This window comes from Pelodiscus sinensis, chromosome 12, assembly GCF_049634645.1.
Source record: "Pelodiscus sinensis isolate JC-2024 chromosome 12, ASM4963464v1, whole genome shotgun sequence".
In the NCBI taxonomy this organism is placed as follows: domain Eukaryota; kingdom Metazoa; phylum Chordata; order Testudines; family Trionychidae; genus Pelodiscus; species Pelodiscus sinensis.
The window spans coordinates 25,733,037-25,877,215 of NC_134722.1; the positions used below are offsets into that span (position 1 = coordinate 25,733,037).

The 144,179-nt window shown below is 44.4% G+C and overlaps 2 protein-coding genes across 6 annotated transcripts; one reads left to right on the forward strand and one right to left on the reverse strand.

The window, feature by feature from the left end:
• The first annotated feature begins 2,730 nt into the window (after positions 1–2,730).
• Positions 2,731–82,174, forward strand: C12H19orf12 (chromosome 12 C19orf12 homolog). Of its 3 annotated transcripts, none has more exons than XM_025183694.2 (3): positions 2,731–2,858; positions 72,418–72,594; positions 80,460–82,174. In XM_025183694.2, the coding sequence occupies exons 2-3, from the start codon at positions 72,435–72,437 to the stop codon at positions 80,723–80,725; spliced, it is 426 nt and encodes a 141-aa protein (XP_025039479.1). In that variant the 5' UTR covers positions 2,731–2,858; positions 72,418–72,434; the 3' UTR covers positions 80,726–82,174. The 3 variants fall into 3 exon arrangements, with proteins under 3 accessions (XP_025039479.1, XP_006121265.1, XP_075796293.1); XM_006121203.4 differs by lacking the exon at positions 2,731–2,858 and adding an exon at positions 48,019–48,041; XM_075940178.1 differs by lacking the exon at positions 2,731–2,858 and adding an exon at positions 63,558–63,760.
• Positions 82,175–105,988: 23,814 nt separating this feature from the next.
• PLEKHF1 (pleckstrin homology and FYVE domain containing 1) lies at positions 105,989–120,724 on the reverse strand. Of its 3 annotated transcripts, XM_075940182.1 has the most exons (3): positions 120,527–120,724; positions 114,742–114,868; positions 105,989–108,512 (listed from the first exon to the last, which is right to left on the reverse strand). In XM_075940182.1, exon 3 carries the CDS (start codon positions 108,496–108,498, stop codon positions 107,677–107,679), a length of 822 nt encoding a protein of 273 aa, XP_075796297.1. In that variant the 5' UTR covers positions 108,499–108,512; positions 114,742–114,868; positions 120,527–120,724; the 3' UTR covers positions 105,989–107,676. The 3 variants fall into 3 exon arrangements, with proteins under 3 accessions (XP_075796297.1, XP_075796296.1, XP_075796295.1); XM_075940181.1 differs by lacking the exon at positions 114,742–114,868 and having other exon boundaries at positions 120,527–120,721; XM_075940180.1 differs by lacking the exon at positions 114,742–114,868 and having other exon boundaries at positions 120,312–120,721.
• Positions 120,725–144,179: the final 23,455 nt, after the last annotated feature.

A 144,179-nucleotide genomic window follows, 5' to 3' on the forward strand; every position in this document is an offset into this window, starting at 1 on the left:
CCTACCTATTGCAGGCAGGGGATTACTCCAGCAACTCAGGAGACCTGCCACAGACAGGGTCTGCTCCCACAGAGCAGCCTCTGTCCACGGAGAGCCTGGGCACCCCACAGGCAGAAGCTGCTCCGGCAGGGGCTAGCAGCCGGAATCTGGTGGTAGCCCTAGCTCCTATCTAGGAGCTGGGACCAGCAGAGCCAACCCCAGCGTGGGGGGTTGGGGGCAGCTAGGCTACAGTAGTCCTCAACCTGGGATCCCACTTTAGTCAGTTAACTGGTTAAACAGTAGGCAGACCTAACATTCAACTGGTTAACTGATTCTCCGGGATTTTACATCCCTACTGGCTACCGAATGAGACCCATCCAAACAATGAGATTTTACCACATTAAAAAGCTCTTATCTCTTCCCTCCCTCTAATATTGGTTTCTTCAATTTTAAATCAATGCTGTATGAGGATATGGAGTATGTTTTATAATTATCAGACAGCAGCATTTTATGACAGCTCTGAATTCCAACTGACATTTGATTACAATTGTAACAGTTATTTCAGTTCTTTAGATGTTTCTTTGAACTTTAGTTCAGAAAAAGAGAACCAAAAAATCTTGTATTTGCACATAAGTAGCTTGAATTCAAGAAAGATTTGTTTGTAGGATGCAGGAAAAGTCACAGAAATAGCTAGGTTTTAAACCTAACAAATGTCTGATTTTTTTTTTTAAGAATTTTCTTTTAATAAATGAAACAATGCAACATTGTCAACATAAGTTTGAAGCACTTTCTTCAGAGCATTTTCCTTCTAACTTCACTTCTGCATATTCTGAACATCCATTCAATAATATTTCTTCTTCTCCTGAAAAGTCCCAGAATTTGGTTCTTCAAGCACGTATTTTCATCTTTGTCATACGAAACACTGGTATTTAGAGTGTACACGGAATTGTTCATAGGCTGATGCAATGTGGTGTTTGTTGTTTGTTTAGTTAATATTGGAAAGGAGAATGTCATGTAACCAGTTTATGGGAAACAGATATTCGCAGGATTATTGAAGTAAAGGGCAAGGGTTACAGGGCTGTGGTGTTTTCCCTAACAACAACAAAATGCCTAGCACTAAGAATTAGAAGTATCCAATTCTCTAACTTGACAAACTGTTTCCCAGGTTATCTTTTGTTATTAGCTTTAGGGATTTTTATTTCCGTGCATTCTGTTTTTTCCCTCCATATTTTTACACATGCACAACCTCATCAAGGCACTGACATCACTATGACCTTCCATCTAGTAGTGAAAAGTAGTTTGGTATTATTTTTTTAGATCAGTTATACTGCTGACCGAGTTCATGGCAGAGTGAGTATGCCAAAAGAGGCACTGCCTCTCAATATGTATGAAGCAAGTTCCTTCTATTCTATTCCCAGACCTGGTTGGCCTAAAAAGAAACAAAATAGTCCCAGGACTACTGGTATTTTGTGGTTAATGCAGTGCACTACCATAGTAGCATATTAGATTACTGTGTAATGTTATCTTTCTTAACTATTATATCTCCTGATTCTATAGTAGAAAAGATAAGGGGAAAATATACATGTAAACGTTGATGTTTCAAAGGTTAAAACTTTCTCAGATTTGTGAAGCTGTATAAAGCTGAAGTTTCTATAGACATAAATCTCAGAAAAAGAGGCTAACATATACCGTCTTTCTGGTAAAAAACAACAAATGGTCTGATAGCACTTTATAGACTAAGTGCTACCAGACCATTTGTTGTTTTTTAAGTTTATCCTGTACAGACTAACTCGGCTACCCCCTGAAGCTATCTTACTGGTAGTTACTGCTTAAAATTTGAATGGCCGATCTTTGGATGCATAAAGCAACTACCATTTGAAGATGATAGCTGTGCTCATTTTTTTTTCCAAAGACAAATATCAAGGATATAGTTCTTGCTAATGCTTGAAAGTTAGTACTTTTTGTTGGCCTTTATGAAATGAAGTGATACTTAGTCCAATTTCTGGAAGAATAAGACCTGATTTACAGATGAGCCGAGCACCTACAACTCCACTTGAACTCAGGAGAGTTCATCATCTATGAAAACAGGGCACTCAGTACAAAAGCTGCCACCTCAGTCAGTACTGCAAGGTGACAGTCTTGCACATTTAGCAATCACTGAATAGACTAGGGGTCAAATACCAGTCTACAAGCTGGATTGGTCTGCCAGGGTTAACTCCTGGCAGGCCCCGCCACTATATTTACCTGCACTGCTGCAGGTGCTAACAGTCACAGCTCCTGTTGGCTGCGGATCGCCATTCCCTACCAAGGGGAGTTGCAGGAAGTGGAGTTCCAGTCCTCACCACTTCCTGATGCTCCTATTGGCTGGGAACGGTGATCCGCAACCAACAGGAGCTGTGCTTGCTGGTACCTGCAGCCTTGTAGGTAAATACAGTGGCGGCCACCCTCCAGGAGATAACCTTGGCGAACTGCTGCCATGTTATTGCTCACCCTGGTGTAGACAGAGACCCAGAAAAGGAGACCAGTGGGTAGTGCCAAACTCACATTGTGTTTTTAATATCTGCTGTAAAAAAAGGGCAGTTACCCTCAATACTGATAACACTCAAAAAGCCAATCTTCAGTTGTTCTGACAACATGGAAGGAACTGAAGTACAATCATGAGTTGTAAGAAAAGTTTTTTAAATGGTGAACAGGGTAGATAGCAAGTATGTATGCTGAAAGTAACACTGGTTCTGTTTCTGCTGTTTACAGCGCTCATGCTCTGACAGCAGATGTCAGTGTATCAGAGACTGCTAAGGCTGCTGAGCTCTTCCTCGCTGATGGTGTTGTATTGACTGGCACAGCTACTGGAATGCAGGCTGATCCTAAAGAATTGAAAGGTGAGAGCTGTCACATGAAGGTCGAGCAACAACCAGTGAATCATCTTCTGGATTAATATAGAGAGAAATCCATACATTCTCTGTTGTAAAAACAGAAACTTTCTTTAACTATAGAGTTTGATTTGGTCTAGCACAAACCATAGTGATTTGGGTTTGGGTTTGGATATACAATACAGGTTGGATTTCCCTGGTCTGTCACCTTCAGGACCTGACTGGTCCCAAACGAGGGGACCAGATTTATTCTCTTTCTGGGTCCAAAGAACAGAGACATCAGATTGATGATACAAAGTACATTCATTTGTGTTGCTTTCACTTTTGTGTCATGAATATAACAAACCCAGTATCCTGGATTTGCTTTGAGTGATGCAGCCTACATGCTGAGATTTTGTGATAGTATGGCAATTCTTCATTTAAGAGTATTGATAGTTTTGAATTGTTAATTGGAGAGGGACCTCTTGAAAAATCAGTACTCTTGAGTAGGAAATGACAGTTTGATCACAGTAATATTGGTAATCTCCCTAAATGAATCAGACCTATAATACACAAAGATGAATGTTGGTGTGAGTAGGTTTTGAATTTCAGAAGTCTTGTGTTAAAAGTACAGTGTTACAAAGACGACTTCAAGTGGAGACAAAATTGGATACCTTTCATCATGTTATAAAATGTATAATTTAAAATAGTTTATGCCAACTTAAGCTTTGATCTGATCGGCTGCCTTTTGAAAGCAAAACTGAAAAAGGAGTTGAGATTTTGCCCTCTCCTTTTCCAGCTTTGTTATGCAACAATACAGAAATGCTAGTGCCTTAGTTGTGGATGTTTTGAATTGAATATGAGAGAGGAAAGAAATGTTTCTGTCAAGCAAGGTAACTCTGTATAGGGGCTGGAATTTTGTTTGGTTTTAGTTTGTATAGATAGCTTAATTCAAGCCTCTGAACTCTAATATTTTGCCGTGATCAGCTGTGACCAAAGGCCCTTTCACATGATATCCTGGGGAATCTCTCACATATTAATCTTTGTAAATCTTTTATAGATGACTACAAATATGCTGCTTTTCCTCTGTTTATGAGTGAAAGCAAGCAGAAGCCTCTTGAGGCAGCTACCAGTCCATCTACTCAGCAGCTAGCAGGCACAACTTACGGAGTTAGTGAATATTGGCCTCTATGTATACCCACCTACTTTGGTTCTACAGAGTACCTAAGCAGCATTGCTCTAGGAAGTAAGGGACTGAGAGTCCTATTGCACTCTGACACTGCCAGGCCATTGAGAAGCAGGCATTAGAATACTGAGCAATTTATGTTGCACTTAATTTCTTAGCAGCATATACTGCCATTTGAGAATGTGTTTATCTTTGGTCTACAATATAGATTAGAATTAGATTATACTAATTGTAGTATAAAAACTTCTATGGTGGGTAATTTTTTTACACTGGTCCTACTCTAAATAGCTCAAGGTTTGCTTTTGGAGGATAAGTGCTTTCATCTTTAGATTGTGAGTCTATATCCAGCCCAGGTTGGAAGTTACTAAAAAGTTTTTACTATCTAAAGACTAACAATTGCATTTGATGGACAGTGGGAAAATGAGTTATTGGTTTCAGTCCAGTAACCACTAGACAAGTGCCTTTCTCACAAAAACTAGCAGGATAGTTAGCAATAATTTTCACCTTTGTTGCCATTGTTCACAGAAGGGTCATGGAGACCCATTCATCCTTCTACACATAAGTGGTTCACTTCGGTTGTGGTAGAGACACATTGCTGATACCCATGTTGTACCTATTCCATAGATTAAAAAGAGGACTTTTGAAAGCACTAAGCATAATGATGGCAAAAAGCCTTTTGAATTGACTAAAATGTGTTATAGTGCAGCATTTACCATAAACACAGCAATATGTATGGTACAATTCTTATTGCATATGAAAAACTGTTAAAGAAAAGTATTTGAGCAAGCTCTTGATGCATTGTTTAATTTTGCACTGTTGCCTTATTTTAAAGCTCTGAGTTTTTGGCCTTTATTTCATGCAACTTGTGCATATCGTAATTCGCAAGCTTTCATTATGCTTTACTGCTAAACACTATTTCATCTGTCATGAATGCAGATATATTTTCAAAAGAAAGAGCATAATGCCCCCTAGTTAGTTACTGAAGCAGAGTATAATAGTGTAAACTTTGAGATCTCATCACATAGAATACCTAATCACAAAATTAACCTCTCTTCTCCCTATCTGAAAAAGTACATTAGCTTGAGAAGAGTTGGCTTAAGAGTTATAAACAAGGTTTTGAGTTTAGAGTCAATTAACAGATATAATGAATAATGTTTAATTCTATGCAACGATCATCATACTCCACTGATTCCCGTAATGCTGTTGCCTATTTTTTTAAGTTAGAATTTGGGCAAAGTGAGAGTCGTCTTAAGCAACACCAAAAAGTAAACCATTTGATATGCATCAACATTACATCTTACTGTGTGAAAGTATCTGTTTAAAATAATGTTAGTGACTCTTTGTAATGTAGTGCCAAATTAGGACAGTAGGGTTGATGAATGTTCCCTATCCTGGTACATTGTGCCTGGCTCCACTGTCCATACAGAAAGGGACAGATCTATGTGTGGAAGGTCCACTTCACACACAGATAACAAAGGATCCAAGCACCCTGATGTAATTTAAGGAAGCCTTTGGTGTAGCATGTTTCCGTTTTCATTGTCTTTGGTTTTGCTTCTTAGACTTCTCTCAGGCCCATACATCAGCTTGGATCAGTAGTGGGCAACCTGCAGCCCATGGGTCACATGCAGTTTGTCAAGATAAGATGCGGACAGGCTGCCAGACAGGCTGTTTACTTGGTGCTCACAGGTCTGGCCACCTCCAGCTCCCATTGGTGGAAATAGTACATTGCGGCCAATGGAAGCTCAGCAACCATATCTGTAGGTAAAAGGTAAACAACTTCTCTGGCAGCCTGCTAGTAGCTTACCATGATGAACCGCGTGCAATCCTCATGTTGCCCACCACTGAGTTAGATATTCTACTCTTTCTGCATGATCAGTTTACTTACTGACATAATATAATTACAGGCAGTCCCCGGGTTACGTACAAGATAGGGACTGTAGGTTTGTTCTTAAGTTAAATTTGTATGTAAGTCGGAACTGGAGTCCAGATTCAGCCGCTGTTTAAACTGACCAGCGGCTGACTACAGGAAGCCTGAGGCAGAGCTGCTCTGCCCCGGGCTTCCTGTAGTCAGCCGCTGGTCAGTTTCTGCAGCGGCTGACTTGGGGACGCCTGGGGCAGAGCAGCTGGGGCGCTGCCGGGTTGGTCCCGCAGCGCCGCTCCTCGGCGCTGTGGGACCAACCCGGCAGCACCCCAGCTGCTCTGCCCCAGGCGTCCTGATACAGCCGCTGCTGAAACTGACCAGCAGCGGCTGAATCAGGACGCCTGGGGCAGAGCAGCTAGGGTGCTGCCGGGTTGGTCCAGTAGCACCGAGGAGCAGCGCTGCGGGACCAACCCAGCAGCGCCCCAGCTGCTCTACCCCAGGCATCGGTGCGAAAAGCCTGGTCTGCTGGGGGGGAGAGGCGCACTAGCTGCGCCCCCCCCTCCCCCCAGCAGACCAGGGAGACACAGGCGGCAGGACCGCCGAGATGCGCCGTGGTCCCGCCGCCCGCGGCTTTGCTCCACGTCTCCCTGGTCTGCTGGAGCGGAGACGCGGAGGACTCGGGCAGCAGGACCTCCTGCGTCCTCCGCGGCGAGAAAAGCCTGGTCTGCTGGGGGGGGGGAGGGCGACTAGCTGTGCCCCCCTCCCCCCCAGCAAACCAGGGAGACGCGGGCGGCAGGACCGCCAAGACACGCCACAGTCCTGTTGCCCGCGTCCTCCGCGGCTTTGCTCCACGTCTCCCTGGTCTCCTGGGCCCCCCAGCAGACCAGGGAGACGCGGAGCAGCTTTTCTCGCTGTGGAGGACGCGGGCGGCGGGACCACGGCGTGTCTGGGCGGTCCACTGCCCGTGTCCTCCACGGCGAGAAAAGCCCCGTTTGTATGTAGGGATCCGATGTAAGTCGGATCCACGTAACCCGGGGATTGCCTGTATATAGTGCCTGCAATAGTCTAATGCACTTTTCATAAAAACAAATGCAGACTTGTGGCCGAATCTTCTTGGGAGAGCAGTTGAGTATTGCAATACATATCTGTGAAAAGAATGTAATCTTAAATCTGTAAAGCTGATATGATTCTCTTAATAGGTAGACCATTGTATAAATAAAATTCTGATTTTTTATTTTGTTCAGTAATAAAATGGGAAGCTAATGATAAACAAGACTCCTGTCAGAATATAAAATAGGCATGCAAAGGATTATAGCCTGATTTACCTGATGTGTCTAATTTAGGGCAGGGCTTTGCTTAAAATTGTCTTACACTATAGGATGGGCTTGTTCTATGTTTACATTATGTGAAAAGAGATGCTTTTTTTAGACCAGGAGTGGGCAATAATTTTTGACCGGGGGCCACTTCAGAAATTTTTGAAGTGGTCCCAGTCCACCCCAGAAGGAGCAGGGCCTCAGGCAGAAGGGGTAAGGCCAGGACACTTCTGTGCTTCTCCACCCACAGACCCTGATTGGTCTGGGGGTGGGGGAGTGTGCAAAGTCTTTGTCCCTCTCCACCTCCCCTGAGAGAACCACCAGCTGTTTTGAACAGCTTGCAGTTTCCTCTAGGTACCCATGCCCCTGACGGTGGGAGGAGACTTAGCGTGCTCCCCCCTGCTGCACCTAGCTCAATCAGGGCCTGGGGAGCGGGAGCATGTGAAGTCTCTTGCTCCCTGCCCCCTGCCCTGCAAGGAAGTGCTTAGAGTCAACTGCCGGCTGAGCAGCAGCTGGGAGTTGACTTTAAGTGCTGAGCCCCTTGTAGGGCAGGAAGAGACTTCACGCACTCCCCCTGCCTACAAGCCCTGATTGGCCTGGGGATGGGCAGAGCACACGAAGTCTCCTCCCACTCTGCCCCCGTCCTGCAAGGAGCATGCGGTGCTTAGAAGCAGACTGGCACTAAATAATTAGCCTTTCTTATAACATTATTAAGACGTTACGCTTCATATGAAACTTTTAAATAAACATTGTTTTCTTGAATAACAAGAAGTCCTGTGGCACCTTATAAACTAACAGATTTATTGGAGTATAAGTATGCATCTGACTAAGAGGGTCTTTGCCCACGAAAGCTTATGCTCCAATAAATCTGTTAGTCCAGTGGTCCCCAACCTTTTGGGGCTACTGGGCGCCTGGGGGTGGGGCCACACATGCGCCACGCGCTCGGGGCGGGGACCGTGCATGCACTGCACGCCGAGGGGCAGCACCACGCATGTGCCATGTGCCCGGGGTGGGGGGCAGCGCATGCGCCGGGTGCCTGGGCCCCGGGGCACAAGAATGGCTCGGGACAGCCCTGGTCACTAGGCAGGCGCACATAAATGCCCCAGCGGGCACCGCGTTGAGGACCACTGAGTTAGTCTATAAGGGTCTGTCTACACTAGCTCGTTAGTTTGAGCTAGGTAGGGTAATGAGGGCAAGCGGAGTTGCAAATGAAGCCCGGGATTTAAATGTCCCGGGCTTCATTTTCATGTTCCTGGGTGCCGCCATTTTTAAATCTTCCTTAGTCCGAACTCCGTGCCCGCGGCTACACGCGGCACAGGGTAGGTAGTTCGAATTAAAGATCCTAATTCAAACTACTGTTACTCCTCGTGGAGTAACTATTTCCTACACCATTTCCTTTGATGAAGCAAATAGAGCATCCAATCCTGCAAGGTACTTAGTCACTTTTTTGAGAACCAGTTTTGAAGTTAATACTGATAGACAAGTTCAGCACCTGTTAGAATAGGGTCTTCGTTATTGTTTTCTGAGATGGATTTTTTTTCTGAGATTTTTTTTCCAGAAAGGCTCTTGTGCAAGAGGGGGTTTTTGCACAAGAAAGAGCAGTGTAGACTGCGCCTTCTTGTGTAAAAGCCCCTGTGCAAAAATGGTGGCTCATTAAGTATGCAAATGAGGCATGACGATATTCATTGCCACGCCTCATTTGCATGTGTTCTTGCATGAGAGAGTGCAATATTATAGGCGTAGCCCCAGTGAACAAAGTCAACTGAATAAATCTGAGGGAAATTCATCCTTGAGTACAAGGACTGCACATGGGCTGAATAGGATTTTCAGGGTTCCATAAGCCTTGTCTTCTGCCCAAGAGTAAATGTCATCATTTGCAGCCTTGTGAAGACATAACTTTTTAAGTGACATGTTACTTCTAGATAAAATAATATGCTGCTTTATGTCCCACTGCACTTTTAAAAGAAAAACGTCTTTACTAGCATTGCCTTTGACCTGCAAATAAAGTAGATGGGGTTGGCCAAATAGTCCTCGTGACTATTGTTGGTTTCTCTATTTCCCTTCCCCTAAATTACAAGAAATAGAGAATCTTTTCCTTTTTTCCTTTCATGGGGAATAAGATTGTTTTGCTTTCTCTTCCCTGAATCTCTTTTTAGTCCTCAGCATAGCATAAATTCAGCAAAGAGACCCGGTAGAAATACACACTGCTCCAGTACTATTATTGTGATTTAAACTGATAACTAAAGAATTGTAATGAGCACAGCACTATTGAATAGTTCTGCCATTTTAAAAATCATGCCCCTCCCCCCAAAATCCCATAATAAATGGAAATAAGATCTTATTCTTTTTGATGTTACACTTTATTTACCTTTTGAAAAGACTTGTTTTCTTTTACATTTGGGATGAGAGAGAAATTAATAACACAGTTAAGAATCCTTATGTTGATGTTTAAGTAATTTCCATAGAAATAGATTCTATCCCCCAAGAAACTGGGTTGGAACGTGACCCGGGTTCCATTCTAAGTGCCACTGTAATATAAGTAATGATTGCCTCTTCCTATGTGTTTGTACAGCATCTAGCAAAACGAGGCTGACCGCATTTGGATAGGAGGTGCTGCTGTGATATTAGTAACAAGGGAATACAAGATCCTGAAGAATCCTTATACTTCTGTTTTGCAAGGGGAGCTCCTCAAAGCTCAATTCAGCAGAGAGGCTTCTTGAGCATCTTTGGTCAGCTTGGTTTGTGTGGGCAGGAGAAGAAAGGGCTAGTAAAAGAGTACAAGTGAGGCCAGTGGGTTCACTGCCAAATAGTCATCGCCCCATGTGGAGTAGAGGTCACACGAGTGCCTGTTAGTTGTTTCACTTCCAGGCTTTGCCTCTTCCTCAGCACTGAAATTGCCTTGGGATGCATGGCCAATGGTGGTCTCCTGCGATCCCAGCTCTCTTTCTTTTGCTTGAATAACACTATACAAAACAAATGCAATTTTGTTAGTATGCAGTGTTGTTGTAACCAGGTTGGTCTCAAGATATTAGAGAGACAAGATGAGAGAGGTAACACCTCTTATTTATTGTCTGTTGGTGAGAAAGACAAACTGAAAAGCTTACATGCAACTGCTTTTCTTTTGTTAAGTCATTCCAAGATTACTACAGACAAGCCATGTAATTCTTCTACAGACAAGCCATGTAATTCTTTACCAGGGAAACCAAGACCATGTGTTTCAGATGGTCAATGTCATTGTTAGCAAAGTATTGGTTAGAAATTGGTTAAGTCATGGCTGGTTAATTTTGTGTGTCTATAATTTTAAGGATGGAAGAAAGGAGAAAGATTCTAGAACAGGCTTAGCCCTAAAGTTGGATTTACAAACATGGCTTTCTTCATTCTAGAAGTTGAACATGCTGTGAAGATTCCAGTGCTGATTGGATCTGGAGTGACACTGGAGAATGCAAGGAACTTCTTGGGTGCAAATGCTTTAATAATTGGTTCATATTTCAAGAAAGATGGTTACTGGGCAAATAGTGTTGATCCTGACCGAGTAAAGACATTTATGGATCATATGGGTAAATTGAGAAAATGAATTTATTAACATATAGTATTGTGTTTGTGTAGAATAAAATCTGGCCACAACACAACTTCTGTAGAGTTATCATACACATTAGGGATGTTAGCTATCGAGTAATTGAATAGTCTGTGTAACCTCATGAATTCTTATCAGTTATACCACTATTTGATAGTGGGGATGCAACCAGCAGCTAGTGTGCTCTGACCCCACTCCTGGGGAGCCCCTTGTCACTCTGTGCTGCTGCCAGGCAGGAGCCTGTCTGTGCAGGGAGCCAGTTTAAAAACCAGCTCCCTGAGTAGACCAGGTGCCTGCTACCCTGGAGCTGGTGCTGGGCAAACCAGCTTTAAAGTCCTATAGTCGATGACATGTTGACATCCCTAATACACATCTACTGTGATATACCATGCACAAGTAACCTCCATAAGTATTCATGGCCGTTGCATTGGGATTGGTGTATACAATATTACATTTTTAAAAAATAATCTCCGTGGCTAGCCAATAAATCTGGTGTAATTTTAAACAAAACCATTGTTCTCAGTTTTATTTGTAGAAGGCACATTTTTTCAGCTTTCTATTCCGGGTACTAATACAAAATTGTGTGTCAGAAGTTTTCACGGTTTTTTACAATAAAGAATTTGTGCAGCTTAAGAGGCTGTAGTACACGAATGTTGATCACAATATTAGCTGAGTTTTGTTTTACATGTGGAATATAATAGCTCCACCCTTGGAGCCACCGTACTGCCAACCCAGCGTATAAGGGACTTCCTGAAGATAGGGTAGATGTGTGGGTTCCTGCATGGTGCTGGGGATAGGACATTTGCCTGGCGAGCCAAGGGTGGTGGGCTCTAGCCCCAAGATTACAGCCACTGATATTGTAAATTGGGCAGGTCAGTTACCTGCTATGTGCCTCAGTTTCTCCATCTTTAAAATGGGGATAGTAATACCTACTTTACAGAGGTGTTGTAAGGTATAATGAATGAGGGTTTATAAAGCAGTTTCATCTAATAAAAAGTACAATAAAAGTTCTGATAAATATACTTTAAAGTTAATTTATTCATTTCTGAATACTAGTTACATCCATCACTAATTTAGGACACTCAGCAACTGCACCTCCCAGTTATGTGTACCACCCTATCTACAACTTTCTCGAGGTTATTTCCATCTCCATGGCTGATGTGACCAAACAACATAATTTCTGAGAGCAGAACTCTTTTCTCAAACATAAGCATTTGTTTTGTTCTCGATCCAGGAGATACATGAATCTATGCCAGGACTGAGTTTTAAAGGCTTCGGTTTTCTTCTTGTAATACACATTAGTTCTCTGAGATTCACCATAAGTTGCTGTGGGAAAAAAAAATGAACTTTTCACCAGATGACCCTGTGCATGTTTCAAGAGAGCACAGTTTTCCCACACGTTTATAAGGGAGACCATGGCTGAATAAGCAATCTCTTGTCTTCTTCTGATTTCTTTAGAATAGCCTACTTGGTTGGATATGTAGGATCCCAGATAATTAAATTAATTTACTTGACCATTAATCTTGATGTCCACTGACATCCTAATGTTATTGTCAACATATATTGTCAACATATAGTGTCAGCATATTTGCATTTTCAACCCTTTCAGGAATAGTCCATATTTCTCATTGAGGGTATGTCTACACTACATGGCTCGTGGGATGAGGTTTACTGGGGTGGTGAACAAAGGCTTTTGATGTTGACTGCGGAGCGTCCAGACTACCGCGCTGTGCCACCAAACAGCTGATCGGCACACCGCGGCAGCCATTTTGATGTAAATGAAGCGGCAATTATTTAAATCACTGCTTCATTTTGCTATGTCTACAAAGCTGATCTACATGGCTTCGTCGATGGAGCCATGTAGTGTAGACATACCCTAACTGTCTTGAACCGATTCTAGCATTTGTAGAATTCCATTGATGGTTTCAACAGAAAGTATATCTGAGGTCAGGAAATGGTGTCCACAAGTATAAATCCTAGTTCTTTCCACTTTATCAAAACCTTTAGGTCCAATTTCAGAATAATTCTGCGAACCTGTTAAAAAAAAAACTGGGGGATAGACTGCTCTGTTTTCTCCTATGTGGCAATGGAAAACCACTGCTTTTCACACCATAGTCTGTTGATGGTGGAGAATTGTGATGAATTAGATGCTTTGGGATTCCCATGTCTGCCAGTATTCTCCAGAGATGCTCATGAGGGATGATATCAAATGCTTTGGAGTAGCCAGAGAAATGCCTAATTCCTGGATTTCTGGATATTCCTCATCTCTCTCTTAAATCAACTGGTGGTGGTGGTAGTTTTGCTTATCATTTGCTTTGTGCAGTCCTGAATTATAAAGAAGAACACTTTACTTGCATGCTATATCAGGGAGATGGTACGATAGTTACTGCTCTCTGATATATTTCTTTTCTTTGGTAAGAGCAGAAAAATTCCCTTTGTCAAATCATCCAGTCAATTTCTAGTCATTCATGCACTGTTACAGATTTTCCATATGAGATCAATATCGCCAATCGCTTTTAGCAATTCTGCTGGCACATTATCTACACCTGGTGCTTTTCCAGGCTTCATTTTCATAAAAGCATGCACCACTTCCTTTAACATCACCACTTCCTTGATGGCTCTGGCTCTGTACTCTTTTTTTTCATCCTGTATTGAAAGTGGCCCTGATGAAGCATAGAGGTTGGCACAGAAATCTCTCTCTGTTTGAAATCACCACCTTCAGTAAGAACTCTGTTGTCATGAAGATCCTTTGTTGTGTGGAAAACTTCTTACTAAAATGTTTGACCTCCATGAATATGCCATGCCTTTTGTTTTGATACTCTTTTAATTCTCGGGTTCTTTAATTCTCGGGTTCCTCACATTTTGCTCTAGTGTATTTTCTCTTGTTTCCTAGGGTCTGTCTTTCACTCTGTCTGCTTAGTTCCTTATATTCTTTCCTGCATTCTACAGTCTCTAAGCCAGTTGCAGGCCATGTCTCCACTTACTGGAGGATCAACACTCCGGCAATCGATCTTCCAGGGTTCAATTTAGTGGGTCTAGTAAAGACCCACTAAATCAAACACTGAAGGCACCCTTGTTGGTACCAGTACTCCTCACTGTCGTTTTTGAGAAAGGGAAGTTGACAGGAGCGTTTCTCCCACCTGCCTCCCATTGTAGAGACAGCTCCACACTCACTTAAGAAAATTCGACTCCTGCTACGTTATTCACCCTGACAGTTAGGAAGTTTTTCCTAATGTCCAACCTAACCGTCCCTTACTGCAATTTAAGCCCATTGCTTCTTGTCCTATCATAAGAGGCCAAGGAGAACAATTTTTCTCCCTCCTCCTTGTAATACCCTTTTCGATACTTGAAAACTGCTATGATGTCCCCTCTCAGTCTTCTCTTTTCTAAACTAAACAAGCCCAATTCTTTTAGCCTTCCAGCATAACTCATGTTTTCTGGACCTTTAATCATTTTTGTTACTCTTCTCTGGATCTTCTCCATTTTCTGCACATCTTTCTTGAAATGTGGTGCTCAGAACACCTGTTAATGCATCCCAGAATCATGTTTGCTTTTTTTTCAACAGTTTCTCACTAGCCCATGTTCAACTTGTCATCCACTATGACCCCTACATCCTTTTCTGCAGTACTCCTTCTTAGATAGTCACTTCCCATTCTGTATGTGTGAAACTGGTTGTTCCTTGCTAAGTGGAGTACTTTGCATCTTTTCTTATTAAACTTCATCCTATTTACCTCAGACCATTTCTCCAGTTTGTCCAGATCATTTTGAATTATGACCCTATCCTCCGAAGCACTTGCAACCCCTCCCAGCTTGGTATCATCTGAAAACTTAATAAACGTACTCTCTATGACATAATCTAAATAGTTGATGAAGATATTGAACAGAACCAGTCCCAAAGCAGACCCCTATGGAACCCTGCTTGTTGTTCTCTTCCAGCATGACTCTGAACCATTAATAACAATTCTCTGAGACTCGTTATCCAGCCTGTTATGCACCACCTTACAGTACCCCTATCTAGGTTATATTTTCCTACTTCATTGATAAGAATGTCGTGCAAGACCATATCAAATGCTTTACTAAAGTCAAGGTATACCACGTCCACTGCTTCTCCCTTATCCATAAAACTTGTTTTCTTATCAAAGAAAGCTATTGGATTGGTTTGATATGATTTGTTCTTTACAAATCTATGCTGGCTGTTACTTATCACCTTATCTTCCATATGTTTGCAGATTAATTCCTTAATTATTGCTCCATTATCTTTCCTGGCACAGAAGTTAAACTGGCTGATTTGTAGTTTTCTGGGTTGTTGTTATTTCCCTATTTATAAATGGGCACTATATTTGCCCTTTTCCAGTCTTGGAATCTCTCCTGATTTTCATGACTTATCAAACATGATAGCTAAAGGCTCAGATGCCTCCTCTATCAGCTCCTTGAGTGGTCCTGGATGCATTTCACCAGGCCCTGGTGACTTGAAGGCATCTAACTTTTCTAAATAACTTTTAACTTGTTCTTTTTTATTTTAACTTCTAAACCTATCCCATTTTCATGGCCATTCATTATAATAGGCATCCTGTCACCATCCATCTTCTTGATGAAAACCAAAAACGAAGTCATTAAGCTTTTTCGCCATTTCCAGATTACCTGTTACTTTTTTCTCCCTCTTTACTGAACAATAGGCCTACCCTGTCCTTTGTCTACCTCTTGCTTCTAATATATGTGTAGAATGTTTCCTTGTTACCCTTTTTGTCTCTAGCTAGATTGAGCTTGTTTTGTGTCTTTGCCTTTCTAATCTTGCCCCTGCATACCTATGTTGTTTGCCTATATTCATCCTTTGTAATTTGACCAAATTTCCATTTTTATAAGATTTCTTTTTTATTTTTAGATCATGTAAGATCTGGTTAAGTCAAGGCGGTCTCTTGCCATACTTTCTATCTTTCCTATGCAGTGGAATAGTTTGCTTTTGGGCCCTTAATGATGTCCCTCTGAAAAACTGCCAACTCTCTTCAGTTGTTTTTCTTCTTAGTCTTCCTTGCCATGGGACCTTACCTACCAGATCTGAGTTTACTAAAATCTGCCTTACTGATATCCATTGTTTCTGTTTTGCTATTCTCCTTTCTACCGTTCCTTAGAATCATAAACTCTGTTATTTCATGATCACTTTCACCCAAGTTGCTTTCCACTTTCAAATTTTCAACCAGATCCTCACTATTTGTTAAAATCACATTTAGAACAGCTTTCCCCCAAGTAGCTTTCTCAGCCTTGTGAAATAAAATAATATCTTCAAGGCAGTCCAAGAATTTATTGGATAATCTCTGCCCCATTGTGTTAGTTTCCCAATATATGTCTAGATAGTTGAAGTCCCCAACACCACCAAATCCTGTGCTTTGGATGATTTTGATTTTTAGAAAGTCTCATCCACCTCTTCTGTCTGGTTAGGTGGTCTGTAGTAGATCCTTGACTTGACATCACCCTTGTTTTTACCCCTTTTAACCTAATGCAGGTTTTCTCAACAAGTCTCTCTCCTATGTCCATCTCAACCTCAGTCTAAGTGTATACATTTTTAATTTCCTCTCTTTTTTTTCCCCCTGCCTGTCCTTCTTGAGCAAGGTGTACCCTTCTATACCAACATTCCAGTTGTGTGTATTATCCAACCAGATCTCTGTGATACCAACTATGTCATAGTTGTGTTTGTTTATTAGCACTCCAACTTCTTCCTGCTTATTTTCCATACTTCTTGCATTTGTACACAGGTATGTAAGATAGGGTACGTCTAGACTACAGGCTTTTGTCGACAGAGGCTTTGTCGACAGATACTGTCGACAAAGTTTCTGTCGACAAAGAGCGTCTAGACTACATCCAGTTCTGTCGACAAAGCAAGCCGCTTTGTAGACATGAGTGTAGACGCAATGGACAGTGTAGATGCAATAATGCCTTCTGTTGACGGGACTCTGTCGACAAAAGGCATTATTCTTCATAGAATGAGGTTTACCGCCGTCGACAGAACTTGACGGTAGTGTAGGTGCAGGTATAGTTTTGTCAACAAAAGTCCACTTTTGTCGACAAAACCCTGTAGTCTAGACACAGCCCTACTGACTTAATTTTGCCTCCCAGTTGTGCCTTCTCCCTCCTTTATCTCTATTATAGCTCATGCTCCCTCCCATTTCCAACCCATTTCCCAGGTCCCCATGTTGTTCACTTACCAGTGGGCTTTGGTCACCTTCCCTTGGTTTACATATAAGTTATATGTAAACTTATAGGATATTGGGTGGAAACAGATGATTACTGTAGCAGACTTCAACTAAACATATTCCTCTCATTTTGTAAACCCAGACAATTGTTTCCTTGTATTTTTGTACGGTAGCCCCTAGCTCCAACTTCCATGTTCAAGTCTTCACATATTAGGGTGATGTCTTCACTTTGTTTTAATGAGTTGCTCTTCAAATCATTCATATAGAATGCCATAAATTGTGCCATCATCATCTGCTGTCATAGAGGCATAAACCTGTATGATCAACATTTTAACTGCCTTTGCTTGAAGGCAGATTGTAATGATTCTATCGCTGATTGGATTATAGCCAAGTACACACTTTGATGTCTCCTTGGATAAAATAAAGTTCTAACCCTTTTTCTCTCACTTTCTTGGAACCTGAGTGTGCGCCACATACGCATCCACTGTTATGAAATGACTTCTGCCATTCTATCACAGCTCAGATTCCACATATCTCTCTTACATCTTTGATCATAGTGGCAAGGTTCCCTTCATACATACCCCTCACAATCCTACTCTGAGAATTCTTTTATAAACATTCAGGTCATTCTTTTCCTTGATGCAGGCATTAAGCACGTCCCAAATGATTTGGTCCACAACATCCCAACTGCAACTGGTACTCTTAATGACTGGAACCTCCTTCCCTGAATAATTTTATAAGCCTTTTGACGTGGGAATTGTCTCACCGTCCAGTGTCACACATGGATCATCTTGCCTTTGTTCTGTCATGATTGGTCTCATGGGAGAAAATGCAGGGGGGTGGTTTTCTATTGCGTTCCCTCTGTTTTGTGGCAACCATTGCATAAATCATGATTTTAGTAAATCATCCCTTTTTGATGGCATTTCCTCCATTGGAAGTCCCACTACCTTCTCCAGGAGCTCATCTGTCTGAAGCCATTAGTACTTCCTGAGGCTTCAGCCAGTTGTAAGTGGTACTATCTACTTCCATTAGAGCAGTGTTTCCCAAATGGTGTTCTGCGGAACCCTGGGGTTCCGCGAAGTGAAAATAAGGGTTCCTCAAGAAAATTCCATTACAACAACATTTTATGATTTAAAAAATAATTAAGATTGTGATTTTTGTTTTTAAATATGTGCAATTAAACTAAATGTTGATCTCATGAGCTTGTTTAGCATTTGTTTATTATTACCTTGACCTATTTGTGGTCTGCTTTTTCAGCTCTATGTTATTAGGGATTCCACAAAATTATTTTGAGTTTAAAAGGGTTCTGTAGCCGAATACATTTGGGAAACACTGCATTATAGCATTAAGCTCGCTTAAAAATGCTATACCACAGCCATTTTTTTAAATTGAGAAATGGATTCACTTACCGTACTTAAATGAAAAGTAAGTATAAATAGTAAAATATATTTAAATAGAGTTCATTGAATTTTTTGAAAATTTGATAAAATATTTTACTAAAAAATATTTGAAATGGAGATGTAATGCTGTTTTCAGACTAGTTAATACAGCTCTTCACCTCTCAAGATTAGTATTCGTGATGTTGCAGACTTCCAAGATCCTTCCTAATACACACAAAGGTAATTATGATGGAACCCTTTCTTGTAGTGCTAAAGGATAAACATAGATTTTCATTTTTCATGAAGAATTCTTCATCTTAGAAATCAATATGAGATACATTTGGACATCTCTTAAAGCTAATAAATTATTACACATCAAGTTTATTTTCCTTAGTCAAAAAAAGGTCTAGATGTCATTGTGCACTTATGTAAAATCAGATAATGATAGAAGTAGTAAAATGTTTGAAAACTCTTTTTAGTTCTTTGAGTTCATAATGTGAAAAAAAAATGTGATGTTTTGGTAAGAATGATGTGGACCCAGACATAGTCTGCATGGGTACATTTCAGATAGGTATTTTTATATGAACACCATAAATGAAAGAAAAGAAACCACATGATACGATGTTTATAATGATCTACATGTATTTTGCAGATTCATTAGGGATGAGTTGAAAATGTACTAAGTTCATGAAGAGGTCAAATTACCATTTTTATTTACAGTTCTGACTATATTTTGATTATTCTTTAATTTTTGATAATTTGGCTCTAAAGTGGATAAAACCCAGCATCTGAAATGTCATGAATGTATAAGATGTGTGTATTTTCATTCTTTGGTACTGTGAGTGAAGACTGTGCATTGGGGGTCTTTCCCTCTTTCCACTGACATCTGTGTGTAGCTTCCATTGATGCTAATGTAAATTATTTTGGATATAACAAAAGATAAATGTAAACCCATTGTAAGTTGGTAGAGTCCCCACCTAGCTCCATACAAAAGTGGCACACTCATTGTAGAGCCAAAACATCACTTTGTTTTGTAAAAATAAAGGTAATTCCAAAAAATATAGTATACAACTCTACCTAAACCTTCACCCATGATCCTTCCTCCTGGACTTACTGGTCTGTCCCATGTTTCCACCAAAGGCTATTGAATCCTGTGACTTGCTGTGACCTGTAGAAAGTGCCATTTGTCTATGGCATTGCTTACAGCTGGATGTATCCAAACACATGCTAAGGGCATATCTACCCTAGGAAATTATTTCAAAATAACCAAATTTGACATTTCTCTAGATTTAACAAAATCAAAATAACCGGTTCCCTCTATGGGTGAGCATCTACATTAGTCAGAATTATTTTGAAATAGTTCGTCCACACTAAATGGAGCCTGCCTCGGACTTACAGCCCCTGGAAGCACTATGGGGGCAGGGCACCAGGAGGGCAGAGACTTTCTGTGGCTGCTTGTTCAGGCAAGCTGTGATGAATGCTTTCAGGGGCTCCTCTCTATGGCGATGTCTCACACACCGCTTCTCCACTGCCTCTCCCATCATGGGACACAAAAGGGATGCATTGTGCTCTAGTTGACCTTGCGGATGCCACAACACTCATAATATGGAGCCAGAGCTGCTGCAAAGCAGTGCTAGGCTCCTGGGCCTCCTGATGCTCCTGCTGCTGCACATGTCAATACCCGGACTCCATGCAACGCTGAGACCAGTTCGGACTGGAGGGACCACATCGTCCTGCAGCAATGGGATGACTAGCAGTGGCTGCAGAATTCCGCATGCGGAAGGCCACCTTCCTCGAGCTCTTTGAGTGGCTTACCCTTGCTCTCAGGTGTCAGGACGTCCAGATGAGACCTGCCATCCTCATGCAGAAGCGCATCACCATTACCCTGTGGAAGCTCACCATGCCAGACAGCTACCACTCCATTGGGAACCAGTTCAGCATGGGGAAATGCACAGTCAGCCATGCTCCTGCAGGTAGCCAAGGCCATCAACCAGGTGCTTCTATAGACAGTTGTCACTCTGAGCAACATGGACAGCATCATTGATAGCTTTGCCGCCATGGGCTTCCCCAACTGTGTGTGGGGGGGGGGGGGGGGGGATACATAGATGGCATGCACATCCCTATCCTGGCCCCCAACCACCATGTCTTAGACTTCATAAACAGGAACGGGTACTTCTCCATGCTGTTGCAGGCCTTCATGTATCACAGGGGACACTTCACCTGCATCAGTGTTCGCTGGTCGAGGAAGGCACATAATGTCCAGATCTTTTGAAACACCTGTCTGTTCTGAAAGATGCACACCAGCACTTTTTTCCAGCTGCGCCATCATAGTTGGGGAAGTGGGTGATGCAGCCTATACTGGGCGACAGTCTACCCCTTGCTTCCCCTGGCTCATGAAGCCCAACACGGGCAGCCTGGACCCTACCAAGGAGAACTTCAATGCCAAGCTAAGCAGGTGCCACATGGTGGTAGACTGTGCATTCTGCCATTTACAAGGGAGGTTCAGGAGTCTCCTCGTACTTGCTGAGGTCTAGACAGAACATTCGACATATAGAATGGGAAGCAACTGTCTAGGAGGGAGTACGGCAGAAAAGGATCTAGGGGTTATAGTGGACCACAAGCTAAATATGAGGCAACAGTGTGATGCTGTTGCAAAAAAAGCAAACATGATCCTAAGATGCTTTAACAGGTGTGTTGTGAGCAAGACATAAGAAGTCATTCTTCCGCTGTACTCTGCACTGATTAGGCCTCAGTTGGAGTATTGTGTCCAGTTCTGGATGCCACATTTCAAGAAAGATGTGGAGAAATTGGAGAGGGTCCAGAGAAGAGCACCAAGAATGATTAAAGGTCTAGAGAACGTGAGCTATGAAGGAAGGCTGAAAGAATTGGGCTTGTTTAGTTTGGAAAAGAGAAGATTGACAGGGGACATGATAGCGGTTTTCAGGTGTCTAAAAGAGTATCACAAGGAGGAGGGAGAAAACTTGTTCTTCTTGGCCTCTGAGGATAGAACAAGAAGCAATGGGCTTAAACTGCAGCAAGGGAGGTTCAGGTTGGACATTAGGAAAAAGTTCTTAACTTTCAGGGTGGTTAAACACTGGAATAAATTGCCCAGGGAGTTTGTAGAATCTCCATCTCTAGAGATATTTAAGAGTAGGTTAGATAAATGTCTATCGGGGATGGTCTAGACAGTACTGGGTCCTGCCGTGAGGGCAGGGGACTGGACTCGATGACCTCTCGAGGTCCCTTCCAGTCCTAGTATTCTATGATACCCCTTTGTGGTGGCAGCTTGCTGTGTGCTTCCCAACCTGTGTAAGAGCAAGAGGGAGATTTTCTGCCAGGGTGGGAAGCTGAGGCTGAACAGTGGGCCAGGGCGTTTGAGCAGCTGGACACCAGTGCCATCCGGAGAGCACATCAAGGGACAGTGTTCATCAGGGAGGCCTTGAGGGAGAGTTTCATCCAAGGCCAGCTATGAGACTCTCCCCTGTGCCTCTCCACAAGGGGCCCCTGCATTCTTGCTGTGTGCTTTTCTCCCTTATCCCCCCCTTCTCATCTCCCTCTCTCCCCTGCAGAACAAATACTAAAGCCGCCTTTGTTGTAAAAACAGGCGTGTTTATTGGGGGAGATATACAACAGAAGGACTGAGGAAAGAAACTGGAATGGAGGAAGCGGGATGGGGCTGGGAGTGGTGCTTGCCTCTGGGTGATCAGGAGGCTTCGGCTGCCTGAGAGGTCCTACCGCCACGTGTTCTGGGGAAGCAATGTGGGAGAAGGAAGGTTCTGGTGGCCTGCTCCATGCACAAGTCCATGTGCTCCATCACTGAGGTGAGGGCGGAGCATGTGGCCTCGTGCTGGCATGCCAGCTGGTCCCGCATGTCCTTCCTCTGCCCCCAGTCAGCAACCCACTCCGGGAGCTCCTCCTCAAACCCCCAGACCAGGGACTGCAGGCAGGCCATTTACTCCCTCATGAGGTCCTTGCAGGTTCTTTTCCACCAGCAGATCCCATGGAGTCAGGTAAATGACATGGGAGGTGGGGGAGCATCCCTCTCGCAGCTGGCCCAGCTGTGAAGAAAAGTGACAAGGGCAGTCATCCCAGGAGACACTGTGTATGAAGCTTAGCCCTAATCTCTGAGCCAACACCGAAGGTCTCAGTTCAGATGATGGCGATGTGCTTGGAGCAAGGCCATGTGTGGCCTAGACAGTGGGCATGTTCCTGCAGGGGTACAGACGTCCCAGGGCAGCATCACAACAAGCACGCATGGGAAGGTGCTGGCCAGGAACCCCAGGCACTCGTGGCATCCCGCCCACTGGCGGGGGGGTATGTTGTGGGGGAAGGTTGTTTGAGTGGCAGATGCCACGTGAGAGAGTGCTACTGAGTTCCCCTCCTCTTCCTCGCCCCAGCAGGTTCCCATGCAGGGGATCAGTCTCCTGCACATCATCGCACTTGATCGGAAGCAGATGCTGCCTGTGTGAAGGCATGAGCGGTTTTGCGCTGTGTTTTCATGACCCCAGACTCCTTAGTGGTGGCTTGTCATGGGAAGGTGTCCCACCACAGAGGCTGGAATAAGGCAGGCCTCTCCAGGAACCCTGTGAGAAGGACCGAGGGGATCCTGTGTGAGCATGTCATGGGGCTGAGTGCTCTGGACTGGCACTCCATGGGCACCCACATGCACAGGCTGTTATGCGACCCCCAGGCTGAGTAGACCCTCGCAGCCTGATGCCTGCCCCCACGTCTGTATAGAAGTCATCTGAAGTGCCTTCCCCAGGTTTGTCCAATGCCTGGGAAATATCCTGGGGACGGACGGACTGGATCCAGGGTGAGGAGCAGCTACTGGCTGGCAGGCATGATCACCAGGGTGGCCTCCTTCTCCTCCTCCTTGTCATTGTGTGCAACCCCGCCCTCGTGGAGGTTGACACAGAGCATGTCCTGGTCAGACTCCAAGACAATAGGGGAGGCGGGTGACCAGCTCCCCTCCCAGGATGGCATCCAGCTGCTTGAAGTAACAGCAGGTGTGCAGAGCCGCCCTGGAGTGTCCACTCTGCTTCCTGGCCTTTTCATAGGCCTGCCAGAACTCCTTGGCATTCATCCAGATTTAGTCCAGGGTCCGGTAGCCTCTGTCAGCCAGGCTGACAGTGAGCCAAGCATAGACATTCGCATTTCGATTTCTGGTGCAGAGATCCTGGAGGTTGGTCTTCTCCCCCCAGACTTCGATGAGATCTAGGATCTCCACACCAGTCCAGGCTGGAGCTCTCCTGCATCCCTGACTGGGAGCAGCAGGAGTGCTAAAAGCTGTGGGCAGCTCAGAGGAGTTTTGGGGTCTGTCATGACTTCATAAGATGCTGCTATCTTGCAAAGCTGGCCAGGTAGCACAAGCCCGTCTGCTGCCTGGAGTTTTAAGCTCCACAGAAGTGGAGATGCAGGGGTGTGTCCAGAGCGATCAGAAGTGCAGCTGAGAGAGGCCTCCGGAGGCCAATTATTTCGAATTAGCATCACCAAATTATCCACACGAGCGCTATTTTAAAATAACAATTTCAAAATTAGCGTTATTCCACAAGGAAAGCAGAGTACAGATTTTGAAATAACCAGCCCCTTATTTCGAAATAACGGGCTTGTTAGTATGAATGCATTGCTTATTAATTTCTTATAAGGGGGGTTGTTTTGAAATAACTCCCTAGTGTAGACCAAGGCTAACACACTGGGGGAGTTTCAAATCTTTCTAAGTGATGCATTGCAAAATTTCTGTGTCTGCAGTAATTTGCACTCCTTCCCTTGCAATTTGTTGGGTTGTGATAATCTTTTCCCTCTAGAACTACAGAGCATCTGTAAGTACTGCTAGATAAAGATGATACTCTTGCCTTTCATACATCCCCAATCCACAAGCAGACTGTGCAAGCAAAGGCTGTGTGCAGAAGTATTGTGAAGCATGCAGTCCTCCCTATATTAAATTATTTTTTCATCCATTTATGTTCTGCATATTATAACATATTGATATGTTTGTTTGGCAGGATTAAATCTTTAATCCTAAATTATGAAATGCATATTATGTAGTACTTGTCCTTTTACAGAGGCACATGCTATATAAAATTAAGAAGCAGTGTGTTTAAAATGCTGATTTCCATGTTTTAAAATCAGTGATGATTTTTCCCACCTGGGTGTTTCAGGGAAGGTTTCTACCAATGCACAACTTGCATATATTTCCATACCTGATTGCATCATAGAGGAAGTTGTTCTTATAGTGTCACACATTTTGTAATAGAATTATCAACCAACAACTTTGAAATTTATTGTTAAAAATGATGCAACTAGAATGACTAGCAGGTCAACAAAGAGCATCAGCTATAATCAATCTAGCGTTGGAAACATTTTAAAGCAGTCAATCAGAAAGTGCAACAAAGACTTTGATAATGACTGTTCAGTAATGATAGTTTTTAAAGACACTGATTACAGTTGCTAAAAGTCACATTAATTACTGTGCCGGTGAAAATCTAATGTGTTACTGTAGTGTTACTAGAAACAAAAGAAAATAAAATTACTTTGCCTGATTTTCTATTCACTTATACCAGTGTCAGTCAGGAGTAACTCTAGTGACATCAGTGGAGTTACAAGATAAAACTGGTGTTAAGTGAGAAGAGAATCAGGCTCAATGTGTTTAATACCATTGCTGTGAACTAAGTGAGAAGTACAACATGTCCTGTTTCTGCAATAGCTATTCATAGGAAGCAAGGAAGTTGCATGTGTCAGCAATATAAGGTCTAAAATATAATAAAATCAAGTACACTGTAGCCTTATAAGAGAGAAACCTTAGAGTGACTTTGCGTAGTACTCAGAATATGCACTGAATGCCTCACACTGAGCATCTCCATGTATGATTCTTTTAAAAAGGACTAACTAAGGCCATAATTTGGCCCTAAGTTATTATATAAAAACCATAACTGCAGGATTTAGGGACTCATGACAAAGATCTGATTTTAAAGCCCGAAAGGGTGATTGATGGTCAGCTCTTTATCATTTTTGCTGCTGAAATTATTGGTCTCGCTAGCAGCATTGTGCATCTGCTTTTCTGTTGCACAAAGATGCTGAAAATATAATTTGACCTTTTTGTTTAGAAAATGCTTGAATATTTAATGTAAAAATATTAAGTTATCAGGAAGGCTGTCTCTTTTGGGAAGAATGCTCAGTTTTATACAAGTTCTCAAAGTACACTACTTCAGAGAATGAATAACTTTATAGCAAAACAAAGCAGCCAGTGTTGTGTAGAAACTCAAGAAGTGAATAACAGCTGTTCAAGAAGACTTGTGTTAAATATGTATTAATTAATATGAAGTGCATCACTTAAATATGTGAAGAGATTATCTTGTGTTAATTTTCATTAAAACATTACAGTACTTGTTAGCTTCATTATAGTACCTGAAAGTACTACCTCAGCCAACACTGGAGCATCGTGTTGAGTGTTGATTGTTTTCGATTTGCCCTTTTAAAATGTCAGTGGCCTCTTACTTGTTGGATTTGTTCTTGCATAGTTACTACACTTTCTTTTGACCATGGAATGGACACAAATAATGAGCCAAAATGTATGAAGAAACTTCAGACAAGCAGAGCATGCGAAAATATAGCTTCTACTATACACAGCCTTGTGGTCACCTGGATTTTACACACACACACACACACACACACACACACACCCTTCACATTTGCTTGTGAGCATATGATAGATGCACACCTATTTGTGCAGCTAAGGGCCCATGCACAATAGTTCAATGTCACCTCTAATTTAGGTGGCTATCAGGGAAAATTGGGCCCACCTAATGTAAATAGGGTTCAGGGAGTTGATGTGATATTGTAAGTATTATAAGGGTTTTTGTTAGGCTTTTCAAGGGCCCTGGAGTAACATTCTGGCCCTCAGTTCCTTCATTGTTCTCTAGGCTGCCTAGCTCACCAACCCAAACTTCTGTTTTTCTCACTAAAAAGTGGAGACCAACTCTGGTTTCCCAACCTTGCTCTGCCAAGCTCCATGAAACTCCATGAGCATGCACAGTAATCCAGTCAACTTCCCTTTGTGAGAAAGCTGGAGAGTGAGAGGCATAGGGAGGGTAACCAAAAATAAAATACTGAGCACCTGGCTGCAACAAAATGCTAAATTCCCTGAATTTTCAGACTTAGATAAGGGGGGATGTTCACACCTCTCAGTGCTATTGTTTCAGGATATTTGCAGATGTAGGGAAGTGAGACAGCATCCATTTGCATGTGGCTCACACTTTAAAAATTATTTTTAATGAAATCTGAGATGTGACATTCTGTGGCAAAAAGGGAGTAATTCTGTGGCAAATTTCCTGATTATAGGATCCATGGAAATCTATTTTAGGAACAAAAAACAGGAACTATGTAGCACTTTAAAGACTGACAAGATGGTTTATTAGATGATGAGCTTTTGTGGGCCAGACCCACTTCCTCAGATCTAATAGTGGAAGAAAATTGTCACAACCATATATACCAAATAATACAATTAAAAAAAAGTGAACACATATGAAAAGGACAAATCAAATTTCAGAACCGAAGGGGGGTGGGGAGGAAGGTAAATGTCTGTGAGCTAATGATATTAGAGGTGATAATTGGGGAAGCTATCTTTGTAATGGGTAAGGTAATTAGATTCTTTATTCAGACTCAGGCGTAAAGTGTCGAATTTAAGTATGAATAACAGTTCAGAGGATTCTCTTTCAAGTGCAGTCTTAAAAGGCCTATGAAGCAGAATGCAGGTAATCAAGTCGTTGAGACAATGTCCTTTCTGGTTGAAATGGCAAGAAACTGCTTTTTCTTTGTGATCCTGTCTAATATCTGTTTTGTGGGCATTGATCCTTTGGCAAAGTGTCTGAGACGTTTGTCCAATGTACAGAGCAGATGGACACTTTCGGCACATGATAGCATAACTTATATTTCTGGATGCGCAGGAATATGTGTTCTTGATCTTATAACTCACTTGGTTAGGTCCAATAATGGTATCAGCAGAGTGAATATGTGGACAAAGCTTGCAACAAACCCCGTTCCATAGACTCTCTCTAGATAGAAATCCCATGCTTACATAAAAAGAGTGAAGCAGTAGAAATGTATTATTATTTACCACCTGACCAAGGATGATAACAATGATTGTGAAATTAGAGAGGCTACAAAGCCACAAAACACAACAATCATGGATGATTTCAACCATATCCTATTGACTAGGTAAATATCACTTAAGTCACAATGCTGAGATAAAATTTCTAGACACCAGAATACACTGCTTCTTGGCACAGCTTCTTCTAGGACCCACAAAGGGAGAGGCAATCCTATAGTTAGTTATAAGTGGAGTACAGGATATAGTTTAAGAGTTAGCTATAGCTTAACTGCTTGGTAATAGTGACCATAATGTAATTAAATTTAACATCTTTGTAGGGAAAACCAACTATAGAAACATTTAATTTTTAAAAAGGGAACCACACAAGAATGAGGGCAGTAGTTAGAGAGAAATTTAAAAGATCAGCCATATAGCTAAAATTCCTGCAAGCTGCCTGGAGATTTCTTTTAACACCATAATTGAGATTCACACTAAATGTATATTCCAAATAGTAAAAAGAAAAGACAGAATACCAAAAGAATGTTACTAATGATGAGTAATGGAGGCCATAAAGGCATCCTTTAAATTTGGAAATGTATACCTAATGGGGAAAATAGAGTAGAATGTAAATATATAATAAGGAATCCAAGAAAGAATTTGAGAAGCAACTTGCTAAAGACACAAACACTAGCATTCTTTTAAAGTACATCAGGAGCAGTAAGCCTGACAAACAGGGTCCACTAGATAACAAAGATGACGTGTTAAGAGCAGAGGTTTTAGAACAAACAGATAAACAAAACAGTACTAAATCACCAGGACCAGATGGTATTTACCCAGGATACCCAGGAGTTATGCAGGAAATTAAATATGAAATTGCCAAACGAGTAACTATTGTATGTAACCTATCTCTGAAATCTGCCTCTTGCACCAGATAACTGGATGGTAGATAATATAACGTTGATTTGAATAAAAGGGTCTAGTGGAAATGCTGGCAATTATTGGTCAATGAACCAAACTTTAGTACCAGGCAAACTGACTGAAACTGTAGTAAAGAATAAACTTCTCAAACACACAGATAAACATGGAGAAGAGTCAACATGGCTTTTATAAATGCAAACCATGCCTCGCCAATCTATTAGAATTCTTTGAGATTGTCAACAACCCTATGAACAAGGATGATCCAATTGATGCGGTATACTTAGACTTTCAGAAGGCCTTGACAAATCCATCACCAAACACTCTTAAGCCAAATAAATAGTCAAGGGATAAGAGGAAAGATCCTCTCAGGGATCACTAACTGGTTAAAAGATAGGAAACAAATGGTCATTTTTCACAATGGAGAGCAGTGATGGCTGCTGAGGGCTTGGGGAAGTGACCCAGATGCATCCCTGACCAGTAGCCAAGATGGTCAGGGATGCATCTCCAGGCTTGGGGTGATATTATTCCTCTGACTACCAGAAGCTGGACGTGGTAGGAGTATCACTCCATAATTTCCCTGTATTGTATACTCCCACCATTGAGGACAAGTTTTCAGTCAAAATGCACTATGGTCTGACCCACTACAGTAGCTCATATGTTCTTGCACCTGAGCTGGCTTTCATCTGAATTGTTTCCTTGCACTCCAGATGATGGTGCACATATATTTCTTAAACTATTGCCAGTCATTTGAAAAGGACAAATCATTGGACTGGGATGTCCTCTTGTGGCTAGGTCTTTCATGTCTGTATGACATTGATTCTTCTCCTCTGGGGTTGGGGAATAGAGCAGAGGACTACCCATGATACAAAGCATTGTCCCCTGTACAGCCTAGTGCAAAAATCTGGTTTGAAGTGTTGTTTCTCCAGATCTCCTCCATGTGTGTTACTGAATCTCTGCAGGGAAACATACCCCAAAGCTACCTTGCATCTACAGGAGCCATTGTACCTGGGGGAAGTAGACTCACTGGAGCTATGTCTACAAACACTTGTTACTGCAGACAGCTCTAGTCTCTGCAGACGTGTATGGGGGAAAGGGATCTCCTCTCATTATGTCTATCTTGGATCTACCTAGTATCTCACATGAAATTCTGCACATTTAACCTTACGGAATTTTCCTGTGTCTTTTCCAGTCTGAGCCTTTGTGTCTCTCCCAATGAGAGCTTTGATTTGACCCTTTGACATGTTTACTCTGGGGGGGAATTAATTTACCAAAAAAGTTATTTAAAAAAGAGACACTTATTGAATCTAGCCACCTACATCATGTCCCTCCAACACGATGAATAAATAGTTCAGAATCCTCTATTGATAAATCTATGCCTAGTCAATACATACTTGAAAACATTTTCACTTCACTCCATTCATATTCCTGACTTCTTCTCTCAACAACTTTAAGACACTCACTTATTCTAGCCCAGACAGGGCTATTAAATACTTATCTCAAATTATTTTTCAGCTGACAAGGTTTCTCTTTTTCTCTATGTGCTACTTTACATGGATGCCTTTGAGTCACTGAAATAGCCCAACCCTCATTATAGTTGATTCCCTTCCTCCCCTTTGCTTTACTTACACTGAATGATCAGTTGCTGGTGCTTTCATCCTATATACAATCTGCATCCGGTTTTATCTATACATTCAAGTTTAAAGTGCTGCCACGGCAGTGCTTTAACGCAGCAGCGTGCTCACAGCAAGAGCGCTGGGTTCTCTTAGTGCTCTAGGTAAACCTCCTCCACCAGGGAGTAGCTAACTGCCCTGAGAGCACGGCTCCCAGCACTGGGAACTTATTTACACTTTACAGCACTGTAACTTGCTTACACTCCAGAGCAAGAAAGTTAGTAACTCAGTGTGTAACTTACTCGTGTAGACAAGCCCTTAGATACAGAAAACAGAGAAGAGAGCAGAGGGTCTTCAGCAAAATGTTAGAGTTAGGCTATGTCTAGACGACAATGTTTCCTCGGAAAAAGGTACACAAATTGCGCCCCACAATGTGTGTACCTTTTTCCAATAGTTTTTTTCAGAAGAGTCTTTTCCATCTACACTGGGCCAAATTTCAGACAAACCTTTTTCGGAAGAGCCCTTCTTCCTCATGGAATGAGAAAGACAGGGCTTCCGAAAGAGCGCATCTGCTCTTCCAGGAAAAAAAAAGCGTAAGAGCAGACGCATTCCCCTGGATGCAGTAGAGTTTTTCCAGGATACCTCCGGAAATAGCCTAAAAGACAAAAACTTTTCCTCTTTTAAGCATGCAGCTAATTGAAAACACATATTCTGTAATATAAATTTGATAACATTTTACTTTGGGCAACCCAGGCTCAGTTTATTTGCTACAATTTGAAGTTGCAGAAGTGCTAGTAAAGCTGTGGGGAGTGTGAGGCTCTCTTTGTGGCAGCTGTCTAGGTGGGTAGAGTTCTATGACAGAAATGGTTTTGATTTGATTAAAAACTTACTAGTTTTATTCCAACTTGGTTTTGTGTTCAAGACATCAACTTTGCTGCTTATTCTGAGATGACTCTCCATCCTTCTCCACTTAACCTTTTCTTTTCTTCCCCCACAAATTCCATGGAAAAAATTCATAGCTCCACAAATCAAGCATATGGGCAGTAAACCATTGCATTTCATAGGGGTTTTTTCCCCCCCAAGGACAAAACTCTCATTGAAATGAATGGGACAGAGATTCCATTCACTTGATTGGGATGCTAGATTATTATGTGTTCATGCTCTAAATGATGGGTTCTGATGAAAGGATTTCATTGTTTTTGAAACCAGAATCCAACCTTGCAAAAACAAAATCAGGGACATGTGCCAAGTGTTAGAGTGAGGAAATGTCAGAGAGGCACCAAATCTCCTTCTTTAGCATACTCAGTTCGTCAGATTCAGATCTTGTGTAAATGGAGGCTACCCTATTTGGCCCATTGTTTACAGTCTCATAATAACAATAGTGGAACATTTAAAATTAGTGTATGCATCCTCTGCCCCATTTGCTTACAGTGAATAGTGAGATAACAACAGATTTGTACGGAATTGAGGGGCATAATATTTAGCATCATTAATCTAGTGCATCACGAACTACAATTAATTCATTCCAACTGCATCCCTGTGAGATTTGAGATAGGTATGGTAACCTTTTTTGGTAGCTTCTAGCAGCATACCACATAGTGTAGGTATATGGCCACCCTTTCAGCTTGTAGGAGGAACATATGTATACCTTGTGTAAGGAAATTCCAGGTAGACAAGGAGGCAAACACTATCTGCATAGACAACTATTTGACAGAGAGCTAAGGATTAAATTTGAGTTTTGCTTCAGTGTGATATATGGCATGCTGGTAGGTGGGACAGAGTGGAACTGAGATGTAGTAGTCAAGTGGAGAAACCTTGGGCCATTTGATCTGTAAAGGGCATTAAGTTAAGAACTCATAAATACAAACTCTTGTAGATACCGTAGTCTGCTTGTGTAATTCACTAGTACAAATGCTGCAGCAGAATTCCAAAACAGGCCTTGAGAATTCTATTAGTGACATTTCTACAGTAGCAATATGTGAATTAGGACAATGATGTGAGAAATTTAAGACAGATGCTGGTCACCTGCAGAGTTCAGGAGAGAATTATTTTCTGTACAGCATTGATCTAGTAGCTGTTTGCACTATAGTATTCACCCTCGTCTGAAGTGTCAAACACTAGCTATGGCTGGGACAGGATACCTGATTAAATAGACCAACAGTCCAATCACTATAACCATTCCTATGTAACTAAACCCAGGAAATATAGAAGAGAGAGATTGGAGGGTTAGTAGTAGCTTGTATTTTCAATAATTTATCAAGATTCGAGAGTACAGATTTCCTTTGGGGAATATTAGTTCTTAGGTTTACAAAGTGTTTCCGCTGTAAATATCCATAAAAATGACAATTTGGTAGGTTGTATTTATTCTTAAGCGGGTCAAAGGACATTAGTGTATTCCTGCTGTATAAATCTGCCATGTACAGAATTTCTTCATGCTCCCAAATCACAAAGGTGCTTCTTATAGTTCAGGAGAAAATGTACACATTGTTGCCAATCAAGTACAACAAGCGAGCGTATCAATCTCTGCCCAATAACTTTTGCCCCCCTCACTAAATTTTATCGCAGAAACTGGACACCTCCAGGGACTGGTTTTAATTTATACATACAGTGTGGGTTTATAATAGGAGGAGAAATTCAATCTAGCATTACTACCCAGATTATTGTTTCAGCATTCATTTTATACTTAGGATCAGAGTTACATTGGTACCTATTATAATTCTTCCTGCAAACGAGGCTTGATCACAAATTTTTCAGATTTCAGAAGATATGGTGCACAGCCAAAAGAAGGCAAAGTGGTTCAAAGGAATTAGATGTGGCTCCTTGATTCTGGAACTAATTCTGTGCCAGGTCTGACCCCGGCATATAAGGCTGCTCTACCGCATACTGGTTGGAACATCACACTTACTCCTCCTGGAATGAGGTGTAACAGTTAATCCGAACTAAGGACTTAGTTTGAATTGCCATTTCACTGCCGCATGTAGCGGCGGGCAGTTACTTTGGACTAGTGGAATTTAAAAATGGCGACCGGATGGGAACATGCAAATAAAGCCCGGGATATTTAAATCCCGGGCTTCATTTGCAACTTCGAATGCCTACATTAGCCTCCCTGGTTTGAACTAGGGGGCTAGTGTAGACATACCCTTAGAGATTGTCCAGCAACAGAGGACTGTGGTCACAGAGGAGAACTGCGGCATGTGCCTTCTTGTCCCTGATATGCCTTGTATGTCCTCTCTCTAGCTAGTGAGATCCAGCTACTTTTCAGACCCTTTTTACCTAAAAACAGTGCAAAGGGGCCAGATGGCAGTGGAGGATCTTTCCTACTCCCTCAATATATTTCCCTTGTACTATCTGTGCATCATAGTAATAAAGCATCAGGATACACATGGCTTTTCAAACTCTGTGACATGAACTGTGAAATAACACTTTGGAAGACAAGGCATCCTCTGCTAGAGTGATGTAGAAAGATCCACCAAACATTTGTAGACAGGAGTCTTGTTCAAATCATCACCAAAACACCACGTGCTCCTTAGAGCATAAATGAAGAACTGCATTGTGGGGAGGGAGGGGAGCACAGGGCCAGTGCTATCCTGAGTGTAACTCCACTGACATGAACCAGGGTTGCTGGGGGGGGTTTACTCTCAATGTGCATTGTGCGCATCCTAGGGCTTGGCAAGCACTGCCGTATTATTCTTAGTGTTTAAGTGCGGCTAGGCATTTATACATCCTTGCAAAATAAATTGGACCTGGCTGCTCCAAGGATGTATAAAGGGGATTAGGGAGAGCACAAGAGATTTTCCCCCCACTGCTCTCTGAGGATGCAAGACATTTCAAAGAGTGCTGGAAAAATAGTGGGTCCCTGATCCCAGGCCCTACTCCTTTCTCTGATGAAGGCGTGGGTAGCGGTTGCCTGCATAAGTGGTGTAACAGCAGGCATGCTCGTCTGTGCACTGTGGTGCTCCTTGGGGAATTCTGCCACTGAGAGCAGCTAGTTCTTGGTTCTGCCATCTGGCCTCCTCACAGAAGCATCGAAGAATCTATTTGCCAGTGAGCCCCAGCGCAGGAGTTCAGCTTTGCTTCAGGAACAAGGTGGAACAGTCTTGCAGGGCTGCACCCACCTCCTATGTATCAGTTTTCCCCATAACAGGTGAACCTTTCTGGGGGAAAGCCCCCGGGTGCTGAGGAGCACAGGGTTCAGACGGAGACATCCCTGAAGATTTGCTAAAGGGAATACTCTATATCCTAAGAAGGGTAGGATAAGATAGAAGTTGATAACGTACAGATAGGAGCTAAAAAGAAACAGTCAAACAAACAAAAAAGAGTTACATTCAATTGTGTCACATGAAGGCAGATTAAATATTGATAAACTTTCTAAGTGCTCCTATACAAATGCTAGAAGTCTAAATACTAAGGTGGGTGAATGTGAGTTCCAGATATTGAATGAGAACATTTATAGGAATCACAGAAACTTAGTAGATTGATAATCAATGGGACATTGTAATACCAGGGCAGTGGTGCTGGCACACTTTTTAGAGTAGAGCTGCTATATTATCCCCCCCACACACTGTTAGTTCTTGCATCTTAGTACTGGGATACAAAATATATAGGAATGATTGAGGAGACTGTGCTGTTGAGGGAGTAGCATTCTGTGTTAAAAGCATAAAGTCAAGTATAGTAAAAATCTTAAATGAATCAAACTGTGCCATAGACTCTCTCTGGATAGAAATGCCATGCATGCCTGAACAATAAGAGCACAGCAGTCAGAATTTTCTGCTGACCAGCTGACCAGTACTGTGATTGTGAAATGCTCAGAGAGAATTGAGGCTACAAAAACATTCCCTTTGAAGCACCTGTCATTGGCCCCTGTTGAAAAACAAGATAATCGGCTAGACAGACCATTGATCAGACTCAGCATGGCCACTCTTGTATTCATATATATATATAAAATCTTGAGAGACCTTTATTTTGTACAGTTGAGAAAATAAAGGCAAGGTGACCCCCTCAGACAAATGGTGAATTTGTCCCTTCGTCTAATTAAAAACAAATACTACTAGTAAGGGAAGCACAGATTTCCCTTTCAGGGAAGGGACTCCTCTCCCCGGAATGGGAACATCTTTCATAGGCTCATACAAGTTCAAGCCAGAACTGAAGGTAACAGGAAAGAAAATGATTGTGAACCAACCTGAAGCCAAAGGGAGGAGGTAAAATATATTTTCCTTTTGTGGGTTTAAGCAGTGGAAATGCTGAGCGCTTCAATCCTCATTAAAATCTCTTCTCAGGATCAGACTGTCAATGACAAATGTGGCCTTGTATTGTCTTTCCTTTCATGAAATTCTCACCTTTCCAGGTAAATATGCAACTTCCACATTTGTTAAATTAGCGATGAATTATGACTTTCTCCTGTACATGTGAGAGCCTTTTTTTCACCTCCAAACATTTAACTTCCTTGCCGATTTGACAGAAAAGCAGTAGATTTTTTTCCAAATATCCATTTGCTTTGCCATTTATCTACTTTGATCTAAAATACAGAATCTGATGGATGCCCTAGGTAAATCAAACATTTTCTGTCTGCCAAAACAGTTTTGCAAATGCTTATTTCATGCCATTACCATTTTTCTGTTTCTTGCAGTAAATCAAAAGTATCATCCATTCATCCACTTTAAAAAAAGTAATGCCTTTCCCTTTGCATAATTACACCTACCCAGTGGAGATATGTATGCACAGTAAATCTATTCCTTTAAAAGGTTTTGCCTTAAGTACAGCAGTGACATAAATTGGTGTAGAGCAAATGTATTTATTTAATAGGTTGATTCTTTTAACTGGTCTGATAACTGTTATACGTTCATTGTTTGAAGTGGGGGGAGGGTTCTTATTAATAGATCTGATTTATTTATGCAGCAGATATTTATGTAAAAAGGTCACACTCCATGTAGGACTTGTAGAAATTGGTATATGTGCGTAATTTGTTCTCATTACAGGTTTATTCTTAACTGGTGTTCAGGGGGTCTTCACTGTATCTACGATAGATCCTTGAGAATTAAGTAGCTTAATAAATATGATGAGCAAATCCTGAAGGGAATATGACTGCAAAAGAGTATGTGTTTGCATGTACCTTTCCAGAAGAAATATTAATGTAACCCCTTGACAGTGTTAAAGGAATATAGAGAAAGAAATGAACAAAAATAAATGTCTTCCTGTCATAAGTGCAATATTTTGGCAAAATGAATATACAAAGGAATCTGTTCATCTTCCTCATGTAAACTTGTTCATTTTTATAAATTGTATCAAATCAAAAGCAGACAGGCCCAGCTGGTGGAAGTCTAGAAGTGAAATGCTGAATTTTTTAGCAGTTCCTTGTTTATTTTTAGGCTTTATAGAATTATTTTTAGTTCCCAGTCAGAGAGTTTAAAAGGAAACATCTTAAAAATCAAATTGTAAAAATTAACAGAACTAGGGCAACAAAAATCAGCAAGAAATAGAAGCCTACTTGCAGCCTAATTCACCCACAAGCCCTTTCCCAGTGGGAGTTCTTCTCAGTGTATATTCAGTGGTGACTATGTAAACACTGACCCTGCAAATGTTATAAACATGCTGGATGCATGCATGCAAGAACTCCCATTGACTTTAGCGGAACTCCACACGTATATAATGTACAAGGATTTGCAAGACTTCGATTTTGCAATTAGCAGTGTCATGGAGATCTGGACCAGCCAAACAAATAAATAAATTAATGTAAATAAATTATCTGTGGATAGAGCCTTATATTGTCCATGCTACCAGATGTACAGGTGAAATTCCAGGTACCTCTTTTTCTTCAGGTATACAGTGGAAAGATGCTGGAACATTGTTGTTATTCTTTTGTTTGTTTGTTTGTTTTTTCATGGTGAGCTGCAGGTCTTAAACGTTAAAGAAAGTGCTTTCATAAAGAAAAAAGTCTGGAATTTTACAATGCCCATTTCAAAATGTTACCTTCTTCTGCCAGCTTGGCACTGTCTTTCATGAAGTTGAAAAAGACATATTGTTTTATGATCCAAGGCAAAAACGTCCTGGGTATGGGACGGGAAGATGCATATAATAATTAGAGATAAGAACATAAGAACGGCCATACTGGGTCAGACCAAAGATTCATCTAACTCAGCGTTCTGTCTTCCAACAGTAGCCAATGACAGATGCCCAGAGGGAGGGAACAGAACAGGTAATCATCAGTCATCTCCTCCCTGAAAAGAGGAGGCAACTGAGGAAAAGGAAGGTGTTTGAAGAGGTATAATTTATACAAAATGATACAGAGCGTAGCTAGAGGACAGAAACAGAGGAGCCATCAGATAATAACAGAAGTAGAGGCTGCCCAACAACCACAGCTTAATTCAGCAGTTACCATAAAAGTAAATGGAATCTTTTGCCTTATACCCTGTACAGTCATTCACCCTCCTGTCACCCATTTCTAGCCTCTGATAAACAGAGGCTAGGGACACCATTCCTACCCATTTTGGCTAATAAGTGTTGATGAACCTTACCTCCATGTATTTATCTAGTTCTTTTTTGAATGCCATTAAAGACCTGGTCTTCACTACATCCTCTGGCAGTTTGGTCTTCACTACATCCTGGCAAGGGCTACTAAGCAGTGAGAGGGAACATATCACATGGGACACAGCCCTTATCCACCAAGATCATTCTTTTTCAGATCTCAGTTCAAATGGATCTTTTGTTGTTGTTATCTCTTTCCAGTCTAAGTAGACTAGAGATTGCCAACTCTCCCTTTTTGTTCCACCACTGACTAGCAGTAGTTGTCACCATATGGTTTAACCATAATAGATAGGGAAGAATAATTAATGCTTAATGTGGCCAGCAGGGGGAAAGCTCATGGGGTAAAAAGCATCCTGCCAAAACTTTAAGACACAGATGCTCAGTGGTGTAAATGAGTGTAGTTTCATTGAAGTCAACAGAGCTATGCTAGTTTAAGTCAGCTGATGATCTGTCCCTAAATCTTGTTTCAGCTGAATTCCCTCTGATGGATCACACACTGAATCACGCTCTTACACTGAACTGTCACAGCAAACATCATTTTTACAGGATTGGTGGGGGGAGGGGAAATGTCACCAATCTAGCCATTCCCACAAACTTGGGTAATGCACTCTTTCAGGGAGATCTGGATGTTTTTTTTTACATTTGGGCTAAAGCTAACACTCTTGAGAGCTGCTGAACTGAGACTAACAGCTTTTTGTAACAGAACCAACTCCAAGAGTGACAGCACAAGCCTCCCCCCGCAACTCCACCAATTGTCTTTCAATTGTGACTTGGGGGAGGAACACAACAGGGAGAAACTAATTTAGACTCGATGTATGTTCAGTGTTTGGCCCTCTCTTGAATTTACTTGCAAGGATGCTAAAGAGGGAAATGGGGTTTCTTATGTGCATATTGAGGCAGGGACCTTCGATTTGCCTTGTATTTCTACAGCACCTAGCACAACAGGTCGCTTTTCCATGACGACTAGGACGTTGAGTGTTACAACAATATAAATAATAATTGTGCACTGGGAACTGGACTGAGGCCACTAAACTCATCTGACATAGGCCACTACACCCATCCCACCTCCCATCCATCAGACCGCAATGCCCGTCTTTTGCTATCAGCATACTGTAGCCTGGATTTGAATTTATACCTGGGGCCTCAATTCAGCAAAGCACTTATGCTTGTGCTTGCTGAATCAGGATCTGAGTGTTAGTGGGTCCCCTATCGCATCACTGACCTTCAGCTACTTAGTCCCCCATGATGGACCTGATTCTACTGCCACTTTAGTCATTAGTTTTCCCATTAATTTCAATGGAAGTAAGAGCAGCTCTGTCATCCAGATCTACTTATTAATTATGTTTTTATAACATATATATAAATGTGCTATTTATAACTAGCATTACCCATCACATTGTGCCGGTAGACATACACCTGGCCTCCTCCCTCCTCACTGTTCCTGGAGGCAGGGAGGCTTGGGCCAGCTCGGGCCACATGGCCGCCTCCCATCCCACTACACTGGGGCTGGGGAGGCTGGAGCCATGTGGCCTCCTCCCTACCTGCTGCTCCGGGGGCCAGGGTGGCTTGGGACCAGCTCACACCGTGGGACCTCCTCCCTCTCTGCTGTTCCCTAGAGGGATGTACAGCCTCTTCCCTCCCTGCTGCTCCCAGGAGTGGGGGGGTGGGGTTGGGGCCATGCGTCTTTTTCCTCCCTGCTGCTCTGGGGATACTGGAGCACACATGCGAGCACTCTTCCCCTCCCCGTGTGGTGGTGCGGGGGGAGGGCACCTGTGGCCTCCTCCCTCCCTGATGCTCCTGGGGCAAGGGGGAGGGGTTGGGGCTGTGCGTCCTCTTCCTCCCCTGCTGCTCCAGGCATGCTGGGGCATGTGCACATGCGCTCTTCCCCTCCCCAGGGTGGGGAGGGCACACGCATGCTTAGTGCACTGTTCCTCCTCCTCCCCTCCCCGTGGTGGGGGCAGGGCCTCAGTAGAGGGGCAGGGCTGTAGGTGGAGCTGGGGGCCTGCCTGTCTCTAGAAACTTCTCAAGTCTTCTAAAATGTTCTCTCTGACAGACAGCATGACGGACACCTCTCCTTATATAATAGTATAGATCAGTGGCTCCCAACCTTTTCGAGCATATGGACCCATTTTCAATCCATTAAAATGTTACGGGCACCCCAAAAAATATATCTGTGTCTGCAGCCTGCACATCTGTCAGCCCACGCTGCTTCCTGAGCTGCAGGACTTGCTGGCTGCCGGCACGGAGCTTCTCAGCTCCCAACTTTCCGCTGACTCCCTACAGTATCATTGTTGACCACAGATTGGGAACCACTTGTATAGATTACTGTTTAGAGCATGAATGTACAAGCATTTTCTCAGATAAATAATCCTATTTGATGTCAATCTCCATATGAATGCAAACCAAAGTAAGTTTTCTACAATAAAGCCCGTATTGTTTATGCTTCTGACTTAGACATATTCCTTTGCAATCTTTCAGTCACTATTTAGATCACTGCTTTTAGGGGTTTTTTTATTTTTAGGCATTTTACATTTATTGATTATCTGTCTAGCTTTCACTAATACTTTATAGCCACACACGGTTGTGTTTCTCCAAGCACATGTGGCAAAAAGTTTTAAATTGTTAAACAAGTTTTATTTTATTACCTCTCTATAGTGCTTTAAATGGTGTTTTAAATGTGTACTTGGCTTGGTGTGCATGCTTTCATGTTTGAAATTAATTTAAAATATTTAGTATAGCAGCTAGAGTGCCTGTGATCAACAAGTGAAATTTCAACAACTGATCAGCAACTGAAATTTCATGATCTATAGCACACCCTAGTGATATCTAGGAATGATAAAGTAGACCCAATCATTTCAGCTTGATCTGTGATGAAACAACGCATACAACCCCACTGAAAGACTTATGTCACATAAGGGGATTCCTTCAGCTATGACTGTGGAAAGATGTTTGAATTCTTCTTTTTCTAGGATGGCAAAATAAAAGATTATATTTAGAAAACTATAGAACTCCAGTGTACTCTTCTGTAAATAGAGCATCTGGTTAATGATTTCACCTTCTTTTCTGAAGTGAAATCTGAAATGTTGGGCATATTCTGATAACAGAGAAAAGCACACAAGTGCTGTGTGACAAGAGGAAGATGATCCTTGTTTCAGTCTTAGGATAGAGAGGATCAGGAGAAAGTGAGATACTTATCATATTTTGAAGGAGGCCAATACTTAAGATTCTGCATGGGGCAGAAGCCAGAATGATTAATATATTTCTATTGTCTTATAGTGCATTGCAGATAAAATATTAAACGAAAGTTAGGCAATGTAACTCCTTTCATACCTCAATAGATTGCCTGGTTTTCAGAGGTGCTTTGGAACTTAAACATGTATTTAGACAGCTATCGGATCCTGCAAAGGGGTATGATACATGTTTAAGTTTTAAGTACTATTGAACTCACCTTTGGCAGGATCAGAGTAATTTAGGGGGGAGGGATTAAGTTGTGTAAATGTACTGCTTATGAAGAATTGTTGAATTTTTATTGCTCAGCATTGTTCCGGAGAACGGCAAGGAGGTGAGAAAGGACAGAGGCTAGGTAAGAGCAATGGGAACCGGGAAGGAAGTAGACGGACAAGGCTTGTGAGATTATTTGAAACAAATCCATGCAGGGTTTTAAACACATGGGGAGCTGGTGGAGTGTTTGTGGATGGAGAAGAAGAGGTTGAGAAGGTCACAAAGGGAAGCTAAAAACAATCAAGATGAGAGAAGATGAAGAGCCTTTCCCAAAAGATGAATTTGAATCAGTAATACACGTGGGCAATAGAGCAAGGAGGGCACACATGTTGAGGAATGAGAGAATGTTTAGGATCCAAAGATCATCTATTATTTGTTGTCAGAGAGGATGAGAAGTCCAACATATATAGGCTCCCACAAAGGGAGATCCCTGAAGGTAACTCTAAAAGGCAAGTATTGCTCCTTTTCATGTGGAGTCAGGAAAGGAAAATGTGTAACAAAAGTTTGAAAGTCTCTTACTTCAGGACCCTGCTTCAGAACTCCTAAACTTAAAGTCCACAAATGAAGTCTCTGGGCCTGTTCAGGTGAATCTTCTGAACCTGAGAGACCCTACAGTACTCTGCATAGCTTCTAATTCCCTATCTGTTCTCGTGGAACTTTATGTTTAAATAGCCTGGGCCAAGCCTCAGAATGGGAAAGGGGGACCTTCTTGATTATACCTCCGGGCTGTGTCTAGACTGGCCAGTTTTTCCAGAAAATCAGCCGCTTTTCCAGAAAAACTTGCCAGCTGTCTACACTGGCCGCTTGAATTTCTGCAAAAGCACTGACTTCCTACTGTAAGAAATCAGTGCTTTTTGCGGAAATACTATGCTGCTCCCATTCGGGCAAAAGTCCCTTTTGAGCAAAACTTTTGCGCAAAAGGGCCAGTGTAGACAGCTGAGATTTGTTTTGCGCAAAAAAGCCCTGATTGCGAAAATGGAAATCGGAGCTTTTTTGCGCAAAAGCGCCTCTAGATTGGCCATGGATGCTTTTCTGCAAAAAGTGCTTTTGCGGAAAAGTGTCCGTGTCAATCTAGATGCTCTTTTCTGAAAATGCTTTTAATGGAAAACTTTTCCATTATAAGCATTTCCAGAAAATCATGCCAGTCTAGACGTAGCCCTGCTGTTTTAATCGTAGGCTCCAGTCTGACCTTCCAAAAGTTACTTCTACAAAGAAACGCAGAATTAAAGTCACAGTGCGCTTGCCTGCTCTAATGAAAACTGGACAGACTGACCCTGATCTGGGCCATTTGGTTCACTTCAGTGAGTAAGGGCCCATACACTTCTCCAAATAATAGCTGCCTCGGCAGATCCTGCCTATGACACTGCCTTTTGCCTCCAATTCTGGTTCGGGCTTATGTAGCTGGGGAAAAGAGGGGTACAACCAAACCACACTACCCTCTAGCCAGCATAACAATCCCTGAGGCTGCGCTAGTTTACGTAATGGACCAAGCAACACCAACTGCAAGCAATACAGGAATTGCACGGGCACAAAGCAGAGTATGGCGGGACTCGGTGAACTGGTTCCATGTCTTTGTTATGTCTGCGGAAATATGTTGGCCTACATATGTACAGCACTGCTTATGGTGGATTTCTGTCTGTCTATCTATGCCCCGTACTCATCATGGTGCCTGTCGTAATTTGGGGAGGGAGAAAACTTGGCCTTCAAAAAGCTCTGCAGATGCCAGGTTATCTAAACAATAATGGAAATGAGTGAGTGTTTTGTTTTATGTAAATAAAATAGAAAGTATTCAATAATGTATGTTCCTTATTTAAATGAAATGCAAATTATTTTGTGAAACAAGGGGAAAAACCCAGCACAACTGAAAACAACACAATTGTTTCCAAGAGCTCTTCACATTTATTTAAAATCCACATACAATATTTCATTCATGCTTAATTATTTCCCCAGTGCTAGTATAAGCATTACTAGTTCCCTTTGTCTTGCTGCTTTTGCATGCAACGTGATTAGCAAAAATGCTTGTGCACGACCTACTCCTGTACATATGGGGTTTAGCCTCATTGTTTAAGGGGTGGAGCAACAAGCGCTATAAACATTAGTGCTGCCAAATTTGTCACACGTGAGCCCTCAGAGGTGTACAAATATCACTCGTTTCATTTAAATCTTCTTCCATATTTTGCATGGCTACCATAACGGCACTCTATTGTCTGGATGAATTATTTGAAGCAGCTTTTCTCCCATTGTTTGTGCACTGTAATCCTTTAGCTTTCTGTAGTCATCGTGAGAAGCTTACTTGAAAGAAATCACTTAGCTCTCACAGATCGCTCTCTCCAAACCTGCTGGCAAAGGAACAGGCCATGACTAAAGCATGAGACCTATGATCTTTCTGAAGAAAATCTCTTCAGTAGAGTTTATAATTTGTTGCTTTCATGGGGCTCTATTCTCAGGATTTCTGCTCAGTGTTATCTTTCCTCCCCTGTGGATTTTTCTACAAGGCATGATGGGAACGTTAGTTGGAAAAAAAAGAGAATTATTGCTGGCTGTAGACATGTAGCCTAATGTCCATTTTATACACAGATCAAATACAGGCAAAGGGAGACATCTACTGTTTAACGGAAATTAAAGAACCTTGTTTATTCTGATCACAGCAGAATCTCACCCTTTTATCCTTTGGTGGTGTAAAAACTGGCACATCAGGCTAAGAGTCTTTCAACAAGATATGGAAAACTGAGTTCCTGTCTTCCCAGTGCAGATATAAAACATCCCAAATAGGTTTTCATAAAAGACGGGATTAGGGTTGTAAATGACTAGTTGACTATCCGATAAGCAAATGCTTATCGGATAGTCAACACAATAGCTGACTAGTTGTTTCTCCCATCTTGCTGCCTCTATCAGAAAGAGGCAGCAAGTAGGAGGAAGAAAAGAGGGTGCTTCCAAGTGGCAGCACTGCATGGAGCCTGGGGCCAAACCATGGGCTCTACGCAGCACAGCTGTTTTGAAATGCCGCATGGAACCCAGGGTCAGCCTACTAATCTCATTGACTTTGGTAGCCTTAAGCAGCAATCTTTGCATAAGGTTGAAGCATTATTCAACTATTTTCCTAGGACATTAGGCATAAGCTTACTTTTTTATATTTCCTCAACAGTGGGCCTGCCTGCCTCTCTCTCTCTCTCTCTCTCTGTCTCTCTCTCTCTCTCTTGCACTTAAAGCAAAGATAATTCCACTCCCCATTAAAGTTTAAATTGCTTTATGTGTATTGCACAGCATCCTCTGGCTAGTGGCGATGTGTTGTGCACTATTATTCCAAAATTCTTGTATTTATTTTTGGATCATCCTTCAAGATTTGGATGACATAAAACAATTAATAGTGTTTTGTGACCTTCTGCACCAGTTGTTCATCTTTTTTGCCACTACAACTGATTTTGCTCATCTCGGCATTCCATCACCTGAGTGTGAAGGAGATCAAAAAGAACCTTTTATAGCATCAGCAGCAAAAGTGGGATGATTTAGCGCTCTCATAGTGTTCTTCAAAATCACCCAACAAGTTGATGAGACAAACTGCTTCTGTGCTTAATACTACAAAGGTGCCCAGAGAGCCTGGAAGGGACAGATGTTCTTTGGATTCACTTCATACACAAAACGTAATATATCACTTAGTTCTGTTCAATCAGACAACAGTCTGATGAATATCTGCTGCCAAATGAGGGGGAAAAGAATTGCCACTGAGACTTTTCTGTGGTTGCAGTAGGCCTCAGTAGTTCCTAATGAGGAGAGAGAGAGAGCTCAGTAGTTTGAGCATTGGCCTGTTAAACCCAGCCTTGTGAGTTCAATCCTTGCAGAGGCCATTTGGGGCAAACATTTCTCAGGGATGGCATTTGGTCCTGCTGTGAAGGCAAGGAACTGGACTCAATGGCCTTTCAAGGTCCGTTCTAGGAGATAGGCAATCTTTATTAATTTATGCTGTCTCTTGACTAATGATAGGGCCATTTGAGGTATATTATTTAGCCTCTCAAAAGTGAGCATCAAAGGGAGCTTCTAGGTCAGTAGTGAGCAACCTGCAGATTGTGGGGTTCTCTATGTGGCCAATGAGACATTTTGTTTACCATTGCCCACATGCAGGGTTGACAGATTTTGCTCATTTCTGTTCAAATCGGTTTTTTCCTACTGGTATTCCTACAGTGACATGCACATAAAGCAAGGGCAGATGAATGCACACAGCATGATCTGGGAGAGCCATGCACTCCCTCTGCATCTAATCAAAGTGCTACTATTGTTCAATTGGCAATCGACACATGCTGCAAATTCTAGGTACACAAGCTCAGTTAGCAAAACTGCCCTATTTCAGGAGACCATCTTGGTGACAATAATCTTGTGGCCCACTGAGATGAAGCAGGGCCACTCATGCGGCCCACTCACTAGCCTACATTGCCCATCACTGTTCTAGATGCTCAGAACTTCTCGAAAATCTGGCCACATGTATAGGCACCTGAGTATGGAAATCAGGAATTTAACTATAAGTTCCTGTTTTCATTAATGTGGTTGCTGCATTGTACCGAGTTTGAGACAAGGTGTTGCTCTTGATTTAAAAAAAGGAGACAATGCTAGAATTTAAGCCATGTAGAAGCTCAGTTGTAACTTTTTTTTAAAAGATGCCTTCTGTTTAAGAAGGGCTGTGATTCTTATATGTTATGACGCTACTCTTCACTCACCTTTTCTTATAGGCTTTCCCTGTATTGATGTTCCAGTGTGCACTGTACCTGTGAAAATTCACAGTCAAATTCCTAGAACCCTGAGATTTCAGAAATGCACTGCATTGAAGAAGAGGAAGTAGGAACACTCAGATTGCAGATGAGGTCACTAACTCACTTATTATTGGGGCTTGGTCCTTTCAGTGAATGTAGGGTTGCCAGGTGTCCGGTTTTGAACTGGACAGTCCAGTATTTGAGCTTTCTGTTCAGGAAACAAATTGAGAAAATATAAATATCCAGTATTTTCTAAATAAGATGGAATGTAGATTGTGATGTAATGTCAAGTGTGTCCAGTATTTTTGTTGAAACCATCTGGCAACCTTAAGAGAATGCATTTAGGGTAGTTACATCATCTGGCCAACAGAGACCCATAGTCAGAGCATTTAAAGGGCAGCCTTTTCCCAGTACACAGTATACCCCAAACTTCTGAAAGCTAAGCCACTTTTGATGGAATTGACGCCAACTATACCCCCTGCTCTCTAGTTATGTGTTGTTGAAGACCTACTCATCCTAATTAATGCATATCTCATGGCATCTCTCTCCTGACTATTCTTCCATCGTTCCAAATCTTACACACATTTTGGGAAACACTGGCAAAGATCTTCTTCCTTCTCTCCTTTCTTATATGCTTTGACAAGCAATTAAACGGTTAATATTTATACAATAGTTAACAATATAACATTTAAGATAGCTTCATTAGCATCTGAGTTAGAACTCACTGAAATGATCAAAGAAATTCACAACTAAGAACTACTGTTTCAGGCTTTCTTCAAATTCAGGCAGGTATCCTATATCAGCTAAACTCCTATTAGGTTGTGAAGTGTTTTTTTCACAACCATAACTGTTAGAGATATATTATTTCTTTTTTTAAAGAGAGCCTGAAACTATGGAGAACGACTGAAAGTTCTGCCCATGGCAAGTCCTTCACAAATACCCAGGGAAATACTGGGATGGGGGAAATCTAAGGGAGAATTTCTCCAGCCAGCAGTGCCCACAGTTACATAGCTCCCCTTGGTCACATGATCCCCTTAGAAACAACTCCTCCTCCCCCTCCGCTTAATCTGAAAGGCCTGAGCCCTAGTTACAAACACGCTCTTTGGAGGGCTAGCACACTCTACTACAAACAGCCTGTGGCTATTGGATCCTGATGCTGAATAAAGAATACAGTCTTAGCAGTAGTGGTATTTCTCTTCCATGCTCCCTGCAGAAGGGCAGAGATCCTTGACAATGATACCTTTTCCCCTTACAATAGTTACATAAAGTATTGATATCCAAAATATGTGGCAAACTACTTGATTGCTAATGCATGGCCCTGACTCTTCATCTTTTCTTTTTGTTAAATATGACGTGGTAGTATTTGAGTAGAGAGAGGGAAAAGATACCACAAGTGGGACTGGGAAAATAAATAATATAATGCATTGACATGAGAAAAGGGAAGACAATGCAGCAGGAACAGAAATGAAGTACATTTGTAAGAGCCAGGAACGCTGCATTGAACACTTTGAGATTATGGAAAGGCTTTATCTCACAATGGGGCTGCCATGAACTGCTGTTGTTATTGCCACTGAATTCCAAGTAAACAAATCTAAATTCCTGCTGCTTCTATGATACTTATAAAGGCACCCCGTCTGTCTAGATTTGAATGAGACAAAACTAAACTTCAGTTTCAACTTAAGCAATGAAAAAACAAGAAAAAGACTGACAAATGGTGTTTCTCTCATTTCCCCATAGGCAATATGATTGTTCTTTTAAATTTCAGGGCTGTAAGAATAGTCATGTAGTTCTCTCAATATTCAGTAGACCGGTGCATGCTACTATAAAAGACTATGATTGAAGTCCACTATCAGCATACAGCTGATAAATTACCTTATGTTTCCTAATTCTCTCTTACTTGTCCTTTACCAATAAGTCTTATGGGCCAATGTTTTAGAAGTGCCATTTCTTGTTCAATGTTCATTTGCATGCACAAACTGGGTTCTTGCATAATTGCCAGTTTGCATGTGCAATTAACTGGTGTACAAATACAAATGTTCCTTTGCAAGGAAAATCCAGGGTTTAGTGGGTATTCTGAGAGTGGGTGCATTTCTGTAGGTGTTCCTGTTGTGCTTTGTTTTGCATATGTGACCGTCTGAGCCCTGAGTTCTATATGTGTATTTATTAACATTTGAATTATAACATTATTTAACTGTGACCTTGGTTTTACAAGTTAAAGGTACAGCTGAATCTCAGCTGGAGCATGGAGCTACTTTCCCTGAGGCTTTTCCCTGCCAAGGGCAGTGCCTGGGAGCAGCAGGAAGCGCAAAGTCAAATTGTACCTGGGAACAGAGTGGTAAGTAAACACCCACCACCCATGACCAGACCCTACATTGCCCAGCAAAATCTCTAATCTGGAATACTCTGTTTCCCAGGGTTGCTGGATTAAAGCATTTCAAGTGTGCTATTCTCCTCACTGTAACTCTGTCAATCAACTCAGCGGTGTCAACCCTTAAATAGCTGTATAGATCAGTGCTCTTCCTCAGAATGCATAGAAGGGGAACATTTGGTATAATATTTTCCATGCAAATTGGTATTTAGCATGGAAAAATAGCATATTGTAGGTATTTGGCACATAAAACTTCCTCCATGAGTTTGAGGCTATAGAAACTTTTATCACTCATGGTGTGTCTAAACTAAAGTTTTGTCGACAAAAATGGACTTTTGTCGACAAAACTATACCTGCATCTACACTATCACCAAGTTCTGTCGACATAACGTCGACAGAACTCAGCAGTCTTGTCAACGTCTGTAAACCTCATTCTACGAGGAATAACGCCTTTTTTTGACAGAGTTCTGTCGACAGAAGGCGTTATTGTATCTACACTGTCCTTTGCGTCTACACTGTCATGTCGACAAAGCGGCTTGCTTTGTAGACAAAAGCCTACTGTAGTCTAGACGTACCCTCAGTGTATGAAGTTTTCCTGTGTAAACCTGATTTTAAACTGTCATGACTTCTTGTATTTCTTCTTTGAAAACAAGGAAATTCCTCCACAAAGATATTATCTGAAAATTTACATTTGGCAAAGTAATGAAAATGATATTGACATGTAAAACTAATATTTTAGATGGTGCTTGTATAACCACCCCCAAGTGAATTTGAACCTGGGTGTTCCGGAGCTTAGGGTAGGAACCTCTGCAGCTTGAGCTATAAAGCTAGCTGGCTTTCAGCTTAGGCCAGTGGTCACCACCTGGTTGATCACGGCACCAGTAGGAGTCAATAGCTGGGTGGCGGCCTCTCTTTGATCCATCCCAGCTGGCATGTGGCACAACCTTGGCAGGCTGACTGCCGTGGCCAGCTGGGCTGGATCAAAGAAGGGCAGCCGCCTGGCCAGCTGGCCACAGGTTCAACCTGCCAAGGCTGTGCCGCGCTCCAGATGAGCTGGATCAAAGAGAGGCCACCACCCAGCCGCTCCAGCTGGGCCCAGGCAGCTGCCCCTCTTTGTTAACTTGCTGGCTGCGGGGGAGAGAAGAGGTGCACATGTGCACACACGCATGTGTCCATGGCTCTTGTCTCCTGCTCCGGGAGGTGGCGTGCCAGGGACCGGGATATGCTGCCCTGTTCCCCATGGGCTGTGTGAGGGGTCGGGAAGCCCCTTCTCCAGTGCCCCTCTGCGCCCAGCTGTGCGGGATCCAGCCCTGGGCAGCCCCGGGCTTTGCCTGCCCCAACCCCAGCTCCGGCTCTGGAGCTGCTGCCTGCAGGCAAAGGACTGGGCTGGGCAGGGAAGAGACTCTGCCCCCTCCACTTACCCCACAGCAATAGTTTTAAGAAAAACTAAACACTTGCAAGGCAGTAAAGTGCTAATGAAGTTAATTTACATGCAATTTATACACAAATAGCATTGATGCAAATATTCACATTCAACATCTCACTTAACAACCTTAGTTAAGCTAGTACCCCAGCACTACTCCTGGGAGGGTGCAAGTCCCAGCCCTGCTGCCCTGCCCGTAAGTGCCTGGGGACAGAGGAGGGGCAAAGGAGGATGCGGGGGGCAGGGAGGGAGGGGGCAGGGATTGCACTGAGGGGCATGGGGCGATGCAGGGGATCAGGCTGGGGAGGATCATAGGGCTGAGGGGAGCGAGGCTCCCCATCTGATTTTTCTGTGGGTCAGTTACTCTCAACCCAAAAAAGATTCCCCACCTCTACCATAAATAAAGAAAACATTGAAACCTTTTGTGTTGGAAATAAATTATTATTTTACTTTAAAATGAAGTTTGATAAACTAACATGAGAAATTAAAAACGCTTAATCTGTTTAAAAATTTAAATTAAACCATTCTCCCCAACTGCAGCACTAGCAAAATAGCTCAGGTGTGATTATGTAATTAACAGTGAGTTTCCATTAGCAACGGGGGGGGGGGAGAGGCACAGAAAGGTTTGGAGGGGGCAGGGTCTCAAGAAAGTGGTGGGGTCTCGGGGAAGGGATGGGATAGATTCTGGCTTGCTCTGACATTTAAAAAGTGATTGTGAATGTAAAAAGGTTGGAGACCACTGGCTTAGGTTGTAGAGCTCCCTTGTTCTTATCTCTCGCTGTAAGCGATTTAAATGCCACTACATGGGACAGTGAACCACAATGGGGCTATGTCTGCACTGCAGGCTTCCACAAAAAGTTGCGCAAAAAGTTCTTGCGCAAGAGCACGTCCACAATACCATGTGCTTTTGCGCGAAAGAGAGTCCACGCTGCCATGGACGCTCTTGTGCAAGAAAGCTTTGATGACCATTCACATAAAGGCTTATTCCTCATAGAAAGAGGAATAACTTGCATAGAAAGCCCTGTCTTCTAACGATCTACTGTACTTTTTCTTGCGCAAAAAACGCTTATAGTGTGGACTCTCCACGAGTTTTTGCACAAAAGCACAGTGTAGACGTAGCCTCGGTGTGGGTTACATGCTTCCCCTAGCTAAGGAAAGCACTGTAGGAGCTTCAGAGACTCAGACAAGCTCCCACTTGTAACCACCACAAGACAGATTTGAAACTAGGACCTCTGGAGTTTAGTGTAGGAGCTTCTACAGCTTGAGCTGTAAAGCCAGCTGGCTCTCAGTTTATGCTTTAGAGCTCCCTTGTTCTTATCTCTTGCCACTACAATTAACGGTGCCACTACATGGGACAGTGAACCACACTCGGTGTGTGGATTACACTTGGTCCTGCTATAAGGTTGGGGACTGGACTCTATAACCTCTTGAGGTCCTTTCCAGTTCTAGGATTCCATGATAATTACATACTTTACGTAGTCTGGGATTTTTATGCTTTAGACTACATGCAATATATTAGTGATATATATGTCGAAATTAGACTTCTGAGTTAGAACTAAGTCAGTTGTTAAGTGAGATATTGAATGTGAATATTTGTATCAATGCTGTTTGTATATAAATTGCATGTAAATTAACTTAATTAGCACTTTACAGCCTTGCAAGTGTTTAGATTTTCTTAAAATTATTGCTGTGGTTAACTATTTTTATATGTTACAACTGCAAATGTAACTATAAATTAACAATAATTTTTATCTAAAATAATTCCTATACACTCTGGCTGCGTCTAGACTGGCATGATTTTGCGCAAATACTTTTAACGGAAAAGTTTTTCCATTAAAAGTATTATCACAAAAGAGCATCTAGACTGGCATGGATGCTTTTGTGCAAAAGACATCTTTTGTGCAAAAGCATCCATGCCAGTCTAGATGCTCTCTTGTGCAAGAAAGCTCCGATGGCCATTTTAGCCATCGGGCTTTCTTCTGCAAGAAATTAACTTGCCTGTCTACACTGGCCCTCTTGCGCAAGAATACTTGCACAAGAGGGCTTATCCCTGAGCAGGAGTATCAAAGTATTTGCGCAAAAACCACTGATTTCATACATTGTAACGTCAGTGTTCTTGCGCAAATTCTTACGGCCGGTGTAGATAGGCGGCAAGTTTTTGCACAAAAGCAGATGCTTTTGCGCAAAATATTGCCAGTCTAGACGCACCCATTATGTATAGGGACACACATTATTATCCTTGCACAAATATTATACTTCCCAAAGAAAGCCTTCTCACTGTACATTTTTGACCCATGTCATGTTTGCCAAATGCTGTTCAAAATAACCCAATAGGAAACAACACCAGATTATCTTTTCATGTACTACAGATTGCATCACCTCCATTTATGAAAACAATATGGTAGACTCCAACAAAGAAAATTACTGGGGAACTACATACCAGAATTATATGCCTCAGGTATGGTTAAAATAGTTATTGGTTAAAATAGGACCATGTGATTCTGAAGTACAGTTAGACAAACCTATGTTTATTAAAGCACATAATCTGCTAGAAACAACACAGACTGAAAATATTTGCCAGTTTGTTCCATTTGAAAGCTTTCTTCCAAATGGCAACATAAAACAACATAACAGGGTTAGAAGGTGTTTATGTAGCCACCAGATGGAGCCATCTGTGTAATAAAACCAGTTTGAAAGGAATTCTTAGTTCATTTATATTATACTTTTCTGTTTTAACAAGAATAACTCTTTTACTTTTGTTCCATATATTCTGCGATATCTGGCCAGCCTGTTCAAAAATGTTTGATGGGGATTTTTGTCACATAGCATTAGAGTTAGACTGTAGGTTAGTACTAACACTAGAATATTTCTAAAATGATAAAAGCAACAAGGAGTCCTGTGGCACCTTATAGAATAACAGATGTATCGGAGCATAAGCTTTCGTAGGCAAAGACCCACTTTGTCAGATGCATGTAGTGGAAATATCCAGAGGCAGGTATAAATATGCAGGCCAGAATAAGGCAGAGTTTAATTCAGTCAAGGAGGGTGAGGCCCACTTCTAGCAGCTGATGTGGAGGTGTGAACACCAGGGCTGTGTCTAGACTGCATCCCTTTTCCTTAAAAGGGATGCAAATTAGAGACATCGCAATTGCAAATGAAGTGGGGATTTAAATCCCCCCCGCTTTATTTGCATAAACATGGCTGCTGCTTTTTTCCGGCTCGGACCTTAGCTGGAAAAAGGCGCCAGTCTAGACGCAGATCTTTCGAAAAATAAAGCCTTTTCCGAAAGATCCCTTATTCCGTATTTTACGGAAAAGGGATGCAGTCTAGACACAGCCTGAGGGTATGTCTACACTACCACCCTAGTTCGAACTAGGATGGTAATGTAGGCAACCGGAGTTGCAAATGAAACCTGGGATTTGAATTTCCCGGGCTTCATTTGCATAAAGTCGGGCGTCGCCATTTTTAAATGTCCGCTAGTGCGGACTCCGTGCCGCGTGACTACATGCGGCACGGACTAGGTAGTTCGGACTAGGCTTCCTAGTCCGAACTACCGTTACTCCTCGTGAAATGGCGGCGCCCAGCTTTATGCAAATGAAGCCCAGGAAATTCAAATCCCAGGCTTCATTTGCAACTCTGGTTGCCTACATTACCACCCTAGTTCGAACTAGGGTGGTAGTGTAGATATACCCCAAGAGAGGAGAAACTGCTTTTGTACTTGACTAGCCATTCACAGTCTTTGTTTAATCCTAAACTGATGGTGTCAAATTTGCAGATGAACTGTAGCTCAGCAGTTTCTCTTTGAAGTCTGTTCCTGAAGTTTTTTTGTTGCAGGATGGCTACCTTTAAATCTGCTATTGTGTGTCCAGGGAGATTGAAGTGTTCTCCTACAGGTTTTTGTATATTGCCATTCTTAATATCTGATTTGTATCCATTTATTCTTTTATGTAGGGACTGTCCAGTTTGGCCAATGTATATAGCAGAGGGGCATTGCAGGCACATGATGGCGTATATTATATTGGTAGATGTGCAGGTGAATGAACCAGTGATGGTGTGGCTGATCTGGTTAGGTCCTGTGATGGTGTCGCTGGTGTAGCTATGTGGGCAGAGTTAGGGTTTGTTGCATGGATTGGTTCCTGAGTTAGAGTTACTGTGGTGCCGTCAGGGCCGGCCCGAGCCATGTTGGTGTCCCAGGCGCGCGGCACCACCCCCGGGCGCATGACACATGCGTGGGCCCGCCTCTGGGGCACCGGCCTGCCCCCATAGGGAGCATGCGCTGCCCGGCCGCTGGCGCGCGGCCAGGGGCCCGCCCCCGGGGTGCACGGCGCATGCGCTACCCAGCCCAGCCCAGCCCGGCCACCACTGCTGGTGCATTGCACCTGGCCATGCAGGGCCCTGCAGCCATGGGGGGAAGGGCCCTGCTGGCTGGCGCCGCAGGGATGGGGGGGGCCGGCGCTGCGGGAGCTGGGCATGCGGTGCTTGATGGCAGCTATAAGGGATGCCGCACGCCCCTTACAGCTGCCATCAGGCACCCCCCATCGGTTGGCGCCCTGGGCAGCTTACCGGCTCGCCCACCCCTTAGTCCGGCCCTGGGTGAGGTGTATAGTTGCTGGTGAGAATTTGCTTCAGGTTGGCGGGTTGTTTGTGGGCGAGGACTGGCCTACCTCCCAAGGCCTGTGAAATGAGGGATCATTGTCCAGGATGGGTTGTAGATCACTGATGATGCGTTGGAGAGGTTTTTGCTGAAGACTGTAGGTGATGGCCAATGGTGTTCTGTTGGTTTCTTTCTTGGGCTTGTCTTGTAGTAGGAGGCTTCTGGGTACACGTCTGGTTCTGTTAATCTGTTTCCTCACTTCCTCGTGCAGGTATCATAGTTTCAAGAATGCTTGGTGCAGATCTTGTAGGTGTTGGTCTCTATCTGAGGGGTTGAAGCAGATGCGGTTGTACCTTAGTGCTTGGCTGTAGACAATGGATCCTGTGGTGTTTCCTGTGCTGGAGACATGAAGGTAGGCATAGCGGTCGGTAGGTTTCTGGTATAGGGTGGTGTTTATGTGACTGTCACTTATTTGCACCGTGATGTCCAGGAGGTGGATCTCTTGCATAGACTGGTCCAGGCTGAGGTTAATGGTGGGGTGGCAGCTGTTGAAATTGTGGTGGAATTCTTCCAGAGTCTCCTTCCCCTGGGTCCAGATGATGAAGATGTCATCAATGTAGCATTGGTAGAGAAGGGGCATTAGTGGACAAGAGCTGAGGAAGCGTTGTTCCAGGTTAGCCATAAAAATGTTGGCATATTGTGGGGCCATGCAGGTGCCTACAGCGGTGCCACTGGTTTGGAGGTATATATTGTCACCGAATCTGAATAGTTGTGTGTGAGGATAAAATCACAGAGGTCAGCCACCAGTTGTGCTGTGGCATCATCAGGGACACTGTTCCTGACAGCTTGTACTTCATCTATGTGTGGGATGTTTATGTAGAGAGCCTCTACATCCATAGTGGCTATGATGGTGTTTTCTGGAAGATCACCAATGCACTGTAGTTTTCTCAGGAAATCAGTAGTGTCACGGAGATAGCTGGGAGTGCTGGTGGCGTAGTGTCTGAGTAGAGAGTCCACATATCCAGACAGTCCTTCAGTGAGAGTGCCAATGCCCGAGATGATGGGGTGTCCAGAATTTCCAGGTTTGTGGATCTTGGGTAGTAGATAGAATAACCCTGGTCGGGGCTATAAGGGTGTGTTGATTTGTTTCTGTGCTTGTGTAGGGAGTGTCCTGAGCAGATGGTGCAGTTTCAAAGTGTATTCCTCAGAGGCGTCTGAGGAAAGTAGCCTGTAGAATTTGGTATTGGAGAGTTGTCTGGCAGCCTCCTTTTGGTAGTCAGACCTGTTCACGATGACAACAGCACCTCCTTTGTCAGCCTCTTTGATTATAATGTCAGAGTTGTTTCTGAGGCTGTGGATGGCATTGAGTTCTGCACGACTGAGGTTATGAGGCAAGTGATGCTGTTTTTCCTCAATTTCTGCCTGTGCACGTCGGCAGAAGCATTCTTTGTATAAGTCCAGACTGTCATTTCAACCCTCAGGAGGAGTCCATGTGGAGTTCTTCTTGTGCGGTTGGTGGGAGGGTATCTGTGTGTCAGTGCACTGTTCAGTGTTGTGTTGAAAGTATTCTTTGAGTCGGAGACAGCGAAAGTAGGCTTCCAGATCACCACAGAACTGTATCATATTTATGGGTGTGGTGGGGCAAAAAGAGAGTCCCCGAGATAGAACAGACTCTTCTGCTGGGCTGAGTGTGTAGATGGATAGATTGACGATATTGCTGGGTGAGTTAGGGGTACCACTGTTGTGGCCCCATGTGGCAGGCAGGATTTTAGACAGCTTACAGTCCTTTTTCCTCTGTGGAGAAGTGAAGTGTGTAATGTACATCTCCTGTCTTATTTTAGTAAAGTCCAGCTGTGTGGAAGTTTGTGTGGAAGGTTGGTTTTTTATGAAAGTCTCCAGATTGGAGAGCTCTTTTTTGATGTTTTTCTGTTTGCTGTACAGGATACTAATTAGGTCTAAAATTATAGTATCTTACTTATATCCTGAGATGCAGTTTGGTATACACATACAGGGTGAAATCTTGGCTCCAGGGATGTCTATGGCAAAACACCCATTGACTGTAAGTATATATAGTTATACTATGAGCACTACTGTAAATATATATGTACCATAAGAGAAATATTGACTACACTGAATATTTCAGTGTAGTCAATATTTCTCTTATGGTACATATATATTTACAGTAGTGCTCATAGTATAACTAGGACACTTTCATCATTACTGAATATTTGTATCTTTGTTTTTCTGTATTTTACCTTAGAAAAAATATAGCAAGTCAATGAATTCACCAGTCATCTGCCCCAATGAATGATAAATATTGGTCTTTCATTAATATTTTAAGTGAGCATTCAGTTTCCTTCCCCTGAATGTTGCCAGGCTCCAACATCTCCAAACATCTCCCCTACCCCACCGCAGCCCTTGGAGAGTTAGTTACAGTTGGAATTATTCTCTTTTTAAACAATTTACATGACATTTTGTGTCTTTGTTCTTTCTGGTTTTATTTTGTTAAACTGAATGCCTTTTTGCATCTAAGTCATAAAAATCAAGAGCACCAGTAAGCTTGTAATATTCTGAAAGGGTAATTTTATGTGATCTTATAAAGCGTGGGAGGTTAAGAAGTCCCAAGTGTAACCACAGGGAGGAAAAGACAGGCATGGGAGGCTTTTTTTCTTATTGGCTTCCTCATCCATTCCTCTCACCTCCCACAGAGGAGTCTAATGGGAGATGGTTTACTTTAGCATCAGAGAGATTGTATTTATTATAATAGGACTCCGTGATAAAGAAACAAAAAAAATCAGTTAATAATCCATGCCTTGGAAACAACTTTGTTTTTTACATTAGACAACTTTTTAAAGATCTTACTGTTGTTAACAAACATTCTGGAGCCATATCTGACACAGCTGTCTCTCCCGTTAGTTCTTAGTTTTCTTGATTACTTATGGTAGTGAATAAGACTATCACACCGCATAACAACAGATGGATGACTGAAATAAACCTGCGTGAAGAGAGGGCAGAGGTATCTTTTGAATGAGCCTGCTTGGTCTAGGGACACAGCTTGGTTGTATGCTTGTATGTTTGAGTCACTCAGCTAAAATTGGGGAAGGAGTGGTTAGGAAAGAAAACACATGGAAACCATCTGAAGTCAATCTTGGGTAATTTCTTCAGTAAATAATGCTAAAGATCTTGTGTGTGACTAACACTAGCAGATGCTTTCCTGGATGCTCGATGCAATTTCCCAACCAAAGGCCAAGATTCACTAGAATGCCCAAACTCAGGATGATACTGTGAGGCAGGCAGGACTCAAGGTCAATGCTCCTGGACTGCACAGTGACAGAGACAGCTCCTGTGAACATTGCCAAAGCTCAGTCTCTTGCCTCTGGTTCTCTTGTATAGGCTTTTGAGTTTTTCACTTTTGTTGCGACATTGAAAGGTCCCTTGCTGGGACCCCTTTCAGCCACCATTTTAGAGATGCCCATGTACACTGTTTCATCCTGGCGATTTTCAGTAAGGGCTGTCTGCACCCTTGTTTCTCCCCAGATGGTGAAAAGCGCAGTGCTTTCTGCACAGCTCCATGATGCTGCATATGGCATTGTATGGTAGTACAGGTTGTGCAGTATTAGTAATACCCTGCTGGAATGCTGAGGGATATAAATCCAGGAGGGAATAGACAGGTCCTGGCTTCTGTCCAGCATTTGAAAATAGGAGGTAACTTCTGGGTTATATGGGACTGGAGGATACAAAGGTAAATGGGCTGATCTTGGTGACATACAAAGCAGTAGGCAAAGTGTCATCTTAGTGTGAATGCATGGTATAGGCACATGAACGTTAGTCCACACTAACTCATACACAATGAACTTAATCCACTTTCAAACTGGATTATAGATTACATATTATTTGGTCAATATTTGAAAGACTGTCATATATACCATTAATTGAAGGTAATTTAAGTATGTACTGGGTAAAGTTATTGCAATTTAAACCTCCTATGTAGACAAGCACTAAGAGTTTTCAGAATCAAGACCTTATAAACAGAAAAGTACCATTTGATTAGGCTAGTGCCCTTTTCTTTGCATAGAGGTGTAAACAGAGTATAGCTTTCAATATCTTGTTTTATAGAAAAATATTGCTATATTTAACCATAAAAAATGTAGATCACTACTGCTCACATTTAGTGTTACTACAATGGGCCATTATAGTATTCCATAGTGTCTTTTATAAGGGTTTGGGTGTTGGTCAGTTTTAGTTTTGCTACCTTAGTTTAGTTAAAAAATCCCAGATTCCTAGTAAGAAACAAGGATAGTCTGAAGAAGACCCTTATACTAACAACTATTATTTCAAAGTAGCACGGAGTAGTAAGTGTACAATTAGGAACATCCTGCACTGTCAGGTGTATGCATTAGGTCTAGCCATAGTGATGTTTGTGTGTAAGGGGTCATGTGACTGGTAAAATGTGCCTGTACGGGACCACCCGCATCCACGTCCCCCAACTCCCAAGTAACACCCCCTTTTGGCGTATTGGGTGCCTTTTAGTTTATTAAATCATGCGCTTTTACAATTTTCACGATGCGCCTGGTTGCCCCCCTGCTTGCTGGGGGAGGGGGTCCGGGCCCACCCTCGCTCCGGACCCTGACCCAGGGCCCTAAGGTCAGGACACGCATTCCTGCCTAGCCGAGGGGGTTGAAAACCCCTAAACTCCCTCGCTCTCGGGGTCCACGCCCCCGCCCTGGGCCACTTCTTCCCCGGCAGTGAGCTGCCGCTAGTCTGGGACCATCGGGTTAAGACTCATCCAGGGTCTCCAGTAGTCGGGTCCGTGAGGTCCTGGCTGTGATGCTCCCACTCTTCGGGGATCCGTCCCCTCCTCTGGCCCGGAGTTCCATTTTAAATTTCCCGCCGGACGCAGGGGGATGACGCTTCCCCCAGCGTCATCACCCAGCGACGCCCCCGGGCGTCGCGCTGGTGACGTCACGGCCGACGCCATCCCGGCCGGCTTCCCGCCCCCGCCGGTGTGCTCCCCCACATTGCGGCCTCTCTGGGGCGTCCCTGCTCCCCGCCCGGGGCTATGCGCGGCTTTTTGCCCCGGCGAGGTGCCAGCCCCGCTTCCCCGTGCCCGCGGAGACGTGGGGGTTCTAGGGAGGGGCGGGGCTACCCTGCCACAGTGCCACATCACTGTCCCAAATTGCTTAGAGCCAATACAATGCATTGCCCTAAAGTGCTGTGCAAACTGCATGTAACCTGTGTCAGCTTTGTGTGGTGCTCTGGCCTCTTCTAGTGGCACTTAGACCACCAGTGGTGGGCAACCTGTGACCAAGGGCTTCATGTGGCCCATTGGGATTCTATGTGTGGCCCAGGAGACACTTTGTTTACTGTTGACCAGGTATGGAGTTGCCAGATTCTTCTGGTTTTCATTCCTATAGTTTTTTTTCTACCAGTGTTACAAAAGTGGCACACACTTAAAGCTAGGGCACGTGAAGTGAGGTGCGTGCTGATTGAACACAACATTGTGAAAGCTGTGTGCTTCCTCTGTGCCCAGTGAAAGTGCTGCTACTATTCAATGGGCACACCCCACAAATTCTAGGTACGCGAGCACAGTTAGCAAAACTAACCTGCTCCTAGAGACCATCTTGGTTACAGCCCACTTAGACCATCTTGGTTACAGCCCACTAACCGCTCATTAGCCAGGATTGCTCCTCACTGACCTACACCATCTAAAAATTAATGAGGTCATGAAAGACGGAGTGTAGCCTCACACAAGATCGGATTGGAAACTCTTCACATTGTCACAATTTAAGTCCATGGCCAAATACTAAAAGCCTTAGCTAATAGCCATGTAAGTTTTAGCTCATGCAATAGAGGCTCATGTAGTAAGCTTCAGAGGTTCCAGATTCAGTCCAGTGTTACATGTACATTAAGTCAGCAGAGCAAATCTATTTACAATACTAGAAAAGATCGGATGCCCATCAACCATGAGCAGTAGGTGGAACCCCACTTACGGAAAGCCATGTTAGTCTACAACCTAAAAACAACGAGTAGTCCTGTGACACCGTAGAGACTAACAGCTCATGATACTAATATCTATATATAGTATCATGAGCTTTTGTTGGCAAAACCCACTTCTTCAGATAAGCTCGACTGGGGGAAAAAAATCCCAGAATTTATAACAGAAAAAGAAGGAAGAAGAGAGAGAAAAAAAGCCTGTCAGTTGTGGTGCTGCTGCTAACGAGGCTAATTGAGTGGGCTGGACATGTCCCATACTTAGCTTTTCATGTAAACAAGGTGTTAAATGTATGGAAGGCTGGTTTTATAATGGGCCATCTAGTTAATGTCTTTGTTCAAGCCCAGGCAAAGAGTATCACATTTGCATATGAAGGTCAATTCCATGCACACTCTCTCTGTAATTGGTTTATGAAATTCCTTTGAAGAAAAATGGACACTTTTAAATCCATGATTGAGTACCCAGGCAGGTTAAAATGTTCCCTTACAGGTGTATGTGCATTACCATTTCTGATATCTGACTTGCATCCATAGAGCCAGATGAGTACCCAGGAATCTTTTTCTTTAGACAGGCCCAACAAGGAAAATAACAGAACACCACACCATCACCTACAGCCCCCAGCTTAAACTCCTTCAGTGCTTTGACAGCCAATCCTGGAAAATGATCCCTTGCTCTCACAGGCCTTGGAGACAGGACAATCCTCACCTACAGACAACCCCTAACCTGAAGTAAATTCTCTCCAGTAGGCACACATCACACCTCAGACTCTCACTCACCCAGAAACCTACCCCTGCAATAAACCCCGTTGCCAACTCTGTCCATACATCTGTGTCATCAGTCAGGGTTTCGGGGTTATCGGGGTTCCTGACAGGTCCTCTACTCCGTCGGTGATTATAAACTTTTGGCTGTGTGTGTGCATGCATGTGCTCCCTTTATCTAAAGCGTTAGACCCCGTGCACTTGGGTCAACACAGTAGATCTCTCAGAGCCCCCGGAAACGACAGATTCAGGCAAAAAAATGAGGAAGAACGGCTCTTGTGCAAAAACATCTGCTAATTAGTTATGCAAATGAAGCGTGGAAATATCCTACTCCGTGCTTCATTTGCATAAGCTTTTGCGGAAGAAGGGTGCAGTATAGATGTAGCCTTAGATGAAAGGATGCCACCAACATGCATGTGCGTCCCCCGCATCCCTCCCCCCAAGCTGCTCTAGCAGACACCATTTGCAATGAAGCCCACGCCCTGATTCACACAGGCTGAAATAAATTTGTCAGTAGCTGGGGATGGAGTGCTTTCCCCAGAGATGATTTATTCTCTGAAGACTGAGCAGGTAGCAACCTCAGGAGGTGCTGCCTGATCCCAAGCTGTGCAAATCTCTGTGGGTACTATGGGGGATACATACAGTAATGCTAGGGTAGACAGCCTTCTCCCAAGGGTCCTGGTATGGAGGGGCTCTGTGTCTGCATGCAGGGGACAACGAGGTAAGGGTAGTGAGAGCCAAACTCTGAGGTGAAAGTAAGCCAGTGCAGCACTCTGGCTAGAAACTGGCCGGGTGGGGCACTCCCAGCCCAGCTCCTTGGGCTTCCTGCATGCTGCCATGCTAGAAGCACTTAAAATAACAACAAATAGTTTTGCAGCATCTTAAAGACTAACAAAACATGTAGATGGTATAATGGGCTTTTGTAGGCACAATCCACTTCTTCAGATGACCGGAGTTATTAAAGGTCCAGTTTCTAAATATATAGGGGATGGGACGGGAGAAGGAAGAGAAGGGAAAAGAAATAGTAGTCAATTAGAGTGTCCACGCTACATGAAGCTGATGGAGAGGATGCATGTTGTTCTTAAGTCTGCATTGTTTGTTTATGTCATTAGGGTGTGGAATGTAGTGGGCCATCCAGCCAATGTTTCTATCACTATTTACTCATATCAATAACTACAGCCTATATTGGAACAGGATACCATACTCAAAGAGGCTCTGGGAGACAGACCCATAGTCTCCTATAGACAACCACCTAACCTCAAGATGATTCTTACCAACCACCACAGGACATACCACACTAATACTAACCCTGGTACCTTCCCTTGCAACAAACCCCGTTGCCAGCTTTGTCCACATATTCATTCTGCTGATACCATTATTGGACCTAACCAAGTGAGTTATAAGATCAAGAACACATATTCCTGCGCATCCAGAAATATAATCTATGCTATCATGTGCCGAAAGTGTCCGTCTGCTATGTACATTGGACAAACATCTCAGACACTTCGCCAAAGGATTAATGCCCACAAAACAGATATCAGACAAGATCACAAAGAGAAAACAGTTTCTTGCCACTTTAACCAGAAAGGACACTCTCTAAATGACTTAGCCACCTGCATTCTGCTACAAAGACCTTTTACATCTGCACTTGAAAGGGAATCCTCTGAACTGTCATTCATGTTAAAATTCGACACTTCCCAACAAGGACTTAACAAGAATTTGAACTATCTCACCCATTACCAAGACAGTTTCCCCAATTATCACCTGTAATACCATTAACTCACAAACATCCCACTCTCCCTACCTTTAATATCATCAATTCACAGACACTTACCTTCCTTCCTCCCCCCCCTCCCCCCATCCCCCTTCTGTTCTGCAATGTGATTTGTCCTTTTCATATTTGTTCATTTTTTTAAATTGTATCCTTTGGTATATATGGTTGTGACTACTTTCTTCCACTATTTGATCTGAGGAAGTGGGTCTGGCCCACGAAAGCTCATCATCTAATAAACCATCTTGTTAGTCTTTAAAGTGCTACATTGTCCTGCATTTTACTCATATCTTTGTGCTAGGATTCAAACCTGTAAATCAAGTTAAGTTATAAAGATTTTCTGGGTAGTTGGCTTGTGAATTGGCCAGAGCCTCAGCCTTTGCTGCCATTGGGGAGGGGGGCCAGCAGCCCCACTTACTTCCATCGCTGAGGTTTTTTTTCTTTTCTTTTTTTGTTGACTATAGATCCAGACAAAGTTTAAAACCTCTTCTTGCTCCCAGCTGCCGGGGGGGGGGGACACACAGGCTGCGAGCTTTGCCTTGAGACTAGGGTAAGTGTGGCTGCAGCTTCTCTTTGCCCCTGAAATGTTGCCTTTGCCTAGGGTTACCATATTTGAACTTTCAAAAAAGAGGACGGTCCCGAGAGGGAGTGTAACTATCAGTATCTATCATCTCAAATTGTACGCGTTACAACTGAGCTGGTAGACACTGATACAGATGCACTGAAGCCCCCAGGGGGGTTGTGAAAGGCCAGTACCTGTAAGAAATTTACGTTAATTTCACCCCCTGACCAAACTGTAAACCACCTGCATAATAGAAACTAGTGCAGCCGTGGGGCCTCGTCCCCGCATCTATAGGGTGGGGCCCAGGCTAGCCTGGCGGCGTTACTTTCCCAGCCCCTTTAGGGACACGAGAAACCAGCCTCGCCCGCCCGGCCTACGTAGCAATCCGGGGCACTCGGGCGGGGACGAGACACAACCTATCAGCGTCCCCACCCACGTGTTTCCCCTGGGCTCTCGCGCCGGCTGGCCGGCGGCTCTCAGGGGCTGCGGCGCTCGCACGTGGCCATTCGGCGATTGGAACGTCCCGGGCCCTTCCACCCCCGTGTGCTGCGCTGGCCCGGTGCTCCCCGCGCTGCAGCGGGCCGAGGTAGGCAGGCGGCGCCGCACGGGCAGCCCGGGCGGCGGAGACGAGGGGCCACGGGCTGGGGGCCGCGGCTTGCGGGCGGGGGCCGGGGTCCCGCGGGCTTCAGCACAGCACGTCTGGCCGGTGGTATGTAGCGAGCCGCTCCCCCCGGCCAGAGCTGGGAGCGCTCCGCCCCCCTCCCGTGCCCCCCAGAGCTCTGCTCGGCCGCCTTGGGACTGGCCGCGGAGAGCCTCCGGCGTGCGCATCGCGAGGAGGCCGGGGGGGACCGCACTTTTCCGGCTGTAAAATGCCGTCACCGCGGGGGGGCCTCTGCCGCTTGGGGAGCCCTTGGTTCCATGGACCAGCCCTGCCGAATCGGCTTTAGCAGCCCCTAGGCTAGGGACTGGCGGCCTGTGCGGTTCCACGTCACGGTTTGGCTGGTGTAGTTAGTACAGGGCGTGTCTGGCCTCGGTCACGGCTCCAAGGTCCTTGGTGCGGGGAGTGGGGTTTTTTCCTTTTCACGTTGAAGCGTTCCCCTCAACGCGATGGAGCATGTTTCCCTGCTAGACATCCCCAGGACTGGAAACAAGTAGAGCTGTATCACGTGCTTTGGTTTTTTTCCCCCAGTAGGCATGGCCATGTCCTTCTCCAGGCGATATAACCAAATCCTACGTTTTTGTGGATGTAGTTATTTGAAATTAGATTAAAATGTTGTCAAGCTTCCAGGAGGTATCAAAGATCACCTTACAAACACGCTTAAAATCTTGGATTGAATATTTTAAAAAAGGATTGGATGTATAATAGTTTTGTTTTCTTTGGTTGTTCCAGGGTGGTGTTTGCTGCCCTTAGAGATGCTTTCCTTTACCCTTTCACTCACACCTGTCATTTTGGCTGGTCAGTTTGCACATTGATATAAGTTTGTCCGGAAGAGGTGTATTCCCTGACTCTAAAGAGCCTAGAGTCAGAATTTTAGGCACAGTATGAGAAAGGGACCTGTGGACAGAGGGGATGAAAATTACATTATGATCATATGCTTTCACAGTTTATGCATGTGCAAGCTATTGCACTTCTATCAGAGAAAGGGATGGACTGTACAAAAGGTTGTATTCCCCCTCTTACAAATGATGAAACTGGGGCATAAATAAGTGATGTAGCTTTACCTAGGTCATACAACTCTCCAGAGATAACATTGAGAATAGAGCTAAATGTTTTGGCTCTCTGGTGCTGCGCTAACTACTAGAAAGCCATGAGGACTGTATTAATTGATGGTCTGGTGTGGTGTGGAGGTGAGGATGTAGGACTTGACCATTATTCTTATATGCCCCAAGGAGAGTCTAGTAGAGGTGACCTTTTTTTTTTTTTTTTTTTTTTTTTTTTTTTTTTTTTTTTTTTTTTTTTTTTTTGAGGGGTCTGTTTCAGCAAAAACAAGATGCATCTCACAAACTGGGCTCCATCTCATGAAAGCTTATTCCCAAATAAATCAGTCTTTACAGTTCCACAGGACTCCTCCTCATTGTTTGTGCTTTTTTTGGTGTGGGTGAGTGTTTTGTTTTTAGGCAGTCTCCTGTCTTCTATAATTTTTCTTTCTCCCTCCAAGTGGTTTCAATGGTTTTTAATTGTCTTGACTGGTTTTCCATTGACTGTTTGGGGACTGTTTGGGGATGTGGTAAGGGGGGAGAAATGTAGCCGTGTTAGTCTGGTGTAGCTGAAACAAATACAGGACTATGTAGCACTTTAAAGACTAACAAGTCTTTAAAGTGCTACCTAGTCCTGTATTTTGTAAGAGGGGGAGGCATTAGAACCTTGCTGATTAGGGAATGTTTTCTTTCTCATGCCTGAATGAGTCATCACTCAAACTAGTGGCTAATTTCTACTCCAAGACCATAAAGCACACTTTCACAATAAATACAGTATACAGGCAGTCCCCGACTTACGCGGATCCGACTTATGTCGGATCCGCACTTACGAACGGGGCTTTTCTCGCCCCGGAGCTCACGCTCCTCCGGGGCGAGAAAAGCTGCTCCGGGTCTCCCTGGTGTGCTGGGGGGGACTTGTCTCTCCAGCACAGCAGGGAGACCAGAGCAAAGCCGCACAGGCGGCGGGACCCCACTGCCTGTGCGGCTTTGCTCCTTTGCCCCGGAGCAAAGCCGCACAGGCGGCAGGGTCCCCCGCCTCTGCGGCTTTGCTCCTGTCTCCCTGTGCACAATTCTCCTGGTTAGGAGAGTCTCCTGGGACTCCTCCCCCCCCCCCCCCCCCCCCCCAGCACAGCAGGGAGACAGGAGCAAAGCCGCAGAGGCGGCGGGACCTCTGCGCCTCCGCGGCTTTGCTCGGGTCTCCCTGGTCTGCTGGAGTAGGAATAAGAAGTAGGAATAAGAGATCCTCCGGAAAAGGGCTTTATTCCGGAGGATCGCGCCAGTCTAGATGCTTTTTTCCGGCTTTTCCCCAAGCCGGAAAAAAAGCGGCGGCCATGTTTATTTAAATCCCGCGGGGGATATTTAAATCCCCTGCGGATTTCCCTATTCACAAATTCAAAATTAGCATGCCCCTTCCAAAGAAGGGGCCAGTGTAGACGTAGCCATCATGTATGAAATCTTTGATGCAGTGAGTTTGTGTGGTCTCAGGTGAGAGTTATTTCTAAAGAATGGGATTCTTTGCCAAGGGGTTTCTGTACTATAGTAAATTATTTTGAAATCAGGAGCACAAGTAGCATTCAGGGCAGTAAGAATGTACCCAGGGGCTCTCTAGAGAGGAAGATCTTCCTTTTGTAGATAGGTGTGTTTTTACTCTTGTTTTTTTGGGAGGAGCACTTCTGCTACAGCAATTTGTGGATTTCTGCCCCCAGATAATCATCAAGGCAGACCTTTGAGATCTGCTGAGTCACTGTCTCTAACAGTCAGTATCTGGGATCATATGGTGATTGTGTAACAAACAGGCCAGTCCTCTACTTAGTTACTAGGATAGATGTCCCAGAAGTGTCTGTAATAACAGCCATTTGGGGCTAGATTATGAAACTAAAATGTCTGTGTGTAACAGAAATGCATAAAAAGGATATATAGAAATTAGAGGCGATTTAATGGAGGGATCTGTTAAGTTTCCTTGCCTCTTTTTTATTCTCTATTGCAGTCAATATGAAGATCACTATAGATATCAATTTGAAGCACTATATATGCTTTCTACAGAAATTTGACAGAAACTGTCCAAGCGTCTGAGTAACTTTCTGTTACTATCACGTTACAGTCACACAAGAGTAAAGGTGGCTGCTAATTGAGTTGTAGACTCTATTGGCTTACCTTGTTAAAATATTTGAACATCTTTAATTGAATTCCATTTTCCTTCCAAGTGCAGTTTGCCACAAATACCAAATAAAAGATGTACTAGTAAATAAGAAATGTTTGTTTTCACCATCTTCTAACAAAATGTAAAAATGAAATCTAAATAAATGTATGTTAGGCTATATAATTGCTTTCAATGTACAAATAGTGCCCCTGAGTACCAAAAAGGAAATTTTCTGTGAAAACTGTATTGTTTAGAAATCAACATGTTTTAATGCTTGCCAATGAATGAGAATTAACCTCTCTCTAGGAAAATAACTAGAGTAAAAATGCAAGGCAAGATTAAAATCACTTATGTAAATCAAGGTTTCCTGTTTGTTGATTTAAATCATGATTAAGATTATCAGTTTGAATCACTTTGGTTTAATTCAGCCTGCTACTGACATGCTGTATGCAGAAGTGTTAGTATTTTCTTGGTGGCTTTTCTTAGTTATTTTAAACCAATGTTTGAGTTACTGTGTAGGTACTGATTGGCTGTTACATAATCAAATTTTAAAAACTGGTCAGTAATCAGCTCTGTGAATCTTGTTCCTGTGCTTGAATCAATCTGTCTACACACATTACAGACCAGGGATTATGAATCAGATGCAGTGATCTACCACAGTATTGATAAAGTGGCAGAGTTGGTTCCAATTACTTAGAATTCATGTCTAACTTGGCAGTAGCGGGTGAGCCTGGGGAGGGAGGTGGTGAATGAAATGGAAAAGACTTGTGACTGGTCAATATACCATATGTGCACTCAAACCCCATTGCTTATATCTTCATATATGCCATTTTTAAAATTAGTATCTTCCTATTTTCATTGAAGCGTTCATGGAGAATATTGCCAGAAGAGAAGTAATAGGGTCAGAATTATTGAAATCTCTTCACATGAATAACTACATCTATTGAAATACAGTAAATTTCACTCTTAAAGGTTTTTGGATGCGATTACTGGCTGAGGTGATTGCCTTAGCCATTTTAGGTGCTGACCTTTCAGAACTTCCAGGGTCTTATCAATGCATTTTTATAACATAGTACTGTATTATTATGGCACCTAATAGTGTCCTTTGAAGAATTATCTGACAGTCCTAGCTGCCAGTTTCAGGACAGTGTTATGCCTGTCTAGTGGAAATCTTTGAATTGGACATCATGTTGTAGAAGTGGCTTGAAGCCTCTTAGCAAATAATGTTGTATAACTTAAAAACCTAGGTTTGAGGCTCCATTAGAGTTTAATATTCAGGACCACACATTTGGTGTTTAAGAAAAAAAGCTTATTTGATTTTTTTTTAACAAAAAAAGCATAACTTCATTTGGGCGTGAGCTGTCTACTTTGGCTTTAATGAGCAGGCTTTTTTGTATTATCTGACCTGCAAAAGCAGCTCACTGCTTCTGTTGAATGACTGTTATTTAAAAAGCAGGACTTGAATGGGATGAACAGCTGTGTTTCTGGTTATTAGGCCTGTAATTGTCCATTGCTCTTTATTCCTAGAGATTACTGTTAAGGCAATTGTCTTGTATTTCATAACCCAGATTTTATGTACATTTAAAACTCCACAGATACCTTCCAGCTTTTTGAAATTGTTTGTTTGGGAGAGGGTGGAGATGTTAAACTCAAATTCTCTAGCATGGGATAATTTACACAGAGATGCACACATACTCTGTCTGCTGACGTAGCGTACTGAGATCTACAATGTGGTAGCGTTTTCTTAACATTTTAAGTGAAATTGCAGAAAAAAGTTGAAGGAAAAGAAATTGAAAAACAACCTTTTTTAAAAAAAGTGATTGTGTCTTGGAGGGCCAAGTGGGCGGCCTATTTAACCTTTGCCTTCTGTGACACTTTTTATCATGTGGCAATCTGTCTTCTGGGAACCAGACAAACCACCAATTCACTTCACATTGGCCATTGAAACACCATGCAATAAGTGGTGACTGCTGTTTTTTACTGTCTTGTTTCTCTTTCCATTTTGACATTGGAGTTTACCCAATTTGTGATACCTCAGCCTTTCGGTTTTCATATATGCTCAAGTACTGCTGAAGTAGAATGTCCGGTATTTTTTTCCTCTCTGTGATGTATGGATAACAGATACAATTTCTGGAAACAGTGTTTCTGCTTCAGGACCCTCATTCTCCAACAGAGGCTTTCGGGGGACTGATTCCTTTGCACGAGCACCCACATTTACATTTCTAAATGAGATTACAGACAGATACTTAACTGTAAACAGAGTCAAGGCAGTACAGAGTTTAAAATTGGATTTCAGTTACAACATGGAGTTATTTCTAGTCACAATGTATTAACTGTTTAAAATGGGGTTTCAGTTACAATATTAAAAAAAAAGTTATAATAATGGAGTCTTACAAGGTAATTCTTAACAGGCTACTAATGTCCAAAAGTGGTTACAATTCATGAAGTTGCATAATGTCATATTGGTGGATATAATCCATTAAAAGGGCTATTTCAGTCTTCACCCTTATACTCATGTTTGGGATTTTCTGTTTATAGAAGTGCCTATTACCGCACCCCACCGCCTTGGTCCTGATATTTTGTACTTACTGTCTGTTCCCTCTGCTTCAGGGTGGGGGACTTGGAGTAGGCATGTTAGATATCAACTAATTGAATACTTGTATAACCACATCCAAACTTTGCAGTTAAACAATTATTCAATAGTCCCTGGGAATGGTAGCCAGTGCACTCCCAGGGAACCCCTGCTACCCCATGCTGTTGCTTCTGTATCAGAGGCAGCAGCGCTGGGTGACAGCAGCTTCTGTCCATGGGGAACCAAGCTCCCTGCAGACAGGGGCAGTAGTGGCATCCCACAGAGCCTGGACCCACCACAGACAGAAGCTGCTCTGTGGCAGTCTCCCTTGCCCCCACCCCTCAGAGACAGCATCATGTTGGGGGAGGGAGGTGGCAGGCTGCTCTGCAGGATCTGGGCTTGTGGAGAGCCAGCTTAAAAGTCAGCTCCCCATGGGCACTGGCTCCCATTTCCTGCCACCCTTGCAGCCTCTATCAGAGGCAGCAAAGGGGGGTGGGGAATACATGTAGTCAATAGATTAACCAGGCTTATTGGTTAATTGTGTAGTCAACTAAAGATTGACATCCTTAGCCTGGAGTTGGAGGAACAGGTGCCCTCATGAAGTCTCTGGATTTGACCCAAGGAAAAGGCTGTTTCTCTTCACTTCTGCAGCTTGTCATGAGTTTGACAAGGCTGTTTAGTGACTGATAGTACTGGATGCTGCAGAGAGGTCAGGAGGATGTATGCATATACAGTAAACTTCCGATAATAAGGCACCTTTAGGACCCAGGGGATGCCACCCCAGATCCCTCATAGCCCCTCCCCGTTCCGATAGTCTGGCTCTGTCCCAGGCGCCCCGATTCAGCCGCTGCTGGTCCGTTTCAGCAGCGGCTGAATCAGGGACGCCTGGGGCAGAGCAGCTGGGGTGCTCCCGGGTTGGTCCGGTAGCGCCGCCCCTCGACGCTGTGGGACCAACCCAGCAGCACTCCAGCTGCTCTGCCCCAGGCGTCCCCAAGAGCAGCTGGGGTGCTGCCGGGTTGGTCCCGCAGCCCTGAGGGTCAGTGCTACAGGACCAACACGGCAGCACCCCAGCTGCTCTGCCCCCGGCTTCCCCGATTCAGCTGCTGGTCAGTTTCAGCAGCGGCTGAATCGGGGTTCCAATTGTCCGGCTGCCACAGAGCACTTCCGGGTTCCCGATGGTACCGGACCATCAGGAGTGCCAGAGCATTGGATGCCGGACCAATGGAGTTTTACTGTACATTTCTCTTGATGGGCTGGAGGCAAGCACAGAATTTGGCAGAAGTTGAGGGTGCTCGGTATCAGTCCAGGTTTAATTGCTAATTGTTAGGCCTTCATTCAGACTGAATTGTGGTTACTTTGAATTGAGGAAGTAGAACTTTCACAAGATTAAGCCTTATTCATATTCATTCTCTGTTAGCTGTTGCTCTTTATCTAGATTGTAGAAACTATTTTTACCGTTTATCACTGCACCAGGATAAAAGTTCAGTCGAGTTCTCTGTGCAAGTGTCTCACTGAGAAGTCAATCAAGAATATATGTAGCTCTGGGAGCAGTGTGTGACAGTACAGTGCATCTGAACAACATATACAATGCTATAGTGCATTTTATTATTATTATTTAGACAGATAAGGAACACATGGTAAGAGAAACAGGGATATTTAAAAATGTATATTAAAGCATTTCTCCTGTTTCACTGTCTCTATCCACCTAATTATACATATTCACTGGCATCTTGTAGCAAACACAGTGGTTTTTACATTTGCCCAAAATTATATAAAGTGTTGCTTGTGGCTCAGCGACTTCGTCCCAAAACTTACAAATGTTAATTATAATGCAACCTAAGTCCTACATCTGCCCTTGGCCCTCACCCATGTTGATTAATCAGGCGCACACTCCAACCCATGTTGTTTCTGTACCTTCCTGGCCTGACATCAATTAATTTTGGCCTCATATCTCACCTACTCCCCAACCCCTGGTCTGTTCCACATTATCCACCCCCAATCTAACCTTTTCACCTCATGCATCCTCCTGCAGCTCTGGGAGCTCCTTTTCATGAATTTTCTTGTTTGTGGGCCTGGATGAGCTGCAGTGAATCACCACCTAGATTGTAAAATGCTTGGGGGCAGTGACTTTCTGTTAGTGGTGGTCTATTTTTTTGACACCTAGCTCAGTAGGGTCAAATCCCAAATGGTGGTTCTTATGTACTAGCACGCTAGGAACATTTTTCATTGCCCTTTTAAATGGTACAGAAAGAGATCTAATTCTTCATTATGAAATAACTTTCCAACTTTAAAATTAAGCTGAAAAAACCCCCTCCCACCTCTCTGGCACTGTTTGCTTTCATTTTTATTCCTAAGGGCCTGTCTTTACAAGAAAGTAAGGAAGTGACTTAAGTTAAATGTATACTACACACACACAAATCTGCATTGAAAAATATGTTAATATTGCAAAGTTAGGAAATGCCAGAATTAAGGATGATTGTGAATTACAATCTGCTAGTCCTATCTTGAGGTAAGACTGAGTGTTTCTTTTCTCACATGTAGCTGTTTGCAACACTGAGTGGACATGGCAATTGTTCAAGGTTAAAGACAACACAATGTACATATAGGCAGAACTTTTATTTAAAATGTTTCTTTGCTATGACTGTGACCAGATAAAAATTTGAACAAAACCAAATATGTTTGGAATTATGCAACGCCTTTGACCTACTTCTCTGCTTCATTGGGTACTTGTAAAAGTGTTGGTCTCTGGAACTGTTGGTCTCTGGAAGAAGAAATGTTATTCTAGGAACTGATCCTTTTTTATAAACGTGACCTTAAAATATATCTCTTTCAGGGTCCTAACAAGCCAAGATGCCAATCGACGTTAATGACGTGATGCGCCTGTTGTGCCGTATCTCTGAGGAGAGGAAGATGAAGGCTGCTATCAAGCATTCTGGACAAGGAGCACTAGTAGCGGGTGCAACAGCATTTGTTGGGGGCTTAATGGGGGGCCCACCTGGAATAGCCATAGGTAAACACTCTACCATTTGAGCAAAGATGATTATGTCCATAATAAGATAAGCTGTTGAACTAAGGAATTTAAACAATTGAGATGTGGTGTAGTTTAAATAGAAGGTAAAACGGGTTTTCATCTTACTTTCTGATAGTAAAAAGATATTCTGTGCCAAGTGTTTCAGCTTAAATTTATGGCTGGTGTGGAGTTCCCCTGAGGGAACACTTATCAGATCATTTCCTACAGATCTTTGGTAGATAGAAAAAAGTGGATTGGAGACTCCAGTTTTACTCCTAATAGAAATTTGTTTTATTTGGGTATAAAATGAAAGAGAGGAAATCTTCCCAGTCTTACCATAATTGGGGGGGGGGGGGGGGGGGGGGGAGGAGGAGTATCCTTCCTTAATATAAATATCCTTCTGATAATAAGGTTTGTTTATTTAAAATTTTGTGCTGTGGTTGTTGTCACGCTGGGTGTATTTAGTTTTTTTCAGAACCCTGTGTTCCCTATCAATTAGCATTTCTTTGTATAACAAAAATATTAAAGCCCTGAACTTAGTAGCAATGAGAACCAAAGGAAGAGAAATCCAGATATCTCTTTTAATGCCACCTTCTGTGGCATTAAAGTTAGCTTACTACTGATGTTACTTCTGCCACAATCCTTTAAATGCTTGAGCCATGTGTATAAGTTTATTCTCACAAACAGTCCCATACACCACAAAGGGAATACTGACATGAGTAGAGATGTTGTGGCGGCACGTCATCATCGGGGTGCGCCCCCGAAGCAGCAAAATGAGACTCTGCCAGCCAGTAGAATAGAGAGGGTTTATTGCTTCTTCAGGATACAGCACAGCATAGATGCGATGTGGACATAAGGGGTATGTATAGACTGGATCCCTCTTTCGGCAGAGGAATGCAGATTAGGCAAATCGACATTCCAAATGAAGCATAAAAATGGCCGCCGTTTTTGAAGACTCAGCACTTTGTCAGCAAAAAGAGGCAGTTTAGAGGGGGATTGTGGAGAAAGAAAGCCTTTTTCGACACATCTTGTAAACCTTCTTGCAGGAGGCATAAACGATCTGTCGAAAAAGGCTTTCTTTCTCGACAATCCCCCCTCTAAACTGCCTCTTTTTGTTGACAAAGTGCGGAGTCTGCAACAATGGCAGCCATTTTTATGCAAATTTAAGCACGGGCTATTTAAATCCCTGCTTCATTTGCAATGTTGACCTGCCTAATCTGCATCCCTCTGCCGACAGAGGGATGCAGTCTAAACATACCCAAGGAGTCAGGGGCTGGCAGCCCTAGACCACTTGGGGCAAGGGTGCATAGGTCCCTCAACTCACAGCATTCTGCTTAGTCTCCTCTCCATGTTTTCCCTACAAAAACTGCCCAGCTCCCAGGCCCTGTCCCCCAGCCAGGTGACCCTCACTGCCTCCCTTCCTTTGTCTCTCCCCCGAGGAAGACCAGTGTTATCTGCTGAGGCTGGGACTAGGTGTCTGGGCCAATACACATGTGGGTGAGTCAGTGGGAATCACACATCACAGCACAGGGGAACCCCAGGTTATAGACCAGACAGCACCCCCGCTACATCACATCTCTCCCCCCTCCGAGAGCAAACTGAGCAGGGTCACTCCACTTGTTACCTACAGAAGTTTGGGCCTCCTGCCAGGTAAAACGGCATCAGTGACATTGGTGCTCCCCTTGGTTCGGGCCTGCCACTGCTGCACGGCTTTGAGATGGCTGGTGCAGGCCCAGGCTTCCACTTCCTTTGGTCTCTGCCCATGGTCTCTCTGGCTAGACCCGTGAGCTCAGTGAGCATTTCCCAAAAAGTCAGGACATCCTCCACCCCTGACACTCAATTTGGGGAGGTCTACCCCTCCCATAACTCTCTCAGCAATCCCAGGAGGTCCTTCCCCTTTCTGCATCCTGGCTCAGTCGGGGAGAACCTGGTAGACCCTTGTGGTGCCTCCCTGTGTGCAGACAGCAGGTGGGGCAGGTATTTGTCCCAGTCCTGTGGGTGACAGTGCATGAAGACCTCCAACATCTGCTTCCAGGGTCCCCTGGAATTTCTCCCCCCCCCCCCCCCCCCCCCCCCCCCAGTCCGCTGGACCAGGCGCCATACGCTGGGGCCCAAGTGAGCTGGTCCCTGCGCTTCTCCCACAAGCACTGGAGTAGGGCTGACATGAAGTTGGATCCTTGGCCCTTGACTTCCTGGGGGACTCCCACCCTGTTGAAAATGGCCAGCAGCATGTCTGCCACCATGTCTGCCTCGATAGAGGGCAGAGCCATGACCTCGTGGCAGTTGGTAGCCAAATCCACTGCTACCAGGATGTATCTTTTCCCCATCTGGGTCGCCTGGCCGGCAGGCCCCACTATATCTATTACTGCCTTCTGGAATGGCTCCTTTATGGTGGGCTGGTACCTCAAGGCAGCTATCCCAGCTATCCCCTCGTCTCGGGCTTTCCGCACCCTCTGGCAAGAGTTGCAGGCCCAGCAGTACCGCTGCACAGCTGCAAATATCCCGGACCAGTAAAAGGCCTGAAGCAGCCTCAGCCAGGTGCACCGAATACCCCGGTGCCCCGCAAATGGGATGTCATGGGCCATATACAGCAGCCTGGGGCGATATTTCTGGGGAACCACCAGCTGCTGCTGGACCCCCCACCTCGCCATCTTCTGAGGGGAGCCATTCCTGGTACAGGAATCACCTCTCCCATAGGAATCTCCTGGTGGCCTTTTCCCAGGGGCTGAGCTGCGCGGAGGCCAGCCTGGTCCCTCAGCCTCTGTAAGAAGGGATTTGCCTGCACCTCAGCCTGGAATTCTGCAGCTGGGGCAAGGGCCTGTTCCCTGCCCCCCTACCCCTCCCTCTTGCCTGGGTCCGGGGCTCTAGCCCTACTGGACTCCGTGTCTGCTAGAATGGGGCCCTGAGTCCCCTGCAGGGAACCCTTCCCTGGGTCAGGGTTGCCAGGCGCTCACTGGCTCTGGCTACGGATGCTGACCAGGGCCCTGTGGGATCCGTCTGGCCATTTTCCATCAGCAGCTCCGTGGGCAAGTGCTGGTGCACCCCCACTTCCTTGGGGTCCTCCTTAGCCCCCCATTTCAGATGCACCTGGACTATAGGAACCTTAAATGAGGTCCCATCTATGCCCCTTGGGGTCAGCTTAGCATTGGGTACCATGTAGTCTGGGGCTACTACCTCGGGCCGGGCCAGCGTCACCTCCGCACCCATATCCCAGTAGCCCCACCTCCCTGCCATCCATCTCCAGGGGCACGAGGCACTTGCTCTGCAGGGTCGCCCTGCCACCACCCAGTACACAGAGAAATCCAACTCCAGAGGGTCAGATCTCACAGGGGAGTTGGCCTGAGAGGCCCTTTCCCCCACTTGGAGCTGATGTTTTCCTGCCGGCCCCTGCCTCTGGGGCGGCCAGCCCCAGTCAGTTAACCTTGGAAAGTCTCAGGTTGTGGGACCTGTCCTGGTGCCTGCTGCACTGAGCACTCTTGTGGCCTCTTTGCCCACAGCGATGGCAGGTTAGTTTCTGTGGGACTCATCAGGCTGTCTCTATGGGGGGGCTGGTCCTTGTCTCTTGGGCTCGCCCCGTAGGAGACTTCCTCCATTGCTCAGCCAAGAACCGGTCTCTTTACGATTCCCTTCCTCTCCGGATTCCCTTTTTCTCTGGGACTCCCGTTCACAACCCGGACCGGCTGTCTGTGAACTCATCCGCCAGCTTCCCGGCATCCTGGGGGTCCTCTGGTCTCCGGTCCTTGAGCCACAACCTCAGGATGGGCGAGCAAACTTCATAGAACTGTTCCAGGATCATCAGCTTAACCAGGTCCTCTGCGGTCTGGGCCCCGACCCCGAACAGCCATTTGCAGCAGTATTGCGGCAGGCAAGAAACCACATCCGCATAGGCCTCCCTGGGCTCCTTCTGCACCCCCTGGAACTTCTTCCTGTATATTTCCGGGGTTAGCCTGAACTTGTGCAGCAGGGCCTGTTTGACCCATTCGTAGGCACCCGGCTGCAGATTCTCCAGCTGGTTGAGCACCCCTGTGGCCTTCTGATCTATCAAGGGGAAGAGCTGCTGGAGCCAGTCTGCTGGGGGGATCTGGTGTAGTTCACAGGCCTGCTCAAAGGAGCTAAGGAACCTGACCATGTTCCCCACATCTTTACATTGGGTCAACATGAGCTTCTCAAAGTGTCCGGTCGTCCCGGGCCCTGATTTAATGCATCCGAAGTTACTGAGGGAGTTGGCAAATGTCATGGCGGAGCCTTTGGCCAAGCTTTTAATATGGTCTCTCAGTATTCTTGCCAGCAAGTTAAGGGAGTATGGGTTGGATAAATGGACTGTAAGGTGGATAGAAAGCTGGCTAGAGTGTCAGGCCCAGCGGGTAGTGATCAATGACTCGATGTTCAGGTTGGCGGTCGGTTTCTAGTGGAGTGCCCCAGGGATCAGTTTTTGGACCAGTTTTGTTCAACATCTTTATTAATGACCTGGATAAGAGGATGGATTGCACCCTCAGCAAGTTTGCAGATGACACTAAGCTAGGGGGAGAGGTAGATAGAGTCCAGAGTGACCTGGACAGATTAGTAGATGGGGCCAAAAGAAATCTGTTGAGGTTCAACAAGGACAAGTGCAGGACTCTGCACTTGGGACGGAAGAATCCAAAGCATTGCTACAGGCTGGGGACTGAATGGCTAAGTAGCAGTTCAGCAGAAAAAGACCTGGGGATTACAGTGGATGAGAAGCTGGATATGAGTCACAGTGTGCCCTTGTAGCCAAGAAGGCTAATGGCATATTAGGGTGCATTAGGAGGAGCATTGCCAGCAGATCCAGAGAAGTAATTATTCCCCTTTATTTGGCTCTGGTGAGGCCACATCTGGAATATTGTGTCCAGTTCTGGGCCCCCCACTATAGGAAGGATGTGGACGCATTGGAGAGGGTCCAGCGGAGGGCAACCAAAATGATTAGGGGGCTGAAGCACATAACCTATGAGGAGAGACTGAGGGATTTGGGTTTGTTTAGTCTGCAGAAGAAAAGGGGGGGGGGGGATTTGATAGCAGCCTTCAACTTCCTAAAGGGAGGTTCCAAAGAGGATGGAGAAAGGCTGTTCACAGCAGTGATGGATGGCAAAAACAAGGAGCAGTGGTCTCAAGTTACAGTGGGAAAGGTCTAGGTTGGATATTAGGAAAAACTATTTCACTAGGATGGTGGTGAAGCACTGGAATGGGTTACCTAGGGAGGTGGTGGAATCTCCATCCCTAGAGGGCTACGTCTAGACTGGCCCCTAATTCCGGAAAAGTCATGCAAAGCAGGTAAGTCAGAATAGGGAAATCCGCAGGGGATTTAAATAAACATGTCCGCCGCTTTTTTTCCGGCTTAGGGAAAAGCCGGAAAAAAGTGTCTAGATTGGCGCGATCCTCCGGAATAAAGCCCTTTTCCGGAGGATCTCTTATTCCTACTTGAAAGTAGGAATAAGAGATCCTCCGGAAAAGGGCTTTATTCCGGAGGGGAGAGATCTGCTCCTGTGACCAGGCCTGTTCTGGTAGCTGGGACTGGGAATGGGACCTGCTGCATGGCGGGGTGTGTGTGTCTGCTCCAGTGGCCAGGAAAGGGACATGCCACATGGCTGGAGTAGGAGGGATAGTGTCTGCTCTGGCAACTGAGAAGAACGGAACATGCTGCATGGGGGTGGGGAGAGGCAGGAATGTGTGTGTTAATAAATTGGGTGCCACAGTGGCACATATCCAAACCAGCGCACATGACCTCAATATTGGAACACAAGACAAAACTCACTCTGCTCATGGTTGGAAAATCTTAGAGGGAACACGGGTGTTCAGATAATTCAATAACTATAAATATAGAAATAATCAAATGAAACCAACTGGCTATGGCCACTGCCGTAAAACTAGGAGGTGTTTTTTCTTGTACACCCCATTTTAAGTGACTAGCTCTGGCAGGAAGACACTAGACACAATGAATCAAGTGCATTGTTTGGAAGGGAGGCCGAGTGCTTATGTGTGTCCTTGTCTTTATACGAATGTAACTGAGTCACAGGACTCTGATTTTATCTAGATTCTTATACTGTAGAACAGTGGTCCCCAAACATTTGAGGTTGCCGGGTGCCAGGGGGCGTGGCCATTCGCCTGCCAGGGGGCGGGGACAATTGCATGCCCGGGGGCGGCCCCCCCCATAGCCGCGCGCCTGGGGCCAGTGCCCCCTCCAAGCGCCCCACGCCCAGAGCACGGGCGGCCAATCCGCGGCGCTCCCGGGGCTGGCGCTCACCATGCACCATGTGCCCCGGGGCCAGGCCAGCCCCGAGCACTTGGCGGGCACATACAAATGTCCCCACGGGCGCCATGGCACCCGCGGGCACCATGTTGGCGACCACGGCTGTAGAAGTAAGAGATCCTGTGACTGATCTAATGCTTGCCCTGAACACTCTGATGGTTAGGCTTCGTTACAGAGCATTTTTCATTGTTTTAGCAGAAATATGAACTGATTATGGGGTAGATGAGTCCTTGACTGCATGTTTCCTTTAACAATAGACCGGATAGGATGGTTATCATTATCTTTTGCTGTGTGGTCCCCTGCTGAGTCTGTCCCAGGAGAAATAGGCAGTTTATCTTGCTTTCCAGTGTCTAGAGCGGTTGCTTGGATCCCTTTCTGGGTAGTGTATTCGTGAATAAGTTAACTGAAGAAAACAAATGATTGTGTAAGAAACCGCCCTAAGAGCCACATCAGTGATTTCCGCATGTAGTGCTCCCTAAATCAGGTATTGGTGGTTTCATAAAGGTGGAGTGCAGATTAATGCAGCCATTGTAGGTGTTCAAGCATTTCATAAACATCACCAGAAGATTTGCAAGCTCAGTACAATTTTCAAATTAAGGAATATTTGTCGTGTGAAGTGGGTGTATAAATGATGTCCCTGGAGCAGTCCCTGAGGGTGAGGGCTCTGGAAGCTGCGGAGTGCAGTTCTCGACTCCACTTTGCACACGTGAGGAGTCTAAGCTGACCAGGATGTTCCTGGTGATGCACATTTTTCAGGACTTCACATTTGTTGTATTATGTGAAAGAGAATTACTTTACAGGTTGGGATTGATTCTCTTTTGAAACGGAATAACACCCCTCATAGTACTGTACCATTAGAACTTCTCCCTGGAGTAGGCCAGTTACCACTTTGACAGCCACGTAGGAATCTTCCTTCCCCTCCACCCACTGTGTACTTGGGAGGGGACGAGTCAGTTCTATACACAAGGTAAGAGCATATTTTTGGAATCCATGTACTTGCTGATTCAGTAATCCCTAGGGTGACTTGTCTCTCAATCAGTACTTCCCAAACTGATAGTTTTGTTTCCTGATTGGTATCATATAAGCACCATCCGTGATAGGACTTGAAAAAAGGAACAAGAGGAGTAATTCCTCTTTAACAGTAGCAGACACTTGTACTACGGTATCGATTTGTAATGAGAGAGAGTAGAAGATTAACATTGGCCACCAAAGTACATTTTGTCTTATGATTTCCTTGACCAGAGGGCTTTATCCAGAGTCTATGATCTTCATTTTTCTCTGAAAGAGACTAGTTAGTGCCATAAAGGATGATTCCGTCTCACTAATTTAGGGCTTTAAATTATTAGTGCTGATTTGTTTTAAGAATTGGTTTGTAATGGGAGCTAACTTAAAGTCTTGGAAACTCTCTGGATATTTTTAACTAGTTTTATGTGTCACTATTAAAGTAATGGTGCCTTGGCCACACAACTTTCTTCATTGGTTTCTGATAGAGACAGAAGCACCAGGTTTGTTTTTTGAAGCCTGGTTATTGCTGGGTAGGGTTTGAAGTTTAATAAGAAAAAGTGGAGACTGACTAAAGACTTCTCCCTTTATTTCCTAGGGGGTGCAGTTGGTGGTTTATTTGGTGCTTGGATGACTGCTGGACAGTTTAAGCCAATCCCCCAGATTATACTGGAACTGTCCCCTGCCGAGCAGCAGAAGCTCTATGACGATGCCTTCGCTATTATCAGAAACTTAGACTGGACTGATGCTGCACAGTTGACTGCCCTTGTAATGGGAAATGCTGCCCTCCAACAGAAGCTGGCAGCAGTACTAATAAATTATCTCTCACACGAGCTAAAAGCAGAAATACGATATGGAGAGTAAACCTTTCCAGAGTGTGTTTGGGTTTTGAGGTTTCTTTGTTTTTTTTCCACTTTACAATGAAGGAAATTTCATTTTGACAACTGTGATTTTTTTCATTTAATATAATGATTACTAGTTATTGCAGCTAATTGTAAAGTTAAGGAAATGTCATAGGCAGATATATATATATTTTTTTGTGAATCTAGAATTAGATTACAGGAGGCCCCTGCTTTGCGATGGCCCAATTTTGTGACCCTCCCGCACTTACGACCTTTTCTGTAAGTGCGGAAGGGGCCGAAATCCTCCGACATACATCCTTGGCCCCACATTTACAATGGCGTACGATGCCTGTCATAAATGCGGTCTCAATTTACGACGCCCCTGACTTGCAATGCTGTCTCTGGAACCGATTGCTTCGCAAGTCGGGCGCAGGCTGTACTGTATTATCTTAAACTGACTTGCTGTGCAATTTCAGTTACTGGGTATTGAAAACTGAAATCAAGGTAAAACATTAAAGAAACTGTTTCTCACACACCAAATATGAGTAGGAAAATTTTCAGATTCACTGTAGTGACTTAGGCTCTTAGGTCCCACTTTTAAGAGTGACTTACGCTCCAAAGTCACTTGAAAATTTTACCCACTGTCTACTCCTGAACTGTGAAGATTGCAAGATTAAAGGGACTTCTGCTGACAAGTTAAATATCTTCTCAAACTTTTCTTTGTTCCCTGCTACAATTTTATCCTAATTGAGTTTTTTTTATTCACCTACAAGTCTGACAAATGCCTAGCTGAACCTTATTGCTACAGGTAGACAAAACGTGTATAACTAGGTTGCTCCTGCTAATCTTTTTTGGGAAGGCTTGACCAAAAAGGCTTCTAAAATGGTGGTGGCTGCTGACGTCTCCTGCTGACGTCTCCCTTCCAGTCACAGAATTGGGTTTGTCATCTCAGCATTGCCTTGTAGAGGAGAAATGCTTTGCTCTGACTGAAATTTGTTGAATCTGAACTGTAAGTGTTAATTAGTCCTTTCTTTTCTTTAAAATATTTTCAAAGAGTAATGGTGTAATGAACAAATCTTCAGTACAAATTAGTTCTCTTAGCCAAATCTTAACTTTTTCTGTGCACCAGTAGCAATATATGTATGTCTTGTGATAGAAAATAATGTACCCCTGCATCCTGATGGCATATCATGTTTTTAAAACAAATCAAGTCTATCAGAATTGTGAACTGAAACATTAGCAAAAATGAGGCATGTTGTTTTATTATGTCAAACTATATTGAATAATGATTTGGGATGGTTTCCCATACATGTTGAAACTGAGGAAATCTAAATGGAATTATGCTTATTATCTTCTGGTTTTCCCCTATTTATATTGAAATACTGTAAAAAAAGCTCATATATACAAAGTGTACAAAGGTGCCTTCTTTTATATGTAAAAATGTACAAGAAATTAAATTGTTTTTATATTATATTCTTTTCCTAATAGTAAAATCAAAATAAAGAATTTTTGTCAGGCTTCCAAAATTTGGAATCTGGCTGGGAAAAAGTGTTCTTGATTGACAGTTTACCAAATATGCTTGCTTGGATTTGGCTAATTTACTTTGTACAGATGTAATATACCTTAAGCCTGTATTGTCCTCCCCTGCAGAGTTCATGGACTAAGTTGAGTGTGTCACTGTCTTTAGTAGTTCTTTCCAATAAAATGGAAAGCAGAACAGAAGTGGATTACAGCTGGATGAGTCTTGGTGCATAGTACCAAGGCAGGAGAGTATAATTTCATTTCCAAAGTACAGTAAAACTCCATTGGTCTGGCATCTGATGGTCCGGCATCTGATAGTCCAGCACTCCTGATAGTCTGGCACCATCAGGAACCCGGAAGTGCTCCGGGCAGCTGAACCATTGGAGCTTCTCTGCCCCCGGCTTCCCCGATTCAGCTGCTGCTGAAACTGACCAGCGGCTGAATCGGTGAAGCTGGGGGCAGAGCTGCTAGAGTGCTGCTGGTTGGTCCTGTAGCGCTGCCCCTCGGCGCTGCAGGACCAACCCGGCAGCACCCCAGCTGCTCTGCCGCAGGCGTCCCAATTCAGCTACTGCTGAAACTGACCAGCAGCGGCTGAATCAGGGATGCCTGGGGCAGAGCCAGACAATCGGAAGGGGGGGGGGGCTATGAGGGGTCTGGGGTGGCATTCCCCCACACCACCCTAGACCCCTCATAGCCCTCCCTTCCGATAGTCCGGCATACCTGATAATCCGGCACCCCCTGGGTCCTAAAGGTGCCGGATTATTGGAAGTTTACTGTATTTTTAATACAGTTGGCTTATTCAAATACTTTTGGATGCATTTAGTCTTCCATGTTTTCATACAATCTGGTATCTGTTTTAGAAATATCACTGTGCATAAGTTGGAAAAGTTGTAGAAAACTGTAAATTGAAGTAGCTGCTTTCAAAGCCGCAACACTTAAAATGAGCCATTGCCTAAAAGGGACAGCAGATGAAGATAATTTGAGGGTTGGAGACACGGAGTCTTTCACATCAGGATCATCTATTTAAATCCAGTCAAAATCAGTAGTAATTTTAAAGTACTTGGGTATCTGATTGTAGAGCAAGGGTGGGCATTAATTTTTTATGAGCAGGGGCACACCAAGATTTTGGTAAATGGTCAAGTATTACACTTTTCCATGGAGGGGGTTGTGGGGTCTCGTATGGAGATTGGGTACAGAATGGAGCTTGGGGGTATGGGATCTGGGATGCAGGAGAGGGTGTGGGGTTTGAGAGGGAGTTTGAATGAAGGAGGGGGTTGTGATCTGGTGCAAGGTCAGGGAGGGGGGTATGGGTGCAGGAGATTTTGGCCCAGGGGACAGGTGTAGGAGGGGGTGCAAGGTCTGGGAGGGAGTTGTGACTTGGGTGAGAGGCATGCAGAGGGTTTAGGTGATAACCTGGGGCAGGAGGGGATGGTGGTCTGGGGCAGGGAGTTGGCGGGGTGGGAGGACGGGTGCAAGAGGCAGGCTCTGGCTGGGAGGCTTTTGGTCCGCAGCCATGCAGGACTCCAAGGCAGGCTCCCTGCCTGCCGCAGCCCCAGGCTGCTCAAAATAGCTAGCTGCCCCTATTGCTCTCGGCTCCCAGGGCCAGGAGGAGGAGAGAACCACAGGGAGCAGCCAACTGTTTAAAGCAGCATGGGGCTGCTCTGTGCCAGAGGGTCCCTGTGGGGCAGCCCATGGGCCAGATCTGGTGGCTTGGTTGGCTGGATCTTGCCCACCTCTGCTGTAGAGTGTCCCACATAAAATGAGATCCTGGCTTCAATTCTTTTTTTCTAACAAAAATGCCTACTGCTTCAACATGTTTCAATGGGTGAAGTGACTTGTTGAAGGTTACCCAACAGACCAATGACAGACCCAGATCTCCTGAATCTCGGTCCAGTGCACTTTTCACTAGGCCTCACTGCCTACTGGAGGCAGGTGTCCACATGATGGCACTGATTCAGGACAGCATTTAAACCATGGTGACCACAGTTCCCGCTAAGGTGCATGCCTGCACGGCCATCTGGAAGATGAGCAATGTGGCAGGTGGTGGCTGCACTGGGCCAGGGCCAGTTGAGGTGGTGTAGTGGGAGGGTTTTGAGGGGGTGGGGTGAGGGGATGCTGAAGCCATGTGGCAGGGAGGGCTGGGGCCTACTTCAGTGGCAGGCACTATTCTGGGGTGTTGGTGGAGTTCTAGGATCTGCTACATGGCGGGGGGATTGGGACCTACTTGGGGGGCCAGGGCTGGCTTGCAGGGACCTGCTGGGGGCAGGGGCGGACCAGTCAGGAGTTTGTATGACGGGGGCAGTGTGGTGGGGTGGGCCTGGGCTGCTCTGGCTGCTGGAGCTGCGTGGTGGTGGGGGGGCTGTTCAAGTGGTCAGTCAGCTCCAGCCCTTCCCTAGGGCTGGTGCTGTGTTCAGGGCCATGAAGTGGCTTCCCAACTGCTTCCTGGGCTGGCTGTGTGGCGGCTGTACAGAGCTGGGCTGTGGTGCACCTTGCTTTTGCCTCTGAGCCCCTTGTTCCCAACCCTGTCCTCCCTCACTCTCCACATGCCCCACCCCCAGCACCTCACTCCCTGGGCGCTGGCAGCAGTTTCCCTCTGCCCCAGGTGGGGACTCTCAACCAACCCTGTGATGAGCAGCCTGTCCTGTACACAGGCTGCCCATGGAGCAGTGCTCTCCAGGGGGGAGGCGGGGGGAGGGCACATCTCACCTTTTCCCCATGAAAGGGGGATGCTATCTGGGAGAATCTCTTGGGGCGCAGCGCCACTGGTGGGTGCCACAGTAGCACACATCTGAACAAGCACATGTGACCTCATTGTTGGTGTACAACACAAAACTCTCTCCGCTCATGGATGGAAAATCTTAGCGGGAACACTGATAGTGACTTCAGTTGACTGTTGTCCTGGATCAGGACCTGTTACAAGCATCCTTGCAGGCAGCTGGAATGGTCAGTAGGTGGACTGGAATGCCCATGGTTTCCCCCCATAGATTTGAGGTGTACTCTTGGGGCAGAATTGGTGATCTTTAATGTATCACTCTGGGTTCCAGTGTGGTCATTTTGCATTTCTCACAAATTGATATTTCCAATTTGACAAACCATCATGGCTGCATCTAGACTGGCAAGATTTTGCTCAAAAGCAGCCGCTTTTGCGCTAAATCTTGCTGCCTGTCTACATTGGCTGCAAGTATTTGCGCAAGAACACTGACTTCGTACTGTACAAAATCAGTGGTTCTTGTGCAAATACTCCGACGCTCCTGCTCAGGGATAAGCCCTCTTGTGCAAGTATTCTTGTGCAAGAGGGCCAGTGTAGACAGCCAAGTTAATTTCTTGCACAAGAAAGCCTGATGGCTAAAATGGCCATCGGGGCTTTCTTGCGCAAGAGAGCGTCTACACTGGCATGGATGCTTTTGTGCAAAAGCAAATCTTTTGCTCAAAGGCACATGCCAGTATAGACACTCTCTTGTGCAAATACTTTTAACGGAAACATTTTCCGTTAAAAGTATTTGCGCAAAATCATGCCACTCTAGACGCAGCCTACTTGTTTTCAGGAGGCATTTCAGTAATACCAACCTATTCTCCATCTCTCTGCTCTCAGCACACTGAGGGCATGTCTACACAGCAGGGTAAAAATCTAATTCACCTACGCAACTTCAGCTACATCAATTGCATAGCTGAAGTCGAAATAGTGTGTTTCAGCTTTTGGTGTTGTCTACACAGTAGGAAGTCAAAGGAAGAACATTCTTCCTTTGACTTCTGTCACTCTTCGTAAAATGAGGGTTACCGGAGTGGGAGTAAGAAATCCTCCAGTGTGATATTATTTCAAAATAATGGCTTGCTATGTAGATATGCTCTTTGTTGTTTCAGAATGACATCAGTTATTCCGAAATAATGCTGCTGTGTAGACATACCTCAGTGACAAAGGGTGGTCTGATAAAAACTGATATATGAGAATGCTCAGGTGATGAAATGATTCCAATGTCTGAAGTGATACCAATGTGTTCCTCATAATTGAGTCACAGTAACACTGGGTTTTAGTGAACATAGGTGAGTTCTGCTTAGGTAAGCTGGTGACACAAATTGAAACCTCTTGCAGTGTCAACAGGAAGTGAGCTGAATTCTGTTCCATCTTAGTATCATCTTTGTGTAGTTCAAAGCCCCAAGACAAATAAAACCTGAGGGCAATAAGACTGTGCAGGTGTCAATGTGCCAACAACCTAACTGGGCATTCAGAGCATATTATTACTGGTGACAATGAATAAGGAGCAAAGAATGCAGCTCAAATCTCTGCTCAACCTGAGGTTTTGGAGTTGGCACTGAGAAAAATACCTTCCTACATGTATATTGAGAATACTTGATAATGAGAATGAAGCCATCAAGACCATTTATAGAGAGCCCCTTTTCAAAGTAGCCACCCTAAAATCTTTGTCCCAGTTCACGTTAGTAGAATTTCACAGAATGTTGCTAGATCTAATTTCACCCTATAGCCCTGCAGCCTATAATCTTGCACCCTTGCATTTGTGCCTAATTTGTTTCTTGATCTTGTCAGGGGATTTGGTTGGGTTCAGAAGAACTCCTCAGCAAACTTCATCATCTGAGCAAAAGGGCAGTTGTAAGATAATTTATTAACCTCCATCTGTTGCTGTTCTTTGGCACAGAGATGTCTGTCCACCGCAGCATCTTTTGTAGGGATTGGAAGCAGTCATGGGCAGGAGATGGCAACTTCTGAAATCCATTCCAGCTGCATAATGTCTAGTTTGAGTGTAAGAGACAGTCGTCACCTAGGAAACAAAGGTAAAGCAGTGCCAGCAGTTTCAGGAAGCAGCTGAAGAAGAGTCACTATGGGGAGATGGGCATATTTATACAAAGAAACCATCTGCTCCAATGCTGGTGATTAACCTGGTTTGTTGTAGATGTGACAGAATCAAGCTAGATTTTCACAAGCAGATGGTGTATTTTTAGCTAAAATTATCCCCCCACCCTTTTTTTTTTAAACTGTCTGGCTTTCAAGTGGAAAGCAAACATGGGAAACTAGGAAAGGGAAAAAATATTCTGCTTTTTTAAAAGGTTGAATTCTAGTGTAGATTAGTGATTGAGACATGCCATCTAGTGGGGGGAAAATAAAGTTTTTCAAACCATGTAATCTTATCAGTACAAGTCTCTAGGCTTTCTAATGCTTTTCTTCATGAAACTGCAATCTCTCTTATTTTGTTGCAATTAATTAATAAAACTCTTTCCAGGGCAAAAAATATTAGCCTACCGATAACTATGTCTCCAGTAAAATTGGTTGTTGGTGACTATAAAGAACATAAGGGCTGTATTGGATCAGACCAATGGTCTATTTAGCCCACTATCCTGTCTTCTGTCAGTGGCCAATGCCAGGTTCTTTAGAGTGAATGAATAGAAAAAGATAATCATCAGGTAATTTATTCCCTGTCTATTTCCAGCTTCTGACAAATAGAAGATAGGGACCCTCAGAGCTTGATGTTGCATCCCTACCCATCCTGGTTATTAATAAGGTATAGGTCACATGTAGAGAGAGTGGTAAATTTGTGTTTTTTGTTGTAATAGGAAAATAAATAATTAGCTTCAGAAAGTCAGTTTTACCATTATAATGACTAGTATACCCAACTGGACTTGGCATACCTGCCAAGTATGGGTGCATCTACTCTGCATCCATAGCTCGAAATAAGCTATACAATTTGAACTATGCAAATTATGTTGCTTATTTTGAGTCAGTTTCAAAATAACCCGCTATTCCAAAATGTCCCTTACTCCTTGTGCAATGAGTTTTACAGGGATGTCGGAATAGCGAGCCCGTTATATTTTGAAATAATGGGCTTGCTGCTAAGATGCAGGATAGCTATTTCGGGATACCTCTGGTATCCTAAAATAGCACTGTAGTGTAGACATAGCCTAACAGTCAGCTAAATAAATGGATAGATCTAAGCTGCTGCCAATTTACACAGAAGCATTGTTGTAAGTAGGCTTGGCATAGTTAGATTTTAATTTTTATAACTTTTGATAGATAATATCAATTTATTTTTAAACACTTATTTTTGTCAATTTAAGTTTTTCCTGGTTATGCAAAAACAGGGATTTTGTGTACTACTTCTGTTTTTATCAATTTAAATGTTCACAGCTGCTGGGAAATTATCTAATGACATTGAGATTCAAAAATCACGAAAGCACAACTTGTCAACATCATTTGTCAAATATGGTTATAAAAAGGCCCAAAACAGTTCACTAGTTAAACGATTTGTTTAACCAGTTAACCAATTGCTGGCGGTGGGGGCTGCTGGCTGGGCTGGCATGGGGGGCCTCCCGTTTAGCAGTTAGCCAGTAAAGTTAATCTTTAACATCCCTAATGTCAAAATATTCAAAGTAAATATCCTTAAATCAAACTCCAAATTTTCAAGCAGTATTTTTTCATACGTTGCTTATCTGTAAATTTCAATGATCATCAAAGGAAATATTTGTCATTGGTTTGCCAGTGTATGGTGAATTGGATGTTTACCAACAAAATCAAATTCTTCCAGTCAGTCATGCTGAAAGTCACTAATGGTTTTGCCTATGTGTATTTCTTCTTCAGTTTGCATTATTAGTTTTAGTGAGGCTCGGGTATGAGTCAACTTACTACTTTACAAGTTTAAAAATTGGGTTATAGACCAATTATGTTTATACAAGTCAGATACAACAGTCAGCCTAAGTCAGATCTTCACAGCTGGTGTTTTAACAGCTGCCTGAGTGTTCGATGTAGGGGTCCATATTTGATTAACTACATCGAATGCCAGAATATCGACCTCTGGAGCGTTGATCTTCTGTGTAATGTAGACGTGGCCTGAGAGACTTGGGAGATGGTGCTGTTTGTATTTAACATGGAAGAGACAGAGGGCTGGGAGTTAAACTGTGTATTGCTGGCATTTCATCCTGTGTTGTTTCACCATCTGTCCCAATAACCTTCATATGGATGTTGAATAGTAATACAGGGTGAGAGCTGAGCCTTGTGGGGCTACTCAAATAAAGGCTTTGGAGGAACTCTTCTCTATAATGACCCCAATTATTTTTCAAAAGCATCCCAGAGAAATGTTAACTCCATGTACACAGACACACCTGGTGACAAATCATTCCCTCTAATGATGGCACCTGTCTTGCCCCCTCAGAAGTATCCCTCCCCCCCAAAATCTAACTCCTAAGACCAAAATGCAGCTTTTTCAATTGCTATCTCTGTTTTATAGGTGGAAAGTAGGTCTTGGACTACTGTGTAAGTGTCTTGCCCCATGTTACACAGCGAGTTGATGGAAGAATTGGGATTTGAAACCAGGAATCCCAATTCCTGCTCTTGTGCTCTAACCAGCAGACACAGTTCCTTCACAAGCTGTGTAGAATGGGTGCTTATAGGACAGAGTAATGTGGAATTATCTGCCTGGTATTAGTCACAACATCTATCACTGCTACTATGTAAGTGTAAAACAAAAGGAAAAACTATGTAGCACTTTAAAGACTAATAGGATGGTTTAATTAGATGATGAGCTTTTGTGGGCCAGACCCACTTCCTCAGATCACGTACTATGTAAGTATGAGAGTCTTAGATTTTTCCACAGAAAGGAGAAGCAAATGGCTGATTAATTTCGCTTTGGACACTTCTGTTTCTAAAGGACCCTTTCTGTCCCTTTCACACCATCTACAAACAGCTCAGCACGGCTTTTCTGCTGAAAAACATTTGCAGAACTTCTGCATTAGTCTTCTCCAGATGTTGCACACGTAGGATTTTTTTGCTGCCACCATGAGGCACTGTTCTGTGCCATTTCTCTGCTGCATGCTGGGACATAATGACAATATTTCATTGTATGGCTAGCTCACTTTTTCCCCCACATGGCCTGTGTTCCAATTCCTCCCCTGTATGAACAGCTGAGCTGTTTGGAGAAATACTTTGTCGTTGTTTTGTGGCACAGTTCTGAAGGTGGCTAGTTGATCTGATGGAGCAACATTTTGCTGTGTGCCCTTGGATGAGTGATTTAAATTCCTCATTCAATTTCCTTATTTGTAAAATAAAGAGGATGACACTGACATGCTTCACAGAATGATGCAGTGATGCAAAGGACAGAAGTATAACTGGATTCATAAGAGAGAACTAAATAAATTCATGAGGAATAGGCCTGTTTCTGGCTATTATCCAAGAAGAACAGATCCACATCCCCAGACTCTGTGGCCCTAAACCTCAACGTGCAAAAATATTGGACTGGATGACATGGGCTGGGTCACTCAATAAACTGCCCTGTTCTATTCATTCTGTCTACAGGCTACTGCACTTAGATGGAATATTGATCTAACTCAGGATGACCATTCTGATTTTTTTTTTTTTTATTAATCACTAATCGCTGGCTATAGAATTCCTGGAGGTCCTTGTTTGGAAGAAGCTATTGAAGGGCACAGTGTTATAACTTTATTACTAATACTAGATTATATCTTTAAAAAAAAAAAAGATTCCGCTGATACAGTTTGTAATTAGTAGCACTCGGACTGCTTTACCCTTTAGACCAGAGGCGGCTAACAGAGCCACACACAGCTTGTCAGAAGTTAATATGCGGCTCTTTGCATTGGTACCAAATCCAGGGCTGGAGCTACATATGCCAACTTTCCACTCAGCCAGAGGGTGCCCACTGTTCAACCCCCAGCTCTGCCCTAGGACCTTTCTCCCTAGGATCCTGCCACTTCCTACCCTCTCCACTGAGCCTGTCACATCCGTGCTTCCCCCCTCCAGTGTCTCCCATTGAAAGAGAGCTGATCCCAATGGGCAGGAGGAAGAAGAGAAGGAGGCACTGACCAGTGGGTGGGATGTGCTGAGAGTTGTGGTGGGGAGATGATCAGGGTTGGTGACATAGAACTGTTGCTCTTTGGCAGTGTTCATTGGTAAATTCTGGCTCCTCTGGTTTAGGTGGGCCACCCCTGTGTTAGGAGACTGGTGAACCCTTTGAGGATCTGACTTTCTGGGGGGTCTTATCCTGGCACAAACATGTGCAGTTTTACTTGTGTGTACTTTTCAGTTCACTAACACTGGGTAGTTGCAACCTATGCACTCTGTTGCTTACCTTTCATAGCATCTCTAAGGAAAATACACTCCTAAGAGTATTGTGTCCCGTTCTGGAAATATGTGGAGAAATTGGAGAAGGTCCAGAAAAGAGCAGCAAAAATGACTAAAGGTCTAGTAAACATGAGCTATGAGGCAAGGCTTGTTTAGTTTGGAAAAGAGAACACTGAGAGGGGAAATGATAGTAGTTTTCAGGCATCTAAAAGGGTATCCCAGGGAGGAGGGGGGGAAATTTTTCTCTTTGGCCTCTGATGATAGGACAAGAAGCAATGGGCTTAAACTGCAGCAAGGGAGGTTTAGGTTGGACATTAGGAAAAACTTCCCAACTGTCAGGGTGGTTAAACACTGAAATAAATTGGGAGGTTGTGGAATCTCCATCACCGGAGATATTCAAGAGCAGGTTAGACAGACCTGCTATCAGGGATGATCTAGATGGTGCTTGGTCCTGCCATGAGAACAGGGGATTGGACTCGATGACCTCTCGAGGTCCCTTCCAGTTCTAGTGTTCTATGATTCAATAGTGAAGGATTCTGAAACATTGGGCCAGCATTAGAGATGCAAACCACTAGTCGAGTAGTGGACTATCCGATAAGCACATGCATTCGCGTATCGGATAGTCAACACAGTAGTGGACTACTCATTCCCACCCCCACCCCCACTGCTGTCTCTATCAGAAAGAGGCAGCAAGGAGAGAGAGGAGGAGGGGATGCTTCAAAGCAGAAGTGCTGCGTGCAGCTCGGGGCCAGCTGCAGACTCCCCAGGCTGCATGTGGCGTTTTAAAGCAGTAGTGCCGGGTGTGTCCTGGGATCAGCTGGGGACTCCTCCAATGACCCCAGGCTCCATGCAGCACTGCCACTTTGAAACGCTGCATGGAGACTGACCCTGGGCTCCCTGTGGTGTTTCAAAGCGGCAGTGCTGCACAGAGCCTGGGGTCAACGGGGGTGTCTCCCTCTGACCCTGGGCTCCCTGTGGTGTTTCAAAGCGGCAGTGTTGCACAGAGCCTGGGGTCAACGGGGGTGTCTCCCTCTGACCCTGGGCTCCCTGTGGTGGTTCAAAGCGGCAGTGCCGCACAGAGCCTGGGGTCAACGGGGGTGTCTCCCTCTGACCCTGGGCTCCCTGTGGTGGTTCAAAGCGGCAGTGCCGCACAGAGCCTGGGGTCAATGGGGGAGTCCCCTGCTCACCTGGGCTCCACGTGGTGCTGCTGCTTTGAAATTCTGCAGGGACCACGGGGGCCAGTGAGGGACTGCCCTGTTGGCTCTGTGCTCCCTGCAGTGCTTTTGCCTTTGAAGTGTAGCTACAGCCCTGGGGCTGTTGCTACACTTCAAAAGCGGAGGTGCCCTTATTGGCTAATTGAATAGTCGATGCAAATTGCATTGACTATTCGATTAATTGACTAATCAAAATTTAACATCCCTAGCCAGCATCTCTCTTGGCAGAAGGACCACTACTGGCAGTAGTGCAAGTACTGCCAAGCTATTAACCTCTGATTTCTCTCAGCTGACATCTCCTTGGCAGATGATGCACTGACTGTTTGAAACACGCACATGCTCTCAAGGCTGGTTCATGGGGGCCTTGTCTGCACGAGAAGTATCAGTATCCCTATTCTAGCAATTGCCGCTAATGTTGCAGTAGCACTAGTGGTAGCAATGGAGTAGACAGAATTTGCATAAATGAAAAATGTTGCATATTCCCCTCTCCAGGAAAATACAACCTTTGAAAACTAGAGGCAGAGAGATTTAGGGTAGCAGTGGGGGAGAAAGGGATAGTTCCGATATTGCAGAGTTTGGGTGGTGGCCATGGTGGGGTTTACCCCTGTGTCATTGTTGCTGTGAGTAACCTGACAGAGTGTGGTAACCTGTGAGCTGTGTCTACACTAACTGCTTAGCACCAGTGCAGCTGTTCCATTGCTGACTGCTGCTGTAGTAATTATGCTGCTTTTTTCTACCAGAGATACACTCCTGCTGGTAACACTAGCTGGCTGGAGAGACTGACACTACTTGTCAATAAAGGAGAATGCAGTTTTGGAGTATAGCTCAAGTCTAATTGAACGGCAGACTTTCAGCTTAGTGGTGGTGGTGTGGGGGGGGGGGGGGGGGGGGTGGTGTTTAAGCTAATGTCTTTGCCTTACCATGAACTAAAGCTTTTCGCCTTTATTTAGAACAGGTTTCTTCTTTACCTTTTCTAGAGATCGCAGACATCCAATGCATTTCTCAAGCTATGAGCCAGAAATCAAACATTTATCACATAATTGCAGTAATTCTGTGTTAATACCTCCCATTAAATATGATTTATGAATTCTACAAGAGCATAATAGGAAAATAGATACATTCCATTCCAAAGTTTGCAAAAATTCTGACATTCCAGTTTAAGTTGATGGCTCAGACTTTACCAGAACCGTGCAGCTTTAGCGATGAACACATACAAAGGCACAAAAAAGTCCCCAAAATGTAAAACATATTTACCCTGTATTTGAACTTCTCATAACAATAATGATGATGATTAATAAACAGTATGGACAGTATAAACCATTTCAGCAGGGATCTCTCTTTTCACATTTTGGGCAGCATAAAGGGAGACAGTGTCATCTAGCAGCTATCAGATAAGACACTTGCTTTGGACTTGAGAAACTTGAGTTCTATCCTGCCTCTGTTGATTGTTTTTTGAGTAACTTTGAGCAAGTGACATTATTTCTGTTTATGCTCTGCTTTAGTTTCTCCATCTGTGAAACAGTATGATGTTTCTGACCTCTTTTTTTAAGGCATTTTAAGATCTGCCAATGAAGATTTCTCTGTAAGAACTTGTTTGCTCTTATTTTGTGGTTTGTCTCCCTCCATTTCTACAAGCATGTTTCAACATCTTGAAAGAATATTATTGTAAATGTTAGCATAGGTTCTTATGAATAAGAGAGGTAAAAAAACGATGAGGCCATGAGTCTAGCTACTTGCAAAGGCTGTTTATTGTTTCCTGAGAGACAATATCCGATCTTAAACTATTATACGTTATCTCAGCAAGTATCAGAAGCGCAGGGAACCGCCGGTTATATTTAGGCCTCAAGGAATCTATATAATGGAATTTGAACGTTTTCAGTGTTCCGGTTAATCTTTTTTCCTCCACAGTCAGTGTGCACAAAAGGTAAAAAGTGGAACCATTATGTTAAGTTAATATGGTTCTTCTGATTATGCATATATTAGATACTCCCCCTCTGTATGGTCTGATGACAGCATAACATGACCTGCTATTGTATGAGATATGAAATGATGGGAGTGAATAATCAGTGTAAATCTGGCTCAAAACTGATCTAATAAAACTGTCCTTAAGAGATTTATATTTTATTTCAGCTGTACTGTATTTCACACAAGTTCCATGTCTTGAAAGAAGCTATGGCAAATTAATCATGCAAATTGGTCTGAATCAACTTATAGAATTGAAGAGCAAGGATACTGAAGGTGATTTTTCCTGCAGCTAGCCAATAAGGGCACCTAGCTCACAACCCTGATACTGCTTCCCTCATATGTCAGCATTTTTATGAGCTGAAGTTCTTCCAATGGATCTCGCAGACAGGAATGTGGATTCTGTCAAAAGAATATCTTCAGAAAAGCAGCACTGTAGGTAATTTCTCCTTGTATTTGTATGTATGATCAGCTCAGTTTTCATTTGCATCTGAAAAGTCCAAGGAAAAAAATGATTCCATAATATTACTCTCAATCCAGCTTGCAACTTTTTTTGATCCTACTGCACGGATAGGGCAACCAATCACTTCTATCCTAGGCCCAACTTTTAACTCATATCCATCAACTCATCCTTTCATCTAAACCTTTTACCCTAAAACCAAAATGTAGGAGATGCTCCTAAACTTCCTTCCTCACCTTTTCAGTTAGCCCCATATGATCTACTCCTCCAAATTATAAAAAGACAAGACTTTGCTCTTTGTAGCATGAATGACACTTGCTAGATTAGCTTAAGAGAATCCAGCAATTTCTTACATGCACTCAGGACCAATTCAGGTAGCAGACTGTCATGAGTAGAGTGCTACCAAATTCACCATCCATTTTGGTCAATTTCACAGCCATAGGATTTTAAAAATAGTACCTTTCATGATGTCAGATATTTAAAGATGCAATTTCACCATGTTGTAATTGTAGGGATCCTTGACCCAAAAATGAGCTGTTAGGGTTGTAAGGTTATTGTAGGGGCAGGCGGCAATACTGTTTCTCTTACTTCTGCACTGCTTTTACTACCTTCAGAGTTGGGCAGCTGGAAGAGCAATAGTTGCTGGTTGGGAGTCCAGCTCTGAAGGCAGAGCTGTTGCCAGCAGCAGAAAAGAAATAAGGGTGGAATGGCATGGTAGTGCCATCCTTACTTCTGCATTGGTGTCTGCAGAGCCAGGCCATTAGTCAGCAACTGCCACGCTCTGGTGACCCAGTTCAGAAGTAAGGATGGCATGGCATGGTGTTGCCACCCTTATTTCTGCACTGCTACTGGCAAGGGGCTGCCTTCAGAATTGGGTGCCTGGCCAACAGTTGCTGCTCTCCAACCACCGAGCTCTGATGGCAGTGCAGAAGTAAGGGTGGCAATATTGTCAATCCCCTAAAATAATCTGGTGACTCCCCTGTAACTTCCTTTTGGGCAGGACCCCCATTTGAGAAATCTATCTAGTATAAGGTAAAAGCTCACACAAGACTAGATCTCCAGGTATGTGACATGGTTTTCCTGCAATGAATTTGGTAGGGCCCTAGTCACGAATCACCTTTTCAAAGTCTTTTCTAGATTTCCACTCCAATGTGTGGTCTGTTAGTTAAATGTTTTTGCGTTCATCAGGAGCCTGACGCTCCGTAGACTTGCAACCTTGTGTAGTCATGTCAGTTTAAAGTGGGTACAAAATGATTTCAACTGGATCTGGTAATATTGTACACTACCCTTTGCATCGGTGTCAATGAATGCTCAATGAGCAGGGTTAGGATTGCCAGGTGTCTGATATTGGTCTGGACCGTGCAGTAATTGCAGCTTCTATCCGGTTTAAAAAAAAAACCAGAAAATACTGGACATGTAAAATGTCCGGTATTTTCTGTTTTTCTTGGATGGAAGGCTGCTTGGAACATTCCTCCCCTGCCACATCTGGCAGGGGCGTGGGGAGCCTGGGAATTTAAAGGCACAGTGACTCTTTCTTTTTTGTGCTTTTTTTTTTTTTTTGGCTCAACAACTTTGGTCCCCTGGTTTTTTGTTTTTTTTTTGGGGGGGGGGGGGGAGGAGGGTTTGGCTCAACCAATTTTTTCCCCTACATGTTCGGTATTTTTTGTGAAAGTATCTGGCAATCTTAAGCAGGGTAGTGGAGGATTGGGACCTTCCATGACATGTTTTGGGTCGGCCCTGCTGCTAGTCCAATAAAAGGAGTTTGCTTTCTTGTTCGCTAGCTTAAAGCCATTCCCTCAGGGAAGGAGGGAAATGTAAATATGTTTGTGTCATAACAGTGGTGACCATCCTTCTATTGCGGAGCAGCCTTTTGCGTATTTGTGGCTTTTTTTTCTCCTGTCTGAAGTTTGACTCTGCCAGAGCCTGTGGTGCTGCTGAGCCTAATTCTGATTCAGGCCTCTCATTTCCACAGCCCAGTCTGTATGGAACTGTGTATGTTGCCAGTGGCTGTGGCAATCCTTTGAAGTAAGGAGTGAAGAGTAGACTTTGTTATACTACTAATAGATAGTAACCATGATGATAATGGGTACTTTTGTACTGCTTTCCTTCCTCCAAGTGTACTGACATTCATTATTAATCTTCAAAGCAGGCTAGTGAGAAATGTAAGTACGTATTTCTATTATGCATGATTTTTAGCTTTACAATATTGTTTTGGAAATAAAATCAGACGGGGCCTTTACATAGAAATCAAGGAATGAATTAATCCACCACAAGTTGCTTTATGTTAACCAAACTAGGGCAACTGGACCAGCTGTAGCTTTTGGTTAATTTTGACATGTCTTTATAAGCTTCAGGTATTTATGTGAAACAGCACAGAGTAAATCCAGCGTGCCTAGTGTCTTCCAGGTTTTTATAACACTCCAGCTTCTGTGTGCATATTCTGTCTGCCCATTTCCATCCTAATAACTACAGAGCACCCTTTAGTGGCTCTGCAGTGGCTTAATGCAGAAGGTTGAACCGGTGACCTTTGGATCTGAATGCCTAAGCTACGCAACCTGGGGTGCAGAGTTCAAACACAATAGCAAACTCATCAACATGTACACTGGCACTCGAGGGAGGTATGTGAACACGTTGTTCCGATTGCATGACTTCATGCGCTTTCAGACCAGTCAAGCCTCCTTTTCCCTGAAACTCCACTATCCACAATCTTTCCTTCCTCTTCTGGTCAGACTGGCATATGTGACTCGTGTCATTTCTGTGTTGTTAATATTCCAGCACATATGCATGTATGTAAAATGGAACACCCCCTCCTCCGCCCCCCCGCCCCGTCCAAAACAATCAAACTAGTAGACAGACTATTGTAACACATTTGATGTTATGGGAAATGTCTTTCCTGTAATGGAGGAAGGACCCACCTATTGCTTTTATGACTGCTCTTCCTCCCTGAAAGTTTCCCATTGTAAAAGTGTGTAATTAAACTACAGGAGAAACTGACTTCACCCTGTCAATTACCTGAGCACTCTTATGTAATGCCCTCCAGCTGGATTTCAATGTCAGCGTACAAGAATTACACTCAATACCTTTATGGCTTATTTTAAACAGCATAGTCCATTGCCATGACGTTTCCATTCCATCTGAAGCCAAATACTTAGAGGCCGACCAAATGCATGGCCATACAATATACATCATGGACCATGAAATATGGTGTCCTCCTGTGAAATCTGGCCTTTTGTGTGCTTTTACTATGTACTATACAGATTTCACAGAGGAGACCGGTGTATCTGAAATTGGGGGTCCTGACCCAAAAGGGAGCTGCAGGGAGATCACAAGGTTATTTTAGGAGGGTTACAACGTTGCCACCATTGTTTCTGTGCTGCTTTGAGAGCTGGGTGACTGAAGAGTGGGGGTTATAATGTTTGCTGGGTGCCAGCTCTGAAGGCATCATCTTGCCAGCAGCAGTGCAGAAGTAGGGGTGGCAATGCTGTACCCATGTCACCCTTACTTCTGTGCTATTGCTCTCAGTGCTGGGCACCCTGAGCATGGCAGGTGCTGACTAAGGTCCCAGCTCTGCAAGCAGGAGTGCAGAAGTAAAGGTGGCCGTGCCATGCCATCCTCACTTCTGTACTGCAGCTGGTGGTAGCTCTGCTTTCAGAGCTAGACTCTCAGCCCACAGCCACTGCCCCCCCATCTCTGAAGGCCAGACTGCCACCAATAGCAGCATTAAAGTAAGTGTAGCAGTGCCACTACCCCTCCTCCAGAATATCCTTGAAACCTTCACTCTATTTCTTTTTGGGTCAGGACCCCTACAATTCCAATTTCTATGAAATTTCAGATTTAAATATCTGAAATTATGAAATTTACCATTTTAAAAATCCTACAGCTGTCAAATTGACCAAAATGGAATTAATTTGGTAAGGCCTTACAAATAACTAATTATATAGTACAAGGCTGCAAATGTCCTATGACAGTCTCAGGCCCACATACAATGAACATTGCATCAAGACACCCTCCACTGTATTACTCATTGCTTACATGAATCAAAGGAGAGGTTTGCATTAATGTAAGATTGACATGTTCTTCATGTGTTCTCTGAGTAAATCAGCATCTGTAAATCCTTTCACCGTGTATGAGAGCTAACTACTGATATCTACAAGGCTCCAAATAGCTGCTTCCCCCAAACTATGCTCTTGCACTAACCATTCATGGGGAGGTAGTTCATTTATTTTTAAGGTACATGCACTCAGCCATTCGCACCATCCTTTAGGAAAGTATGAATTTTCCACATTCCAGCATAAATAAAAAATGGTGTAAATGCCCCACTCCAGGAAAATACAACCTTTAAAAACTAGAGGCAGAGTGATTTCAAATATTGCCGGAAGAAGAAACAACCTGACATCATGTTGGTCAAGGTTTTCAGATGAGACTACTGATTTTGGGTGCCCTGATTTTAGGTTCCCAATTTGAGAAATCTTAAATGGGCTTGATTTTCAGAAAGTTTTAAACACCCATTATCTGAAAATCAACCCCATGGAATGTGTCAAGTTGCATACCTAAAATCCTGGATCACCTTGGAAAATCTTGGCCTCCTATTTAAGTCCTAGAATATAATACAGACCTCACAATAGATCGGGGGGTATGTCTACACTACCCCGCTAGTTCGAACTAGCAGGGTAATGTATGCATACTGCACTTGCTAATGAAGCCCGGGATTTGAATTTCCCGGGCTTCATTAGCATAAGCGGGGAGCCGCCATTTTTAAATCCCCGCTGCTTCGAACCCCGTGTAGCGCGGCTACACGGGGCTCGAACTAGGTAGTTCGGACTAGGGTGCCTATTCCGAACTACCGTTACTCCTTGGAATAGGCACCCTAGTCCGAACTACCTAGTTCGAGCCCCGTGTAGCCGCGCTACACGGGGTTCGAAGCAGCGGGGATTTAAAAATGGCGGCTCCCCGCTTATGCTAATGAAGCCCGGGAAATTCAAATCCCGGGCTTCATTAGCAAGTGCGGTATGCATACATTACCCCGCTAGTTCGAACTAGCGGGGTAGTGTAGACATACCCTGGGAAGGGAGCTATTTTGTGCTGAATGTTCAGTGTGTGGCTATCACTCAGGTTTTAAAAAATATAAAAGTACTGGGTATCATGGTATGTTTCTTTAAGACTTTGGGTTGGAACAAGAACAGTAGTTCAATGGCATCATAGAAGACTTTAAAGTGTAGATGAGTGGGCAGGGCAGCTTTAGTTAGGCACCACCCTTGATGGCACAACAACCTTGGTTGCGCCCCAATTGTAATGCCTCATGTAGGCCTTCATCCTGCAATCTGACCTATGCAGGTAGACGCCTGCTTTTGTGCAAAGTCCTATTGACAGTGCATCTGTGTGGCTCCATTGCAAAGCTAGTGCTATGGCTTCCCAAGCGATCCCAGTCTTAACAACGCCAACAGAGTAGCAGCATGGGAATTTATTCCAGAAAAAGGCCTGCAGTCAAGGCAATGCATGATAAAAAGTTTCCTTTGCCACCTACCTGCCAGGGACTGCTTCAGTAGATGTTCTGCTGAAGTCTGTTGTTTTGAATTAGCTATAAACTTGCCATTGGAGTGATGTGGCCTTAGAGACTGTTTGTCTGGGTTATCTGATCTTGGCCCCGCCAGCCTGCATCTACAGCAGCAAACTCTGCTGCTTCCACTGGCACTACTGCATCCAAAACAGTGTAAGCTGCAACCTCATGGTGCCTCTGCGCACAGCACTCCCTGTGCAAGTTTCCAGGTTTGTGGATTGTTGCCCCTCATCTCTCAGTGCCTGGTAGCTCTCTGGAGCAGTATTTAACACCTGTGGTATATGGATGCATCACATAATACTGTACAATGAACGGCTTTGTACTTGAAAATACTATAGTGGCCAGTTACCATCTGCTACTTGAGGTGCTGCCAGACCAATGTGGCACAGAGGTAAGGGGAAGCACCAGCGCTGTCATGAGCACCAACATCTTAGTGTATTGGTGCAGCACAGGGAGTTAAGAAGCTTGATTTCATTAACTTAATCTTTGAATGTATGTGGCAAGCTTGGAACAGAACCCAGATGTAAGGCCCAATCCAGTGTTTTAGTCACAAGGCCAAAGGAGGTTCAGCTTCTAATAGAAGATACATAGTATATGAAAAATACATAGGCACATTTGTTCTACAGATGGAACTCTTCCATAACAGGCATGTGAGTTCATTTTTCTTGTTACATTGTCAGGAAAGAAGAGACCTGCCCATCCCAAGCAAACATTTTCCTTTTTTTTCTGAGCCTGTTTGTGTAAGAAATTGTTTTTCAGAATAAAAATATAAAAGCATGTGGTGTGATGCAATAACTATAACAACAGGAGTTGAAATATATTTACTTAATAGAAAAAGGATTTGGCTGCCTTGGAAAATGTGTGCTTTTGATCTTCTCCAAGTGTGTTACAAAATGTTCTTTGGCAGAAGGGGGAAAGCCAGTTGCAGAATAATTACAATGCTGCAGAGTATGTAGTTTATTCATGAGTCTGAACGAAAGCACTACATTTTGTAATAAACATTGAAAGAACAAAAGTCTGATGTCCAGTCCTGTTTTTGCCCTCCCCCAGAAATTAGTATTATATGGAAAATCTTAGTAATCTTGTGAAAGAGGAACCCAATTCACTTTAACTAAAATTTGGAAAGTAAGAGAAGCTCTTTGAACTTGTGGAAAAAGTGCACAAACAACTGTGACTATGGCAGCCTTGCTAGGACAACCTGCTCACAAGGGTTAACTGTTTCCAGGCAAGATGAGATGAGGTACACTCAATTGCTGTTGAGTTTAATGTGAGTTGCAGCTGCTCTCACGAGCTCTAATACTGTTTGGACCAGTAGTTCCTACTGGGCATCTTATTGTTAAGAGTCCTGTGACATTTTTATTTTGTATAATTGTCTGGGAATTTGTTGTTTATCCTGCTTCCTGGGAACTGGAAGCCCTTGGAAGAGAGGTTTGCACACAGTGCCTTCTATGAAACAAGTGATGCTGGGGCTCAAGCAATTATTTATTTTTATAACTGATGCAACAAGCCCAGAGGGGCTGGGGCTACGAACTGTCAAGCCTACAAGCACAGGGGCTCAGCCCTGGCACAAAGTAAGCCCTGATTGCAGAGTAACCCCACAATTGCTTTTGTCCTGTGGAGCTTAGCTGCCTGCTCTGCACATTACAATCTGGTGCACAGGGTTGCAGTGCTGGTTCAGTTTTGGCACCACTGGTGCCAAATGTTTTGTTTTATATCGTTTTGAATTTGAGGGGGAAAAAAACCCACTGCCCACTGTTTATTTCCCTTCACTTTCTGCCTTAAATGGTCACATGCCGTAATTCTCAATTCCATGGAAAAGAGGTGGCAGCTTCTGAGAACCAGCCAATCAAAAAAAAAAAAACCAGCTTGCAAGCTAGAGAGACTTTCCACGCACCTCTTCAGGAGCACCATATAGAGTTGCCAACTTTGACTGGACCCCACCCTATTATTGTGAGAGGCATCCGGTCAGGAAAGTTGACAGCCCCACCAAGCTGTAGGCACAAGAGCATATTTGGCCATGCCTCTCGTACTCAGTGGCCCATGGAGCAGTGCGAAAGGAGGAGTTCTTGGGAAGCCTCTCAGTTGCTAATCATTTGGTATAATCTGGGCCAGTGCAACCTTGCTTAACTCCTTCCTCACCCATCCTAACTCCTGACAACTACAGCCTCTGATCAGGCTCTCGTGAGCATCTCTCTCTTTGCTGTTGCTCCTGCTGTGGCTGTCTTTGATGAATCACTTTGCTTTTACCAGTGTATTACATGGGGGTGGGTGCTGCCAAATTATTCAAAGCATCTGCTGTGGACAGAACGGTTTCTTGCTTATGGACAAATATTCTCCTGTGCTAGAAAGGCCCTCTGAAGGCTGCTTTTGCTTGCACTAGCTGCCAGTGGGAGACAGGGAGGAGGCCTGGATACAGCATGCCTATGGCACCTGACGCCCTCACATGCTTGGGAAGATCTTGCAAGGCCGGCTAAACTGGCTTTATGGCTACTTGATGTTGCAGAGAGGTGCAAAGATGCTCTAAATAAGTGGAACATCTACCTCACTCTGCTGAGGCATTTCTCCCATCTGAGCCAAACTGCTACGGATGGCTACTTTTCGGTTATTGCTGGTGCTGACTATAATGTGAAATGGTGACTCAGGCTGTTTCCTTAAACAGATGGCTGGGAATAATAATTATGTTTGGAAAACTCGCCCTTGTCATCTACATTCGAAACCCACACTCAGCGCCGGGCAAGAGCGTCATCTGTATCTTTGCTGTGGAAAGCCCCACCCGTGGACTAGCTGGGGTGCTGGCTGGTAACTGTGAGGTGGGAAGGATACGTTAGCCCAGAGCCAATCTTGAGCAGGGGCTGGCTATTCATTAGAGCTACACTCCCAGGCTCTGAGGAACTATGATACGTGTTCAGCACTCAAGTCCCAGTCACAGGGGAATTCCCTTTAGGTTCCTGTGCAAAGATCCTATGGTGAATGAGAGCAAATTTGGTGTTAACAAGTTTGTTCTCCTTTACATAATGAAGAACTAAAACTTAGACCAAAGAGTCAAACAAGCAGAACCATTAATTTTAGGATGATCTCATTAAGGCTCAGCATAGTTTGGTCCTCTGTGTTAAAAACAAATGCCATATTAGCTCTGCAGCAGGAAAGAACCCATATCTGACTTGGCTACTCTAATACCCATTCTCCAGCACTGATCTTACTGGGGCACCCTCACACGCTTGCAAACTACACCCAGTCAGAAATATGCTCACTGTAGCACACTGTGTGTTTTGTCCAGGCCATACCATTGGGAGGCTAGAAGCCTAGCACATATTTTTAATTTACTATAGTGCTTTAGAGCCTTTCATTTCACTTTACTCCTTACTCAAATCTGTCACCCTTACCTTTCATTCTGCTGCCTGTGGAGCAGGCTGCTGCTATACTAGTGGCTTTGTTCACTTCATTATGTTGCTATTGACTTTGGCGTGCTGAAGCTGTGGGGTTCAGCATTCCATGAACTTTAGCTCTGTTTTCCTGTCATTTTGCTTGGAAAGCCTCCAAAGCATTTAGTGGGTCACATGTCCCAGAGCTTCTGTTTCTGTGCACTGCTCAACTAAAGGAATGTTTCTCTTTGCTCTCAAAAGCTTAGAGGGCACCTTTTATGCTGTTATAGGGTGAGAAAAAGAAAGGTTCCCTCTCCACACCCACCACAGCAGCAGTTCATTCTCATGCCTTGGCACTACTGGTATGGAGGCTCTTTAAATCAGTGCCAGAAAGTCTCCTAATGCTCTCAATGGTTGGGTGCCAGTCAGTCACTCAGTTTCCACTTTATTTGGCCCATCACCCTGCTTGCTCCAGTGTCTGTTGAAACCGGCATGAACTTCTCTCATGAACTTCTCTCACACTTTACTCCCCTCTTCACTTCCTGGCTCTGGTACCTTCCCTTGCAGCTCTCTACCCCTCCTATCGCTTTCAATTCTGGTCCTGGAGTTGGATAGATACCAGCCCCCAGCAAGTGCTCAAGACAAAACTATGTTTCCTGCAAATCCACACTGGATGCTCTCTCCCTCCAAGTCAGTGTCTGTGATTGATAGGCCCTGCTTACGTTGGTTGTCAGGCAATGACCACACACAAGCTTCACAGTGTCAACTCTCCACTATTTAAAATCCCATTATCAAGTCAGCAGTAGGATTTATTTAATTCCAAAACAGGAAGCCCTTTCTAAATGGAGCAGACATAGGATCAGGCAAAACAAAATGGAACAAAAAGCTAGTGATGTTAAAAATACAGGTGGTATTGTACTAGCACAAACCCTGCTGTAAAGCGTGTGTGTTGACAAGGCTGGGAGCCAGGAATTCCCAGGCTCTGAACACTCATTCTGTGGTCTTGGCCAACACACAATAAGCTGGTCAGAAAATTTAAAAAAAACCAGAACTTTTATGAAATTTCCTGCCCATTTCCTGCCCAGCAATGGCTGCAACTCTCTGTAATACTTACCCATACAAGGGTGGTGCAGGGCTCCTCAGCTTTTTTCCGAATAGGCTCCTTGTTGCTGCCACTTGTTCAGCTGCACTGGTGGGACGGTGATCCTGGAAGACCCAGGATAGGCACAGCTCCTGATGCTTCATGCACTGTGTCTCTGAAAGTATCTTGTCTACGCCAATGTGCCTACCAATAGAGCTGAGTCAGTGTTAGCAGCAGCAGTGGAAAAAAAAACTGTAGAAAATGCCAAAAAAGGCCTAATGTAGATGAGCACTCCTAGCACAGATAGTGTTCACTTTCCATAGAGCGCTTATAAATGCAAAGTATCTTTCAACCCCAGTATCTTGTTCAGGGTCACAGAAATATTAGTGACTGAGACACTGGGGGGGTGTCTAGACAGCGGTGGTATCCTGAAATCGTGTTTCCTGCATCTTGACAGTGCACCTGTTATTTCAAAATGAAATAACAGGCTCTCTGTTCCGATGTCCCTGTAAACCTCGTTCCACAAGGAGCAAGAGGCATTTTGGAATAGTGCTGTATTTTGAAATTAACTCAAAATAAGCTATGCAATTTGCATAGCTCAAATTACTTAGCTTGTTTCAAGCTAAGGGTGCAGTGTAGACGCACCCTAAGTTATCAGCCCTTCTTTCTTTAGTCTCTTAGTTTATTTTCTGCCCACTTTTCTTCTCACTGGCCTCTTGTGAGGTGATAAACAAGGAAAGGCAGAAGAAGTGGGTTGTTTCAGCATTCCAGGAAGGGATATTTTGGAGCCTTTCTCCACTGTCTTTCCCTCCTTTCCCCCAGAAAATGTCACTTCAGTTACCATATCCTGGTGCAGGAGATAACAAGAGCCTTGGGAAAACTAAGTATCCTGAAAAAGAATGGGATAAACAGAAAAGGAGCAGCAGACTTGGATATTTTTCAGTAATGTTCACTTTCAAGTAGTAAATAGAAAGCCAGGATGTTCAGCACATAACTGAAGAGTTGCTACTGAATTTGTGCTTGGAGAAATGCATATGACTCAATGCTTGTTTGGGGTTTTTTTATTAAACAACAACACGTTTACTTTAATCACTTTTCCCCCCCTTCTTTGGCCATAGCTTTATTCACAATTGGTTGATTAATACAAACTGGTTGGACATTGGCAGTATATAAAATCCATGATAAGAATTACTTTGAAGTAGTCTTAAAAAAAACCCAACCTGGTCTTTTGGCATGCAATTCATTGCTTAAATAGGCTGGGCTATAGTAAGGAAAAATTTATGTTGAAAATCACTTTTAACTAAATACCTGCTCCAGAGAATAAAATACACAATATAAAATATGCAAAAAAGGTAGCTTTTGTTGTTCAGTTATTTGCTGCAATACAATTGTTTTTGTCTAGCTTTCACGGATATGATTTTAGTTACACATGAGACTATGACAGTGTAATTGAATAAACACAGCCTCTCACTTGAGATTAACTTTAATGTCAAAGTTCAATTTTAATTAAACATATGATTTTATGCCCTGAACCTGAAAACACATGTGCATAATGCTGAAGTCAGCAGGGCTTGAAGTTATGCAACATGTTTGCAGCAAAGGCCTGGAGCCTTAATGAGTGAGTCAGTCTCTGGGCATTCAGTATGTTCAGCACGTCGGAGAATCTGACCTTAGTTTTGACCATCCACCCATCTTTTCACCACCCCCTTCACCTAGCTCTATGACCCTATGCTACATCGCCCCACAGGCTGGGATGGGAGGTACAACACTGGTGCTGTGGTACAGAAATCTAGCTGAGTTACAGATTTAGAGACCTGGAAATATACATGTGTGGAACAGAGGTGAAGTGATTCTGCTGAATTCAGCCAGCCACTCGACTCACCCCTCTCAAGCTTTAACTCTCCCATTACCTTCTGTCATTACAGAGGCAGTTCCCTGCCTGGGGTGGGAGGGCCTCTCCAGTGCTGATGATGCTCATGAGAAGTCAGCAGGTTTGCCTCCAGAGCCACATTCCTGAGACTTCCACATTCCTGAGAGCACCATTTCCCCACTTTAGGCAGCTTGGGGAGCAAGAGGGAGTGACTAAAAGTCTAACCCACATCTCCAGCTTGCTATTTTTCAGCATCTTCCCATACTGAGGTGCAAGGACAGCAGCCCAGGATTGTATTGCATTGCTTCAGATTTCTATTTCTAGCATTTTATATGTATTTAGTGCTCATAAATGGCAGCCGGGGAGGCTGAAATCCTCCATTTCCTACAGAGAAGGAACAATACAGGCAGTAACAGCACATCAATGGGTATCTAATTTCAACAAAAGAGTCCACCCCCGCATATTTGAGACAATAGCAATAATACTTAGCTCTTGTATAGAGATCGGTAGATTGCAAAGCTTTTAACTAAAGAGGTCAGTATTATTAGCCCCATTTTATAAATAAGGAAACTGAGTCATAGATAGGAGACATGACTTGTCCACAGTCACCCAGCAGGTGAACGGCTAAGCAGGGTACCCAACCTTGGTTTTCTGGTTGCCAATCTAGTGCTTTGTCCACTATGCCACACTGCCTTAATGTAGGCCGTGCTCTGCCAATGTAACATGACACAAGTTCTCTTATTCACTACAGACTGACTCAAAGGGACTAAATTCCACCCAGCATGCTGTGCTCACCACTAAGAATACTGAAGGCTATAGTCATGGGTCAGAATTTGGCTCCTGAAGTTTAAACCAAGAGTAAGAAGATCAGCTGTGGAACGATGACCAAGGTACTTCTGAGGCATAAAACTCTGCACCTGCCGGCCACTGTTCCACTTTGTCATCATCAGATTTATCACTGTCATCCCCACTAGACGGTTCATAACCTGTCATGGCTGAATGGATCTGATCTGGCTGCTCCTGGCCACCTTCTGCTTCCTTCTTCTTTTCTGCCATCAGCTGCCGGTAGCACAGGGTACAGACCCTCAACGGCTTGGGAGACAGGCGCGGCATCAGAAACCTCTGCCTGGAGCAGTCTGCACATACCACAAAGCCGCACTTCCGGCAGTGGTGTCTGCGTGTGAGCGTGGAGAACTTGGTCTGTGTGCAGCGCATGCAGATATCAGTGGCCTTGTCGGGGATCCAGGGGGCAGCATGCTCCGTGGAGGGCTGCCTCCCTGTCTTTGTCAGCAGATGCCCAATGCACTCCTCAAGGTGACTGAGCCACTCTTTCCTTTCTGTGAGGGAGGCAGCAGAAACCACAAAGGACTTCTTGGAAGTTTTAATCATCCATCGGTTCTTCATTTGTAAGGTATCCGGCAAGGTCTCTAAGGTCACATCTTCGAGGGGTATGATGTGCTGCGAGTTGTACTTCCTTTTGTTTATCACTATGCTCCCATACACAAGGATGTCATTGAACAGGAAAAATATCCGAGGCTTGGCCTTCTTGCGGCATTCTTTGGTCAAAATTCCTTCACCCAAAAGAACCCTTCCTGGCACAGCAAGGGGTTGTCCAGATGCCCCAAAGCAGTTTTCCACAGAAGCAATCCGTTGGCTGTTAATTTCAGTGTTAACTAGATAGTCCACCATCTCTTCTGTTCACTCTAGAGTGGGGAAAGAGAAAAGTCATAAAACTGTATTCTGCAAACAATTGCCTCAATACCAGCATTGTAACTGAGCAGCACATTTAAACGGCAGCGAGTAGCATTTGAAATAGCCAGGTGATTACTTTGATCAGTCATTGCTAGATAGTACCACTCATAAAAAACTTAAAGCACTCTTTAAAATACAAAGTAAAACTAATGAAGTGTCTGATACATTCGGTAGCAGGCTGATACTGCCCATTTCAGCAATCAGCAGAATTCAGTTACCCAGCCTCCCTCCCCTCTTATATTGCATCTTGAATAAGGCAGAAAACTCCCTATTCTGGACACAGTTATACAGTATAAAAAACTGCTCATACCAGAGCTACTTATTCCCATTCATAAATTCCAAAGTCATAAGGGACCTGTGACCATAAGATCTCCCCTTGAAACCCAGTGGCAAAGGATTCACTGTCTTCCACTAACAGCAACTTGTATCAAGCCTGACAAACACACCATGCTTAACTCATTGCTCTTATGACACTTACGTATCAAGAACATTATGTAAGATAAAGGAAAGGCAGTGACACACTGGGCATTAATATTGTGCAATGTTCGTGTTCACACTAGTAAGCTATACATACTTACGAGTTTATGTTTTAAAGTCTAACAAAACAAAGGGAAAAAACGGGGTCTTCTCTCCAATCAGCTGGGCCAGCAGGCAGCAGTGCAAATAGTAGGGATGTAAGAACTAGTTTAAAAATGTAACTGTATAACTGCTAAAAATCCTAGCAGTTACACCAGCTGCAAGCTCTGCAGTATGCAGCAAAGTCTCCCTGGGAACGGGGAGCCAGCATGTAACCTGCAGCAGGGAGACCAGGGCAGGTGGGGAGCTGCTCCAGTCCCTACCAGTTAACCAAAACCAGTTAGCCTCACCCAGTAACCATTTACTTCCCCAGTAGACAGCAGACTTGGTAATTTCTGTGTGTGGACGGGGACAGGACACTGCAAAGGGGTTCAGGAAGTGGGGGCACCAAGGACTCCCTGCAAGGCAAGGTAAGGATAGCAAGTGTCCTAAGGATAGGACTGATAGCTTGGCTGGCTATCAGCTGTCACACAGTTTAGCATCAACAAAGCCCTCTATTCTAAGGCAGTTCTGGCCATCACAAGACCATTGTGATTATCTAGTCTGACCTCCTATCTAACACAGACTATAGAACAGGGGTGGGGAACATAAGACTTGTGGGCTGGATGTGGCCTCTGATTTCCCTGGATCCAATCCCTGAGGCTCAGGGTTCCCCTCCAGCATCGGGGAGCCTGTGCCATCCCACCTTGGGGCGGGAGCACACAAAACCTATTCGCCTGCCCCCCACACCTCAGACTCTGGTGTGTGAGTGTTTTTTTTCCTTTTTCAGTTGGGAGCAATGCCAGTGACCGTTTGATTTTTCTTTTTTGCTTCTTACTTATATGTGGCCCCTGACTGATTTTTCTGTGAGTCAGCAGCCCTGACCCAAGAAAGGATCCCTACCCCTGCTATGGAACTTCCTCAAAATAATTCCTAGAGCTGATCTGTTAGAAAAACATCTAATCTTCATTAAAAATGTCAGTGATAGAGAATCCACTGTGCCCCTTGGTACATTGTTTCAATGGCTTATTACTCTCAGGCTGTCTAGACTACATGGAAGATTAGAAAGAGGATATGCAAATTCTGCAGGAAATTGGATATCTTCTTCTGATCTCACTTTCCCTGAGTGGAGCTTTCGAAAGTGAAATTAGTTGGAACGTGGCTTTTTCTGCAACCCCGCCCTTTTTCAAAAAGCTGCTCTTCCTTCAAAAAATGAGGTTTACGCAGCTTTTCGAAAAAGGGGACGGGTTGCCAAGAAATCCGCGTCCCGACTACATCCAATTTCGAAAGCTCTGCTTTTGAAAGTGAGATCGGAAGAAAATATGCAAATTCCTGTGGAATTTGCATATCCTCTTTCGAATCTTCCACGTAGTCTAGACGAGCCCCTAGTGTTAAAAATGTATAAGCTTATTTCCAGTCTGAATCTGTATAGCTTCATCTTCCATCCACTGGATCATGTGGGATCTTTCTCCGCTAGACTGAAGAGCCCTTTATTAACTATTTATTGCTCAAGTAGGTGCTAATAGACTGTAAATCAAGTCACCTATTAACCTTCTCTTTGTTAAGCCAAGCAGATTGAGCTATTTGAGTCTATTACTATGGCATGTTTTCCAATTCTCTGTTCATTCTCATGGCTCTTCTCTGAACCCTCTCCATTTATCAGCCTCCTGCTCAAGCTGTGGGCACCAGAACTGGATACAATATTTAGCAGTGGTCACACCAGTGGGGTAACAGTAAAATAACTTCACTGCTCCTTCTCAAGGTACTCCAGTTTATGCATCCCAGGACTGCAGTAGCTCTTTTGGCCATGGCACCACATGGGGAGCTCACGTTCAGTTCATGATGCACTATGACCCCCCCAAAATTTTTTTCAGAGTCATCACTTCCCAGCATAGAGTTCCCTATCCTGGCAGTAGAAACTGCATTCTTTGTCCCTCGAGATATATATTTACATTTCACATGATTAACATGCAGATTGCCTGTGCCTAGTGTTTCAAGAGCTCCTGGTCACTGATTCAGTGAACGTCCCCTTTCATTACTTAGCACTTCCCCATTTTCTGTGCCTTTTTTCAACTTCATCTGTTATGAGTTTGTCTTCTTACACGTCGCTGATAAAAATGTTAAATAGCCTATGGACAAGAACCTATCTCAGTGGGATGTCAAGGAAACTCATCATCTCAATGATGAGTCCCCATTCATTTAAATTACTTGTACATTTCAAAGTTGGAACACCACCACTGCACCTCTGCCCCCTCCCATGGAGCTGCACCTGGGGGAAACCAGCTTTTAAACCAGCTCCTCCCAGTACCCTGCCTCTTTCCACCCCTTGCTGCCTCTTTCTGATAGAGGCAGCAAAAGGGGGAGGAGAGGGAGCAACTAGTTGACTATTGCTTATCAGATAGTTGACTAGTCGCTTACATCCCTAATATAGAGACAGCAAGAGGAGATGGGGGGAAAGGCAAGTAGACTACATGCATGCCCGATAAGCCTAAGTTTATCGGGTAGTCAACTATTTGACTACTCTTTTTTGTTCCCTAATGTGCATCGCTTTTAACCAGAATGTTGTATGGTGCCAAGTCAAACACACCTTACAGAATTTTTTAATTATCCCATATCAAACTGCTCCATTATCTTGCCTGGCATGCATGTCAGACTGACAAGCCTATAATTACCTTGGACATCCTGTTTTATCCTTTTTAAAAACTGGCACAACATTAGTTTTTCATTCCCGAGTGCTGTAGGCCATTTCTCTTAAAACTCTTGGATACCCATTTTCTGGACCTGCTGCCTTGGAAGCTATCAAAATCAGACATTATTTATCAGTATCCTCCAGAGAGATACTAGAGGAATGGAAGTAGTTATCCCTATATGAGAAGACTGCATAAAGTTCCCCCCCCCCCAAAAAATAGAGAACAGAAACATTTACTTAAAAAGGGAAATTAGCTATATTGCTCTACTCCAAGACACCTTTATACTGGCAGAACAGCATCATCATTAGTAGAGCCTGCACAGAGACTAAATTTGTATCCATATCCACAAAAATGATTCATAGATATCTGCAAATTAGTAGGATTCTAGATACAAAATTTGAATCCACAAAAAAAAAAATGAGCCATGGATATCCACATCCACAAGCGGATACCTGTGGATATAAGGTGGTATCTGCAAATTTGTAGGGTTCTAGATGTAGGGTTCAAATTTGCATCCACACCCACATCAGCAAATACCTGCCACTATAAAGTGGGTATGCTGGATTTGCAGGGCTCAACTCATTAGCAGTTGTACCAGAATAACTACATCGATGTGAAAAACAGAAAATACACATCCCTGAGTAACAATTACTATTGATACAATAAGGTGCGGAGACCATGACATAGAAGTCAATTTTTTTTAAAATATAACTCATGAAAGGTACTTGACAAACGGATAAAAACTATAGCTTTATTTATCAGAGGGGTAGCCGTGTTAGTCTGAATCTGCAGAAGCGATGAGGAGTCCTGTGGCACCTTATAGACTAACTGAAGTGTAGGAGCATAAGCTTTCGTGGGCAAAGACCCACTTCGTCAGATGCATGTCATATAGCTTTATTTGTGCAGCAAAACTGGCTCTGGCAACATTCCCTTCACTACTCATAATGGGTAGAAAGTCTGCTAGTGTAGCAGTCAGAGTAGTCTCCACCAGCATTCCCTAAAAGCGGTTGGGTGGCCACTTAGGAGAAATTCAAATGCTGCCTAGCTAGTTAATAGAATGCCACCAGCAAGTAGCATGTGTTTCTACTAGTGGTGCACATCTGCACATGCCTCAGTGCACATAAACTTTATTCTGCACAAGGAAAAAATGAGTACAGGCAGTCCCCGGGTTACGTACAAGATAGGGACTGTAGGTTTGTTCTTAAGTTGAATTTGTATGTAAGTCGGAACTGGTACATATTGTAGGGGAAACTCTAGCCAAACATTTCTCCGGAGCTCAGTTTTATTCTCCCACACCTCACTTCCCTCAGTCCTTTATTCTCAAGCTGAGGTGTCTGCTGAGAAAAGCAGCTTCGCGTCTCCCTGGTCTGCTGGGGGGAAGCAGCTAGTGCCGGGTTGCCTCACCCCGTTTGTAAGTAGGGATCCGATGTAAGTCGGATCCATGTAACCCGGGGACTGCCTGTAGTAGCATTGGTCTCTACCGCCCCACTCAAGTCTTGATATCTGTAATGAGAATCCCAACTAAGGCTGCATAGACAGACACTTTTCACTAGGAATTGGAATGAGATAATCATTTGAATTCAAGGATACCACTCATCACCCAGATGGTTACAGCTCTGATCTATGCAAATCCAGGCAGGAACTAAACCACAATTCCAGAAGTGGAAAGCTGAATGCTCTTCTTATCAATTCTCTGAGCTATCTCCTGTGACCCTCCTCTTATTGGACTGTCAAAACCAAAAAACAAAAAACCCCGCAAACACCACAGCCCACGCAACCCAACCCTTGCATTCATCACACCAAGTGTTTCCTTTATTTGTATTTCCAGTTACAAGACACGTCATTCTGAAAATGTTCTGCATCATATTAAAGGAACTAGAGCAAAGCATACTCATTTCTCTCTCTCACCTCCACAACACTACTCCCCAGTTACACATTTTTATTTTAAAAATACCAGGTGAAGTAAAAGTAACTCTTTAAAGTTCCAACAGTGGGGACAATTAAATGTCATGCTTAGTCTCCCTCCACTTACACATTTAAAATGTTGTCTGTGTTACTGGTATTGTCCCCAAGACTGTGTGTCTAGGCATAATAATCCACAAGAAACTGAGTCACTTCCTTTTAGACAGGAGTAGCTCAGAGCTCATAGGGGATGTGCATAGGCCCATGTTTCTATTATTGTTTCTTATAATAGCTAATACATAACAATTTGTTATCTCAGAAACTTCTGTCTGAAAAGATCTACAACCCACATGGTGTTTAGACTTCTAAGCATCAGTGATGGATTACTACATGCAGAAAATTCAAGATAACAATTTACATTCTTACAGCATTTTTCATCTCAAACACACCCTTTCAGGATAGTGATAAGGAAACACAACCATATTCAGAATAGTAACTTAAACACCACTCAGGGATACTACCTCATTTTTAAAAGAAGAGGTGGCTAGTTAAAATTACAAGTTCCCCAATATAGAATGTGGCCAAGAGACTGCTACATATAGTTTACAGAAAGCTTAGGTCCAAGTTTTCAAGAGAGCTCAGCTCCCATTTAGGAACTTAGAAGATGTGGCCATATTTCCCAACCACCAATTAGTGATCATTGAGTAAAATGAGCATTGCTGGGTGCAGAATCTGGCTCTTCCTGACCACAGATGATCAGACCCTTGTATTTACATCTCTACTAAAGACAGTGCCTTTAGCAGCAAAGTGCCCTGAATGTCATACTGTATGGATTCAGGGGAAAAGCCAACATTTCTTCCGCAACCCTTGTGTTCTCCTTGGCAACCTTTCTTCCTAGTAAATGATGGAACCTCAACATATAATCATTACCAACTTGGACATAATGAGGCGAATGCAAGCTATAAGCAACCAAAACAGGACAAACCCATAATCTCCCTTGAATTAGGAGAAGGTTCTAATGACTCTGACTCACTTCTGTCAGGATGTGCAGTGATTCTTCAAGGCTTTGAGACAACAGAGTTGATGGATTCAGATTGTGTTAAGCACCTCTGTTCATCCATGTGCAGTGTGGTCTAAATCCAATTGCAATCTTCCATACACTGATAAGTGAGGGAGAATAGCACAAAAGCGGCAGAGATTTTACTCACTCTTTCATGAAAGGTAAAACAGGAAAAAATCTATCAGTCAGAACATTTCTCTGAAAAATAAAATATAGCAGGCCATGACTTCTGCTCTCTGAAGTACACATTGAGGGAAAAGAGAGCAATAATCATGTCAGGGTGTGATATGCTATACAAATGCCTTCAGGCCCATCCCAATGAAAACACGGCAGAAACCGCATACCCAATCTACTTTACCTCTAGAGAGGGCGGCGGCACAGCCTTTCCCATAAAACAGAAGTTCTCGAACTTCATTGCACCATGACCCCATCTAGACAAGAAAACTTACAAAACCACAAGAGGAGGGACTGAAGCGTGAACTCCCCTATGCCTCAATACCTCAGGGCAAGGGGGCCAAAGCCCTGCTGCCTTGTGAAGAGGGGGTCAAACCCCAAGGACTTCAGCCTTGGGGAAGAGGAGGCTGTAACCTGAGTCCCACCACCTAGGATTGAAGCCCTTGGACTTTGGCCCTGGGGAATGGGGTTCAGTCTTAGGCTTGGACTCTGGGCCCCAGCAAGTCGTAACACCAGCCCTGGTGAGCCCATTGCAATGGGGCTGCTTTGCACTTTGGGGTCCAAACCCCCAGGATGAGAATGGCGCCCTAACAGATTGTTGCTGGAGCCAACCTTTCCTAGTTACTTCAAGGTGGTGCCCAGGAGCGACCCCAGAATGGGTCTTACCTGCACCTTACATCTGAAGGTGCAAAGGAGCAACTAGATCTACACTGTCTGAAGTCATGTTCTTGAGACTTATCCCTTTAAATAAAAATATTGTGAATGTTGCATTATGGGAATAACTATCTTCCCTTTGTGTTGGGGAGAGTGGAGAGAGAATCTTTATGCCACCACTTAGCTGGCTGGAGCAGATGAGAGTCCTCCAGCCTGAGGCGGTTTTCCTCAGTGCATGAGAATGCCAAGATTTAACTTCTGCATTTCCCCTTACAACCTGCAAACATTTTTCTCCCTCCGACCTATGCAGAAATTACACAATAAATAGATGAATGGTTTAAACAGAAGGATTACACACAGGGGGCAGAGCATGGGCTTCAGATAAATGCCTTGCTTGCTCATTTTCCAGATCTGGAGTCTTAAGAACATAACAATGGCCATACTGGGTCAGATCAAAGGTCCATCTAGGACGCTAATTATCTTACCCATTACAAAGATAGAGGTGATAATTGGGGAAGCTAATATCATTAGTTCACAGACATTTACCTCCCCCTCCATCCCCCTTCTATTCTGAAATTTGATTTGTCCTTTTCATATGTGTTCATTTTTTTAATTGTATCCTTTGATATATATGATTGTGACAATTTTCTTCCACTATTTGATCTGAGGAAGTGGGTCTGGCCCATGAAAGCTCATCACCTAATAAACCATCTTGTTAGTCTTTAAAGTGCTACATAGTCCTGTTTTTTGTTTCATTTAAAGAACAGTGATCCAAAAAAATTAAAAAGTAATACAGATTGGACCTCTCTGGTCCAGCACCCTCAGGACTTGACTGGTCCCGGATGAGAGATTTTTCACACCCCTAAATGACACTCAGCCAAAAGTGGAATAGGAATAATAAAGGAGAGACTGAAACAAGGGCAGGTTGGTGTGAGGGAATATAGGGTGTAAGAAAATACTGCAGATAATTTTGGGATTCTCAAATGCAGAATTGGATAGGTTTTACACAGATCTTTGATCCTGCTTCTGGTAGCCTTGCTGCAGGTTGTTAGGAGAGCTTGACTCCTGGTATCTGTTCCCAGCTCTGATATTGACTCACTATGTGATTGCCTCCACATTACTTATCAGTAAGCCTCAAATCTCTCAGCAGGGCTCTGAGAGACTATTAGGATATAAATTATTTAAGAAAGGGATAGCGTGTTCAGCAGCAAACTCAAAAAGTGCAGTGGGGTTCAGAACAATTCTTTCAAGACAGTCACACCATGCCCCTTTTTTTCTTTCCCAGATGCTGAGGGGTTGGTTGGCTGGCTTCTCATTAGTCATTTGTCCTGACAGTGGAATCCCAAACTTTTATAATAATCTGTGACTAGGAGGTTAATCCGCTGTATGGTAAAGTTTCCTAGTGAGTGTGCATGGATGGTCAAGAGAGAGAGAGGAGGGGAATTCTACACAGTTCTGAACTTCTAAACAAACTAATAGTTTTAAGAATATTAAGAATTTAAGACTCTTTAATTAAGACTATGCTGCCAGAAGGCATAGGGTAACAGTTTTTAAAGTACTACGGTAAACATCAGTAGGAAAAGGTTTAACTAACATGCTTATTTTGGCTTTTACACAGCACAGAAGACTAGCCAGTTCTCTTGCATCAGAACAAAGGGACAAGCAGTCAGCATAAACACCCTTTTCACTTTCAAATGAGAGAAGAACTAAAAGAACTACCTGTCTAGAGAACCATTAATTACCTAAGGAAAAAAAAATCCTCCAAACCACAGCTTGTAGTGTGTTACCAGTATGGAGACCAGATAGGCAAAACAGTTTCATTACACATCCCTCATCTCTCATGAACCTAACCCATGGATTTCTGCATCTAGAGTAAAATTGATTCTGATTCTCCAGCCAGCACTAGCTCTCATTTCCTTCTCGCTCCCCAACATGCTACTGCCTCTGTATCAGAAGCAGCAGGTGGGAGGAGACGGTGCTCGCAGGGAAACATCTTTCTGTGTATACTGGCTCCCACTTGTCCCCCTCCCATGCGCTGCTGCCTCTGCATCAGAGGCAGTATCAGAGGCAGCAGCTCAGGAGAGGGGAAAGGCAGGCATGCCACAGGAGCCTGCTCCCCATGAGCACTGGCTCACCTCCCTACCCCACTGCCTCTGTATTAGAGGCAGCAGGTAAAGAGGTGCATGTAACCCCAAAGGTTAACAGATGAGCCCATGTCCACATCCCTACTGTAAGGGAACATGGCTTTGGGGAGCACTGCCTCAGGGACAGTGCAGAACAGATATTTTTCACCCGGGTTAAAAAACGCTGAACACATTTTTCAAGCCTATCTACACAAATAACTTATTCAACCTTTTAAGTGCTAACCACAGACAGCCTGGTGGGTTTCATATGGAAAAACAGAAACATCAGCAGTGGCACCTCCCTCCCACCCATGTACTGTAACAGTTGTGAATGCAGGTAGGAAATACTCCAATTTCCCCATGGGGTCCAGGAGAATGACCACATATCCACTGTTCATTCAGAAACCTCCATGTCAGAACTGATAGCCTTCCAGGAAAAGAGGCCTGGATAGGTATCCCTCTGGGACCCTTCAATCAAGCGCTAGCTGGAATCAGACCACATTGGTCTGTGATCTTGTCACTCGCTAATATAACTGCAGCTGATGAATAGGGATGTGATCGTGTAAATGGTTACATGTGGTCTCCTTCCCCCTGACGCTGCTTCTGTATCAGAGGCAGCAGTGTGTGCATGGTGGTGGTGGGGGGAGAGGCAGGAAGCCTGTACATGCACGGAGCTAGCTTTTAAGCCAGCATCAAGAGGCATAAGGGAGTGGTTGACAAAGGCTTCCCCTGTCGACAAAGGCTTCTTAAATAAGAAATAAGGTGCAGATTTTTTTAACAGTGAGGTGATTAACCAGTGGAACAAAGCAGAAAAGGAAAGGGGATTCTCCATTTCTTGAAATCTTCAATCAAACCTGGATCTCTTTCTGAAAGAACTGGCCTTAATACAGGAGTAACTGAGTGAAGTTATGGCTTGTGGTACACAGGAGGTTTGACTAGACAATCTAATGGTCCAGTGTCCTTAAAAAAGCTATATTCATCTTATCAGTTGAGGCATCTTCTTTATGTAACACTGAGGTGGTGCAGGAAGTGCTGCTAGTAATCAGTAGTTAACACTCTTCTCTTTCATTTTTGGTATTAAACAAATGCCCCAGCATGGTATTACAAACCACTAAACTGCTAGAGGTATATTTTCTGCAAGAGTAGAGATATGCAAGACCATAACTACAAATGAAAACGTAAATGTGAATTGTTGACAGAAGTCAGTTGTTTATGAATAGAAATAGAAATAGAAAGCTGGAGTCCATTTGAATGAACAAATACACAGTTTATTTGTGTAAATCCAATAACTGCGCAGGCAAATCAAGCACATGGCTATTTTTAAAAATGTTGTAATTAAACAGTTTCCTGTTTTCACACAAGAACATTTCAAACAATATTGGTTCAGTTATAATATTGATTTCCTGAGTTCCACACAGACTGTGTTCTCCCAGCACCTGAAAGATGTCTGTACAGGGCAGAATACCACAAAATACATCATGAATATTAACACTGGTTAATATTATTCCTGCTTCTGGAAATTTCCACTACATGCATCTGACGAAGTGGGTCTTTGCCCACGAAAGCTTATGCTCCTACACTTCAGTTAGTCTATAAGGTGCCACAGGACTCCTCGTCGCTTTTGCAGATTCAGACTAACACGGCTACCCCTCTGATACTTAACACTGGTGCTGTTACTTAAATGGCAAAAAGTTATGAAATTTGAAATTTATATTGAAACATGGTCATGTATTTTAGAGAGACTAAACCTATGTTTCCAAAAGCAAAAAAAAAAAAAAAAAAAGGTAGTAAACACTTGGCATACAGAGAGAGCGGGTACACACTGGTTAGCCAGGGATCTTGAAATGCCTTACAAATATGTTAATTAGGTGAATATGACTGTACCATTTTACAGATGAGTACATGACTGCTAATCATATACATTAAGAAAAGAAATTAGAAACTGCAATCACATTACAGAAGGCTTATTATTACTGTTATTATGATTCAGTATTGTAAAGCACCAACAACATGCTCAGTGTTGTAGAAGACACAAATACAAAGAGTGTACAGGCTAAAGGATAGTCAGAAGAGACAAAGGCTGCTGGAGTAAATCATACCCTGAAGGATTCTGGAGCATTAGCTGTTATAAATTTTCCTTGCTAACCAGTGTTAAAATGACTAATGTGTTCAGTGGTCAACATTCATATTTTCCAAACATGTTGCTCAATCCAAACACTTCTAAACAACTCAAAGGAAGGCTTACCCTGGACTGGGAAGCTTTCTGTGTGACCTTGTACCATGTCCATAGGGCCCATACTGTCACCCTTACAGTGAGTAATATCTTACAACTGCAAGGAGTCCCACTGATTTTAGCAAAACTTTTCGTGGTACAAGATTTGAGTATCATTGGCAGGATGAGGCTCACCCTCCCTGTGATTCAGTTCCCTAGCTGTACGTTGGGTATACTTACCTCACAAGGGCTTTGGGAAAATGTATTAAAATGTACTAGGGGCTCAGATTCTCGGGTGAGTGTCTGGAACTCGAGGAGTACTTGTATAAACAGATCCGACCCCATACCCAGTACAACCCAAGGCAGCTCTATAGACTTACCGCCCGCTATCTATTTTCCGCGCTCCCACGGGAAATGCAGCCACGGTGGGTGCTGCCAGCGCTGGACTGAACGTAGGAAGTGAGCTGGATGGGGTAAAGTCCGCGCTGTTGGTGACTCAGCGTCCCCCTGGCTCAGGGGGAGCAGAGACAGGCTGGGGTCCGAACGCCCACGATCTGGGGCTGCTGCCCTGCACTCCGGCCCCCGCAAATTTTACCTTGTACCTTCCCCAGCCGGCCCCCTGCCTCTCCACGCGTCCCGGCGCAGGACAGCGATGCCAGCGCTGCTGCGCTCCGGCTGCCCGCAGTCCGCGCCGCCCTGCTCTGGAACGCACCGCAACATTCCACTCCGGACCTCCCACTCCCGGCCCCTCTACACGCGCTCACGGGAGGAGGGGAAAGCGCTCAGCCTATGAGCGAGCGCAGCCGGAACAGGACCGTCCGGTTCTGGAACGCTCAGACTCAGCATTCCGCTCTAACCACGCCCCTCTGGAGCATCTCGACCAATCGCAAAGCCAGAGTGAGAGCACGGCCAAAGGGCTGAATGGGGGGGAGGGGGGAGAATCAAAGTTTAAAGGGTATGAGGGGGTGCAGAAGGGCCGTAGGGTCCCGAGCTGGGGAGAAGTTCAGATCCCCCTCGAAGATGGGGTTCCGCTGCCGGGACGGGGGAGGAGAAGAGACTTGGGCTAGCCGGGTGGGGCTGAGGAAAACATCCGGCGGCTGGCCGTGAGGGAGGGCAGCCGCTGTGGGTAGGGGCGGCAGGAGGAGTCACAGAAGGTAGCCGACCGGGTAGCAAGGAGGCCACCTAGCTGCGCCGAAAAGGGAAGCGGGACACCCGGCGGTCCCCAGCGAGTAGAAATGCACAGGTTGTGGGAAAGTTGTCAGTGCAGATCCTGGCTGGAGCGCACAGGGTGCATGAGAAATGGGGCAGACTGAATTGGTGAGGTTTAGAGTGGGTGAGAAATGGTTCAGTACGTGAAGGAGAAGATCTGGAACTTCGTAAGTGCCAAAGGCTTGCAGAAATTTGCATTCAATAAAAATAAATGTCTCATCTCTTTTCCGGTTTGTATTCACCCTGAAAAATGGAATCCTGACCCCACAGTCAACGGGAATTTTGCTTTATGGCAAGATTAAGAATTTCATCCTTCTTCTTTCTCCTTGTTTCAATTATTCCCCTTGCTACAGTCTGACCAGATCTCTTCTCCAACACACCACTAGCTTCTCCTGCTTACATTCCGGGGACACAGATAGATGCAGGTATTTCCCTACATCAGCGTTCCCTGTAAGATGAGCACTTGGGCAGCCACCCAGGAGAGATTCCTTGTAATCTGATCACCCACAGCTGGCAGCATGTGTTTCTACTGCACATCCACACATCTCTGATGGCACATAACAAAATTTACTCTGCACATGGGGGAAAATTAGAGGGAACTTGCCCTACACTCTCCCAATGGTGTTGTAACCCTTCCTCCCAAACCCTCCAAATGGTCTAGTTATATGCAGTGTTGAAAACTTAGTTATTGGTTGGAAATTTGAATTGATATTGAAACATTAATACACACTGTAAAAGCATATACAGTGTATGATAAACTAATTCTACCCAAAAGAGTGTAAGAGGTTTGGGAAGTATGAACAAAAACTAGCTCTCTCACACCCCTAATGTTTTTTTTCTGACAATGTTGGCACATTCATTCAGGAATGTTGGCCAACCTTATCATTTCAAATGATGATTTGTAAGCAGGGTCTGAATGATTTCCCCCCTGACAGGTAGTGATGAGCTAGGGGAGAGGGGAAGGCTTCTGGAGCAGACTTTATTTACATGAACACTCTTGCTCTGCCTACATATACAATAGGCAGAGCTCTGCTGCCCACATGATCAGTTGTGGCTGGTGTTGTGTTACAAATAATTTTAGTATTGAATGTAGGGATCATTAAATGTTATCTTTATTGTTTGAGCAGAGGGCAGCTAAACTGTTCTTAGCTTGTCCTGATTGAAGGGCTCACCCTCAATGCTTGATCTTTGCCAGGGCTCAGCCCTGGCACCTTTAGGTTTGGCAGTTCATAGCCCCAGGATCTATGGGCTTGCCACATCAGTTATGAATGTAAAAAATATATTTGAACTCTGGCAACTGAACTGTACTTGCTAAACTAAGCAAGAGGAGGCTGGATGGCAGATCCGGGAAGCGAGGAGAAAAGACGGGATTTTCTTGGTGGTATAGGCTGTGACTAAAAGTCACAGCCACTATTTGACTCACCCCTTTCTTCACATGGAAACTTTTCCATACCCCTAATCATTTTAGTTGCCCATCTCTGTACCTTTTCCTCTCCAATACATCTTTTTTGAGATGGGGTGACCATGAGCATACCATGGATTTATATAATAAAAGTGGAAGAGCTTAGTTTGGCAAACGGGTCAGCAAAGCCAATGCTGACAAACGATGTGAAAAGGCTACAAAACACCAATCTTCTGGACTGCACTGACATGCAGAAAACCTTGTAAGCTAGTCATTGTCACGGCCAATTTTAGAAGTCCTTAATGAGGCAGTTAAAATGCTGGAGACACAGTTTATTCACATCATATTGTCTCTTTAATAGCTACCACGTACTACAAACTAGAGGCCAATGTGAAGTGCCTTGTCCTATGTTAATCCTGAAGTTGGACACTGGTTTTGGCTGAGACCAGTAAATACTCACTATCATTCTGCAGGGCAGTCTGACGGATTTATTAGTAGTGTGTAGAGGAACAGCAAAAGACTCTGCAGTTGTAAAAGTGAAGAATTCCCTCACCACATTCAGAAAATGTGAATACATGGCTGATGAAAGAACCAGAGCAAATAGGTGTCGAGTATTAAGTCACTGTGTACGTTATCTTGATGATAGTGGTAGGCCAGTGGATGAATTTCTAGATATTCAGAGTATAGAGAACACACCAACTGACAACCCATGGCTTAGAAAAAGTAAATGCTTGTAAACAGAACAGTTGAGTGAAGTGAGGCACTACCTGCAATGAGGCTGCCATGTGATCAGGACAGACTAGAGAATTTGAACACAGAGTGGAGTATAATATGACCAATAAATGAAGGTTTGCCTTCAGCTTCTTTATCATCACTAGTACTTAAACCAGGGGAGCTGACAACCTCCACAGGTCCCTAGGGATGACAGAGGGGTTCACTCCACATTCCTGGAAGGGGTGGGGCCAGGTTCAGCCAGCCCACCACACCTCCTGGAGCACGGAAAACCCCTCCCTCCCAAAGCCATCACAGTTGTCCAGTCATGCAATGTAGCACTCTGGCAGTGATTTAAAGGGCCCAGGGTGGCAGCAGAAGCCAAGAGCTGCAGGATCCTTTGAATCACTGGGCCCTGGAGTAATTGCCCTTTTTGCCTCCCTGTCAGTGGGCCTGGGTCAAACCCAGGTTTTGTGCTCTGTTTCCTGGAATGAAAGAAGCAGGCACTAATGTCTTTTTAGTCTCGGCCACAACAGCTACAGACAGTTGAGCATTCTTTTTCTTCATTCAATAGAATTTTGTATTCTGAAAGAAATTGCCTTCTGTGTAATCACGATCATATCATGAAGGTCTGGTAGTACCGGAGAAGCCACCAAAAATGAATGCACTACATTGAGGAACTCATTGACAGAGCTGTGCCGAATTACAACAAGAAGCCAAGAAGGTGGTAGACATAGTGCTCCAGAGTGGGCTTGTGTAGCCAACTTGAATTTCTCTGCCAATATAAAATCATGAGTTAAATCTAATTAAATGGTTGTGAAACATTTTTCAGTTTTTACTATGGTGCCATACAGCTCACCTTTGCCTTAACAGTCTTATCCCTGGTCCTCACTCTCCTCTCCCCAACGTATTTGTGAACATCCCCTATTTTAATTTCTGGGGAAAACACTGGATAGATGGGAGTTCAGTGTTGTTCAGAAAGCCACTCTTCAGGGATGTAAAATCCCAGTTAATCAGTTAACCATTAAAACTTTAAGTTTAACCAGTTAAGTAGGATCTCAATCTCCCCCTCTCCCCCAGGGCTGCCACTGTTCCTCCCCTCCCTCCCCCCATGCAGGGGTGTATGTGGCAGCAGGAGCTAGCAGCCACGTGGGGAGGGGTGGGGCATGGCTTCTGCTCCTTGTTTCCCCCAACATGTAGGATGGTACTCTGGGGCAGCTCCTGAGTCCTGCTGGGCTGGAGCAGCCCTCCTCCCATGGTGGGCCATGGGTAAGAGACTGCTCCCAGGTACCAGTTAACCAGTTACCTGGTCATATCTCTATTCCTCATGAGAAAGTTTTCAGACATGCTCCTCTGAATGGAGCTTGTGGTTTTGGATACAGCAAGTTCTTAACAGCCAGGGTTGAGTGACACTGAGATGGTAGGAGTCAACCTTTGCCAGATTCTCCAGGGCAGGAGAACTCCTAGGTCTGTCCCTGAGAACAGGGTGCATCTGGGGAGCACTATAAAAGTGGAATCTCTGGGCAGTGTCTTTGGGTACATCTACACAGCAGAGGAAGGTTGAAGCTGCCGCTGTCGAGTTTCCAGGGTTCGAATTAGCGGTTGATTTAAGACTTCATGAGGAGTAAGGGAAGTTGAAGGAAGAGCGTTCTTCTTTTGGCTTCCTGCTGTGTAGACAGCGCCAAAAGCTGAGTTAAGCTATTTTGACTTCAGATATGCTGAAGTTGTGTATCTTGTTTCAACTTTGTCCTGCAGTGTAGACATGCCCTTTGTGAGCAACACTACCACATGGCAACTTGCTTCACTGCAGGACTATCCCATATGATTCCCTCATAAACCATAAAACAATCAAAACTGGAGAAGTGCAGGTTTTAGGAATTTTACAAATAGAAAACTTGCTCTGTTTTTGCCTCTGCATTGGGGGTCACTACTCAATTCGCATATATTAGGGTGTCTCATTGATGAGAAGTCCAGACTGCAAACAAAACACATTATAATGCACAAAAATAGGTTTTCAAGAATGGATTCATAATGAAGCATTGCATTAATCAATGGTACATTGGTCTGTAATCAATAGGGACAGCCACTTAGTTTAAATGTGATCAGGAGCAGATTTCAAGCAATGCATGTAACAGCTTTAAGAGCTAATTTACTGGGGCACTTCGAAGACCTCTTGCAAGATAACTTAAGTGCATTGTGTATTCCTGAGATGGAACTGAAGTTTTTAAAGTGCTTTACATAAGATAGGTTGTGAAACTGTTACTGTTTTTAAAATGTTGAGACGCATGAGTTATTTTGTATAATGCAGCTTTGATTGTTAATATTTTCACATACATGCACTGAAAGTGCTTATGAAAGCAGTGTTTTTAAATTACTGCAAGTTTTCTTGTATGCAGCTTTGATGTGGCTGTGTTGATCACAGGATATTAGAGAGATGAGGTAGGTGAAGTCATATCTTCTATCGGACCAACTTCTGTTAGTGAGAGAGACACGTGTGCTTACACATAAAACCCTCTTCCCCCCAAATTAAAACTCTTTAAAATGTTGACAGTTCAGTAACTCATGTTCCAGATGAAGAGAGCAGAGGAGGGTACTTGACAATTTACAGCTGAGAATCTGCTTCAAAAGCCTGCCAAGGGAAGCAGAAGTTCTTTTCCCACTTTCCTTTGGCCTTTATCCTTAAACTCTACAAAACAGCTGTGATTTCCTGAGCCCGTGTTTGTGCTATGGTTGTCTGGACAATGCAGATGGTTCAGTGTGACTATTAAAACTTATAATCTCACAATATTGTAATGTCCTTGCTCATATACTGATGGCAATACACTGTGCACATCCCCTCGGTCCTGAACATCTTTTATAACTTTCTGTGTTCTGTAAGACCATCTATGTCCATGTCAGAGTCCTACACATATTTCTCTTACTACATGACATTTTCCTCCCTTTACATGGTTCCAACCCCCACAGACACAATGTTTATAATAAACTGTTCAAGATGGAGAGGACATCAGGAACCTGTACTAAGCACAGTCACAGAAAATGTACATTTATTTCCCTTCACTTTATGCTTCTTGAACAAGTATCCATCTTGCAGCTACAGGTCTGGCCAAGAAGGTTGAGATGGGTTTCTTCAGTACTATTACCAACACTCCTTTGACGAGGATTTCCAGATGGCAAATATGCCAAAAATGGGCATATATTCAGTGCCTTATGTGGACACCCACAACTCGATTTTCAGAGATACCGAGTGCTCACAATTCCAGATACGGTCAATGAGAACTGTAAATGTTCAGCACCTCTGAAAATCATCCCCATGTAAGGTATAATATGGTGCTGAGCTCATTTTTTTACTTTTAGAGTTTTCGTCTGAGATTTGCTTTTCTTTGCTGCTGGTGAAGGTCATTCAGGGTGCTGTCCAAATACACAAGAGAAAGAGGAGCACTTAAAAGGCAGACTTCTCTAACTCACAATTTGTAGGAAACTGATCAATACTTCCAGTACAAGCCTTTTTACTGGGAATGAGTAGAAATTCTTAAGAATTGCTTGATATTAAACCCAAATAAAACTATCTCAGAGTTTAACTGCCTTCAAAATGATACTACCAAATTGGAAAGATCTCTATGTCTTCCAATATAATATTTAGCTCAGTGCTGTGCAGAACTCTCAGTCGTGTATGTAAAGGTGTCAACTCACAGGGCCATGGCCAAACAGGCGTATGGATTCGCTTCAACTCAGAATTGATTAAGGATTGTCTTGCTTTATTAGTCTCACTACATCACCGCTACTACAGAGTTAATGTTGCTGAATTGTTGTTATGCAGAGTGCACATCAGCAAGTGCTACAGAGCAATGCATATAAGAGTAAAAGACACTTGGAATGCTTACTTCCCTTCTACCGCGGGAAGTCCTGTTCCTGATCCTCGCGTCAAGGGCTGCAGTCAATGTGGCTCCAGCTGGGGGAATCCAGGGTACCCTGAAAGGTCTAGGTCCCTGGTGAAACTCAGGCACGGGACTCTGTATACTAGTTGTATTACAGTTGTTTACTGGGTGTGCGCGTACTGGCTCAATGCAATTCTTATGACTCTTACGAGCTCAGACTGAGGTCAAACCTGTTTCCCGCTTAATAGTTTCCCAGCTCAAGTGCATAAAGGTCAGCTGGTATTTCAATTTACAGACTTCAAGACTGTACTAGGCTGTGTACAGCAAGGATGGAAACTTCCAACCCAGCCTGCTTAGCCGCAGGCCCCACATATGGCTTGTTATATGACAAAAGGTTGCAGCAGACAGAAATGGGTGCACTGACAATAATATTAAAAGCAGTCCTAGGTCTCTATGTAAGTCATGGCTGACCAGTAACAGCTTATAATGCTTAACCCTTTCTTTTTTCAATTCGAAAGCTCACTTTGAATCCATTGTTAACTTGTCCCAGTCATACCCTTTATCCTAATGACTCAGGGAATGTCTACACTACAAAGTTAATTCGAAACAACAGCAGTTATTTCGAATTAACTTCAATAGCATCTATACATGCAAACCGCTATTTTGAATTTAATTCAAAATAGCGGAGTGCTTATTTTGAATTTGGTAAACCTCATTCTACGAGGAATAATGCCAAATTCGAAATAGCTATTTCGAATTAGGCACTGTGTAAACACTTAATTCAAAATAGGGGGCCTCCAGCCCTTTCCAGTTTCCCCTGGTGGCCACTCTGGGCACAACCAGGAAAACTCTTCTCTTCTTCCCTAGCCCCAGGATCCTCAAAGGGGTAGAGACTGGCCACTGGGCACGTGCCAGAGCCAGGCCTGCCAGCAGCCGCAGCCCCTCACCCAGTGGCCACACAATGGCAGCCAGTGGCAGCCAGCCATCCCCCGCCCAGTCCCCCGGCACCCAGGGGCCAGCTAGGACCTCATGGATTAGTGCGGAGATCATGGACCTCCTTCAGGTTTGGGGGGAGACCCCAATGTCCATGATCTCCGCACTAGGTAGAGGAACGCGGCCGTCTATGGCTGCATAGCAGCCACCATGGCCTGAAAGGGACACAGGCGTACCCAGGAGCAGGTGCGCCTCAAAGTCAAGGAGTTGTGGCAGGCATATGCCAGGGCCACCAGGGGTGGTGCTTCAGCAGGAGCTGACATCTGCCCCTACTTCCCCGCCCTCGACTGAATCCTGGGTGGCGGGGTGGTCCGCGCCAGCCTGAGGGGCAGCGAACTGGGAGCTGAGGGCCCTGACCCGGGTGAAGCAGAGGGGCCACCACTAGCTGTCCCGGCACCGGAGTTGGCAGGGTCGTCCGCAGTGCCGGATTAAGGCATGGGCTAGCCGTGCAGCTTCCTGGGACGCCAACCTATGGGGGGCGCCTGATGGCAGCTGTAAGGGGCGCACAGCACCCCTTACAGCTGCCATCAGGTGCCGCGCGCCCAGCTCCCAGATCACGAGCTGCAGCAGCTCCCAGCGGCCACCTTGCAGCGGCCGCCCAGGGCGGGGGCCGCGTTAACCTCTGCAGCGCCGGCCAGCAGCGCCCTTCCCCCCGCGGTCACAGGGCCTTGCACGGCCAGGCTTGGCCTGCCACGGACGACCCCGGGTGGCCCCGGGCTGCGCGCCAGCAGTGGTAGCCGTGCTGGGCCAGGCCAGGCACGTGCGTCCTGCCACCACCAGCTCCACGTGCCCTCTCCCACGTGTCAGCCGGAGGCACGGCCGTGCATGCGCCCTCCCCCATGCACCAGTGCGGGGGCGGGGCCGCACATGCACCCTCCCCTAACCCGGGGCGCAATTAAACTGTCTGCCGGGGGCGCTGGAATGGCTTGGTCTGGCCCTGGTCATCCGGTGAGGCCATACTAGGTAAGTGCCAGCACCGTCCCCTACCTGGATGGGAAGGATCCCCTCCCACAGATCACGCAGCCACCTGTGCATGTGCGGGCACGTGCCGTACCACTTTTGGGCAGGTGGCTCCAGTTGTGTGCCACACAGGGGCCGTGGCCTGATAGGCACACGTGTGTGTGAAGAGACCTGACACGCACCTGATCCCGGGGCAGGACACAGCAGGATGCCCTCCCTTCACATACCCCCTCTACACAGAGGCAGGGGACCTCTCCCCCCCCACTTCAGCCGCACTATACACGGCACAGGGGCATGGGTGCGGTCTCAGCAGGGGTGGCCCATGAGGCTAGGCAAACTAGGAAGTTGCCTAGAGTAAGTACAGCTGGCCCGGGCGCCCGATGATGACGTCACAGCCATTGACGGACATGCAGGCAGGGGTGCCGAGCGCGCTTTCTGCTTGGGGTGCCAGCTGCTGCAGCTGGCCTCGGGCTGCTCCTGGGTCTCGGGGCACCTGCCACTCCCAGGTATAGCTGGACATTCCAAACATGGCCTCTGCGCAAGCACAACGGCTCCCACGGTGCAGGGCACAGTCATCCTCACCTTGCAGAGGGGGGGCTGGGCTTTACCCACTGTGTCCCCAGGGAGAACTGACCACTTCTCTTCTTTCTCCACAGCTGCACCAGCTGTGCGTGCAGGGCGCACCACCCCACCCGGGACATGCTCCCGCACTCGAGGGCTCCACAGGGCCACAGCAACACTGCAGGGGTACCACGAGCAGCACCTGGCAGCCCTGCGAGACCAGACCACATCATGGAGCAGCAGGTGCAGGAAGAACGGGAGCTCTGGCGGGAGCTGATTGCCCAGGGTCATGCCATCTGTCACCATCTGCAGGTCTTGGTGCAGAGCATGCTGCCCCGTGCCGCTCCCATGCCTGCTGCTCCCCCAGCTCCCGCTCCTCCTCCCACTCTTTCTCCCCTCGTGCCTCTCCCTCCTCAACCTCCACACCCTCCTCCCCATCCCCCCGGGGACACCAAGGCCCCTGCACCCACCGTCTTGGAAGACATGTGGCTCGGCGAGACCCCCACCTCTGAGCCCTGAGTTTCCCCTCCCCCTTCTTCTCCTTGCTTCCCCCTTCCAGCTCCCTCCTCCCAGGTTTCCCTCTCCCTTCTCCCTCCCTCTCTCCTGCCCTCTCCCGCCTCCTTGCCCCAGTCTCCCCAGAGGTTCATTCCCCACCCTCCCCAGCTGTGTAAAATAAAAACAGTTTATATTTTTGAAAATAAGTGTATTTTATTTGACATCAGGAAGAGGGGTTAGGGAGGGGTAAATGGAAGGACACGAGGGAGGAATGAGGCACAAGCCCACAGTGGGGCAGACCACAGAGACTGTTAGTGCTCCTCAGGTTGCAAGCTCTCCCGCAGAGCCCCATGGATACTGACAGCCCCCCGATGGACCTCCCGGATGGCAGCCTGCAGAAAGTGAAGCTAGGCTGATGGCAAGACGTCCACAAGACACACCAGAGTGCCCAGGGGCAGCTCTGTCTCCATGTTGTAGTGCTAGGGCGTCCTGAGTGAGGGCAAGCAGAGCACGCCGAGACACACATGTTTTGCTGTCCCTCAGCGAGGTAGACCAGCAAGCAGAGAAACCTGAGAACTGTCTGTCTGGGATGGGAGGTTGGGTCCCTTTAAGCACAGACCTCGGATAGCCTGAGGCAGCAGCCCCACACACTAAGTCCGACCCGGATGCCCTGCAGGCACTGGTTCCGGCCAGCCTTACCTTCGATTCAGGTCCACTCAACGTGGACGCGCTATTTTGAATTAGAAAAATGCTATTTCGATTTAGTCTTTGTGTCTAGATGAGTTATTTCTAATTAGCTTAATTCTAATTAACTATTTCGAATTAAGTTAATTCGAAATAGCACTGTAGTGTAGACATACCCTCAGGCTGTGTCTACATTGGTATCCCTTTCCGGAAAAGGGATGCTAATGAGACGAGTCGCAATTGCAAATCCGCGGGGATTTAAATTTTCCCCGCGGCATTTGTATTTACATGGCTGCCGCTTTTTTCCGGCTCGGGGCTTTGCCGGAGAAAAGCGCCAGTCTAGACAGGTATCTTTTGGAAAAAAAATAAACCCTTTTCTGGAAGATCCCTTATTCTTGATTTTAAGTAGGAATAAGGGATCTTCTGGAAAATGGTTAATTTCCGAAAGATACCTGACTAGACTGGCGCTTTTCTCCGGCAAAGCCCCGAGCCGGAAAAAAGCGGCAGCCATGTTCATGCAAATGCTGCGGGGAAAATTTAAATCCCTGGGGCATTTGCAATTCCGACTGGTCTCATTAGCATCCCTTCTCCGGAAAAGGGTTCCAATGTAGACACATACAAGTGTATCTAGCTGTTTTTGAATCCTGTTGTAGTCTTGGCCTTCACAACATGCTCTAGCAAAGAGATCCACAGGTTGTGTGTGAAGAAGTACTTCCTTCTGTTTGTTTTAAACCTGCTGCCTATTAATGTCATGTGGTGACCTCTAGTTCTTGTGCTATGAGAAGGATTAAATAGAACTTCCTTATTTTCTTTCTACACACCAGTAATCATTTTATAGACCACTATCATATCCTCTCTTATTCATCGCTCTTACTAATCTCTCCTCACATGGAAGCTGTTCCATATCCCTAATCATTTTTGTTTTGTTAATTTTTTTAAACACTATACTGTTGGGCTGATCTACTACTTGGGTTAGTTGAACATTCTGTGACTTATGATTATCTTTGTTTTCTCCATCTTCAATCAAAAGTGGAACAGTTTGGTCAACTTCTGTACAATGTTAGGAAGGCCACTGTCTCTGAAAGTACATATTCCTGGCCTGGTAGCCAATCACACTTGAAAATTGGGCTTCTTTTCCTTAGTTCAACTTAGCCTAAGTAAAAAATAAATCCACAGTTTTACAAAGAATCTTAAGAGTCACTTGTTAAAGGGATATAGAGTTGTATTTTTTCAGGCCCTGAAAGCTAAGCACTTGTGAGACCAGTCAGAAAAACTACAACTTGAAATGCCAGCCTTTAAAATCCATTTACCTGTTTGTAATTGTAGCTATCTAATCTACTGCCCATCTCATTTTTTTCTCCAAAAACTCTGGTTTCTCAAGAGCAGAAATATCTTCAGCCCAAGTGGGCTGCAATAATTTCAAAGCAAATAAAGGAAATTGCAGCTGTGCAGGCTGAGTCAGCCAAAGGTAAACTCTGTAGGGGAGAAAATGGCTCTTTATTATCTTCTAGTGGCAAAGTTATTACAACAGCCTTCAGGAAAAGGATTAGCCTATAATGTTAACAAAACATCTGTTAAATCTTGAGCTAAATGTACATTTAACTGAGCATTTAAAAAAACAACAGGCATTTTAGAAAACTATTCTGAACACGGTCGAGCGAAAAGTCTCAACTAACACAGGGCTGCAAAGCTGATAAGGTCCTAAGAACTGCAGTGGCCACTGTTTTTTTAATCTATTTCATGAAATGCAACATTAGACAAAATGTCTAATGTTGCATTTCATGAAATAGATTAAAAACAGTACCGTGTGTGTCTGTCAATCACAAATTCTACAGGGTGTAGTGTGTTATAAAGGTTTATTAGAATGTGTTTGTGATGCTGCTGCTGCTACTTATGCATGGCACAGCCAATGTATAAGATATGCACTTACCACTAACAAGTGCCAATAAAACCATTTTACCACACTGCCCTGTCTCTTATATGAGCCTGATCTGGTACCACTGGGCCAAGTGGAAAGACCTCTGTGATGCAAGTTGGATCAGTGTATTTTAATGTTTATAGAATTTGTATTAGGAATATTTATTGTGCCTCCTTTACTAAAAAGTTCACTTAGGCTACATCTACACTGCAGACTTCTTGTGCAAGAATGGCTGTTCTCGCACAAAAGCTTGCAGAGCATCTATACTTCACACGCATTCTTGCTCAAGTAAATTTACAGTAAAGCGCTGGAAAAGAGGACTTCCTGTGCAAGAGTTAGTCCTCTCCCCACGAGGAATAAGCTTGTGGATGGGCAACAGGGATTTCTTGCGTAAGAAACCCCTATGGCTAAAATGGCCATCAGAGCTTTCTTGCGCAAGAGAGCGTCCACATTGCCATGGACGCTCTTGCACAAAAGCACATGGCAGTGTGGACGTGCTCTTGCGTAAGACCTTTTGCGCAAGAACTCTTGCACAATACAGTTCTTGCACAAGAAGCCTGCCGTGTAGATGTAGCCTTAGAGTTTAAGTGTACAGCACTCACAGGAGAAACAGTACAACTAATAAATGTGTCAATGGTTTTTAAAAAGGGAAGCAGGAGAATTTGGTAAACTGCCAACCAGTCAGCCTCAGCTCAGTCCCCAGAAAAATCATGGAGCAGGTCCTGAAGGAATCCATTTTGAAGCACTTGGAGGAGAGGAAGGTGCTCAAGAACAGTCAACATGGATTCACCAAGGGCAAGTCACACCTGACCAACCTGATTGCCTTTTATGATGAGATAACTGGCTCTGTGGACGTGGGAAAAGTGGTGGTCATGATATACCTAGTCTTTATCACAGTATTCTTGCTAGCAAGTTAAAGAAGCAGGGATTGGATGAATGGACTATAAGCTGGATAGAAAGCTGGCTAGATTGTTGGGCTCAACTGGTAATGATCAATGGCTTGATGCCTAATTGGCAGCCAGTATCAAGAGGGGTCACCCAAAGTTCGGGCACGGGGTGAGTTTTGTCAAGCACCTTTATTAATGATCTGGATGAGGGGATAGATTTCATCTTATCAAGATCACAGATGACACTAACCTGGTGGGAGAGGTAGATAAGATGGAGTTTAGTGATAGGATCCAGAGTGATTTGCCGGATCAGGGGAGGTCCCCTGCCACTGGTCTCCAAGGACTCTCCCCCTCCCTGTGGCTGGCTCCATTCCAGGTCCACTGTCACTGGGCTCTGGCCCACAGGGGCTCCCTGGGGACAGAGCTCTCCAGCCACTGTGGCCCCGCTTCTGCCCCACCCAACCGGGAATCCCCAGGGAAGGGGCTTTCCAGCTATCCCCCTTCTGCCGTGCACTGCTGGGATCTCTGGGGACAAGGCTTGCTGGCTACCCTGCTTCTGTCATGCTTCGCTGGGGCTCCCCGGGGACAAGGCTTGCCAACTGCCCCGTTTTTGCTGCTGGCTGCCCTGCTGCTGCTCTGCTTGGCCAAGGCTCCCCACAATGGGGCTCGCCGGTCCTGCTGCTGCCCCAGAGATGGGATTCCCAGCTGATTCGCAATCCCAGGTGCCGGGGCTCTCAGATCCAGCAACATCCGCAGTCCTGCTGCACCATGAATGTTGCTGGACCAGACGGTACGTCTTGACTACACCTCTTTGTCAACAGGGAGATGTAGATTAGGCACGTCAAAATTGCTAATGAAGCGGGGATTTAAATATCCCACGCTTCATTAGCATAAACATGATTGCCGCTTTTTTTCAAAACAAAACTTTAAAAAAAGAAACACCCAGCAGTCTAGACGCGGATCTTACGAAAAATAAACCCTTTTTCGAAAGATCCTGTAAACCTCATTTTTTGACTAATACAGTATCTTTCGTAAAAGGGGTTATTTTTGAAAGATCTGCGTCTAGACTGCTGTTGGTTTTTTTTTTCCGAAAAAGCTCTGTTTAGAAAAAAGCGGCAGCCATATTTATGCTAATGAAGCATGGGATATTTAAATCCCCTCTTCATTAGCTATTTCAATGTGCCTAATCTACATCTCTCTGTCGATAGAGAGGTATAGTCTAGACACAGCCAGATGTTCCTGGATTTCGGAGGTTCAACTTGTACCTGAAGGGAGGGCTCCAAAGAGGATGGAGCATGGCTGTTCTCAGTGGTGGCAGATGACAGAACAAGGAGCAGTGGTCTCAAGCGGCAGTGGGGGAGGTCTAGATTAGATACTGGGGAAAACTACTTCATTAGGTGGGTGGTGAAGCATTAGAATGGGTTCATTAGGAAGGTGGTTGAATTTATCCTTAAAGGTTTTTAAGACCTGACTTGACAAAGCCCTGGTTGAGATCATTTAGTTGGGGTTGGTTCTGCTTTGAGCAGGGAATTGGAGTAGATGATCCCCTGAGGGCTCTTCCAACACTAATCTTCTATGATTTTATATCATCTGTAAAATGATCTAAAAGAGTTTTTCTAGAATTAAAAATGTCTGTTTCCAACAGTACATTAATGAAAGAAAAAAAAAAGGAAAAGAAAAGAAAAGAAATCTTGAAGTCAGGCATATCCGGGCCATTTGCTGGAAGTAAAATTTGATATGGGTTGACTTTGAAGTTAGCCTCTCCTTTTTCTGAATAGAAGAAGGACCCATTTTTCCTGGTGCTATTGTCTGAGTAGGTCTAGCTGCAGAATGAACAATACCCTCTCTTCCTCTTAAAAACATTGCTACTGTATTTTGCTCACGTGCTGACCTTTATTCTAAGGCTCTTAAAAATGTTTTACAAACCGTAATCAAGCATTACACAATCTGTGAACAAGGTAGGTATTTTAGATCCTTTTTTTACAGAAAGGTAAAATGAGCCACCAAGAAGCTAAGTGCTACAGTCAAAGTCAGGCAGAGCTTTTGATCACACTTCCATTGAACATGGGAATAATGGGAGCTTTGCCGTTGATTTCAGTAGGAGTAGAGTTGGATTCCATGAATCATTGGCAGACTCAGATATAGAACCTCAGAGTCCATGACTCATAGTCCCATGCTCGTAAGTGCTTGACCATACTCTGTCTCTCAAGTGGAAATTATGGGGGCTGTATCATTATGTGAGAACCCCTCACGTCACTGGGCTTGCACATCTGAATCATCCAAGTATTATAAATTCATTATGATTCCTCCCTATGCACACCTGGATTAACCAGTATCTTAAAAGCTGTCAGTTGTGATATATTTATACAGTCCCTGGTACAATGAGGCTCTGACCTCATTGGTCTTTAGCTGCAACTTAAGTAGTTGTGAATAACAATTGAGACTGACTATGTAAATTACCAGTCCTGTTGACAAAGGGGGCAAAATGGGCAACTACCCTGGGGTCTAGCAATTAAAAAGGGCCTGGGGCTGGTGATGCTGCACCGTGGATGCAGCGGCAGCCAGAGCCCCAGGGCCTTTAAATTGCCACAGGTGCTGCCCCATCCCAGCCCCTCCCCCGAGGCCCTTCCCCCTTCCGGGAGCGTGGGGCCATCACTTCTGTCAGTCTTCCTAGAAATTACACAGGCTACTCCTATGGCATATGAAGAAATAACAAACTATTGCTACCAAGGGTTGAATGCTAAGAAAAAAATAGGAAAGTGAAGGGTTACACTACCATAAAACCATTTGTATTGAGCAGCATTTTTGGCAAGGTTTCAAAACACTCCTATTGTTAGGCTCTGAAGCAGTGTTTTGCTTTTGCTAACATTTGTGCTTAGCAGTGGCAGTATTATGCGCTGCTCAGCTCTTGAAAAAGTCTAGGAAACATGTGCTTCCTTTGTCCCTTGCCAGTTTTAGATGACAAATGGTAATAATGAGGCAGCTAGATGGCGAGAGGCATTTTAGGGGTTTCCCTAGGAACCAAATAGCAGCTTTAACAGCTTGTTCTATTCACAGTAGATGATGCACTTAACCTCAACAATTAGATAAGGCCTGATCCAAGCCGATTGAAATCAAAGGGAGTTTTACTGTTGACATCAATGGGTTTCAGATCCAAGACATAATATGTAGTGTAAGCTCTGTATGTATGTATGTTTAAGCTTTGTAGTTTAAGCTCTGTATGTATCTGTCTTTTTTTACCTGAAAATGCTGAGGCTGAATATGCTCATCAATGAACTGTATTTTATATAAGGCATAAATATGAACAGGACTGTATGATAGGGAATGAGTCACAAACAGACTCAAAATAGCTTACAGTTTAAAGGCATGAACAAGTAAAATCCACTTATTTATATCTCTCAGGTCAAATAGCGAATTAGTGGCAGAATAGTATGCCAGGATGAATGCAGAAGTGCAGGGGGAGTAGGCAGGTCAGTAGAGCTCTGAACAAATACAAAAACTTACATCTGTATCTGTATCTGCAAAACTGAGCTGCGGATGTAAAATCCCAGTTAATCAGACAACTGGTTAAACCATAGGTTTAATTGGCTAAGGGATTAAGCAGGATCCTGCTCAACTCCCCCTTTCCCCCGTGCGATTACCCTTTCACAACCCTAATGGACATCCACATCCACCTCTTCAGAAGCAGATGTCTGCAGGTACAAGGCAGATATCTGCAGATTTGCAGGGCTCAATGTATCAGAACTTGTTCAGGTCTAGAGTCTGGACTCACCCTGCTTCCAGACTGCTCCTGACATCCTGAACTGCTCCTGACACCCTTCCCTTCAAAACCGTGATGACAAAATGTTCAACAGGTGGTGACCTGAGAGCTGGTAAGTTGCTTACGAACTAGCTAGCTTAAAAATGTTTAGGGAACTACAGTAGTATGTGCCCAAAGCCTTTCCAATTATTTAAATTACAGCAAATGTGATGTGGTTGCTGGAAATCTAGTAACACAATATAAACACCATAAAGATAAACAAGAGGCTTAAAAAATGTAAGAAAAAAGATACTCCATTTCAGAGTAACCAGTAATTCAGAAGTGAGTATTTAATTACAATAGGTAGTAATTCTACCTGTGTTCTGTATTTACTCCCCGCTTCTAGATATTTAAATCATTTCCTTATTTGTGAACCCTTTCCCAATTTATACACTGCCTTGTTCACAGGCTTTTCAGTGCTGTACTGAATTTCTCCTCACCACTCGTCTATGGATGGGGAAATATGTTTATCCCCATTCTGCACATGAGGCTCTGAGCAACAGAGAGGCTGCGACTATCTTGAAGTCAGTGATACTATGACAATTTATACCAACAAAGAATCTGGCCCATTTATTGTAACAGTGGTGAACAGTGTTGCCTCTAGGCTTATGGCTACACTACAAGCTTTTTCCGTAAGAGGAAATGCAAATAGAGCGTTCATTTGCATATGTTGAGCTCTCATTTGCATTTTCTCTTCTGATCCCTTTTGCGGAAGAGGTTTTTCTGCAAAAAAGCGCTGTGTAAACGGTGCCTTTTTGCACAGAAACCCCTTTTGCACAAGAGCCCTTCTCCTGCTGAATGAGGAAGGGCTCTGGTGCCAAAGGGGTTTTTTGTGCAAAAAGGCACCATCTACACAGCACTTTTTTGCACAAAAACCTCTTCTGCAAAAGGGAATCAGAAGAGAAAATGCAAATGAGAGCGGAACATATGCAAATGAGCACTCCATTTTTTTGTTAAAGGCCCGGTTTTCCTTCAGAAATTATCAACCAGCCCTGATAAAGAACAGTTTTTAATCAGTATGGTGAGACCCAGGCTGTATTGTCCATTTCCTCTACTCCAGTCTTGCCACCTTTTGTGATTTTTATTATGAGACTTGCATTACTTTTCTTAAAGCCTCACTGGAAAAAAGTTTGCATCACAATGTCTGTTTTCACCTATTTAAAAAATTGTATTTGTAGTCCTCACTGTTGCCGAGGAAAGCTAGAAAATGTGAAGCGGACACACCCTAAAGGTTCAGACGCTAGGCCGCAAATTATTTTTTTCTTGTTTGAGTAATGAATTGTTCATCCTCATGGTAAGACTATGGCAATTGCTTTGAGAAAAGTGGCAGTGCAAAACAAAGACAGACAGACACACTTAAACAAATGAGTGACAGTGACATTGAGAGACCCAGATTTCTTGAAAATGTTGAAAACCAGATCACTGAGACACAAAAACCACACTGCTCCTTTATTTAGTCTTTTTGATGAATGTATGATCTATGAATACAATGATAACTCTACGTGTGTTTTGCTTACAAAAACACATGGCCCCTGCCACCAGAGCAGCTGCCCTCCATGTTGCCCCGGCCACCGGGGCAGCTGCTACCTTTCCAGGGGCGGGAGCTGGCACTCCTTTGAGACACGTGCTTAAAAGGATCTCTCTGGACAGCCGTTTCTCTCCTGCTACGTGCTATAGGACCTCTTACAGGGACTGACAGCCGTAGCAGTTTTTGTGGTTGCCCTCTGCCTTTTTGGACACCACTGCCTTGTGCCTTTTAGTGCCTTTGCCTGTTTTTTTTTCATCTGCCTTGTTTTTTGTGCCATGGAGCCAGGGGTGGCCATGTGCCTGCTCTGGCCCCTTCCAGCCATTTTGGAGTGCCTGCAGCTGGTGCTCCAGGCTGCTGCCCTCCTCTTCCAGAACCTGGAGGCACAGATTGCTCTGGACTCCCTCACCAGGGAGAGGCCAGCATGGAGAGGCCACTGTGGAGACTGGACACCAGTACGGACTGGTGAGACCGGCTGGTCCTGGGGCAATGGGACGACCAGCAATGGCTCAGGAACTTCTGCATGCGAAAGGGGACGTTCCGGGAGCTGTGTGCCTGGCTCGCCCCTGCGCTCCAGAGAGCCACCACCCAGCTTCGGGCACCCATCCCCATCGACAAGAGGGTCGCCATCGCAGTCTGTAAGCTGGCCACCCTGGACAGCTACCGATCGGTGGCACACCAGTTCGGGGTGGGCAGATCGACTGTTGGTGTCATCGTGATGGAGGTAAGTCCTGGGGGAGTGGGGCTGGGGGAGGGTGCTGCACTCCATGCCCAGGGGCAGCCAAGACTCCAGGCTGGATCACCCAGGGGTTTGGGCCATCCCTCCCTTGCACAGGCCTGCTGGTGGGATGTCTGGGGAGTGTCCCATCCTTGCAGCAAAACTCAGGCGGCCCTAGGACCAGCCCGAGTGCTTCCCCCTGTAGGGATAACATATCAATGTATTAAAAATATGATTCCCCCAAATGGAAGTGACTCCCCATAATTTGTTCCCCACAACTTAAAGTGTTTAGATTTATTATTAATTCTTCTTCTTCTTATTATTATTTGTTAAGATTGTTAAATGTTTAGATTTATTATTATTATTGCCCCTTTAGAATATAATGTATTAGGTCATGTAACTTAGAACTGTTAAGAATATAATCCTATGTAGCCAGAAACAGCTCCCCCCTCTGCACCAGTGCATGCTCAAGCTTGTGCAAGGGGCTGCTTGAAATTGACATTGCAGAGATACATTGTAACAATGCATTGTCAAGCCACTAACTCTGCTATGGGAGCCAAGCCCTGTAATTGACTAAGGGCATTGTTACATAATTGACGCCTGTTCTCTTTAAAACATTGTAACTTTACTTAGCACTCAGAGAATGTTTTAAGCAATACCACCCAGAAACTTTTGTAACTACAACTTTTATTATTATACAAAATACTGTATGAATGTATGAGAGAGTGCTTGGACGATGAATGAATGGTTCTGAGAGGTGCCAGCCTGAGAATACAGCAACAAAGGGCTGAAGAAGGCATCAGGTGCCAGTGCAACCAAAAGGTGTCAAGTGGAGAAAACCAAGTACTGGAGGTCCACCCGATGAGATCACTGACGAGCACCTGGCAGCCACCCTGGAGACATCAGCATGATGCAGCAATTTCCATAGACTGGCATAGGAAAAAATTCCTATAAGAACTGGACTAAAAAACTATGGAATCAGAGTCCAAGGTTCTGCTGCCAGCCTACCAGGAGCTTCAGATGCGCATCTGATCAGGACTTCGCTCCCCACTACCATCACTTGTGTACAGAGTACCTGGCCAGTATTCTGTCACAAGCAACTTCCAGGCTGGTAACTATAACAAATACACAGAACCTGAATGAATGGATGAATGAATGGTTTTATATATATATATATATATATATATATATATATATATATATATATATATATATAAAAGTGTAGTGTTAGGAATAAGTAGTTAAACAACGTTGTTTGCTTCTATCTTTTCTTTATTTTTTTATTATCTTTACAATAAATGTGGCTTTTTGCCTTATCCCCCTCATAAGATCCTGCTTGCTTTTATTGGTATAACACCCCCTCCCCCTCCCGCTAGCCCTCACACACGTAGCCCTGGGACATGTGTGACCGCAGTGGGGACTTCCCTCGGGGGGGGGGGGCCAGCCAAGGCACCGGGAGCAGGAGAGGGACTCAGTGGGGGCCACACTCACGGGCTGTGATGCTGCGGTTTTACCAGGAGCAGCTGGGTGTGCCTCACAGCCAGGCATGGGACAGTGTGCCGTTCTGTGTGCTGCACCCTTGTGGAGGTGCAGGCTCTGGGCTGAGTCCCTGGGGCCCTGGCTGGCTCCAGCTGGCATCCACTTCCCCCCTGGTCCCGCCAGATGTGTGTGAGCAGCACGGTCCCAGGCGTGCCCTGGAGCTGCCTGCCACGGCCACATAGTTGCACGTGCTGCACACTGCCTCATGCTACACAGCCCTTACAGCTCACGTGGCCTAAGTGCCTTTCCCCTCCGCCCCACCCTTGTGAGTGCAAAGTGCAACACTCACCGGTGGCTCCTTCCCCGGGCTCCGAGGACACACAGGAGACATCGGTGCTGCTGGAGGGGGCCTGCAGGGTGGCAGTGCTGGCCTCGTTCTCCGACCTGCTGCTGGTGTCTCCTTCCCCCACCTTGGTGGTCCTGGTGATGGGGGCGGGGAGGGGCGCACGCAGGTGTCCACAGGGACGTGTGGTCCCTGTGCTGCTGGCTGGCCCAGGATGCAGTGAAGCCATCGGTATTGGGGGCAGGTGTCGGCTCCTTCCCACTGGCCCTCGCTGGCCCGCACATAGCCCAGGCGCAGCTCTTTTACTTTTGCCCAGACTTGCTCCAGGGTCCGGGCTGGATGACCCTGGTGGGCGAGCGCCTGGGCCATGCGGTGAAAAATGTCCACATTGCGGTGACGGGAGCGGGTGTCATGCAGGGCCTCCTCCTACTGCCACAGGTCCAGCAGTGCCTCCAGCTCCCCCAAGGACCAGGACAGGGCCCTTCTTTTTTGGCCCCTTGGGGCCTCCTGTGCTGGGGGTGCGGGTGCTTGATCCCCCCCCTGGAGCTGCCATCGTGGTCTGGGTGGTGTTGGAGATGGCAGGGGTCGCGTGGCAGAGCTGTGGCCAGAGGTCCCAGAAGGGCTTCTGCCTTTCGGCCTCAGCAGTCTGCATCTGCCTTTAAGGGGTCTCGGGTTACCAGGAAGTCAGGAGCTGGCTTGCAGCTATGGAGCGGCCACTAGGGCTTTTTTCCATTTAGCCTGCTTTTGTGCAAAACGTCTTAGCTGCCTGTCTACACTGGCCCTCTTGCACAAAATCATTTGTGCAGGACGGCTTTTTCCTGAATGGGAGCATCAGAGTATTTGCGCAAGAAGCACTGATTTCCCCAGGGTTGGAACTGCAGCCCAGGTGGGCCACATGGAGGGCAGCAGCTGGTTCAGCAGCCCCGGTCACGATTGGAGCCACGTGGCCACATGGCCTTCTCCGCTCTGCCCCCACCCTGTGAGCAGCGCGCAGCGCTTCAAAGTGCCACGTGCTCCTCACAGGGTGGGAGGAGGCTTCCCTCACTTCCCCGCCCCCAGGCCCTGATTGGCCTGGAGGTGGGGGAGCATGCCAAGCCTCTTCCAGGGCATAGGTGCCTAGTGGCAAGGGGAGGCAAAGGGGCTTCTCCACCCCTTCCCGTTAAGGCCCTGCCCATTCCTGTTTAGGCCCTGCCCCTTCCAGTGTGGCCCGGGCTACTTCAACAATTTTTGAAGTGGCCCCGGGTAAAAATTATTGCCCACCCCCGCCATTGATCCTCTGCTGTCAGAACAGGTCTGTCTGGAAGAAAAGTGAATATTTTTCGACCAACTGCCAGCTCACCCCGTTACAGGATAGTATGGGGAAGGGGGAAAGTGTTCTAAGAAGCTCTGAGAGTTCCTGGGGTACTTTCTCACTGTGTAAGAGGGAATTCTTTGAGGCCAAAGAGAGGACAGAGAGCATTATCCTGCAACTGTGAATACATCCCAAGATTTGGTGGGTGATCTAGGAACGTCTTCCCTGTGTTCCATTTCCAAAAGAATATGCGGCATACTCTGAGCATGCCTTAGTATCCTGCCCTTCATCCCGCCCTTTGCAGGAGAGGAATGGGGTCTTTATGAGTTCATGTTTTCAGATATTTCTCTTTTTCAGTGCATTGGGATGTATGCAAGACACAACAATTTGATTCAAAATATGATGTTTCCTTTTAAGCCTCCTCCCCTCACTCTCCTTTGTAATATTTGTAGAGGGCATTCCCATTAGTTTGTCTCTTTATAGTTTTGGCTGTTTGAATTTCTTTCATGGGGTCTTCCTCTAATGCCTTAGGCTCCATACCTCACAATGCACCCAGATTGGGAGAATTTCTTACTACTACTACATGTATTATCCTTCATTAATGTAATTAGCATAATACTGATTAGGATTAATTTATTTGCTATAAGGGGGTAAAGCCAGTAAAACATATCTCAGAATCAAATACCCCAGCCCCTTGTTTGGCTTTATGTTGGAACTATTTATCTCTCTGCATACTTCCACCTCCTGGGGAAAAAAAAGTCACTTAATTGTAAATCTGCTTGGATCAAGGGAATGCATTGTGATTGTCTTTCAAGCATATTAAATAGGTGAATTGATCTATGGAAGCCATAGAGCTCAGACACACTGCTCAACAGTTTTAAACTGCCAAATTCATCTTCTTCAAGCACAAAAGCTACTCAGTTTCCCCACATCAAAGCCTTTTTATATTAGCAATAAGACAACTCCAGAGAGAACCATCTAATATTAACTCCAGGGAGTAATCATCTAATCACAATCTGGGGGTGATTTGAGGCACTCATCTGGACCAAATGCCTCCCAACACCCCAGGAGTGGTTTTATTATATGATAGCAGTGCCCCATTGAGACTTATTGCTTAATTAAAAACAAATTCCCAAGTAATTCATTTTTTTGCCTTCCATAAAAACACAGTAGTACATAGCATATATAAAACACCCATTAAATGATGGTAGATGCAAATTTATGTTGTGAGATACAATCCATTTCTTCACTACTTGGGGTTGAAGTTAAATGTAAAACTATTTCCTATAATCTGTGTGCTGCTGTGTTTAGAGAGGAATAAATATGGCAAAGTGCGTTCATTGTAGGATGCCTTGTTTTTATTAAATGATATGTTTAGTTTCCTAACACAGCAATTTA

What these genes read in the sequence shown, in the direction of transcription:
- C12H19orf12 (XM_025183694.2), top strand. Translation starts at nt 72,435, where the DNA reads ATGCCAATCGACGTTAATGACGTGATGCGCCTGTTGTGCCGTATCTCT. An exon ending in CCCACCTGGAATAGCCATAG is followed by an intron (nt 72,595 to 80,459) that starts GTAAACACTCTA and finishes TTTATTTCCTAG; the next exon opens with GGGGTGCAGTTGGTGGTTTA.
- PLEKHF1 (XM_075940182.1), bottom strand. Translation starts at nt 108,498, where the DNA reads ATGGTGGACTATCTAGTTAACACTGAAATTAACAGCCAACGGATTGCT.